Here is a 144,179-nt window from a genome sequence, read left to right as displayed (position 1 = left end):
TTGAATTAGATCCTTGGAAAATTTTAAAATGCAGCGAAAATTGCTTTAAATGATTAAAATTTGAGCAAAAAACCCGCGCGGCCGTTGGCGCGACTGTTTCTAAAACAGTCGCGCCAATGGGCGCGTGCCTTTTGGGAAAGTTGCCCCATTGGCGCGGGTCCGTGCTCGGAACCCGCGCCAATGGGCGCAACCCTCATTTTTTAAAGTCCTCTCATAAAGAATGAAAAAGCAATTTAAAACAAATTTGAAACAGACAAAAATGGAGCAAAGGGAGAGACCTCTTACCTGACACTGGCGGCGCTCCGAATGGTCAACTGGATCTGTCGAAATCAACGCTTGAAGATCGCACACCAAAAGCCCTAATGTCGCTCTCCAAAGGTAAAAGTGAAAAGTAATTTTTTGTTTTACCATTTTCACCCATTTTATAACTTTTTGACCCTCAAATAGGTTTTAAAAGTCATTTTACGAATATTTTAATATATATTTGTGTGGAAAATGGATTTTACACTGGGTTTTTGTGCAGCGACAGGTGTTTGTGCGGCTTAGGCGACGAAACGAGTTGTATTTTATACTTTTTCGGACTCGGTAAATACACGAAAAAGTCACCCTGGAGTCACCTTTCTGCTCTTTTCTGACTCGCTAAACGTGAAAAGAACGCCGAGTTATTCCTCTCGACTCGTTAAATGTAAATGAGAGGCGGTCGTCTTTAAACTCTTTTCCGACCGTGTAAAAACGAAAAGATCATCGGACCCTTGTCGTTTCAGGTTCGTTAACGGTCACGAAGCGACGTGGTTTCGATCGCTTTTTTACTTTTTCAGGTCGAAATCACTACTCATGAAAAGTACTCCTCGACCGTAATGATCGGGCGGTTCTTTCGAGCATTGTTTTATACTTTTTCGGGCTCGAGAGACACAACTTTATGAAAAAGGACCCCCCCGGAGTTTCCTTTTCCGCTGTCTTTTCAAACTCTCTAAACATGAAAAGACGCCGAGTTCTTCCTTTGTCAGACTCGTTAAAACTTAATGACATCGGATTCCGTCGAAATGACGCCTTTCAAGCATATGCTATCCCCGTCAAGCTTGTCATCAAAAAATAACCGGGGTACTCGCCAGCAATGGTGGGGAAAATGGAACCACAATCATTGTTGTGTCGGCAGTATGTCGCTCTTGAACATGGCACTTGTCTGCATTCGTGTCTGGGTGGGGACATCTCATCTTGTTTTTACACTTGCCTCCATGGGTTTGGGTTATTATGTTTGACCTCTCATCTGCTCATTGCCCTGTCACCATGACCCCTGATCATTTGATGTCAAATACTACCAAGTCCACTGTCGTGCCGCCAATATGTTCAAGAGGAGTTGACCTCTTCAGAATACTCAAACTCCCTCTGATACCTCACACAAAACATCTTATCCTTCTCTGTCTCGTGTCGATGATGTGGGAAACATTATGGCCCACCTTCGATCAAGGTCACTTCCTGTCGACTTCAGCTCATTATCCAGGAAATTGACCTAGAGACTCCCTTCAGGTGCCTTGGAGCCTGCATGCCTCAATGGTAGGTTCTTCATGTTCGACGCGAGGTTTTCATCATTGGCCTCCGATCGAATGATTCTACGGGCATTCGACGCCAGCTCACTGATTCGCACGCCGTAGATTGTACCTATAGTTTGAGGACCATTGTCATTATTGGTGGTACCTCTCGGGTCTGTTAACAATTTTCATCATTGACTGGTAATCAGACGATGTTCTTGCATGCTCGACTTCGACTCCTATATTCACATGCTTGAACTTGTACTTTGTTCGGGTCGAGATGGAGTGTAAGACCCTGGATTTTGCCTGTTGAGATCCAGGTTGCAATTTTGTGGATTATTATGATCATTACATGACTCATTCACTGGATGGCTGCGACCATGCCTAAGTCTACTTATCGATCCTTATTGGATGGCTGCGCCCATACCTTGGATCTGGATTTTTATGTACTCTACTATGGATGGTTGTGCCCATACCACATACATCATGTATTTGAGATATCAGTAGTACTTCTCCATGCAGGTTCTCCGGCAGCAGTGTTTTCAATTGGCCATGTTCTTGTAAAGCATTTCACCCCTCTCTCTCTCTCGGTCCTCATGCTTTAGGGGGCATCTGTTACACAATAATTTGTCACCATCCCTGTTACCCCTTCTCCCGCACATTGGAGGACTTATTCCGGGACCTGTGAGAAGTGACATAACCTGAAAACACTTGCGTTGTATCCCCTTGAGTATGTACTTCATATGCCCTGAAGACACCTTCTGCAAAATACCCATAAAAATAGCCCTTTTTCCATTGGCGCGGTTCCACTGTGTATCACTCGCACTAATGGGGGAGATCCTCCAAAGAGGGCGCGCCAGCTGGCGCTCTGTCTCAGAGTCGCACTCGCGCCAGCCAAGTTGGGTAAAGTTTTTAACAAACCAACTTACGAAGGTTCTTCCTAACCCACTCATGAACTGAATCTATATTGAGTCGAGTCTGTTTGGCTTCGAATCTCCATAGAAGGGAAGTAGTTCTCCATCTCTCATGGAAGCTTCTTAGTGATAAAGCCAATCCCATGAATCTTGTGGATGACCCTAGCTCCTTCCCCTCTATGTATAAAAGCTTGTCCTTTTGCCTTTGACAAGTTAGAGTCTCCAAGTTCCAAATTCTAAATCTCAAAGTCTGAGAATTTCTAAGCTCATGTTACAAGAAGCCTTCTTCATTCCCATGAGGCTAAATCTTAAGTGAGTAGATTCTTATCCAAGTGACCAAGGAGAGAGAGGCTTGTTCCCCATTCCCAACAAGCTTTGCAAGGCATGTGTTGCTGATCACCCAACCAAAGGAGGATTTGACGTCAGAACTATGGTTGTATTCTTCTTTGTTTATCAATAATAGACGACTATCATTATGGTTCCACTCTTATTGTCTTTGTGATGATGATTGAGTTATATCCTTTCTGACTGATATATAGTTGCATCTATTGGATTTTATGCTTGTATTTGTGTCATTATTTGCATGTGCAGGTGTCTGTTCACGAGGATCGTGGGGATTGTGACCAGCCGGAGCAGAGTAACGGGAGTGACGACTCTTCTACAAGTATTAGCGTTGGAATCCAGGTAGGCCCTCATCATCGGTCTTTGATTTGCAATTAGGACCCTGCGTGTTAGCGTTGTTTGATTGTTGTTAGACCCCATTTGGGCTAGTAGGGATCACCTCTGTCCGCAGAGGGGATTTACCTCCACAACCGATACAACCACACATAAAATCCTACTTGTTGGCTACTATTGGCCAACCTTATTCAAGGATGCACATAGTTATGTAAGAAAATGTAAATTTTGTCAAACAACTGCTGGCAGACAGAGGAAACCTGCATTACCATTGCAACCAGTCAATATTGAAAAACCATTTGAAGAATGGGGTCTGGACATAATAGGTGAGATCGTTCATCACTCCTCTAAGCAACATAGATACATTCTTACAACAACTACTTATTTCACGAAATGGGTGGAAGCAATTCTGCTTAAGGTAGCCAATTCTGAAAACATTATTGAATTCATCAATCAGTTTATTATTACCAGATTTGGTCTGCCACCTGTCCTTATGTTTTATAATGCATCTTGTTTTTCAAGCAATGCTATGACAGAATTTGCTCTTAAAAGAGGTTTTAAGCTTAAATACTCTGCTAACTATTATCCACAAAGAAATGGTTTAACCAAATCTACAAAAAAATCTCATATTAATTATTAAATGAACTGTTGATCAAAGTCAGAAAAATTAGCATAAGTCTTTAATATTTTCTCTATGGGCAGATTGAATAACACAGAAGGCCTCCATAGGGACTTCTCCTTTTAATTTGGTCTATGAGAAAGAAGTTGTCCTCCCAACAAATGTAGCTATTCCCTCGCTCGCCCTAGTTCAACTTATTGAAGAAACTCCTTCCTCTTCTATGCAAGTGAGACAATTACAAATCCCTAAGCTCAAAGAAGAAAGTGAAAAGGCCAAAATTACACACGCACATCATCCATTGTTAGTAAAAGCTTCCTTTGATGCAAATTCTGTAAGTACAAAATCCTTTCAGCTCGGAGACCTGGTATTGAAATGGGATAAATCTCACGAGGAAAAAGGTAAGCATACCAAGTTCCAACAAATGTGGCTTGGCCCATTTCAGATTGTGGAACAAATAGGCCTATCAACCTTTCTATTACAAGATTTATCAGGCAAGAGAGAATCTCTACCTGTTAACGGGCAGATCCTTAAGAAATATTTTTCATAGAAGATCACTTCTTCTATTCCTTGTATATTATTGCCTTTACTTTTTAGAAAAAATAAAAGTTGAGTAGCATTTACTTTTGGCAGCACAAATAATAGTCTCTTTTATATTTTGACTTTTCGCTTGTATAAGTAAGGGTGGCTAAGAAAATGACTTCTACATAAATTTGATTGCTCTGAAATTGCTTATTCTCCACCGAAATTATTTGTCTTTTTCTAAACCTCGACTTTATAAAGAAACCTTTTCTCTATCATGAGTCAAGAAAAGTATCTTTAACAAAGCAAAGTCTCTCTATAGAAAAGCATCTTCAACTCTACATTGTCATCCAAAAACTCTTAAGAAGTCAATGATTCTCCCCATCTAGTAATATTTCATCCTCAGAGTGTAATTCTAAAATATACTTAAACTTAAAGGATAAGAGGTCTCATCAAGAGTCGGCTTACCATGATCATAGCAAAGTAACAAGCTAACATTACTAATACTGCATATCAAAACATGGTAATGGCTTGAGATTCCATCAATCAAAATACAAGGGCTCTCATCAAGAGCCAACTTGTTCAGCTAAGTTACAACCAGTGAATGGCATTGTCAATTTTGGTCACCAAACCAAGACAATGGCCTTTGAGGAGTAAAATGAAAACTTTAAAGAAAATAAAATTGTTTGGAAAGACAAGTATATATATTTGAACTTATCTTTAAGGATTTAATTCTTATCTAGATGGGATACTGAATCATTGCTGGCTAAAAGGTAACCCTGTCGAGGCTATGGACGCCTGTTGACAACAGAGGCTCTACCTATGACAACTAAGTATACCAAAAGCTGATGTATGAGAGTCCCCCTATTTTATCTTTAAAACCAAGTAATGACTGATGAAGACAAAGCAACTTTCATATTAAAAGAGACGATCAAAGAGATGATAGTTAGGTAAATGTTGTTTTAATATTCAGAGCAATGTTTCTTATCTTATATTTCATGTAATTTTTATTTTCTAAATTACCTTTATTTTGGAAGTTTTTAGAAATTTCAAAAAACTATGAGAGATAACTGGTTCTTCCAAGTGAATCGCCAATTGTTGTGCTATTCAACAACCCCCCATTTGTTAAAAGTGATAGTCAATATTACTTTAATAAATGGGGACCCTTTAAAAAAATCATTCCAAAAATAGGTTTAAGTTTAGCATTTAGGCATTTTTCTTGTTAATTTTTGGAATAAATCAAGATACCAAGATTAAACCTTTTGAAAAAAACTAGCAAATGTTCGCCTTTTCGCATATCGCACGATCAAGCGTGTCAAAAGCCTTGCTATCCATCAAAACTAGCGAAAAGCAATCAAAAGAGAATACCATGCTAAACCTCGAAACTATTGGGTTTCCCATGTAAACTAAGTTCTAAGGCATTTCATATTAAGATAAGGCCCGCATCGCAAATCACCACTTACAAGGGGGCGCGCCTTAACAAAGTATCTTAAAACATGTGATATGCGAGATTGCGATGACATAATCCCCCTTATCGCATCGCATTAAGAACACTTAAAAGAAGCCCAAAACCTTATCATCATGCGAGATTGTGAAATGCTATTGAGACCCGAACTCGACTCCAAAATACGCTATAAACAAGCACTCAAGTCCATATCTTAAGAAAAGGGGATTTACATTGAAAAACCTAACCAATAAGTTGTGCTTTGAAAACGATAATAAGAGGCCTGCATTTTGCATCCCCCAGAAATTAAAGAAACGTTAAAGAAAGCGCATAACTACAATGCGATAACGCGATTTGTGATATTGCATCGCAATCACAAAATCGACATTTTCGCAGTTCAAAGGCTCGCCACCCTAGAAAGTTTCTTCCCTGACTTACGATGCAGAGCATTAATGAGAAATAAATTTAGGGATAAGGAACCATTAGTGGGCATTTAGTAAGGGTTAATAACATTTACATTTGAAAAGCAGTTCAATGGGATACGATATCTTCTCACCTACGTTCAAATAAAAAATCCTTTCTTGTCACCTTTTCAAAGTTACCTGCATCATTTGTTCTTTTGTTCATTCTTATCTCTGTATATCCAATAACTTTTGTTTTTCTCCATTTTCAGGAAAAATCCACAGAAAGAGTCGTTGGGAGCAATGGCAAAGAAGGTCGAGGTAGTTACGTCTAAGAAATCATAAATGACTCCTTTATTCTCTGATACTACATGCAACAGAGACGGAGGAACCTCTACGTGGTAAACCATGTATGATTTATTAGAAGAAGAGCAACCAAGACCTCTAGAAATAAAGGCCACAACCGTTGGTCATGCTTCCTCAGACGCCTCCATCTTTGAGATGACGTGCTCATTTCGGCACCACATAGCTGCAAGACCAAAGATAATTCCATATACAGATATGGTCAAGTGGATAATTGACCAGGTGGATGTCTCAGACAGAGAATTTAAAAATATCAGGTAGGATGTTATGGGATCTTTTTCACCACACAACCTGCAGCTTATGTACAATCTGGTAGAGCCACAAATGTTCTACAATAAACAATTCATTGAGAAATTTTCTAAGGAGAATGAAGACCCAACAGACGTCACGTGAACCTGGACGCAAAATGAAGGCACGATCAAAAAGGACAAAACAGGTATGTATTCTACAATATCTATAGCTCCCCCTCATAGTTTTGCAGCAACCATGTTATGTAGAATGTTCGGCAAGCCCGATAGTACCAAATTTTCCCCAGAATGGTTGCCATTAATAGATGCAGCCATAAACACAACAATAATGAATTAGGCCCAAATTTTGTCAGATAATTTGGCAAAGGCTATAATGGAGTATAGGAGAAAGAGGAGTATCTCTTCAAGGGTTTACCTTCCATTTTTCATGAGTGCCTATGTGTTGGCTTTGTGGGCCCTGACCCAGGTTCAACGTTAGTCAGCCAAACAAATCCCTACACTACTGGCACTTTCGGCATCAGCCCGCGAAGTGCGGACCGAAGTCTCACCTGAAGCAGTATGGGGGGATGATGGAACCAAGTTTCAGCACCCTGAGATGGTTGTGATGTCGGTTTATACCCCCTGCTCTTGCCTTCACGCAGGTCTCTAAGCCTTAGGGCTTATCGATCTACCCTCTATCCTGCCCTTCAGTACCTTCGTGAAGGTGTACGATTTACCTTCACGCAACCCTAACCAGTGGTTCAGGTACTTTCACGCTTCTATTATGATGTATTTTATAGGTTCCCAAGTTATCTCAACTGTTTTACTTATTCTATCAATCAATTACAGTTATCATCGCCTAAGCTGATATTCTTACTTGCGTTCAATTAACAAATATAATCACATACATTCGTGCATAAAATAAACATTGTAATATAAACCCAGATCGTAACGCAATATAATCAGATGCATTAACAGAGACTAAATACACATTAATTATAGAATACTTCTCTTTATTGATATCTCCAGTTTAATACAAACTCTATCCACCCTGCGCACACAGCTGCAAGGGTCCATGCACTTAGCTGCAGACTTCTACCTTAGGCCTCTGTGCACTCAGATGCAGAGCTTCTACCTACACTAAGACCCAAGAACACTCAGAACTCCGTCACTCTACTTTGCTACTTACTCCTAACTACTTAGAGCTTACTTGCTTAGCTCCTTTTTATACAATCCCATGGTCTGCGGACCATGGGTAGATCTTTACAGCTGACTTGACACTTTACAAAATAAGGGCAGACAACCCTTTATGACTCTTGACACCTTCGCACTCTGTGACCACAAAATGTGGAGACTTTACAACTTTATTACAAAATTGTCCCAAAACATGGGCTTTTAGCCCCAAAACTGCTCTTGAGGGAACCCATTCCCAAAGGCCCCCAACACAAACATGGTGACTCACCCTCGAGTCACTCTGTGGGTGCGGAGATCTTGGTGCGAAGACCTCCCAACTCGACCCGTATGACTGCCACCTTGGTGGTGCACTGCGCGGCCACCTGCTTCACTTCTTCGACCAATTGCTTTGTCGCTGGTCCTGAACTGTCAGCCTGAAGCTTCTGCTGAGTCGCCTGCAGACTAGCAAGCTTGCCTTCAATGGAGGCCATGATCAAATAGGCCTCGTCCAACCAAGGCTTCAAATGTGCCTTCAGCACTGCCTCTTTGTGCTGAGCTGCATCTACCTATTCCTTCAGTGTTTTGGCCTCCTGCAGCTTCACAAGTCTCTGTGTGAGGGCGAAAGTGTGCGCTGTTCCTTTCACCTCATCATAGCGCTACTGCATTTCTCACGCATCTGTCTCCAACCTCTGTACATTAGGATCTTCTTGCAGACTGGTCAGTGCCTCGAACGACTGTTCAAACAGCCTTGTGCAGTCTTCTACTGCACTGTCTACTACTGCTATTACCTCTGTGACAGTGGTTGCGCGCTGCTCCTTTACTTCCGACGGAGTTGAAGGCTAGGCCTTCAACTACAACTCTAAAATATGGAGCTTCAGCTCCAGCTAAACCTTGGCCAACTCTGTGCTAGCATCGCGCACCCTCGTAGCAAGTTTGCGAATGCGTACCTCTACCGGTTCTTCATCAGGAATGGCCAACTCCGGGACCATTCGGCATGCTTCCTCTATGACTTGAACTATGCACTTGTTTCGGTTTGTTACATCTTTCACAATAGCGATGGTAGAGTCTCGCTGTAGGGCCATCTGCACATTATTGATCTTCTTCTCACTGATCACCTGCAAAGCGCGTTGTTCGCAGGCCCTCAGCTCCGTGATCACCCCATCCTACAGTAGGTGGAGCGCCTCGCCAGGAAGCACTACCAAGTTCAGCCCTACTCCCTTGAGGGCGCTGACAGCGGGCTTGTCAGCTTCGATCTCTGTGGTCAGTGCTCCCTCCGGCAACACTATCACTCGAGATTCCTTCACGTGTAGCATCCCGACGACTTCTGAAGTATCGATGGCGAGGCTGGTGGACGCCACACTGGTCTGTGATGCATGGATCTAGAGCTCATGTAGACCCGTTTGGATGGCCCCCAATACTTGCCACTGCTGCTGCTCGAACTACTGTAGTACCTCCGCGGTGACATCCCACACTGTATCTCCAATGTCGTTCAAATCTCCCTCTGTTAGGGTGATTGGGTCCAACGATGTCTTATTGGCCTTGGATTTCTTCCACAGCCCAACTTTTTCCTATCCTCTTGGACGCTTGATACAGAATGATGTCGTCTGCGGGTCCGCTCCGTGCTGCTCTATCTGCTCGTCTATTTCTTCCTTTGTTTCAGGCGAGGGCGACCTCAAACCTTTTTCAGAGTCTCGCTCTACTCTGTCTGTCTGCTCTTTTGCCTGCTGTGCGGCATCGTGCTCTGCTTGGGCCTTGACATTGGCCTCCTTCCTCCTCTTCTCAGCCGGTTGCGCCATATTGAGCTTGGCCTCCTCCTTTTTGCGCTGTGCCTGCAGACTTGCTCAATCCCACCACCGAGTTTGAGGCAGTGCGCCACTCTACCAGTTAGTGATCAAGAACTGCATCGATCACATCATCAGTTGCCAAGTAAGGCAAGTCATGCCACTTCTTCTCAGGGTCCTTCCATGCCCTGATAGATACACATTGAAAGTCTTCCTTGAACTCCACGTACTCCTACAATTTGGAAAAAACAGTAGGCGATAATCGCGGCTTGCGGTTGATAGCCATGTGTATGTTCATTTCCATCAAGATCCAAAAGATCTTACTATCCTTGATGCACCACACATCCTTGGTCACCCACAGTGAAGCCTACTTCCTCACTTCTTGCAGGTCTGGTGAGACCGAGGGGAATTGACTGTCTTCAGGCAGCGCCTAGGCTACCAACACAATGGACAGCAAGAGCTACGCATCGTGGAAGGTATTTCTGAGCTCCTGTGCCTCACAGTAATTCGCGAGGAACTCACTGCAGAGATAGTGCGCCCAATTAAACTGAACTCCTTCTGCACATTGGGCTGCTAGAGCGATGATGGGTGCCGACACTTCATCTGCATGACACTTCATCTGCGCAACACTTCATCTGCATGGCTACCTTGACCGCAGGATCACAGATACTTGAGATGGCATATCGTCGTAGCTTCTTCACGAGCTTGAATTTATCCTTCATGGCCTCCGTGAGGGTATTCTCACCACCTTTTCCACCAAACATCATGGCCAGATTTTCCCCTGTATATGGTAGCCGTGTGATCCAATGGATCAACCTGTTGTGAAGGGTATCAGCTCCTCCAGCCATAGACACCCATCGTGCACCAAGAATAGCAACTACTTGATTACCAATAATGTAATGGGTGTGCGATTGTAGTGCGACACCCATAGCAGGTTGAGCAGACCTGCCTTGTCTACACCCTTGAGCCACTTCCGCGGTTCCAACGCAGTCATCCTGGTGGTTGTATGAACAACGCGATGCATTAGCTGTTCTATCGCCAAGTGAGGGAACTTATCAGTGTCATCTAAGTCCCAGTCTTCCAATTTCAGTAGTGGAACCCACCCCAAGCACGGTCCTTCAAAGACAATCTCGTCTAGTAGCAGAGGTATGTGCAAGGCGACCTTGCTTTCATCAATGTCCTTCAACACCTTGGTCTTGCCCTTGCGCGGAGGGACGTATTCGGGCAACTTAGTAATAGGGTCAGAACCCTCAACTTCAACGTCCTCCACTTCCACCCCCATATCCTCATCATCCATTGGGATGTCCTCAATCTCTTCCTCCTCCGGTTCCAAATTAATAGTTTTTCCCTTTTCATGTGCAGTGGTCTTGTCCTTCTGTGGGTTTCTTCTAGGCGACGTGCGCACCAGTGTCGTAGCCTGCTTGCCTTTCTTATCCTTCGCACTCTCCTTGGTCGGGGTAGGCTTTGGCCTAGGCATCTGTGGTGACTTGGGGACTTCAGCTAGGACTTCTGCAACCTCCGGAGCAACTCCCTCTGCCTCCATAACAACTTCTGGCACAACCCCCTCGACTGTCACTGCTTCGGCGTCCATAGCTTCTGATCTTGGGATAATGTCACAAATTATGTTGTGATCGGACTCTGGAAATCGATCAAACACTGGCGAGTCAAGCAATTCTTCGAAGAATGAGCGGTTCTTGCACGTCTGAGATCTCACCAACTCAATGCTCAAAATTCCAAGTGTTTTTCGTCGGGTAGCCACATGTAATTTATAGGCCATTTTGAATTCAAATATGACCGTTCCCCCCAAAATCGGTTCATTAATGCCAGATTGGCGATAAATTTTCAAGGATCTTACCCATAAATTTCGTCTTAAATGTTGCCCCCCCACTCCATTTGGTCGTGTTCTCATCGTCAAATCATGAACAATGACTTTAACGGTCACTTTCCGGCTGACCTGCGTGGTTTTTCCCTGGGTAGCGCAACTCTCTCTGCGCTGTTGCAAACCCTGTGACATCTCCTCGTTCTGCGTAATCCCCCGATCGCGTAGTTTCCCAACCTGGGCAGTGTAGTTTATAGTCCCGCGCCTCCTTTCAGCTACCTGGAGTGCTAAGACTATGCTACCTTCATATAGTCACCTGGCCTGGTCACTAGTGTATGGCTTCAATCGGCTGCCATTCACCTTTCATGGGAAGGGATCTCCATTCAATTTAACCAACTAAACTACTCCACCGTCGGTAATCTCCTTAATGACATAGGGCCCTAACCAGTGCATCCTGAATTTCCCTGGAAATTTATCAAACTTACCGTCATATAACAAAACCAAATCATTTACCTTAAAGGTGTGCAGTTTAATGTGCCGATCATGCCATGCTTTTTCGAGCTACTTTTGGACCTGTTGGTGAAATCCAGCCAGAAACCTTTCTTCCTCAATCTCGGCAAGCTGCGCAAGCCTCTCTTCCAGGGCTCTGCTATCTGTCATACACGTGACTGCTGCTATGCGCAGACCAGGAACAATGTATTCCATTGGCATCACTACTTCAACACCATATACAGGCCTAAAGGGTGTTTGTCTAGTCAACTTTTTGCACGTCGTTCGATAAGCCCATAGTACTGTGGGTATGCGCAGGTCCCAATCATTTCGCTGAGCGATGCAAACCTTGGTCAGCGCATTCCCTAGTACCTTATTGAATGCTTCCATCGTCCCATTAGCCTGTGGGTGTTAAGGCGTGCTTTTTTAGTGATATACCTAAAATTCCTCCGTCAGTGCGCTGATCGTTTTGTTCAGAAAGTGCGTACCGTGATCACTCATCAAAATCTTTGGACACCCAAATCGTGTTAGTACATACTCAAAGAGAAACTTCGCAGCGGTCGTGCCTGTGCAGCTCTTCACAGGTTGTGCCTCCGCCCATCAAGTAAATTACTCAGTCGCGGTGATAATGTACTGTGCACCGTCTTCTTTCCTTGAGGCTGAATGGGTCCCACAAAATCTATTGCCCATTTCTCGAAAGGTTGTAACATCATCTGTGGGTTCAGAGGCAACTCATCTCTTTGCGATGGCCTGCCAGTCCTTTGACACACGTCGCATGCCCTGCAGTAGGTTTTTGAATCCTTATGGAGGGTTGGCCACCATAACCCTGCGCGTAGAATCTTCTGTGTGGTCGCCCTTCCTGCGTAATGCCCTCCCATGGCACCCCCATGAGCGTCCGCGAGGATACTACTTCTTTCAAACTCCAGTACATATTGTCTCAATACTTCATCAGACCCCATTTTGTACAGATGTTTGGTAATGACAGAAAATTTTGCCGAGCGCACCACTAACTCCTTTTTCTGCTGGGTGGTGTAGCCTTCCGGGGCAGTTCCTGTCGTTAGGAAGTGTATGATGTCTTCAAAGTGACCATCTGCGATGCACACTACAAAGAACTATGCGTCAGGCAATCCTTCCTCCAAATTAGTGGGCTCTTCTCCTGTTTCGATGCGCGACAGATGGTCTGGTCCCGCGTTTAGTCATCGAGGCTTCATAATAACTTCAAAATCATACTCCTGGAGCAATAACAACCACTAGCAGGTTCTCCCCCCCAACATAGGCTTATTGACCAGGTGTTTCAACACATAATGATCCGTATACATCTTAAAATGTCCACCCAGCAAATAGTGTCTAAACTTCTGGAGCACGTATACCATGGCTAGTCCTTCACGCTCGGTGGTGGAATAGTTCTTCTCAGCCTTGGATAACCTCCTACTTGCAAATGCTATAGGATGGTCCAATTCTCCTTCGCCAGCTTGTGTCAGTACTGCTCCCAATGCTATACATGACGCGTCTACATGTACATGAAACTCCTTCTTCCAATCCGGGAAGACTAAAATCGACGCGGTGACCATTTTTCCTTTCATCACATCTAAGCTTTTCTGACAGTCCTCGTTCTAATATAACGTGCCATCCTTTTTCAACAACTTCTCCATAGGCGCGGTGATCTGGGCATAGCCCTTGATAAACTTCCTATAGTACCTAGTATGTCCCAAGGTTGTGTGCAGCTATTTCACACTCCTTGGCGCCTCCAGGTTAATTATCATTGCGATCTTCGCCGGGTCTACCATCAATCCCTGTCTGCATACCACATGACCCCGCAAATTCCCAAAAGGGACACAAAACAAATATTTCTTCATATTGAGCGCAATCTAGTACGTTTGACAAGTGTCTAGCATTAAGTGCAAACTTGCCACATGGCGTTTTACTAACCCGAACACAGTCCAGTCATCAAAGTACACCTCTAGAAACTTATGGATGAAGTCTTTGAATGCAACAATGACTACGCGCGAAAAAATCACAGGCGCATTCTTTAATCCGAAAGGCATTACAGTGTACTGGAAACATCCCCATTCAGTCGCGAAGGTCGTCTTGCTTCTATCTTCAGGAGCGATTTTGATCTGATGGTACCCAGATAACCCATCAGTGAAGGAGTTCCTGGCCACCTATATTATCCAATACCTCATCAGTGAACGGAGTCGGGAAAGGATCATGCACGCAAGTGTCATTCAATTTCCTGAGATCTACGCATATCCTTATTTCATCCTTCTGCTTCTTTTCTTGTACCACTATTGGGCTCACCCAATCAGATTCTTCTACGGGCTCAATGATGCCTGGTGCGAGCATCTTATGTAACTCTAAGCGGACCTTCTCCTTATACTTTGGATTTATACGGTAAGGTCTTTGCTTAACTGGCTACGCGTCAGGTTTTAACGTGATCTTCATAACCCCGAGGTCTCCTATTATCCCCTTTAACTCCATAAACTTGGCAGGCTACAAATCCTGGTATTTGCGGAGCAATTCGATAACCTTATCTACCATCGCGTCATCCTAGTAATATCCAATCTTCGCAAATTTGGGCTCCGCCTTTGTGCCAATATTTATCTGCTTAGTTTTCAGTAGGGCGATTATATCAGGGTTCTCGATTGGCGGTCCCTCGACCTCGCGGTGACCCTCGGTTTCAGGGATATTAATCTTTCGGGGTCCTTGTCTTCTTCTTCAACAATCACGTTATAGCATTCCAGTGCGTGGCTCAGCTGAGTAGTCCAATTGGGTTGAATCAGATCCAAAGGATCCTGTGGTATCCTAAAGATCGTTGCTTTAACTTCTTGTAGCACTTTGTCAATACAGTCAAAACCGTCTTCGAAGCTGAACGTCATTATGAACCCTTCGCGCAAAATATCCCATTCTCCTATGCCATTGCGGAGCTTTGTCTACAAGTACTAGTTCATTGGGATGACATCCAGGGTGTGACAGAACAAGTGCACCCATTTAGGTTGGGGCTTCGCTCCATAGGCCTTAGCCCACTTGGACAAGTGTGCGCACGGATCATCCTTCCTGTCATACTTGTCTGTCACTCATACCTTCGGCTTTCCAAAGCGTGTTCTCATCATTCTCCTATACTCGCACCAATAATGAAAACTACCCTTGTGCGTACCCCACCATCTCGCGGGCGTAGCGCGCAGTGCCCAGTCCAAAGCCTAGAAGTGATGCTTCTCTGGTACTTCCCTCTCAAATGCATCCAAAAACACATCCATGTCATTCAAGCCATTATAAGTGGGTAGATTTCTTACCTCTGACGACACACAACGCAGCGACCGGGTCATCATGTTACAACTTAGCATAGTTACTTCATGTAGCCGATTTTGCCAACGCTCTAATTGTTCGTCCGAGTCTGAGGTGCAGGAACTCTTGTGATCCCATGTAATTTTTCCATCCACTATTGGATTCACCCAATCTTGGTCTTGCGTTGTTATCTTATATATGTAGTCTAAATCATCATCGCTTTCATAATCGCGGACTGGTTCAGTATAGCGCGATCCTTTTGCAGGATCTAGGGGTACTATTACGCGAAGGGATTTCTTTTCAAATATCATCTTTCGCTTCTTTAGGTTGATTACCCCATTCATATCAATATCCCAATCAATGCCAAGGAGCACAGGGTATGGGTTGCTGTCATCCACAATTTCTATTACTTCAAAATTAGCCAATGCACTCGCGCCTTCAATATCTATAGTTACTCCCTGCAACCGTCCCATGGGAATGATCTTCTCCTGATTTGCCATCCTTAGCTGAATCAGAGACCATTGTAGCACGGGTCTCCCCATCCGCTCCCAAGCCTGCTATGGAAAAACGTTGGCGTCTGACCCCAGATCCAGAATAACTTGATCCATTTCATATGCTTACCAATCTTCCGTACCACAGGCGGTTCACCTGGAGTGTTTCCGACACATCTATTTATAAGTTCCTATAACCCCTTCACAGCCTTGCTATCGCGCAACAGCTTCATGCAGGTCTCTAGAAAGGTCGTAAGCATAGAAGGGTCCATTTCCTGAACATGTTTATCTTGGATCCCTGAGGTAGAGGCCTCAGAAAAGCTCTCCTTTGCTTCCATGAACGTTTCGCGTGCGCGCTCCAAATCAAATTCAACCTCCTTCTCTGTAGCTTTGTGAAACCACGCGCTGTCTTCAGGTTGTTTCCCCTTATTATCGCCCATTGCAGTTCCACTTCGGAGCACTATATTCACATTTGGATCTTCTTTGCGAGGCTCAACCCTCATCATCTGCAGGTTCTGAGTCGACTGTGGAGGTAGCACCTCTTTGTTGCGTATCCTTGCTATCAATGTAGGATAGTCCTCAGTCTCATGATCAAACTGAGTATAATATTTGCACGTCGGATGCGTTGGGTTAGTGCATTCGTGGGCATAGTGTCCCGGTCCTCCACAATTGTAATAGATCAGCTGTCCTCGACCTCTGCCAGGTCCTCCTCCACCTCGGCCTCGTCTGCGCCCCTGAAAGCTTGTTCGTGCCATCCCAATGCCCTGGTCAGGAGGCCGAATTTTTGCCTGAACTCTATAGGTGGGTGTTCTATCCATCATCAATTCATAACTTCGACAATTACGGTCATCATGCCGTACCGACCTACAGAAGTTACAAAACAGTTGTTGCGGTGTTTGTACAAACTTCTGCAGCAAATGACAATTATCAGTCGTATGTTTCCCTGCTACCTGACATATAACACACCACAACGCAGGCCCCGCGCTCGACCCTGCTTGGGCTTCTGGCCTCAAAGACATCGGTCCTCCTCCTGCAATATAGTTCGCAAAGATTGGGTAGTGGTCTTTGTCATGCCCCTGACCTTTACATTTCAGGCACCATATCTCTTCGCACGCCTTTGGCCGAACTGTTCTGTCTTGCTTCAGACTTTGCATTTCGAGGCAAAGGTTTTGCAACTGCGCATGGATTTGCTGAACCCCCAAATTCGGATCTTGCATCGGTGTTTCATGCAGTCTTATTGCAATCTCCAAGGCCTTTGCCTGAGTCGTAATCTTCTGTTGTGACAGCGCAACCCTTAGGTGAGGCAGGAGCGAAGCCACGAACCATTCGCAGTGATGGCCATATGTTAAATTCATATTAGCTTCATGGATTTTACACTTCAATCTCTAATCCAACTCCCAAGGGGTCTCACCTGGTTTCATTGTGATTTCCTTGAATCCCACAATCGACTGTGCCTCGGATTTAGGCCTACTGAACTCTTTATTCAGCACGGTCTGGATCTCTGCCAACGCAGCGTTTGGGTTATCATTAGAGTACTTGATGTACCAAGTTAGCGTGCGATCCTGCAAAGCACTAACCAATGTTGCATTCTTCATGTGATCTTCTGTGACGCCCTGAGCTTCCCATACAACTTTTACGACGAACCAGAACTGGTCCGGATCCTCATTTCCCAAGCCCTTAAACAATGGTGGCTTCACTAAATTCACCATGTTGAACTGTGGTGGAGGTGGCGGTGGTGTGGGCGAAGTCGTAGGTGATGGTGGTGAAGGTGGAGGTGGTGTAGATGGAGGTGGTAGTCGTAGGAACCCTTGTTTTATCAACTGAACTACAATTCACGGAGAAGCCTACGCTACTCCCTCTTCGTCACTCAAAGGAGGTGAAATCAGTGGGCTATATTCAAGACCCTTTCTTCCTTCGTTCCTGTAAGTATTTCCACTTCGTGTAGCTCCAAACATCAAGGTAGCTGCATAACCCACTTTTCGCACAATAACATCTTAATCCAAGTATTTAAAGATTTCAAGTACTTACCTCACGGACCTTTGAAAAAGTGCCGCTCCGCCTCGTTGTAACTAACTGAGGTATCAACTGTGAATTCAGTCACAAACCCTGCTATGATACGATCGAGCCAATTATCGATAGTGCAGGTGATCTTATCCTCAGAGGCTTCCTGTCTTTGTACTAACTCCGGGGTCCAAACAATAGGACCGTCAAGCCTCCACCTTCCTTGGCTATCTGCTAGCTTCATGATCCACTCGTATAACTCAACTGGAAAGGAACAGAAAAATATCTCATGGATTTCTGTATACAGGTACTTGTCTAGCCACTGTCACTTCGTCAACTGCGGATTTCCATTCTCCTGTGCCGTGAATTCGTGGATCTTCCTATCCAACCATCCTTCGATCTCTTTCTTAGTTGGATTCCAGTGATACGACATCACACATCTCTCATGCAGATTCCCGGTCCCGACAACGGAACCATTTGTTGGCTTTGTGGGCCCTGACCCAGGTTTAACATTAGTCAGCCAAACAAATCCCTACACTATTGGCCCTTTCGGCATCAGCTAGCGGAGCGTGGACCGAAGTCTCACCCGAAGTAGTATGGGGGGATGCTGGAACCAAGTTTCCACACCCTGAGATGGTCGTGATGTCAGTTTATACCCCCTGCTCCTACCTTCGCGCAAGTCACTAAGCCTTAGGGCTTATCGATCTACCCTGTATCCCGCCCTTTAGTACCTTCGTGGAGGTGTACGATTGACCTTCGCACAGACCTAACTAGTGGTTTAGGTACTTTCGCGCTTCTATGGCGATGTATTGTATAGGTTCCCAAGTTATCTCAAGTGTTTTTCTTATTCTATCAATCAATTACAGTTATCATCGCGTAAACTCATATTCTTACTTGCGTTAAATTAACAGATATAATCACATACATTCGTGCATCAAATAAACATTGTAATATAAACCCATATCGTAATGAAAAATAATCAGATGCATTAACACAGACTAAATACACAGTAATTACAGAATACTTCTCTTTATTGATATCTCCAGTTTAATACAGACTCTATCCACCCTGTGCACACAGCTGCATGGGTCCGCGCACTCAGCTGCAGACTTCTACCCTAGGCCTCTACGCACTCAGCTGCAGAGCTTCTACCTACACTAAGACCCAAGAACACTTAGAACTCCTTTGCTCTACTTCGCTACTTACTCCTCACTACTTAGAGCTTACTTACTTAGCTCCTTTTTATACAATCCCATGGTCCGCGGACCATGGGTAGATCTTTACAGCCGACTTGACACTTTACAAAATAAGGGTGGACAACCCTTTATGAATCTTGACACCTTCGCGCTCTGTGACCATAAAATGCAGAGACTTTACAACGTTATTACAAAATTGTCCCAAAACATGGGCTTTTAGCCCCAAAACTGCTCTTGGGGGAACCCGTTCCCAACACTATGTAATGGATGCAATCTGTTTTGGCTCCAAATTTCCTATCATGGGATGGAAGTGGACTGTGAAAGACTCGCTTCCGATTCATATATATCATAAGAATATGTGGGAATCTCAGTTTCACCCCCATTTTTACAGAATTTGTCATGGAGTTATGTTGCCAATCCATAAACAAGTCTACAACAAAAATGCCCCTAAGTTTTCTAGAGAAGTTGAAGTAGATATCCTACCTGTGGCCAGATGGTTTGGGGAGGAGACATTTACATATATCAGAGTATTTGGGAGCATCAATCCACCGCATGTCCTCCCATACTATGTCCCCGATAAATTAATGGCCAGGGAGATAGCATACCAAACAACAGGGGAAGGTGGGCTGAGCAAGAGATTGAAGGAACAGAAAAAGGCCATTTGGCCTACATTTCCATTACAATGTGGTGCGTTTGCACTACACGATTTTGGACATGCATGCAAAGAAGCAGAGATTATGAAGTCTTTGAAGCTACCTACATTCTCGGGAAGACAGTATGACCCAAACGACACTGCCAAAGACTTCACTACCATGGTGAAAGTGAAAGCATTCACCCATGAGGAAGATGCATTCGATGACCTCTTCCTACAAAAACAAACTTTTTTTGAAGTAAAGCATATGGCATCATTACTTTTTGCCCCATATGACCTTAAGGCCTTCCATGAATATAGAGAGAGGAGATTATCATAGGTCCCATTGGACCTGCTACAGATAAAACCAATAAGAGAGCCAACTCCCAGTGTAAGCTTAGAGGAAATCTCCAAAGAAAATTCTAAAAATAATTCCGAAGCAAAGTCCCAGGAAAAATCTACCCATAAGTCAGAAAACTCAGAACAATAATCCCAGAAAGGGGGTAGTAAAAACAAAGAGTTTGAAAGGGACACAACCAAAACCACAGAGAAAGTAGCCGAGCAAATCTTAGCAAAGAGACAAGCTTAAATTCACTCTACCTCCACCCAGTCGGCAAAACCTCTAGTTATTGATTTAGAAAGAGAATGGGAGCATTTTAATAAAAAGCTCCACATAGAAGGACAAACATATGAGGTACATACTCCACAACACAGATCAAATCAAGAAGTTACAATGGAGAAAACTGTAAGCACTCAAGATGTAGAGCTCATTCCTGCCACCCCCACTTATGAAATTGTTTTGAGAATTGAGGAAATTCCTCCCTTAGATGTGTTTTATAGCCCTACCCACAAAGATGTCGTCAAAAGGTATATGATAAAAAGAAATTTGGATGCTGTGGCTATTACCACTCCCGACAATGAACCAATGGATATTGTCTGGAAAGATTCGCCCATGGACCCATCTGAGAACCTTACGAGACTGTTGCAATTTGCGGGAGCCTATGCTACAACAACTATTGATAAGGAAACAAAGGTCCAAATGCTGCTAAGAGAAAATGAACAGAGGATCCTGCTGTTAGAACAACAATTAGAGCAAGAAAAATCTAACCAACAGGCAGAGTTACAAATAGCTAAACTACAACTGGATTTTGAACAGATGCAAATACAACATCAGGCTAGCCTAGCAGAAAAATATGCACGGATACAAGACATAACAGATAAGTATAAGGACAGTCCACATATTGATCAGTTTATAATAGAAGCACTCAGCCTTAACTCCCAATTAATGCACCAAAAGAAACTTCTATGCCAGAAAATCTCGCAGTTAAGTACTTATTGTGAGAGCAGTGATAAGCTAACAAGCCAAGTCGTCGACATGAGGCTTGAGCATGATGAAATCTCAAAAAGGATTTCTGACTTTATCACCTGGCAGGAATCAGAAGATGGAAAGAAGGCCAACTTACCGAAATTAGAGGAATCACAATAAAGAAATTCTATTTGCAGACTGGGATTCTTTGCTCAAGCAAGTAGAAAGGGCAACAACAGTCGCAGCAGCAGCAACAAACAACGTCATTGAAACTATCAATGAAAATCTACATGGCACCAACCTGATAGCAGAATCCATACCAGGATTCCTTCCAAATGCCATACAACTAGAGCAGTAGTGGAGACAGGCGACAAAGGAAAGGGAGGAAGCAATTAGGAAAATGAGCAAGCTTAATTGGGAAGCATACTGGCAATACTTAGTCAAGCCATACAACCAGTGGATGACCCTGCGATGCCTAACCACTTCCACATAGAAAACGGTGCTAGCACTGACAGATGCCATATTTACTGGACAATTGAAATCTGTGATCGACCAATTGACACAACTCAAACCAATGATGGATATTTGCGATCTGAAGGATCAAATGCAAAGGAGTTAGTCACCTTGTTTTATTTCTATTTTAGTTTCATTTCGCATAATATGAGGAATTTCGTTTAACCTCCTGTTGATGCCTCGAAAATCGCTGCAACAACATTGGGGGATAACCACTCGGTTCGAAGCTTAAAGCAGCTCCTTTTCTGTTTGGAGTAGTGGCTCCGACTAGTTTAACTAGGTCCAGTTATCTTCTCTCATTCTTCGATGACTTAAAATATGATTCTCATTCATCAATGGAGAAGAGACATCAAATCAACCCTCTTGTTGATTAGGCAAGAAAGTGATCCTTAAGCTGATCCGGGGCTCAGCCAAGCCACGACTAAATTATGAATTACAATTAGCCTAACTTATTCTAACCTAACTGACTTTATAGTCTTAAGTTAATATTAATTGTTAATCCTAAATGACACTATGATAATGCTATACTATTGTTAAAGTCTTTATGTTAAGTATTAAAATACTCCTATTTATCTCATATGTCAAATCTAAACTAATATATCCTATGTTATTATGCTAATTAACTAACTATACTATGTAAATAACTATACCTTATACTATAATATATTCCTAAATATCACTAATATAGTTCTAATAATAATTCTAAATATTTAATCTAGTTTATTATGAGATTATAATATATCTATGATAAACTATAAAATGAATGTTAATAATGTTATTATTATTCTGAGAAAAACATTTATTAAGATCTAGTTAAATACATTACCATAATTATTCTAATTACATTAGGCTATTATTAAATATTAAACATCAATTAATAATTAGTATGCTAAAAGTTAACTCTAAGAAATCTATGGTAACCTATAAGATGAAAGTTTTAACTAAATAATATTATTATTATTCTAAGTAAACAATTAATAAAATCTTAGTTAACTTATACTATCATATTAAAGTTAAAACTATTCTAATTACCTTAAGTTATTATTATTTATTGAAAGTAAATGTTACAAATTAATGAGTAATTAGTATGTTAAGGCTAACTCTAAAAAGAAAAATGACTTCTAATGTTAATTGTTATTAATTAAAAATAAATAAATTAATATACAATATATTACATTAATCCTCATGATTGATTTCTTAACGTTTTGGATAAAGATTAAAATCAGTCAAGAAGTTTGATTGATATAAGGGCTCAATCATGCCACTAAGAATTAGGATATTTGCCTCTAAAGAAAGAGGACTTTATGTAGATTACATTTACAAATATAAAATTAATCCTAAAATGAAAATCCTATCTCGGACTAAGATGGGATAGCCCTCTCTTAATCCGAGAGCAAATGAAATAAAAATAGGGGGAAAGATTGGTTTATGATCGAATTCACCATGTGATTTCCATTAACCAAAAGAAATAGTTCATATTAATTAATGGAATAAAAAGCAAAATACATTTGCAATTAAATGATAAATAGTTATCATTTATCTCATATATACTTCAATGAATTCATTATAGATCCGATCTCGTTCTGCCTCTTGGAGATAGCTCCACAAAGCTTCAAATCATATCAAAATTGAACCAACAAAAATGTTAAGAATCAATAAGAAATATATTTTAGAATAGAAATCGAAATCAATTACAAAACTTGGACACAAATAAAAATTTGGCATTCAAGTAAAAGTACACATGAATGAAAATCCATAATAATGCCAAAGCTTTGCACCTATGATCTTACTGCATGCAATAGTGCTAAGCAATACTACAAAGGTAAAAAAAACTCTTTAAATCCTTACAATCACCTGTTCTACACAAAACAGGAATGCATATGTGCAGATTGAATGATAGCAAAGAATCCCCTATGCTGGATCGCGATCCTTCCTCCTTCTAACCTGTAGAGTCCCCTTCAAACCTGTTAAAAAAACTGATTTTAAGAAATTTCTCCTCCTCTCGTTCAATATTTGTGATGGCTTATATAAAGCCCCTTTGAATCTCTTGTTTGCCAAAAATGCATTTCGTTGAGCCAATTAGGGATAAATATCCCTAAATACTTGCGTGCATTTCATTTGTAAAACCCATAACAAGATTTAGGATAAAAATTCTGGCGGGCGCATTGCATAGATTATTGGTTAACGCGCGATGCAGCTTACAAACTCGCAGGCATTTCAAATATTTCTGATTTCTGATGATTTCACCACGAATGCCACCGGACCCTCGCCTGTCTCCTCGTGTTGTTGAATAATGCAAAAATAGAAGCAGTTGTGATAACAATCTCTGGAAATGCCGCTCTGTTTCTTGAATGCCTGGTTTTGTGCATAAAATTTGCCATTCGGAGCAAATGGAAACAGTGTTTTTGTGAATACATTCGCTTTTGACATTACCAATTCTGGTGCGTACGGAAAAGGCAAACCAAATTCCAAAATAACCATGTTTATCATGACTGTGTTGCGTATTGCCTCCTTTTGGTGAAAACAAAATGTATGAGAAGGTAATTTACATAAAGAAAATACGTTAAGTTAAAGTAGAAAAAGTATAAATAATTTAAAGGTGAATTTAATATGTGTTTGAATATGTATATATTTTAACAATAACTTTGTTAATTTCTTTTCATATTAAATTTGATTTATTATTACAATAAATTCAATTTAGGTTATTTACAGAAATTCTAATTTATTTTATATTTATTAGCTATATATATACAATTTGTGTTAAAATCTATTTAGAATATGGTTAAAGAAAAATAATTAATGATCCATCTTTTTATCGATGCACGTGTCAAATCAAGTATATAAGATAAACAACCCATGAGACTCAATATGAAATGCAAGGAAATGTGGCAACGGAAGGTACCACTTTGTCTTTCAATTGATCATTTATGAAAATATTTCCATGAATGCAAAAGGCAACAAGGAGGTGCAAAAAATATGATCAAAACCATGAGGCAAGTGATAAAGTTTCAAAAGTCAAGGATTTTTCCAAAATGCCAATAAAGAAGGGAGTTGGAAAATGAAGGGTCCCTGTGATAAATATTAAAAATAAAAAATCAAACAATTGAGGTAATAAAAGGCCTTCAAACAAGTGCATTTCACAATGGCTAATCCAAATGAGGTCGAAACAAATTAATACCGATAAATAAGAATAATACGAAATCATTTAGGGTTTTCCTCATTTTTAAATTTCTATAGTAGTACTATCAAGTTGATCGTTTAAAATGGTCCTCATTTTTCATTTAAAAGTGAAAAAATGGGGGGTTGTGTTTCACCTCAACACCTCCTCAACTATTTTTGTAATAATCTATTTTAAGAACTATAGTTTTAGTATTTAAATCCCTCTCATGCATTTAAAGAGGGGTCCAAAATTTTTATCAGAAATATTCTTCATAACATGCACTTTTGTACCTTTGAGGAGGTTCTGGTGGAATGAATGGAATATGATCTATTTTCTTTCTAATATCTATCATAGTCTACTGAAATTGTGCTTTTGCACTCTTAGATGGCATTGGATTGGTTGGAATTAGTTCAATATTGTTGAAACACATGAGCAGAACTTATTACAAATGGTACTTTTATCTTGTGATTTTGTTTTATTTGTGTATCAGGCAGTAACTTTTCTTCAATTTCTTTATGTATGAAAGTTTGAATTTCAGTTAGCATTATTGCACTTTTGTATGGTGTTGACTTTAATTTCCTGCTGAATATATGAACGATTTTATATGCGATATATCTCTCACAATCATTTTGGATAACTATTTATCCAAAACGATTATTGCTAAACGATTTCAATTCTTATTGCAGTTGAATTATCTTTATTACCAATTGCTATATGACATTATTGTAGATCACATAATTTACTTATATTCCTGGGTATAATTATAGTTAGATAGTGTTTAAAACTAGGATATATGCATGTGATCAATAGCTTAGATTAGATTACACTTAGCTTAAATCATTCTCTCGTTACATCATATATCACCCCATCAACACTACCAAAATATATTGTGGGAAACTGGTCCCATTATCCCCAGTCGGAGCCACTACACTAAACGAAAAAGGAGCTGCCAACCAAGGTCCGGACCGGGTGGTTTTCCCCCATGTTGTAGCAACAATTTTCGAGGCTTCAACACATTCCTACAACTAGATTCAATCTTTACATTTGGATGACAACACTTTTATTTCCGCAATAAGAAAAATTCCTTCATTCCTACAATAGAGTAGAACTCTCTTTTTTCCATGCAATTTCTTTCTTTAAGCTAGTGGAAGGAGTGGTCTTTGTATGCTTTGATATGATCCATTACTTGAAGGTGGCATGAGTAGAACTTAAACTATTATGAATATAGCACTGTCACCTCTAAGTTTGTATGAACATTGAATTTATAATTAAAGTTGGTAGCCTTGGGAGTCTCAACATTCTTGTTGAGATACTGAGGCTCATCAGGTGGATCAAGAGGGTTATTCAAATATTCGTCAACCATGACTAGGGTTTTATGAATTTTGGCTTAGCCAATATAGATCCCCTGCAAATATCTAAAATATACCCAAAAAAATTGGTTGTGGTACCAATATGATTTGTAAATTGTTATGGATATTCCACTGGATAATTCGTCACTACAAATCTGACAAAACTATAGTTTTAAAAACCTGAAATCTACATTATTAGGGTTTTATTTCTCTTTATATTTCTAAACTTGTAGATTACTATTAATTGTGTATGCATGGAAATCAAATTTATGCAAAATAAATAGAAAATAATGAGATAAAAACTCACAAACTACAATTTGACACAAGATATGACTTTGGAATCCATTTCGAGAGAAAATCGAGCTGGAAGGTGAGGTCGCTTTGCTCTCTTCAGCTACTTCAATGCACAAATCTTCTTTGTGTTCTCTATCTCCTATCCTTGTCGACTATTTTTTCTCATCTATGAAACAAATGCACTTGAAAAGAATGGAACCCCTTTTCCTCCTAGTGGCTCAATTATAACACAACCCAATAACCTACTAGTGGTTACATTTGACTACCTCAACTCTTAACCAAAGTTACAAGATGGACTCTTCTAGAGTATTATTCATCATAATCACGTGGCTAGCCCCTTTTCCATGAATAATAGGGTTTGATGTGGCATCCTATCGAATTATGGTGGTGAAAATAAGAAGGTCAACTTCTGAATGACAAAAATTTTGCACAAGGACTTCGATTGAGGCAATTCTTATGTTGTTGGAAATATCTGTGTGTAGAGTATGAAAATAAGACGTGTCACTAGAGCGACAAAGTTTTACCCCCAAAAAAATTTGTTTGATGCCTCAAAGTGCTCCTGAAAGGTTTCAAACCCTAATTTTCCAAACTGCGTCTCATCAATAAAAAGCATCCTATGAGCTAATTCTTACACTTTTCCACTCTAAAAGCATCTAAATTGATGAGAAATAATATATGATCTGATTTGGACCATTGACATGTACTTCCATGGTGATATGCATATGCTTGTGCATTATGATTCAATTTAAGTTTCATGATCTCCACTTGCAAGAGAGCCAATTTTTCATTTAGTTGTGCATAAGCTGCAGAAGATCTTCCTACCATAGCATGGACGAAGACTACAACCTTAATCCACTTACTTGATAAAACAAGACTAGAGAAAATAAACCCATTTCTCATATGAAACCAAGGAGTAGACAAAGAGATATTGTTCGTAGGACAGTCACCACCTATCGGTCCCTCTCAATTACGAGAACCACATTCAACAATTTGCTAAAGTAAAAAATTGCATACAGGCGATAGACCTTACTTTTTCTATGCAATGAACTCTGGATGTTTTAAATGCTCAAGGATAGGATCATTAACTCGATCCCCAACCCATAGGCACTCCAATTCACAAGGATGAATCAAAATAACTTCATTCACATGACAACAAAATTAGCCTAGATAGTGTGTTGAACATCCACCAATTACAAGACCTATCATTGATAAATAGTATGTGTCCGATTTCACTCCAGTCTTTTTTCCAACTTCACACTAGTGAACAAATATAGACATAATATATATAGTGTTAATCACAATGACAAAATAACCCATACTCACCTCTAAGGGACCAACCTAGTTCTCATTCTTAGATAGAGGATATGTAAAATTCACAAAGAATTTCATAATAACAATCAGAACAACATTAAGTTCTTAGATGCATTGTTAAGCTTGAATTTTTGTTAATTTCACATCCACTACTAGATGAAAATAAACACTACAACCACAAATTCCATACTAGATAAAGCTAGTTTGAATGACATTTAAAATTTTCATTTTTCTAAGGTATGAAGGTAGGTCTTAATTGACCATTAACCACCAATTCACCAAAATTTAGATTGCAACCCAGATTGGCGCATCCAATGGCTTCCTTGTTATCGTACCTTAATATGTGCTTAAAACTCATCCTAGAGATAACTTTAGATGTCTTTTTAAGCCTGCTTTAGAAGATTATCTGAAATTTGATCTCTTGGAGTTGTATCTTTCACCATATGTTGTATTATAATAAGGGAGGCCCCCAACACAACAAGAGAGGGAACTTGATTTCCGTTGGCTAGAAGGATGCCTTGCAACAAGCCATAGGCTTTTGCCTAATTGTTTGTCATCTTTCCGAAGCCCCATGAGAACTCTAAAACTTTAATTTCACCAAGGTTGTAACGAATAATGTGTTTTTTAAAAATGATATATTTTTATTATTTGTGGGGGAACTTTGTAGTTAGACATGTGCATGTGCAATTATGCAAGGTATATGAAATATTAGTACTTCAAATTGGATGTAAAGTATTGCACCACAAAAACCAAATTGTAATAACACTTCATCCAAAAAAAAAATGTCGATCTCAATCATACCAGAGTTATTGGTGCATAAACTTAGTTATGAAGCTTTGTGCACCCAAAATGTGATGTGTTATGGACCCTAGGCTTTATAGTAACATGTGACATTTTTATTTGGACAATGTGTTTGTATCAGTGGTTGTTTGGTGTGTGTTATATTCTTTCCACGACTAGCCTGAGATTTTTTATGCGGACCCAATAATAATTGGGTAGACTGGGGGGCAGACCCAAAGATGGTGGGCGACCTTCCCATGGTTTTGTGCATGAGTTTTGCACATGGTTTGGGCATGATGGTTTTCTACCCATGGTATTTTGTAGATCTGGTCAAGGGAACAATGGTTTTGTTCTAATCCAAGGTTAATGGATTGGGTTTTATGAATGCTTCAACATGTATATATGTATGTATTGTAAAATTGAAAGAAATATAATGAAAAATCAATCTAGTAGTCCTGGTTTTGGGATCCAAGGGAAAATAACTGTGTATATTAGTTTTCTGTTCTTGCCATTGTTTATTTTTTTGTTTGAAGAATTCGTTTGTAGGTAATTTCTGTATAGAGTTAAAACCTACAATTGATATCAGAGTTGCTTCGGTTTCAAGGGGACACCTTTCCTGCTGAGGGGTTTTTCTTGAGCCCATAGTAGACCCTGTTACAGTGGGAAATCTACGAGATCGATTCTTGTGGTGAAAGAAGATGACGAACAATGGAAAGATAAAGATCAATAAATTCGATGGACAAAGTTTTGAGTTGTGGAAGCTCAAGATGGATGATATGTTGTTGGATAAAGATCAATGGATCGCGGTATATTCAAGTACTAAACCAACGACAATGTCAGCAGAAGATTGGGTGAAGTTGGATTGGAAGGCAAAAAGCACAGTACGGTTGTGTATCCCAGATTCAGTATTGTTGAATGTATTAGGGGAAAAAAATGTAAACTTTGAAATGGGAACTGATACGATTGCCTGCTTTTTTGAGGTAGCAACAAAATCAATCGATTTTTAAAAGTGTTGATTCAGAATACATCTTTTTTTTGGAGCATATTTTTGACACTTTTTTTTTATGTATCAAATATGAACAATGGTTTTAAAATGTTGGTGATTTTCATGCTGATTTTGAAAAGTGTTGATGCAACATCAACCACCTCTTTTTTTATTTTTAACACTTTAAATTTTCTAATGTATTAATTGTAGATAATTTTTTTAAATGTTGGTGATTTTCATGCGGATTTTGAAAAACATCAACAATTTTTTTTAAGGCTTTAAATTTTCTTGTCTTAAGTATGCACAATTTTATTTTTAAATGTTGATTATTTAACCATTTTTTAAGTTGTCTTATTGCTCTTCTTGTTTTTCGTCCTAACATGTTTGTTTTTCAAGAGTTTTCTAAACATGTGATTTTTGTTTTTCTTTGCAATGTTTTTTTATAATAATTTATTTATTTATTTCTTATTGCAAACAAAAATAAAAAAAATAATAACATTAATATTTTGAGGTTTAGAATTTTCATATATTTATATATCGTTAATTAATACTTCAATACACATAAAATAGTTGTGACTAAAAAATAATAATTTTAAACACTTGACAAAAAATATACATTTTGCATATCTTTTTGCTAAAAATGAAAATCACTTCCTATTAGAGTGCCCTGCGTACAACCACATTAGATCTCAGTTTCAAAATCTCTGTTGCAACACTGACCTTCCTAGCCTTTTACGATGTCAAAATAATAGTGAGCTCGAAAGGCTTCTCTCCAAGCTTTTTGAGCATAGGAATGAAATCTTAAATCAAACTAAATAATTCGTTACTTTAGGTCCAATAGACCAAAGTTTGGTCTTAGTGGATGTTAACCACCATCATCATCATCATATATATATATATATATATATATAATGGAAAAAATTTGGTTTTTTTTTGGAAAAATAGGAAAATTTATGATATTTTTATGAATTATATATAAAAAAGTAATAAAATTTGAAGTTTTTTTTCCAAAAAAAATGTTTCAAATATTTTTTTTTACGTAAAAATAACAAAAAAAAATTTAGTACATACAATTAAAAAAGAAAAACTCTTAAAAACAAAATATAGAAACATAAAAAAATAAAAATAAAAATGCCATTAAATCTATAAAAAAACACGTTAAAAATTAAAAATAATAAAAGCATAAAAAAACATTATAACTATTAAAAAAAACAATAAAGAAAATTAAATGAAAATGAAAATGGCCATCGGGGGTGGGCGGGGTTGCATATGCCCCTCTGCCCACCCTGATGACTAAATAGGCGTAGGGCAGGGGGAGGCTCGATTATGAGAATCAGGTCTCTCCCCACCCTGAGCTTGTCTTGTTGCCAGGGTGGGCGGCGTTGCGTGTACCTCCCTCGTCCCTGGGCGTGTCTGGATGTCGGGGTGGATGGGTAGCAGGGGGTTGCGTGTGCCTCCCATCTCCTTGGGCTCATTTGGATGTAGGGGTGAGTGTGGGGTGGGGGGTTGCGTGTGGCTCCCCTCTCCTTGGGTTCGTTTGGCCATTTGGGTGGGTGGGGGAGCGAGGCTGTGTTGTAACGCAACCTCACACCCCCTGCTGACCCCGACGGTCAGACAGGCCCAGGGTGGGGGGAGGCCCAATCCCCCACCCACCCTGGTGGTCAGACGGTCCCAGGGCGGGGGAGCCCGATTCTCAGAATCAGGCTTGCCAAGGATAATTTTAGGGGCGAATGTTCGCCCTTTGGCGAAATTAAGGGGTTTTAAATTTTTAGTGGGCGAATATTTTGTATCATAGTACATTTTTACAAATCACCTCAAATAGCCCACCTTATTTTAAGGGAGAGGGTAAAAAAGGTAAATTTAGCCCTTGAAATTAGGACTTACAACCTTCCATTCGCCCATTTTCAAGAATAGGTTTTATTTAAGTGAATCCATTCGCCCATTTTCAAGAATAGGTTTTATTTAAGTGAATCCTATGGGCCAAATACCATATTTATAAAAGAGGTATGTTAAATTAATAAAAATATAAATAAATGAGAGGTATGGTAAATAAATAAAACATTTTTTATATTTACTCCATAAGTCACCTTATATACATGTAAGGGTGTAAACAAATAAAAATATAAGTAAAGTGGAGGTATGGTAAATAAATAAAACGTCTTTTTATACTTACTCAAAAGGTATGGTAAATAAATAAAAATATAAATAAACTAGACGTATCGTAAATAAATAAAACCTCTTTTTATATTTAGTCCTTGTTCTATTTATGAAGGCTCAAGAAAGAGGTTTTATTTAAGTGAATCCTATGGGCCAAATACCATATTTGTAAAAGAGGTATGGTAAATTAATAAAAATATAAATAAACGAGAGGTATGGTAAACAAATAATTTTTTTTTTAATATTTACTCCATAAGTCACCTTATATTTACGAACACTAAAAAAATGGGTTATATTTAGGTGAAACCTATCGCCAAAATACTATGGGACAAATACCATGGACTAGATTGTTATTAATACCATGCAAAAAACCATTATTAACCCTAATATTAGAATTAATAAAAATAAAAATGGCACATGGTATTGACCCATGGTATTCACCAAAATGGCACATGGTATTGACCCATGGTATTCACCTGGAATGTAGCCTATTTAAATGGGGGAATTAAACTAGCATGTAGCCTATGCTAAGATTCACTAGGACTTTACAAAGTTTTATTATTTAGTGAAAGACTCGCCAAGATCTTACAAGATTTTATAATTGAGTAAAATATTCGCCATGCCTGGTGAGAGATTCGCCAAAAAATTATATATACATATTATATTATTGATGAAATCGCCTTTCATTTTTCCTATATACCATGGAGATTCGCCCATTTATTATATTTATAAATTTAGGGGGGTTCTTAAAATTTTCCCGAGGCTTGCCCCTGCCTTGGGACCGTTTGCCATCGGGGTGGGCGGGGAGCGGATCAAGCTTTCCTCGCCCTGGCCCTGTTTGATCGTCGAGGTGGGCGGGGCTGCGACCACGTAGCTCGATCCCCCGCCCACCCCAACGGCCAAACGGGCCCAGGGCCTCCACTGCCCTGACCCTAATTTTAATTTATTGTTTTTAAAATTTATATTTTTTATAATTATTTCTTTTAAATTGTTTTTTTTTTTTAATTTTAATGTATATTATTATTATTATTTTTATTCGTAATGTTTTTTTATTGATTATTTTTTAAAAACAAGTCATTTTTTAATGTTTTTTTGTTAAGTTTTTTTAATTTCTTCTTAAATTTTAAAGTTTTTTATTTTTGTGTTTTATAATTTGTTTTATTTTTTGGGTAGGTTTTTATTGTTTTTAATATTATTGTATATATATTTTAATGAAATTTTTTATTTTGATTGTTTATATATATATATATATATATATATATATATATATTATCAAGTTAATTTAATATATATATATTTATATATATTTTTATATATTTTAATTTGTTTTTTATTATTCTTTTTAATTTTTTTTTTTTTTTAATTTTTTTATGCTTTAATATTTTTTTAATTGTGTTTTTTATTTTTTATTTTTTTTTAGGTTTTAATATATATTTTTATTTACATGTTATTATTATTTTTAACTTTTTTTTTGTTTGTTTGTATTTTTTTTTTCAATATTAAAATATTTGTTTTTATTTTTTATTTTTCATTTTTTTTTTACATAATTGGATGCTGTATTATATTTCAAAAAAAAAGTAAGGAGGCTGAACTCCTGTGGTACAAAATGTTATGCCAGGAAAAGGAAAGAGAGGAAGTGTTACAAGATGAACAAAATTCCTTTTTGTTCTTGCTTTTTGGGCTTTTGAAAAAAACTAGACAAATGTAGATCCTAATAAACTGGAACAACAGAAAGCAACATTTACAAAGCATGTTTAGTCTATGTTGATGTGGCTGATTTGTCGAGCTGTAGATTCTTCAGGCTTGTTTTCAACGTCGGCTTGCTTGATGCTTGACAAGCTTGTGTGAACTGCATTTCTATTTTCCATCATATATTTCAGAATTTCAATGGATTCCTCTGCGTGACTACACCTGTTGGAGAGCTGATTGAACTGCTCTTGTAGCGAAGAAATTTTGTGGAGGAACAAGTTAAGGTCAGCTTCATATTTTTCATTGATGAGATGGTTGTGATTGTCTATCTTGGCATCCAGGATCTTCTGGTGGGCACGAATTTTCTCCAGCTCGGCCTGAAGGTCAGCGTAGTGGAGACAATCCTCACTCCTTGCCATTGCTTCAGATGGTAGATGTAGCTTGGAATGCTGAATATACTAGGGAGCAGACAAAGGACGCTTCACTTGGAAGCGCGCTGTGGGAACAAGAAAAAACACGAAGCAAGGAAGAGAAGCCAAAAATTCGGGGGGCAGCTCAGAGACTTTAGTGCATGATAGAAGAGAGGGAAAATGCTAGGAGGAAAACTCAGAACGAGGACGCAGGGCAATAGGAAGAGAAGATATTATGATGCGAGAGTGGATGGGAGAAGGGGGGTATAAGAAGAGGAAAGAGCGTAGAGGGCCCGTCAAGGGAATGGTGGGAGGAGCAGAGGAGAAGTGAGGGAGATCACGAGTGAGGGAAGGTCGAGGCAAGAAGGGATGGGCAAAAGGAAATAAGACAACTGATCGAATGATTGCAAGTGGATTTATGTGATATTCTAAGTGCTGCCGGATCTCAAGGCAGATTTTGGAAGATAAGTGGATCTGATGAATCTTTGAGCAATCACAGATGTCAGAATTCTCAGAATTACTGCAAGTCTGATTGAAATAACAATAATTTTTTGTCATCGGGATCTCTAGCGCGCGCGCTCCCTGCTGCCGCCGCCTGCAACTGATTGATGCACGTGAGCCCCCCTGCTCTCCCTTTGGATCGTTTCGCAGCTGCTCAGATGGCCCCTCCGGAGGCTCCACCGGAGGAGGCAGCTCAACAACAAGCTTTTTCTGCATTAATAAACTCCTTACCACCCCAACGAGCTCGCCCTGCGACTTCCAAGTTCGTTAAAAAAATTGATGAGTTACAGGAAGTTTCTCTTCCCCCTACTTTGCCCAGAATGGCAGCTCTTGCTCTGGCGGAAAAGGGACTGATAGGGCAATTTACAGGTCTTTGGCCCTCACCAAAAACTGTTCAGAGGTGGGTGGAAAGGAACTGGACAGATAAAATTCAAGGGAAAATTTCCATTAGATTCTGCGGGAAGGGATGCTTCACTTTTCACTTTGAGACAAAGGAAGACAAGGATTTGATATTTCGCAATGGCCCTTACTTCATGGATTCCAGAGGTCTGTACTTAGACAAGTGGATGCTGGACTTCGACCCGAGCTAGATATCCCTAATGCAGTTCCTGTTTGGGTTCGTCTCCCTCATCTCCCATTACATTGCTGGGGAGATGAATCAGTGCACGCCATTGGAAATGCGGTCGGAAAATACATTGACAGGAGCGAGCCAAGAGATAACATGCAGGCATGTGCCCGTATTTGTGTCGAGGTCGATCTGGGTAAAGGTCTTCCAGAAGCCATCAAGCTCAAAGTTGACGACTGGTCGCACATTCAGCAACTCAACTATGAGCAGATCCCCTTCAAATGTAAGGTATGTCACGAGTACGGTCATTTTGCTAACCGCTGCACTAAGCTTTCTAATGTTGATAATAATACGCAAGAAGAGCAATGGGAAGTGGTCAAAAAGAAAAAATCAGTCCTTGGCCCCAAACTGCCTAATGAAGCTGGACCCTCCACTCGTCCCCCTCCCTCCTCTCATAACCCTTCCCCCCCGCCCTCGTCCCCTCTTCCTTCCTCTCCTCATCTGCCCCAATCCTCTGACATGATGAAACCTCTTCCATCCTCTCCCTCCTCCAACCCCTTCCACGTCCTCTCCCTCCCCGAAGATGATCCTACCCCATTGATTCATTCTGAACCCCCCTCTTCCCCACATTCTATGACCATTCCCTCCCACCTATTATCAGATCCCCTCCCTCCTAGAATTACTCGTAGCAACTCCAAGGATCAGGGATCCTCTCTAGATGGTCAAAAGAAGCCGGGAAGAAAGACTTCCAAACAGCACAGGGATGAGAACGCACAAAAAGATATAGCTCTAGGACTCCAGAACCCTATAGAATCTTACATTCAGGGCACAAAAGATCAGGGAACAACAAGAAAATACAAGGGAGGTAGAGCACCTCCTCGAATCACAGTTTGGAAATGATTAAAATCCTTTCATGGAACAGCAGGGGACTTGGGCACCCTTCCAAAACCAACGCCCTAAAAGATCTTATAACTCAGGAGAAACCATCCATTATCTTATTAGAGGAAACAAAACAAAGAGAGTCAGAAATCAACAAGATTATTGATCGCCATAAGTGTTATAAAGGAAGTACTTGTGAAGCCAGAGGGGCCTCTGGCGGAATTACTACCATCTGGAGTCAAGAAGAGTGGACTAGTGAAGATGAACTAACAGAACAACATTGGATAAAGACAGTGCTGAGGAACAACATGAGCAAACATCAGATTGTCATATTTAATGTTTACGCCCCTAACCACTACAGGGACAAAGAAGTTTGTTGGGATTCTCTCAGCAAAAACATAATGGAAGAAGACAGCAACAACATCATCTTAGGAGGCGATTTCAACTTAATTCTACATGCCAATGAAAAGCGTGGGGGAAGCTTTATGCCAGATCCATTCAGAAATCAGCTGGAAGACATAATGCAAAACGGTGACCTGATAGATATCATTCCAAAAAACCGAAAATATACATGGAGTAACCGCAGATTGGGCAGCAGCAATATAATGGAGAGACTGGATCGTTTCCTGGTTAATATCTCCTTTCTCTCATCCTTTTCAGTTGTCAACTCTTCCATTTTTCCCTTTGCAGTTTCAGATCACTACCCAATTACGTTAGCCATGGATATGCACTGCCCCCTCGGGCCTCTTCCATTCAAATATAATCACATATGGAGCGATTACCAAGCAGCTAGAAATATCATCCAACAAACCTGGGGTCAACATATTGAAGGATCCCCAGGCTTTATATGGGAGAACAAGTTAAGGAATGTGCAAAAAGCGCTCAAAAATTGGGCCAAAACGCAATACAATGAACCTGAAGAAAAAAACGTGAGCTGAAATCTAAAATTGAAGACCTCCAATGCGTAATAGAACAACAGGAGTACTATCATAATGCAAACGTTCAAGAAGAAAATTTTTACAATCAATCGTGCAGGCTCAAAAGAGAGGAGGAGGAAAAATGGCGCATAAAGTCTAGGCAAATCTGGTTGAAAAGCGGAGATAAGAATACCTCCTTTTTTCACAAACAAGCCACTGCACGGCAAATCAAAAATAACATAACAGTCATTGTAGACAGTGCAGGGACTCAACATAATGAACAAATAGATATCAAAAGGGCTGCCTCAGACCATTTCAAGGAGCTCTTAACTGAAACAGGGGAGGAAGAACTATATGATGACCTCCTGCAACACCTGCCAACCAAGGTCACAACAGATATAAACAAAAATTTGATAGAAGAGATAAAAGAGAAAGAAATACTAGAAGCAATTTGGAGCCTTCAGCCTCACAAGGCACCTGGACCAGATGGATTCCCAATATGCTTTTATAGAGAATATTGGAATTTGATAAAAAAGGATCTCATCAAATAATTCAAGTGGATTCAACGAAAAGGCAAAATAGGAGGTTATACAAACTCTACTCATTTGGCCCTCATTCCAAAGGAGAATTGCCCTTCCAATTTCTCCCGCTTCAGGCCAATATCATTATGCAACACTTCCTACAAAATCTTCACTAAAATCTTGGCCTCACGCCTCAAACCCCTCTTACCGATGCTAATTTCTGAAAATCAAGGAGGCTTTATGGCTAATAGACAAATCTCGGACTCTATTCTCTTGGTCCAGGAAGCCATACACTCAAGCCATTCAAGGAATGAAAAAGGCTTTATTTTGAAATTAGACTTGGCCAATGCCTTTGACAGGGTAAGGCATTCTTTCCTCTTTGCGGTTCTCCAGAAAATGGGCTTCTCTCCCTTCTTTCTTAACATCATAAGAGCTTGTATCTCTGGCCCATGGATTGCTCCCCTTATCAACGGTAGACCTGGACCCTCCTTCCAATCCTCAAGAGGATTAAGACAAGGCTGCCCCTTATCTCCATACCTTTTTATATTAATGGCAGAATCATTCAGCTGTGTGCTTGATCATAAGAGGCAGGCAGGCCTCATCACTGGCATTAAATTTGAAGATGGCACAAAAAATATCAACCATTCTCAATTTGCTGACGATACTCTATTGCTAGGCGGGGCGACCACCATTATAGCTCGAAGATTTAAATCCTTGCTAGATAAATTCATGAGATACTCAGGGGGTCAGATTAACCATCTCAAAAGTTGCATTTACGGATGGAATGCTTCAGTTCAAATGATCCACAGTATTGCTAACATTTTTGGTGTCCCTTGTAAGTTAAACTGGGACTATTTCAGTTACTTGGGTATGCCGATGAGTATAGGGAATGCAAAGGCAGATGTCTGGGATCTAACCTTAGACAAAATGAAAAGAAAAGTTCAGAAATGGGGAACTTCATGGCTCAATCCAGCTGGGCGACTGGTGCTTCTTAAATCGGGTCTCTCCTCTCTTCCCCTCTATCAATTTTCCCTGGCTCAAGCTCCAACATCCTTCCTTCGCAAAATGGACAGTGTTCTCAGATTCTTTCTCTGGCAGGGAGGGAAGAACGAGAAGAAAAATTTCAACCTAGTGGGGTGGAAACAAGTCATCCAAAATCAAGAGAAAGGAGGCCTTGGCATTAAATCTCCAACACTCATGAATTTAGCCTTTGGTGGAAAAATGATATGGAGACTTATGGAAAATCAAACAGCCTGGTGGAAAAATGTCTTGGAGGCAAAATACCTCAATCAGCCAAGGTTGCATCTGCTTATGACTGAGATCCCCAACAGAAATTGTACAAAGATCTGGAAGCTTTGTAAAAAAGTCATTGCATTCATGGCGCAAAATGTTTCCAAAGTGCCAAAAGGAGGTATGAATGTCAACATCGGCTTTGATAAAATCACGGGAAACCCACCCATCAACAGCCTCCCAGGTATGGATTCCATAATTCTCTATTTCCAAAGTAAAGGTATATGTAACTTAGGTCAAATCTCTCAATGGGATGCAATAAACCATGTTTGGATGCGTTGGAAATTTCCTCCCATTCCTCATCATCTCAAACGCAGCTTTGACATTTTTTGCAATCATCTGCATAGTATTGCGCCCACCTTCAAAAACGACAAGGATGATTTTAGATGGGACCCTACAGGAACCAGTTATTCAATCAAAGCAGGCTATGACTACTTAAGCAGCAAGGAACACCCAGCGCCAGCATGGACACACTGGAAGATTTTAAAGAAAGCAGAAGCAATTCCAAAGATTAAATTCTTCATGTGGACTCTCTTGAAAGGAAAAATTCTCACTACAGAGAATCTCAAAAAAAGAGGCATTGCTGGACCCTCTAGATGCCCTAACTGCAAAGAAGCAGAGGAGTCCATACAACATCTTTTCATCTCTTGTCCCTTTGCAGTTTCATGCTGGATTAGCATCAACCCTTCCATGCCTTCCATTTGGAACTCTCAACACTCCATCTACAAAGCTCTAAATAACTGGAAAAGGAACTACCCTTGGCAATCCATGAAGCATAACCCAGCTAAAAGAGTGTGGGACGCCCTCCCATTTGCTCTTTTATGGAGGATTTGGATTGCTTGGAACAACATGATTTTTAGAGACAAAGAGACCTCGATCAGGCACCTTTCCATCAAAGCAAAAAGTCTGGCGACCGAAACTATAGCTTCCAAGATCTCCAAAAAAATTGATACCACTAGTCTCTGGACTGAGGAAAGAGATTTCATAAGAAATCTACTTGACAAGATCAGTATCCCTTCAACAGTGAAAATCTGCAGTAATCTGGGCAAAGCAAACAGTTTTAGTTGGAAAATTCGTTTAAAGCAGGACGAATTCACCAACTGGCTCCACTCAAGCAACTCTCATTCCTTATTTTTCGACGGAGGTTCTAAATCAAACCCAGGCGCTGCGGGAGCAGGGGGCATCATCTATAACCCCTCAGGTGAACCCTTAACCTCCTATGAATGGGGATTGGGAATCCTCTCTAACAACAGAGCCGAAGCTCTGGGGCTCTACCAAGGAATAATTCAATTACAGGCCCAGGGGATTAAAAAAGCCTTCATCTTTGGCGACTCCGCCATCATAATCAGCTTAATGAACAACAGACGGCAAGCATCCAACATCTTTTTGCAACAAACCATCAGTCGATGTAAAAGCCTGATATCTCATGACCAGGAGTACCACTTCTACCACGTCCTCCGCTCCAATAATCAAGAAGCCGACAAAAGGGCCAGTCAAGCTTGCTCACGGCCTAAAGGAAGCATCCTATGCAACAATGAGGTCCTACATCAATTCATCCCATGATATCTATGATTGTTTCTAGCTGTTTTTTCCCATCGAATCGCGCTTCTGTAAAAGAGTACCCTGATCAAATCCGCATCAAATCTAATGTATACTGTCGAAAATCACTGACAATCCATTCGTATCTCACCGCAGGATATGCTGCTCCTCTGATCCTAAACTTTGTCTGCAACATCTGTGAACGCCCATGCCTCTACCATGTGATCGGTACTCCCCTAGACTCTGCCCGCCTATTATTTATCTCAGGAAGCCTCCCCTTCATTTGCAAGCTCCAATCTCCATGTTCGTTGCTTTCTTCGCCTCCTCTGCAGTGGCTATCAGTTGGCTATTGATCTCTATTATTGGTCTCGCCTCCTTCTTCAGGCTCCCTAATGCCCGACCCCTCCTAATCGCTTTATTAAGATCTGTCTCTTTGCCTCTCTGCTCCCCTGTTCTGGTCATTAGCGCTTCCGATTGCCCGGTCTCTGCTTCTGAATCCAAGTCTGATATCTTCCTCAGACCCGTTCCCAATTTTGCCGCAACAGCTGGTGAGAGTCCTCTTCCAGCGCCGCTCCAGGCCAGCTTTGAAGCTTTTTTGATGGACAGAAGTGAGGATTGCCTGCACTGTCGTGATCTTCAAGCTGAACTTGAACAAGTTAGAACGCATCAGCGCCTTCTGGACCAAAAAATGGATGCTGCTACTAAGATTCTCATAGCCAAATATGAGGCCGATCTCAACCTCTTCCTTCACCGCATCTCTTCTCTGCAGGAGCAATTCAGCGCTCTTTCAAATACCTGTGCGCACATTCAGGAGTCTGTTGAGATTCTCAAGTTTATGATGGACAAGCTCAACGCCCCAAGCACCAGTTCCTCCAGTGCAAAAATCGCAGAAGCTGACAGCCACCCGGAGGACTCCACTGCTCGGCAGATCAGTGACATAAGTATAGACTAGATGTACTGTAAAATCAACTTGCTTTTGTCCCAATTTATCAGAATTTACACTTGTGCTAGAATTTTTCAATCGGTTTATAAAAGCATTCCAGTGATATGTCACAATGTAATTCAGCTGCAAGCTCTTACTGTGAGCTCTTCCAATGTAATTTCGGAGCTTAGTCTCCCCCTCCTTTTTTGAATACATCTAGCAACCGAATTTGTGAAAAAAAAAAAAACAATAATTTTTTGTCATGGTAAATAGTGCTGGGCTTCCACTGCGTTGCAAAAAATACTACCCAACGGTCTGGTACAAGCTCTGTTGGCATGGAAGTTGGCTTCCTTGTTGAGGGTGCAGAGGACATGGAGGAAACACAATTCTGTCATTGATTGGCCCATAATTGACATCGGCTAATGGTTTGTTGGAGAAGAACATTGGGAGATTTTCTGTTATGAGCCATTAGGTTGATGACTACAACCGAATCACTGAATATCAAAGCTGTACCTATGCCAATTTTATTGAGCTGGACAAGTCCCTGATATAGAGCCAAAGCTTCGGCCCTATTATTGGAGATGGGCCCAAGTCCTCATTCATAAGTGACTATGCGTTCCCCATTGGCGTTGAATATGACTCCTCCTGCTCCTGCAATTCCGAGATTTGATTTTGAAGCACCATCAAAAAAGAGATAATAGCTGTTGCAATTTTTGAGCCATGTTGAAAACTCTTCTTCCTTTAATCTTATTTTCCAATTATGGCTTGCATTGTTGTGCCTGTTTCTGGTGATGTTGCCATTCTGGTTACTGTTGTTTTTATCCAGTAGGTAACCAATGAAGTTCCGCTCTTCAACACTAAGATCAGTGATATCAATATTTCTTTGATTTTTGGCAGAGATGGCTTCTAGAGCGAGGCTCCTTGCCTTGTTGCAGAGTTTTCTTGTGGTCGATTCCTTGTCTTTGAATACTTTGCGATTTCTAGCCAGCCAATGTTCCACAACATAGTATAAGGAAGGGTGTCCCAGACCCTTTTTACTATGTTATTCTTCTTATGCTGCCATGGATAATTCTTTTTCCATTGATGCAAAACTTCTCCTATGGAATTTTGAGTATTCCAAGGAATATGGTCGGTGTAGGATAAATTTCTCCAGCAGGTGGTAGCAAAGGGACAGGCAATGAAGAGATGCTGAATGGATTCTTCAGCAGCTTGACAATTAGGGCAGCGGGAAGGGCCACTAATGCCTCGCTTTTGCAAATTTTCTACAGTAAGGATTTTCCCCTTAAGAAGAGTCCAAAGGAAGAATTTAATTTTAGGAAGGGCCTCAAATTTCCAGACAGTTTTCCAGTGAGTCCAGATGGGCGTGGGATGATTACTGTTGTAGATGTGTTGATGGGCGGCTTGGATAGTATAATTAGATCCAGATGGATCCCAGTGAAAGCCATCTAATTCATTCTTTTTTATAGGAGCTATGCTATGAAGATGAGTTTGGAGAACAGAGAAGCTTGCCTTGAGATCATTGGGGATGGCTGGAAAGGACCACCCTAACCATAATTGGGATTGGGGATCCCACTGGGAAATCTGATCCAAGTGTTGGATGCCTATGTTGTCAAAAAAGGAGAGAATTGGATTGACTCCATCATGACTATTTATAGGATGCTGGCCCATAATTTTATCAGATCCAATTTTAATATTAGCACCTCCCTTGGGGACTTTAGAAGTGTTATGAGCCATGAAGGGAATTGCTTTTTTGCACAGTCTCCAAATTTTGGAGCAGTCTTTGTTAGGAATGTCATGGTCGAGAAGATGCTGCCTTGGGAAGTTTAAATATTTAACTTCCAACACCCTTTTCCACCAGGCAGAAAGGCGGGTGATAAATCTCCAAGCAATCTTGCCTCTGAATGCTAGATTGAGGAATTTGGGAGATTTGATTCCAAGACCTCCTCGGTCTTGGGACTGAATGACCTGCTTCCAATTAACCAGATTGAACTTCTTTTTGTCATTTTTCCCTCCTTGCCAAAGGAATTGGCAGAGGATGACTTCCATTTTATGATGAAAAGAGGTCAGAGCTTGAAGGAGAGTGAATTGGTATAAGGGCAGAGAGGAAATACCTGATTTTAAAAGGATGAGGTGACCTGCTGAATTGAGCCAAATGGAACCCCATTGCTGCACTTTTATTTTCATCTTGTCAATTACGGTATCCCAAACTTCTGCTTTTAATGGACCTGCACTCACTGACATGCCCAAATAAGTAAAATGTGTCCAATCATAATTGCAATAAACTCCAAAGGTATTGGCAATATTGTGAAGGACTTGAGCTGTAGTATTCCATCCATAAATGCAACTTTTCAGTTGATTGACCATTCCTCCAGAGTATCGCATATATTTATCTAAAAGAACTTTGAAGCGTGGGGCTATTATGGTGGAAGCTCCTCCAATTAGCAAAGTGTCATCAGCAAATTGTGAGTGATTTATATTCTTAACCCCATTCCCAAATTTAATGCCTGTGATGAGGCCAACCCTCCGATTGAAATCCAAAGCTTTGCTAAAGGATTCAGCCATCAAAATAAAAAGATAAGGTGAGAGAGGGCACCCTTGTCTTAGACCTCAAGTTGATTGGAAATAATTTCCAGGTCTGCCATTGACAAGAGGGGAGATCCAGGGCCCAGAAATGCAAGCTTTGATGAGGTTTAAAAAGACTGCATCGAACCCCATCTTCTTTAGAACAGCTAGGAGGAAAGAGTGCCTTACTCTATCAAATGCATTAGCCAAATCAAGTTTAAGAATAAACCCTTTCTCATTTCTAGATTGACTCGAATGAATAGCTTCTTGGACAAGGAGGATAGAATCAAAGATTTATCTATTGGCCAAGAACCCCCCTTGGTTTTCAGAAATGAGGGAAGGGAGAAGGGATTTAAGGCGGGAAGCAAGGATTTTGGTCAGGATTTTGTAAGAGGAGTTGCAAAGGGAGATGGGCCGAAATCGAGCAAAGGATGAGGGTCGATTTTCTTTGGGAATGAGAGCAAGGTGAGTGGCATTGGTAAAGCCTCCAATTTTACCCTTGCGTTGGACCCATTTGAGCATTTTGGTTAAAATCTTTTAATAATTCCCCAATAAGCTCGATAGAAGCAGATGGGGAAGCCATCTGGGCCTGGAGCTTTGTCAGGATGGAGGGTCCAAATCGTTCTTCTTATTTCTTCCTCATCGATCTCCTTGTTCAAACTGTCATTCATTTCCTTGCTGATCCCGCTGGGAAGATATTGTAGCAGATCTGAATAGTCCTCTTCTTCTTTTGTTTCGGTTAGGAGAGCTCTGTAGTGATCTGTGGCTACCTTTCAAATGGCATCTTGTGTGCTCTGTCGATTTCCCTCAGCATCCAAAATAGAGTTTACATTATTCCTTATTTTTCGAGCGGTGGTTTGCTTATGAAAGAAGGTTGAATTCTTATCTCCCCCTTGCAGCCAAAGCTGCCTCGACTTTATCCTCCATTTAAGTTCCTCTTCTTTATTTGCACGACACAGCTATAAATAAAGATCGCTTTCTTGTTCTTTTCTCTCTTGGGAGAGGCCGTGCTCTTCTATTATTCTATGAATGCAATCTAGTTTGCTCTTGATCTCCTTTTTGATCTTCTTAAGTTCCTTATAGCAAATTTTTTCCCGTTCCTTTAAAGCTTGCTTGGTTTTTCGTAGCTTGGTTTCCCAAATGAAACCAGGGGACCCTTCAACATGCTGGCACCAAGTGTTTTGAATGATCTCTTTGACTGTTGGAATGCAGTTCCACAGGGAACTATACTTAAAAGGAATGGGTCCAAGAGAATAGTGGGTTTCCAGAGTAAGAGTTATAGGATAATGGTCAGAGGCTGAGAAAGGAAGGATGGTGGCATACCCCACAGAGAAGGAGGAGAGAAACGTAACATTGATTAAGATTCTGTCAAGCCTTTCCATAATGTTGCCTTTGCCCAACCTACGATTGCTCCAAGTATACCTTCGATTTTTTGGAGCTACATCGATGAGATCATGATCTTGCATAATGTTTTCTAAGTGAGTTCTGTAGGGATCAGGGGAGAAACTACCTCCTCATTTCTCATTGGAATGGAGAATAAGGTTGAAGTCTCCCCCAAAAATGATATTATAACTTTCTTCTGCATCTATGCTGGCTTTGAGATCATCCCAACAACGCTCCTTGTCTTTGTAGTGATTAGGAGCATAGATATTATAGATGACTATAATTTGTTTATCTGCTTTGTTTTCTAATACAATTTTTATCCAATGCTGATTAACAGTTTCCGATATGTAATTCCATGTGCTGTGGTTCCAGAGAGTTGCGATTCCTCCGGAGGCTCCTCTTGATTCACTAATGCTGCCATTGTATTGCCTCTGCTGTTCAATAATTCCAATCATTTCCTACTGACCCTGTTTTGTTTCCTGTAACAAAAAAATTTCTGGTTTCTCGCAATGAATAAGATCTCTTAGGGCTGCAACTTTGGAAGGGTGCCCTAGTCCCCTACTATTCCAAGACAAAAACTTCATCATTGAGTATGTGGGGTACGGGGAGGTGCTCGCCCCCCTTGGTCCTTGTGGATTGTTTCTTTATCATATTGCCCTAGAATATAAGATTCTATAGGGTTCTGGATGCCCATTGCTATATCTTTCTGAGCATTCTCATCTCTATGTTGCTTAGCAGATTTCCTACCTGGCCCAGGTTTTTTATAAGAATCACTGGCAGCTCCATGTTCTTTGGAGGAACTCCTGGTTAGCCTAATAGGAGAAGGATCAAGGGAAGTCTGAGAGGAGATAACTAGAGAGTGGATTTAGTGACATCTATTTGGATCAAAGGAGGGGGGAGGTATCCAGGGGAGGGATTTCGGGTGGGGATAAGACAGAGAAAGGATGGATGAAGATGGGGGTGGGAGATGAGAGGGGGGGGGGAGGGCAGATAAGGATGGGGAGGAAGAGGAGGGGCGAGCTGCATTGGAGGCTGGAGGGCCTACTTCAGAGGGTGCTTTGGCCATGGGGGCCGACTTCTTTTTCTTAACTATTTCCCATTGTTCATCTTGTGAGCCATTCTCAACATCAACAAGTTTAGTACAATGATTGGAAAAATGGCCATATTCATGACATACCTTACATTTGAATGGGATCTGCTCGTAATCCAGCTGCTAAATATGGCTCTAGTCGTCCACTTTGAGTTTGATGGCTTCGGGAAGGCCTTTGCCTAGGTCCACTTCAACATAGATACGCACACAGGCTTGCATATTATCTTTTGGCTCACTGCGATCAATGAATCTGCCAACTGCATTCCCTATTGCTCAAACCGATTCGTCTCCCCAGCAATGAAGAGGGAGGTGAGGGAGCCGGACCTAAATCGGAACAACACTGGGGACGTCCAGTTCTGGGTCAAAATCTGGGGTCCATTTATTGAGATACAGGCCTCTGGAATCCATGAAATAGGGCCCATTCCTGAAGATTAAGTCCTTGTCTTCTTTGGATTCAAAATGGAAGGTAAAGTACCCCTTCCCACAAAATCTAATGGATATTTTGCCTTGAATTTTATCAGACCAGTTTCTTTCGACCCATATTTGCACAGTCTTTAGGGATGGCCAGAGGCCCGTGAATTGACCAATGAGTCCTTTTTCTGCTAGAGAAAGGGCAGCCATGTGGGAAAGGGCTGGAGGTAGATTAACTTCTTGTAACACATCCAGCTTTTTGACGAACATGGAAACAGCTGGACGAGTGCACTACGGAGGCAAAGATTTAACCAGGTTTGAGAAAGCTTGTTGAGCATCAGCCACCTCTGGTGAAGCGTCTGGAGGGGCCATGGCAGAGAGACGAAGGCCAAGGAAAACACGCGTCTGGATAACCTAGCGGAGGCAGAGCAGGGTGCGCGCAGCAGCGATTCAATTCCAGGCGATTAGACTGATCACTCTTACAAGGTTTTATCGATGCAAGTGCTCCCTTAAATGGTGAGTCCTAGTAATCCTTTTTTTATTTTTCATTTTTATTTATTTATTATTTTGTTTTATTATATTTTTTCTGCATGGTCCGAGTCGATCCTAAAAAAAGGTGTTTTTCGAACATTAACACTTTTTGTTTTCAAGGTATTTTTTGCACAATTTTTTTTGTTTTTATTAGCTTTTACTGCCATTTTTAAAAAATGTTGAAAAATTACCCTGAAATGAAAAAAATAAAATAAAATAAATAAATAAATCTAAGTCTCTGGTGAACAAACTGTTCGTGCAGAAAAAACTGTATAACATGAGGATGAATGATGGAGACTAAGTGACAGAGCATTTGAACACCTTTAATACTGTGGTAAGCCAATTGTTATATATTGATATAAAAAATTTAGATGAAGATAAGCTCATCAGTTTGCTATATTCTCTACCAGATTCGTGGGATTTCCTAGTTGTTGCAATAGGTAGAAATATGAAGTTGGATGAAATAGTCTCATCCTTGATGTCAGAGGAGATGAGATGGAAAAATATGGAGAGCTAGAATGGAGATGCCTTGTCTTTATGAGGACGGTCCTAGCACAGAAACAAAGATAGTCCTTGAACAGGAGATCTAAATCTAGAGCAAGATCTAAATCTCTAGGAAAACTTGTAAAGGTGTGCTGGAAATGCAGAAATGAAGGGAACTACAAAAGGACTATAGATCTGAAGCTCCCGATAAAGGAAAGGGATCTGATGATGCTTCATCTGCAGAGGTGAAAGCCACCTTAAATGAAGGTGGGGATGTGTACTTGGCTTCTTCTTCAAGTACACATGTAGATCATAAGGGATGGTTGATTGGCTCAAGTGCATCCTTTCACTTCACTCCCCATAGAGAGTGGTTATGTGAGTACAAGAAATATGATGGCGATGATGTCTTCTTAGGGGATGATATGAAGGTTAGAATCATCAGACGCAAAAAAGTCAAGCTAAATTTGCAAGGTGGAAGGATTAGAACACTTCCCGGTGTTCTGGATATTCTTGCATTGGCCAAGAATTTGATTTCTGTAAGCAAGATAAATGATGCAGGTGTAAAAATTGTGCTAAAGAAAGATACCTGCAAGATGGTTAAGGGAGTACTTGTATTGATGCGGGGAGCTCAAATTGGCACTTTGTACAAGCTTCTGAGTATCACTATTATTGATGGGTGCAACAATTCTATGGTTCCTGAAAGTGGAGCAGAAAATCTAGTGCTCTATGGAGAAAAGACCATGCTATGGCATCAAAGGCTTGGGCATATTGGAGAGAAAGGCCTTCGAATACAACATGGTAATGGTATGATAGAGGTATGTCTAATTTCTCTTTGGATTTCAATTTCTATGAACATTATGTATATGAGAAGCAGAATCAGGTGAGTTTTCCCTCGGGTGCAAAGAGGGCGAAAATGATATTGGAGCTTGTGCACAATGATGTGTTTTGACCTGTGTTGGTTCCATCACTGGGTAAGTCTGTGTACTATGTCTCATTTATAGATGACCTTTTGAGGAATACATGCATATATTTCCTCCGGAAGAAATTTGGAGTCTTTGACAAGTTTAAAGAATTTAAGGCTCTTGTGGAAAATCAGATAGAGAAGAAGATTAAGGTGTTGAGGACAGATAATGGTGGAGAGTTTTGCAAGAAGGAATTTGAAGAGTTCTATAAGAAGTGTGGTATAGCACAACAAAAGACTACTCCATACACTCCTCAACAAAATGGTGTTGCAGAAAGAATGAATAGGACGTTGATGACAAAAGCAAGAAGCATGCTCAGTGGCGCTAGATTAGGGTAGGAATCCTGGGTAGAGGAAGTTGATACTGCATGTTACCTATTCAATAAATGACCTTCATCAACATTGGAGGATAAGACTCCACATGAGGTATGGATTGGTAAGAAACCCTCTCTTTCACATTTGAAGGTAGTTGGATGTGATGCATATGTACATGTTCCAAAAGAGAAAATAACCATGTTGGATAGTAAATCTGAAAGGTGCATCTTTATTGGGTATAAGGATGGTTTAAAGGCTATAAGCTTTGAAACCCAGAAACAATGAAGGTTATGTACAATCGAGATGTGGTGTTTAGAGAGGTGAAAGATGTTATTAAACATGAAGTCCTACAAAAGGAACCTGAGAAGATAAAGTTTAAACTAAAGGAGGAAGAATCAGACTCTACAAAAAAACAAGAATCATAAGAGGAAGAGCCATAGACTCTAGTTTTGAGAAGATCAGTTCGAGAGAGAAGACAACCAAAAATGTATAGTCCGTCTGCTTTCTGTTCAAATTTTTCTTTATCTATTATTGATGATGATCCCATAATTATAAGGGAGGATTTGATTCAGAGGATGGAAAACTCTGGAATGAGGCCATGGTTGATGAAATGGAATCTTTTGACAAAAATGAGGCTTGGGATGTAGTGGAGGTGTTGGCTGGAAGGAAACCCATTAGAAGAAAACGGGTGTTTAAGAAGAAGATGAATGCATAAGTCAATGTGGAGAAATACAAAGCTTGGTTGGTAGAAAAAGGTTATTATCAGGTGATGTGAATTGATTTTGGTGATATTTTTTCCCCTGTTGGCAAGTTAGCTTCTATTAGATTACTTTTATTTGTTAGTGCTGCTTTTGATTTTGAGGTAGAATAGATGGATGTGAAGACAAAATTTCTTCACGGGGATCTGGAAGAAGAGATCTACATGAAGCAACCTGAAGGCTTTGCGGTGAAGGGTAAGAAAGAACTAGTATGCAGGTTAAAAAAAGTCTTTGTATCAGTTAAAACAGTCACCAAGGATGTGGTATTAGAATTTTGGTACACATATACAGGGACTTGGCTTCACCAGAAGTAAAGTGGATCACTGTGTGTATTTTAAATTAATTGGTGACCGTCTTATTTATTTGGTCTTGTATGTGGATGATATGTTGTTGAATGGAAATGACAAAGAAATTATCCAGGATTTGAAGACCCAATTGTCCTCCAAATTTGACATGAATGATATTAGTACTGCAAAATATATTTTGGGCATGGAAGTTAAACGAGATCGGGAAAATAGGAAGCTCTGGTTAAACCAGAGGAATTTTTTCAAGATAATATTGTAGAGGTTTAATATGCAGGATAATAAACAGATGAAGGTTCCTATTCTTGTAGGTGTAAAATTATCTGTTGAATAGTGTCCTAAGACATAAGAAGAGGAAGAGGACATGTCCAGTTTTACATATGCGATTTTAGTTGGTAGCCCGATGTATGCAATGGTTTGCACCAGACTAGACATTGCACATGCAGTGGGAGTATTGAGCAGGTTTATGTCGAAACTAGGGAAGGAGCATTAGACAACAGTGAAGCAGATTTTCAGGTATTTGCATGGCACTAGTGATTATGGTTTGTGTTACCAAGGAATACTAGGATTGGATAAGTTTTGGACATTCATGGCTTTGTTGATACAGATTGGGCTAGAGATCTGGATCAAAGAAGACCTACAAGTGGGTATGTGTTTAACCTATTTGGAGGAGAAGTCAGTTGGATGAGCAAGAGATAGTCTGTAGTGACACTTTCAACTACATAGGCATAATACATGGCAACCACTTATGCATGTAAGGAAGAAGTTTGGTTGCAAAGATTGTGTTCAAGTATGGGGTTGGTACAACAAGCTATAAGGATAGACTGTGACAACCAAAGTGCAATTTTCTTGGCAAAGAACCCTGCTTAACATTCAAAGACAAAGAACAATGATGTTCAGTATCACTTTGTGAGGGATATGGTTGAGGACAAAAAGGTGTTTCCAGTAAAGGTGGACAGTTTGAAGAATGTTGTAGATGCATTGACGAAGTCTGTGAGCACTGAGAAGTTTTCTTGGTGTAGATAAATAATGGGCATTGCAGGGCTAGATCAATAACTGATCTCTCCTGTGACCCTTAGTGTGGAAAGAAAACAACAAGTGGGAGAATGCTGGGTGTGTGTTAGATTCTTTCTGTTATGAAACCAGCTCAAGAAAAGATAGAAAATATAGATCAATGCCTTAGAATTCAGCCTCTTTGAGGGGGCAACCTCCTTTACATTACATAAATGAACAATTCTTTGATGATACAAATGAAAAGACCTCCTTTCTATATATAGGAGTCTAAGGGGTCATAACATAACCAGAGCCGACATAACAATAATAATGTAAGGGCACAATAATAACAATAGTGGGCTTCTATGGGGCACATTAGTAACAATATGGGCACTACATGGGTACATCAATATAATAAGTGGGTTGTACTAATAACAATAAGGGGTTACACTAGCAGTATAGGGGCCTAACATGCCCCTCTCCTTTAAAAAAGCGTTGTCCTCAACGCTTGAGTAGTTCTTGATGCTTCTGTATAAAATTCTTGTCCTCCCATGTGGAATCTTCAGCGGGTAAGTTCTTCCACTTGATGAGATACTCTGAATTGATCGATTTCGTAGCTGTCGGGTTCTTGTTTCTGTGACTGCTCCAGGTTCCAATATGATTTTTCCTTCCTTTTCAATATCTGGCAATATTGTTTGAATTGGGATCTTTTGAAACTTTTGAATAAGTGGCCTACTTCTTTGTCCTTCTTCCATTCATCCCTTGCTTCGTTTATCCAATCTGGTTGGATAATAGAAATAGCACAAAACAATGCTTCCACATCCTCATCCTTGAAGAGTCTTCCCATTCGGTAAGGTCACCATTTTTTAAGTGCATGTAGTATTGCCAAAGTTTCCTTCTCATAAATAGCTTGCTTTAGATGTAGCAGTAAAAATACCCAATCGCCTACATCAAAACATTTTTCACTATGATGTTGATCTACCTGTTGTTTCATTTGATTTTGCACCGAAGTGGCGCTATCCTTTAAAAGTTGGAGAACTTGTTGTTGATGCTTGATGTGATCTTTCACTGCTTGAACCTTTTTCTTCTTGATATGTCCTTCTATCTTTAGATTTTGAGGAGTGGTAATTTCTTCCAATCCTTTACAAGATATGGTCGGATTCATTTCTTGACGCTCGATGTGATCTTTCACTTCTTGAACATTTTTCTTCTTGATATGTCCTTCTGTCTCGCTAGTTTGAGGAGTGGTAATTCCGACCAGTGAATTACAAGATATGGTTGGATTCATTTCTTCTTTCTTGATGTGATCTTTCACTTCTTGCACCTTTTTCTTCTTGATATTTCCTTCTATCTTGAGAGTTTGAGGAGTGGTCATTCTTGCCAATAGTTTACAAGATATGTTCTGATTCATTTCTTCTTTCTCTGGGGTCGGGTCCTGGCATATATCCTCTTCTTTTGATGTTTCTTGATCCATTTCTTCCTCCTCTTCATACTCTATGTAAAATAATTTATTCTCAGCACACTTATGACCTTTAGTGCATTTGCTATCACAATTGTAACAAAGCCCTTTTTCTCTTTTTTCTTCCAATTGTTGTGGTGTAACCCTTGTAGGTTGTGGAAGGCTAGGAGGAACAACACGTCCATCTTTATAGTTGTGAAGGGTAGAATTCCTTGTTGCCGTAATTTTACTTTCAAACATGTCACAAAGCCCTTTTACTCTTTCCAATTGTTGTGGTGTTGCTCTAAAGAAGGTGTTGCTCTTTGTATCCTCATAATGTGCTATCATTTCCTCCGTGAGAATTGACCACGTAACAAGTTTTTTACGAGAACAAAGCCCTTTATACCATAAAAATTGATCTGGTTCTAAATATGAAGATGCAATACATACCTTTTGTAACAGTGGTACACCATGTAGATCAAAATATTGCTCCATCTGAAGTATCCAATTTACCGGATCCTTGCCATCAAACTTCCTCATCTTGCTTTTTCTTGATTTTAGGACCTCGAACTTGAAACGACTGTAACTCTGTACTTGCGATATTTAAGTTCTGAAATTGCTACCTGTAGTAGCCCTCTGTGTCCTCTTTCCAATGCCACCAGTCTGATCCAAATTGGATTCCCCAAAAAAGAGTTATGCACAATCTCCCAAGATGACCTGATTATAGACCTTTCCAGAAGAGTGAACTTGTATGAAGTTCCACGTGTCAATTTTTCGACGTATGGATCTGAAAAATGCATATACGAAACTACAGTCCGTCCTATTTCTGTACCTTCTTACGAAATTTCAATCCAATGCTCAGAGAGAAAGTTATGACTATTTTCCCCAGGTCACCTGTTTTGAATGTAATTCAGGAGTCTGCAAAAAGACCAACTTCCTCAGATCATATCTCCGTAAATATCGCACAAAAAGCTCTGAAATTCGGATCCAAGGTTCATAGCGATTTCTTCTCAAATGGGTTTTTTTTGTGACTTCTGAAACATCACAGAAAAAATTTATAGCGAAAATGCCACGATGAGCTGTTTGGAGCAGCGAAACCCTAGAATCCAAAGCTCCGATACCAAATGTTATGAAACCAGCTCAAGAAAAGATAGAAAAGATAGATCAATGCCTTAGAATTCAGCCTCTTCGAAGGGGAAACCTCCTTTACATTACATAAATGAACAATTCTTTGATGATACAAATGAAAAGACCTCCTTTCTATATATAGGAGTCTAAGGGGTCATAACATAACCAGAGCCGACATAACAATAATAATGTAAGGGCACAATAATAACAATAGTAGGCTTCTATGGGGCACATTAGTAACAATATGGGCACTACATGGGTACATCAATATAATAAGTGGGTTGTACTAATAACAATAAGGGGTTACACTAGCAGTATAGGGGCCTAACACTTTCCATGACTAGCCTGCACAAGGTCAGGGGCAACACCCTGGGAATAATTTTATTGTGCGGACCCAATAATAGATGGGCGGACCCAAGGATGGGGGGCATACCCAAAGATGGTGGGCAGGTTACCCATGGTTTTGTGCATGAGTTTTGCACATTGTTTGTGGCATGGTGGTTTTCTGCCCATGGTATTTTGTAGATCTAGTCACAAGAACTATGCTTATGTTCTAATTCGGGGATAATGGATTTGAGTTTATGAATGATTCAACATGTATATATATGTACTACAACATTAAAAGGAATATAATGAAAAATCAATTTGGTAGTCTCGATTTTGGGATACAGGGGAAATATTTGTGTATATTTGTTTTATGTTCTCCCCATTGTTTATTTTTATGTTTGAATAATTTGTTTGCGGGTAATTTCTGTACAGGGTTAAAACCACAATGGTGTACCTTAAGTGTTAACATTTAGGGTTACTTTAAAAGTATTTGCGCCATACTTAGAGTGCTTCATAAGATTTCGAGTACACATTGCCTGTTGAACCCCTAATCCAAGATGGATTAGCATATGGGAGATAATCCTTGATGGATTTACATAGTTAAGATGGCTTGTTCAATGGATACTTGACCTCAATTGGTTAATGGCTTGGTATTCTTCCTTGAGTGTTAGAGTTCTCTTGACATATCCCACTTAACTGGATGTCTTTGTCTTTCGAGGTCGTCCACATAAGCTTGTCATTGTTCTTGTAACTGTCAGAGTTGAATCACTTTAAATGAGGTCAAGTCATTCATGTTGAACTCACAAGCAAAGAATTTTCCCACTATGGTGAAGACCTCTCTCTTCATTTTAGGAAGTAGGTAATTGATTAGTTTGAAGCAGTTTGACGGATTGATAAGAAAGCGATTGATATTATGCCAAGTCCAATTACTGATGAATTGCAATTTCTCCTTTGTATCCCTTCTCTGTTGTTGTATATCAACAATATAGGAATAATTGAGCATTGTTTGGCCTAGAAATTATACATTTGGCATATCAAAGTTTATAATTACATCCATTGCACTATCCCATACATTAGAAAAAATATTTATGGACTCTGAATTAATTCTTTGTCAAATTCTAGCTTTCAATCCAAATCATCTAGTAATATTTGTATTTTACATTAGTTACCCTACAAAATCGTAGATAATGTAGTTAGGGCTAATGGATATTATTCTTCTAAACTCTTTAGTCTCTCGAAAGAATCTTGTCATTCCTTCATCTCAATGAATTTAAAGTCAACATTCTTTGGAAACTAAGAGAGGATTTTATGAAATTATTAAACATGGCATAGTAATTGATAAAATTATTCTCAAGTTTTCCCCAACATTCGATGAAGTTTCATTGCCTATTTCAAGATAATATCTGAATTAGATTGCTTTTCCTATAGATGTTTCATTTTATTAGACATTTGTTTGATAATATTTTCATTTTCTTCGATTACAATCTTGGTGAGTTCTTGCAATTGAGGATGTTCTGCCTTAAACTTCTCATGGAGAGTCTACAATTGTTCCTGATGTTGACATTATAAAAGGTCTACACGTGAATGATATTATTTCTCATTTTGAATTTATTGTGTTGAAGAGAGGCCTCAAGAGCAACCATTTTTTGCTTTTGTTATTTGATGGCCTCTCTTGGATTTTGAATTGACCATCTGTTTTTGCATGTGCATATGCTTCGATGGAGTTTGCAACCTCATATGCAAAATCTTCATGATTGAGCTTAGAGACATCACATATAATTTTTTGTTTAAAAAGGGACCCTTTAGGTTGACCTACTTTTCTCTTCTTTGACCTTCCTTTGAAAATAACCTATTTGTTGTTTCTAAATAAATACTTACCTAAGGGAACTTCTTTATATACAATAGGTTCAATGTCATCCACATGGCTAATTGTGGATGAAGTTATACCCGGTAGACTAATAATGGAATTTTACTGATTGCCACTTGTGTCAGTGGCCCTGCAATTTCTCTTTGTTCATCCTTTTGAAGTTCCTTGGAGATAGGACTAACGGATTCTAATTGCACCTTTATAGGTGGTTGAAACTGAATTTTTGGTAGTGTATGAGGCTCAAGTTGAGGATAAGGCCATATAACTTCCAATTGGGCCTCTATAGGTGGTTGAAACTGAATATTTTGGTAGTGTCCGAGGCTCAAGTTGAGGCTAAGTTTGTATAACATGTGTTTCTAAGGCTAGGGAATATTTTCAATCACTTGTATTTACAAGTTCTGTACTTACTCCTCCATTGTGGAAAGCTCCTCATATTGTATTTATTCTCCTTGCACTAGCTCTAACTGCATCGATGAGAGTGATTGGTTGGGGACATTTGGAATTTCTTGATGATTAGGTTGATTCCGTTCTTTTGGTACAACTTCCACATGAACTGAAGTTTCACCTATTTTTCAAGTGACTAGAGCAGAATCTATCTTCATAGTTATTGGTTTAGGTTGACGTGTTAATATTTATGGCATAAACTCTTTACTTAAAATTAACACTCTTTTTCTCTAGAAAGAAAAAAACTATGTTTTGATTGGTTTTGTATTTCCTAATTTTTCCTCTCAAGGTTGACGTGTTAATATTTATGGCATAAACTCTTTACTTAAAATTAACACTCTTTTTCTCTAGAAAGAAAAAAACTATGTTCTGATTGGTTTTGTATTTCCTAATTTTTCCTCTCAACTTCCTCATATGATCTGGCTCTTTAGAAAATTTGGTGAAATTCTAACTCTTCATTTGCATAAGTTTTAAACCTTTGAAGGTTACAATGTTCTAAAACAATTTAAAGGGGATCATGACTTTTGAAAGCTATACAAGACAATTTAAGCACCTCTAATGATGTTGCCTCTTGTGTGGCATACTTGGAGTTTTCCAAATCATAAATCCCCAATTTAATAAGAAAGGATAGAAAATATTTCTTATTACTAGTACAATTCTTGTAGAAACAATTTGGTAGGCAATTTCCCTTAAAGCTAATAGGTATAGGACATACTTAGTTAAGGCATGTGGAGGGCCTTCTCAACCATATATCCTAATGTAGGAAAATGTCTCATCTATGTACTAGTCTCCAATAGGTTGAATGCACTACATAGCTTCATCAATGAACCTTGGGGATGAAAAAACAAACAACAACTAGTGTAATGGAATCATAAAATTAGTTTAAATTTCATGGAAGCAATTTAAAACTATTGAAGAATGTAATATGGAAACTAATTAATTTAGTTCCTCCTTAACCTTAACAATTTATTGTGAAATTTATTTATCTTATTATGTTTTTTTATTATATCTTCCTTCATCAAACAATTATCAAGAGAAAAACAGTAAAGACAATGGACACAAAAATTAGGCTCCAAGCTAGGGAAAAACCCCTCCAAGGGGAAAACCTAGAAAAAACTATTCTCTTCTCATAGAATATACTTCAAATGAGAAAAATAAGATCCAAACCTCAAGACCAAAGCCTCCTCCTGCACCAAGTTAGGTCTTCAAGAAGAGCTTCTAATTAGGTCAAAACCAAACCAAGTCAACAAGAGAAAAATCCTTCCAAAATTGCACCAAACTTAGAATTTCAGAACCCCAGCTTCAGAATTTCAGACCTGCAACTTTGACCTCTATAGAAGCACAACTACTTTGCATGTGTGAGAGAATACTAGGTCAAAACTTTGATTTTCCTTCATTTAAACTTCCACTTCCTCCTTCCTTGCCTTTCTTGAACTTATTCTTGATTTTATCACTTCATATTGAGTTCCTTGATTGTAGATCGAATTAGTTAATAAATGAGATCAAACATATTCTATTTATACTCTTTTCAGTGGGTCGAATACCCCTCTTTGGGCCAACTTGTCTCTGCTTGGCTTGACTAGTGCTAGGAGGCTCATTTTGACTTCTTTGACTCAAAATAAATTCTTTTACAAGGTACATCTTGCCCAGATGGGTCTTATAGTCATGATGTTGACTCTCTTGACTCATGACAATAAATGATATGACCTAAAAAACCCTAGAAGCATGAAGGGCATGCTTTTACCTAGAAGACCATTAACAAGAAGCATGGAAACCATGCTCTAAAATAACAATTCTTTCTTCTTTTGTTTGTTACATAAAATATACGTATTGACATGAGTACAATAACAATTATGAAGACCAAAACTTGTTACATTTTCTAACGCTCCTTCTTAACTACGGAGGTATTAATAATTGTACAACCAATACAACATCATTCTCAAACTGAAGAGTTCTCATAAGAAGAGTCAGATTGACAAGCCATCTTTAAACATCAAGATTATGACGAACATTGTCAACATAGCAAGGCTTTAACTTGACAAGCTCTTTCTCATACAAGAGAATCATGCCGGGGGTTTTACGTGAGATACCACACTACCTCTACAAGGCACATACCCCATCTAGATGTTCACTAGGTATGTCCTTTTAGGACTATTCTTATCTTGGATTCCCAATCCCCAAAGAATATTGGTTCTCTTTGATGAATCTTGTCTTGTATACTTGTCCAATCCTAAAAGAGTGTCAGTCCATTTCATATCTTAGATTTTCTATCCTCAAGGAAATCACAAATTCTTATTCAATCCTCCATCCACCATTCTCCCTCCAAGGCCTTCACTTAGACTTACAACTATTTGTCTTGGTGAAGTGCATGACACATGAAGAAGAGAATACAAATGTGATGTCCATCATCACTCCCTCTCAACCAGAGTGTAGATCCCCATTCCCTTTTGATACTTGCTCCTATTTAAGGTGACTCCTTTACTCCCTCTCAAATATAGAGGATATTCCTAACTTCTTTTTCAATTTGAGAAGTCATAACCAAAAGCTTTATAGCTTGTCTTGATCAATGTGTTAGATACTAATTATTCATGGACATAGCTACATGGCTCCATCTTTCCTTCACATATCATTATATCGAGTTATCTTCCTTTCAGAGTATCAAGGAGCCATATTTTTCCTTTAATCGCATGACAAGGTTCATGCCATCAATCTTGTATATCACTTTCTTCTAGTCATCATCAATTAAGGCATTATGTTTAGCCTTATCAAACTTCAAGCTAGTCATTACTCCCTAATGAAAGTGATATTTGTTGATGTCAGAACATGAACATCAGGTTATCTTCTTACATTGCTACCTTCCAATCTCAAGGTGATGATGTGAACACCTTGATTATATAATTTCAAAAACCATATAATCAACTCATATGTTTGTTGAATTGAGTTCAACACCCACAATTGAACTTTCCTCAACTATCATCATGCATTCTTATAATATCCTCCCAATTAGCAAAGCAATATGTTAACTAGATAACTAAGATCAAATATTAAATATTAGACTTACCTTGTCTTAATGGCCCTTCTCGTCAAAGCATCAACTTGCTTGAGTTATTCGAGATCAACAACCTTTCATATGATTCATCTCCACTTTATATTTGAATAATTCTATTCATTACCAAACTACAATTCTTCCTTGGAGTTGTCATTGTTCACTCCCTATATTTTCTTTCCAAGACTATACTTGATGTTGATCAACATTGCCATACAATTTTGAGAGAATCTTGATCCCCATTTAGTCTAAAGTATGTCAAGTTTCTTCTTTCGAGCATCATGCTTCAATATGGAAGAATTATATTCATATCTAATTCTTCCTTCAATATTTTTGTAGATGTGAATCATGCTCTAGGGAAGAATAACTTCAAATATGCATACCTTTGCTTTCATATAACCATCTAGCCATATTCTGATCGAGCTTTCTCATTATACCTGTCAAAGATAGGTTTCCTTTTCCAAGAAGACAGAGACTTTCATTATGCCTTTCATACTACAGCTTGACCATTAACATTCCTTTATCATTTAGAAATATTGTTTCCCCACTGTATGAAATATATACCGATCATAATGCTGCTACAAAGAATCTTCAATAATGATGATTCATATAAGATCTTGATGATCTTCCTTTGCAGAATGAATACCTCTAACATAATGTTAGAAAATGTTCAGATGAGAAATACTATGCAACACGGTCCCAAACTTCTCATTTTCTTTAAACTAGATGATATTTCCCAAATCAAATTTAACAAGTAGTTTCTAATATTTCTAATATTGCGTGATTCTATCTATGATTCCATGCTTTTTACAAAATCAAGACTCTTCTAGAGTGATAATACAAAAATTCATAAAGAACCTGACATAGATGAAACTTTCTACCATAATAGAGATCCTTGGGATCTTCTCCTTTCAACTTCTTCTCAGGTTCTCCCCTTTTCCTCAGTTATATGGCCTTCACTTCTTTCCTTCCTCTTGTTTCTCACTTTAATGTTTGGAAAATCCCTTTTATAGTGCTCATATTCATTGCATCCAAAGCATTGAATTTTGGACATGTCTGTCTTCTTCTTGGACTTTCCAAAATTTCCTTTCCTCAACTTCTTTGTTCTTGCAATAAAGGCTTGAGATCTTTCATTTGATTCAATATCATCCTTTTCCTTGATCCTATAATCTTCCAAGATACATTGAGCCCACGATTCATCAAAAGGCATAGTATCTTTCTTTGAGTAGATGCTTGCTGCAAAGATACTCCAATTAGGTGGCAAAGCATTTAGGACACATATAGTCATCTAAGAATCAATAACAGTCTCTCCAAGCCCTTGTAATTGGTCTCTTATTTGTGAGATATTCATGATATAGGTGGCCATGCCTTCATCCTTTGATTGCCTTATTCTATATATTTTATTCCTCAAGGAAATATTTTGTCCTTGTGTACTTATGGAGTACAACTTTACCAACTTGTCATACATAGCCTTTGATGTCTTCAAATTAGTAACAAAGGGAACAAGGTGATATTTAATGGATTCAACAATAATCCTTTGTTCCATTACTTCTCCCTTCTTGTACTTTTCCAACACGAGTCTTTTCTTTGCTTGGATCAACTACTTCTCCAAGGAGATACTCCATGAATTCATTTTCTACGAGTGCCAAATCAATTCCCTTTTCTTCCACGTTATTAAATTTGTTAATCCAACAAGCTTGTTGCTTTCCTTACAAGAGGTAGCCATATGATCTATATATATAGACATAGAATGATCTTTAGATTGAGACATAGAATGATCTGTAGATTGAGACATAGAAAGAAATCTAACACTTTCTAGTTAACGAAGAGTCCTCCTTCTTGATGGCATCTCCAACTATCTTGATACTTTCAAGACCTTCAAAGAGGCTTCAATGATGCCCTAGAAATATATCTTCTAGGATGCCTTCAATAATAGTGTCTTCAAACAACTTCAAATAGTGAATGATGATATCAATATTCCTTGATGCTTCCTCTTCTTTAAGATGACGCACTAAAGAACCTTCAACAAAATACTGGTCCTTTTAATGAGACCTTGATGATGAGGTCTTCTTCAAGGAAGGCTTGATGTAGTAACCCTCCTTCTAGATCAATAGGTCTTCTTCTTATTTCCTTGTGTCCTTCTGCAAATGATTCCCCTTGACAAGAAAACCCTTCTTTGCGTCCTTCCAATTGCCTTCTCTTGTTCACCTTAGCTTTGATACCATGTTGAAGAATGCAATATAGCAACTTATTAATTTAGTTCCTCCTTAACCTTAACAATTTCTTGTGAACTTTATTTATCTTCTTATGTTTCTTTATTAGATCGTATTTCATCAAATAATTATCAAGAGAAAAAACGTAAAGACAATGGACATAGAAATTAGGTTCCAAGCGAAAAACCCCTCCAAGGGGAAAACCTAGAAAAAAATATTCTCTTCTTATAAAATCTACTTCAAATGAAAAAATCAAGACCCAAACCTCAAAGAAAAAGCATCCTCCTACACCAAGTCAACTCTTCAAGAAGACCTTACAATTAGGTCAAATTCAAACAAAGTCAACAAGAGACAAATCCTTCCAGAACTGCACTAAACTTAGAATTTCGCCCCCCAGCTTCAAAATTTCAATCTTGCTGTAGTTATGCAACTTCAACCCCTACAACAACACAACTACTTCACACATGTGAGAGAAGACTAGGTAAACACTTCGATTTTACTTCCTTCCAACTTCTGCTTCCTCCTTCCTTACATTTTTTGACCTTCTTCTTGTTTTTTCACACTTTAGATTGACTTCCTTTATTTTAGATCAAATTGGTAAGAAAATGAGGTTGAACATATTCTATTTATACTCTTTTGAGTGGGTCAAATATCCCTCTCTAGGCTGACTTGTCTCTACCTAGGTTGACTTGTGCTAGGAGTCTCATTTTGACTTCTTTAACTCAAAATAAATTCTTTTACAAGGTACATCTTGCTCAGATGGGTCTTATAATCATGATGTTGACTCTCTTGACTCATGAAACTAAATCCTATGAGCTAACAAACCCTAGAAGCATGAAGAACATGCTTTTACCTAAAAGACCATCAACAAGAAGCATGAAATCCAACTATAAAATAATAAATTTTCTTTCTTCTTTTGTTTGTTACATAAGATATACATATTGACACGAACACAGTAAAAAAGGCCAAAACTAGTTACAATTTCCAACAATGACTTGTGTGTCCCATAATTTAGAACAATAGGTGTGAATAGGACCAAAATTAGGCTCTTACTGCCATTTTGTAAGGGGAAAGGTTTTTTTTCCTAAATAACATCAAGAAAACAGGATAATACAGATAGTTGAGGAACAAAACTTGGAGGAGCACTCAAGAATGTCTCAACTAACTTATTCAAGTGATTAGACAAAATGATAGCCTAATAAAAAATATTTTCCTTCTCTAATATTAGGTGAAGGAGAGGTACCCATTCTACTTTGAAGAGAAGATATTTTTGTTCTCCATGTAGCCTACATAGCATGATTACAATAGACATAAGGGATTCTCTCATTCATTCAATATGACATGTAGTTTTCCCTCTCATTTCTAATGCATCCTCATCAACATACTAGTCTTTAATTAGGGCACAATTTTTAGATATTCTCTTGGGCTGTGAAAGCTTTAACGAAGTTTTTTTAATCAAAATTCAATTATGGTTTGGGCAAACTATACATATTTTCTAGGTCCTTTGGCATGAAAGAGCATATCATTTGCATCTGTTAGGTCCCTATAATACTAGTGATTCCCCCATTACTATTGTCATTGTAGCCATTATTGTTATTGTTGTGCCCCTATTGTCCCCATATTATTATTATTGTGCCCCATAGAAGCCCACTATTGTTATTGTTGTGCCCTTATAATATTATTGTTATGTCGACTTTGATTATATTGTGACCCCTTAGACCCCTATATATAGAAAGGAGGTTTTTTCATTTGTATCATCCAATAATTGTTCATTTGTGTAATGTAAATGAGGTTTCCCCCTTGAAGAGACTGATTTTGAAGTCTTTGATCCATATTTTCTTCTATTTTGTGAGCTGGTTGCATAACAATTGGTATTAGAGCTTTGGATTCTAGGGTTTCACTGCTTCAAACAGGTCATCATGGAATTTTCACTATAACTTTTTTATACAATGTTTCAGGAGCTAAAATTAAAACCCATTTGAGACGAAATCTTGATGAACCTCAAGTACTAATTTCAGATCTTGTCTTGCTATATTTTCGGAGATATGATCCAAGGAAGTTAGGGTATTTGCAGGCTCTCGAATTATATCTCAAACATGTGACCTGGAGAAAATTGTCATAACTTTCTCTCTGAGCATCAGATTGAAATTTCGTAACATGTTACAGAAAGAGGACGGTCTGTAGTTTTTTGTATATTGGTTTTAGGACTTCAGGTCAAAACAATGACACGTGGCACTCTGTACAAGTTCACTCTACTAAACTAGTCTATAATCAGGTCATCGTGGGAGATTGGCATATCTCTTGGAGAATCCAATCTTGATAAGACTTACAGGGTTGGAAAGAGGAATAAGACTTTGGAGATCTGCAATTACAAGGATTCAACAGATTTAATATCGAGATCCTACAAAGTAAAAAAATGTGTGTAGTTTTTTTGTTTGTTTGTTTGTTTGTTTTTTTTTTTTATTTTTTATTTTTATAATTTTGCATAAGTTTGGTTTGAAAAATTAGTTTGAAGGAATTCAAAGGGTATAGTGAAGCATAATTATCATTCATTGATGCCCCTAAAAAAGAAAATGGAAACACCTAGTAAGAAACCTGAAAGCTCTATCATGAATCATGAAGAAGAGGAAGAAATGCAACATGATACATCAAAATTACGAGAGCAAGTGCAACACAATTCACTCTCACAAAAAGTAACAGAAGCTAAGATGGATGGTTTAAAGAAGGGAGTGGAAGCTAAGATGGATGGTTTAAAGAAAGGCATGGAAGCTAAGATGGATGGTTTAGAAGTAAGCATTGAAGATTTGAAGAAATACATGGAAGGTTTGAAAGGAGGTTTGGCAAAGTTGCTACAAGAAATGCTTCCTAATCGCAAAAAGGTAGTAGAAGAAACTCATAACGAGAACAAAAGAAATGTTAATCATGATTTCATAGACTTTAAATTTGGATTGAAGACCCATCATGTTCCAAAGATCGATATGAGGAAGTTTGATGGCAAGGATCACGTAACATGGATACTACAGATGGAGCAATAATTCGATCTCTATAATGTGCAAAACACAAAAAAGGTACGCATTGAAACTTTATATTTGGAACCAAATTAGTTTGTATGGTATCTTTGCTCTCGTAAACAAATTGTCACTTGGGCAATTTTTACGGAAGAAATGATAGCACATTATGAGGATGCAAAAAGCAACACTTTTTTTTAGCCAATTGATAAATCTCAAACAAAAGTGTTCAATGATAGAGCACATTGCGGAATTACGAAAATTGAATATAAGGGTAAAAGATATTCGAGAGTAGCATAGGATTGATGTGTTCATAGGGATTTTAAAGGATAACATCCAACATGAGGTTCGCCTTTGGGAACCTGATTCATTGGAGAAGGCATTCAGGTTGGCAAGAAAAATGGAAAGCAAAATTATGGCAACAAGGAAGCCTATCACTCACAGCGATAAAGATGGAAGTGTTTTTGGCCCTAGCCTTCCACAACCTACAAGGTTGACACCACAAGAATTGGAAGAAAAAAGGGCATAAGGGCTTTGTTACAGTTGTGATAGCAAATACACTAAAGGTCATAAGTGTGCTGAGAAGAAATTATTTTACATAGATTGTGAAGAGGAGGAAGAAAAGGAACAAGAAATGTCAAAAGAAGAGGATATACACCAGGAACAAACCCTAGAGAAAGAAGAAATGAATCTGATGATATCTTGTAGTGCATTGGCCAGAATTACCACTCCTCAAACTATCAAGATAGAAGGACATATCAAGAAGAAAAAGGTAATAGTGTTGATTTATTTAGGCAGTACCCATAATTTTATTCATTGTAAGATAGCCAAGGAATTGAATTGCTTCCTATATCTAGCACGAGAGTGTCAAGTGATGGTTGCAAGTGGAGGAACCATAAATTGCTCTGGAAAGTGCCATAATATCAAGATATCCATGGGAGAATATGTATTGAATAGCCCAATGCTTTCCATTCCAATGGGTGGTGTTGATGTTGTACTAGGCTTCCAATGGCTACAATCTTTGGGTACGATAGCTTTTAATTTTCAACAACTTTTCATGAATTTTTTTTGGAAGGAAAGGAAATTGAATTAAGGGGTATCACAGGGAAACCATGAAAGATAATTAGCTCTAATAGAATGGAAAAGCTTCTAAAGAAAGAACAACAAGGTGTAATTGAACAATTTTGTTCGCTAGAGGTTCCCACATTGAAATCATCTATTTCTCTAGATCTCCAAAAAGTCTTGGACAATCATTCCAAGGTATTTGAGACTCCAAAAGGCCTCCCACCTATTTGTGATCATGATCATGCTATTCATTTGGTTCCAGGAAGTGTTCCTCCAAACATCAAGCCTTATAGATATCCCTATGCCCAAAAGAGTGAAATTGAACGTATGGTTGCAGAAATGCTAGAGGCTGGTATAATTCAACCCAGTCAAAGTTCTTTCTCTACTATAGTAGTATTGGTGCACAATAAGGATGGATCATGGCACATGTGCCTGGATTATAAGGACTACAACAAGCTCACTATTAAAGATAAATTTTCCATTCCTATCATTGATGAATTATTGGATGAATTGCATGGATCAATTTAGTTCACCAAGTTGGATCTTCGTTCAGGGTATCATCAAATCAGAATAGACTAAAGACATTCTGAAAACAACATTTAGAACTCATGAGGGTCATTATGAATTTTTGGTCATGCCTTTTGGCCTTACCAATGCATCTTCTACATTTCAAGGTTTGATGAATTCCATTTCAAACCCTTCCTTAGAAAATTTGTGTTAGTATTTTTTGGTGATATACTAATCTACATCAAGTCTTGGAAGGATCACGTTCAACATGTTGACAAGGTGCTCAAACTATTGGAGGAGAAACAATTATATGAAAAAATCTCCAAATGTTTCTTTGGAGTACAAGAGGTGGAATATCTGGGTCATATTTTATCTCATGAAGGTGTTAATGTAGACCCTAGCAAAATTAAAGCAATTAAGGAATGGAAAATCCCCACATCCATAAAGCATCTGTGAGGATTTCTTGGGTTGACAGGGTATTATCACAAGTTTGTTAAGAATAATGGGAGAATAACAACACCTCTAACAACATTATTGAAGAAAGATGCATTTTCATGGACCCCAAAAGCAATGAAGGCCTTTGAACATCTTAAAGAGGCAATGTGCCAAGCACCGGTCTTAGCTACGTCGGACTTCACAAAAACCTTTATTGTGGAATGTGATGCCTCAGGAAATGGAATTGGTGCTGTTTTAATGCAAGAAGAAAGACCTATTGCTTTTGAAAGTCATCCAATCAAAGGACAATATTTAGAGAAAGTTATTTATGAGAAGGAAATGTTGGCAATACTACATGCACTTAAGAAATGACGATCCTACCTAATGGGAAGACACTTCAAGGTAAAAACGGATCATGATAGTCTTAAATACTTTTTAGAACAAAGATTATCTTCATAAGAGCAACAAAAATGGGTCACAAAGATGTTGGATTATGACTTTGAAATCATCTACAAAAAAAGGGAAGCAAAATATTGTGGCAGATGCACTCTCAAGAAAGGATGAGGATGTGGAAGCATTGCTTTGCACCATTTCTATTATCCAAGCAGATTGGATAAACGAAGCAAGGGATGAATGGAAGAATGACAGAGAAGCGTGGGCACTCATTCAAAATTTACAACAAGATCCAAGTAAATTTGATACATTTAGCTGGAAAATTGACACGTTATGGTACAAAGTTCGCTTATACCTATGTAAGAATTCCCAACTCAAACAAAAGATTCTTATGGAATTGTACACCTCTCCCTTAGGAGTGAACTTAGGAATTTTAAAAAATTAACACAAGGTTGAGAAGGATTTTTTTTTGGGATGGCCTTAAATCTGATATTCAAAAGTTTGTGGCGGAATGTTTGGTTTGCCAACAAAATAAAGTTGAAACAATTAAGACCCCAGGTTTATTACAACCTTTATCCATTCAAAGCCAACATTGGGAGGAGGTTTCAATGGATTTTATCAGAGGTTCACCCAAGTCTGAAGGAAAGAGTGTCATCATGGTGGTAGTTGATAGACTTACCAAGCATGCACACTTTTGTGCATTATCTCATCCATTTAAAGCCAGTACAATTTCTACTACATTTATGGAAACAATTCAAAATCTACATGGAAACCCAAAGATTATTGTAAGCGACAAAGATCCCATTTTCACTGGAAATTTTTAGACATAATTATTTTCTTGTCTTGGTACTCAGTTAGCTCATAGTTCATCTTATCATCTTCAATCTGATGGGAAAACTGAGATAGTAAACACATGTTTGGAAGGATATCTTCGTTGCTTTGTATACGATAAATAGACACAATGGGTCAAATGGTTGCCTCTAGCTGAATGGTGATATAACACTGCTTTCCATACTACAACAAAAATGACCCCCTTTATGGCACTTTATGAATATCATCCACCATCCATCACATCATATTTAAGAGAAAATTCTAAGGTTCAAGCAGTGGAAGATCACATATAGCATCAACAACAAGTTCTCCAACTCTTAAAGGATAACGTCACTTTGGCGCATAATAGAATGAAAAACAGGCAAATCAACATCATAGTGAAAGAAGTTTTGATGTAGGTGACTGAGTATTTCTATGGCTATAACCATATAAGCAAATGTCCCTCAAGAAAGCTAACAAGGATAATAAATTACCACCAAATTTTTATGGTCCATACAAGGTGTTGCAAAATATTGGTACTATGGCATAGAAATTGGAGCTTCCTGCAACTTCCCAAGTGAACCCAGTTTTCCATGTTTCATGCTTAAAGAAGGTTATAGGTGACAAGCTCCCAGTTCAAACAATATTGCCAGAACTTGACGAGGAAGGAAAAATAATATTGGAACCCGAAGCAGTCACAAAAACAAGAACTCAACAGCTACGAAATCGATCAATTTCAGAGTATCTCATCAAGTGGAAGAACTTACTCGCTGAAGGTTCCACATGGGAGGATGAGAATTTTATACAGAAGCATCCAAAACTACTCAAGCGTTGAGGACAACACTTTTTTGAAGGAGAGGGGCATGTTAGGTACCTTTAATACTAGTGTTTCCCCTATTACTATTGTCATTGTAGCCCTTATTATTATTGTTGTGCCCCTATTGTCCCCATATTGTTATTATTGTGCCCCATAAAAGCCCACTATTATTATTGTTGTGCCCTTATATTATTATTGTTATATCGGCTTTGATTATATTGTGACCCCTTAGACTCCTATATATAGAAAGGAGGTTTTGTCATTTGTATCATCCAAGAATTGTTCATTTGTGTAATGTAAAGGAGGTTGCCCCCTCGAAGAGGCTGATTTTGAAGTCGTTGATCTATCTTTTCTTCTATTTTGTGAGCTGGTTGCATAAAAACCTATTTTCATTGACGATGGTATGATTATTTATATCTACATGGGATAGAGACCAACATACCATATTAGGATATTGGATGCGTGTTGGCCTTACAATGAATTTGTGGACAACAAATCCTTTGGTATTAATGAACTCATATGAATCTGAGTCCTTAACAGTTCATATGAGAAGTGTCCTTACTCAATATAATCGAACATCTCAACCCAACTTCTCCATTTGCATCTAGTTTTGTATCAGTTTTTTTAGATGAGAGTTGAATTTGGATTATCATTTTCATCATTAGGATTAATGAACACATTGAGAGGTTTCTTTTCCACTTTCTTAGGATACATTTTGATACCCGCCACAAGAGTTTATCATTAGATATAAATTTAAAAGTTGCCATACATGATTGCAATAAATAATTGTTGTAATGTCGCAACTTACTTGTATGAGTAGCAAATGAATGAGAATTGAGTGGAGTAGGCTAAGTTTAAGCATTTAAGGGATTGAAAACAAAGGTTTGATAACAAAGGATAGTGGGAGACTAGTTTAAAATTCAAACAATCATTGGAGGAATGGAAGTCAAGGAGAAAATTTAAGTGCCATAAATGGAACTTAAGCTTTTATCAACATTAATGTGAGAAACATTCAACTTTCTTGTTTTAAATCCAATAGACTTGAAAAACACTCTATGTATTTAAACACTCAATATAGTTAACCACTCATTACCAACTATGCTTGATATTTGAAATGTGCAAAGATTAGCCTAAATATGTTCTTAATCCTTATTATTCACATTTTAACATGGGTTTAACATTTGATTAATTATGATTAGTTTGAGCTTAGTGATATCAAATATCAAACTCTTAGGCGATGCATTAGTGTTTTGCTATAGGATAACCTAATAAGTTGATGCTTGAGTTGTCAATACCCAAGTTACCTCTACATGAAATCACCTGTGGTGATGTGGTAATGACACGTATTCAACATGTGCCAAGTGGAAAGTGAACATTTCACCTCTTGACATGTGTAAAAATAAGTGACATATGTTTGAGGCCACTCCATCAAAGCAACACGTGGAAATGTTTGGTTGGTTGTAGGATGTTGACACGACAATATGATCGAGGGGGTGATGTGGCATGTCAAATCAATGAACCATTAAATTAAGACTTTAGCGTGTCAAGAAATTACCTTGTACCTGATAATATTCAAAAGAATCTAAAGATATCAAGATATTGGGCTCTCGACACATTGGGAGCATTGAACAATAGATTACAATCACCTTCCTAGTAACTGATGATGGGAAAAACTATGTTAATTTTCGTTTAGGAAGCCATCAACCAACAAATATGGATCTCGAGTGATTGGGTCGAAAACAATCATTTAATGAACATCCAAGGGGTCGATATTCTCATAAGGAGTTCACTTTCCGTTTGAGCTAGGAGGGAAGCACGAGAGTTAAATGAAATATGAGAATGGATGTGAGGAAGTGAAGTGGAGACTATGGATATCAGGATTAAAGATAAAACAAGCCTTTTGAGGAGGGCTCGATATGGTACTAGAAAATGTAGGAATTTACAAGGTAAGTTCCTCAGATAGAACACCAAAAGACACCGCTCACAAACAGATCACAGATCAATACACCAGTATTCTTGACGTGTTTAAAACCCTCAAAGAGGGAAACAGTCCACGGCCTGAGCCAACACAACCACTTTAGGAAATTTATTAATAAAAGAAAGAAAATTTACATATGCTTATCTCATGAACAATCACCCTACAAATGATCCTCCATGCTCTTTAAATAGAGATCATGGACCAATCAGGTGTTAAGCCATGTATCAAGTGTTGGTAATACTGAGGAGAGAATGAACCGTCAGATCACTTCATGTCTAGAACATATCGTGACCGTCAAATTGTATGTTACAAAAGTACATGGTAAAGAAACACACTTTACCTATTTCTACACTAGACCAAGTTATACTTAACTATTTCCTATGTGTCGGAATATCCTAACATCCCCCCTTAAGAACAACTTGGGATAGGATTGAAGGATGTACAACTATGATACAATATGAGAAGGAAGGAGGCATTAGAGCCTATCCCCCCTTAGTGACAACTTCATGAACTACAACCATAAATCGAAGTTTAGTAAACTTTGCCTCTGTGAGAGCCTTTGTAAATATGTCTGAAACTTGATCATTGGTTGAACAATATTGCACTTCAAGAACATGGTCATGAATGAGCTTTCTGATGAAGTGCATGTGTAGTTCAATGTGTTTTCTATGTTGATGTTGGACTAGATCTTTGCATAGTTGAATGACACTTTGATTATCACACCAAAGTGTAGTCAGATGCTGCTGTTGAAAGCCAAACTCTGACAGGATCTGACGAAGCCACAGGGCTTCCTTACTAGCTTCTACAACACCATGATACTCTGCTTCTACTGAAGAAAGAGAAATGACACTTTGTTTCTTGCAAGCCCATGTAATAGGTCTAGAACCAAGAGTGAAGACATAACTTGCAGTAGACTTCTGATCTTCAGGGTCACCAGCCCAATCGGAATCAGTGAAACCAACCAATAGAGGAGATGCTTCTGCACTATAATGAATCCCAAACTGAAATGTAACTCGAACATAATGAAGTATTATTTTAGCTGATTTCCAATGACTTTCATGTGGGTTTTTCATAAACCGAGTAATAAGGACAACATCAAAGGAAAGGTCAGGACGAGTATGGGTTAGATACAAAAGTTTTCCTACCAACTGACGGTATAAGGTAGCATCAACTTCAGGGGAAGTACAAGTGACTCAAAGTTTGGCTCCAAACTAAAAGGGAGAAGGGGCTGGCTTACAATCTTCCATGTGAAAGTGGCGTAGAAGATCACAGGCATACTTGGATTGGGAAAGGGAAATACCTTCCTTGGATTGTAAAACTTGAAGACCAAGAAAATAATGCAAGTGTCCTAAGTCTGTCATTTCAAACTGCTTTTTAAGGCTAGACTTCACATGGTTTATAAGGTTGGGATCACTACCAGTAAGGATAAGATCATCAACATAAAGAACAAGAATGATAAGAGACTTACCCACTTTCTTGGTGTAGATATTATTGTCAGAATGACACCTAGAAAAGCCAATATCTAAAAGAAAGCTATCCATTTTGGCATACCAAGCTTGAGGGGCTTGCTTGAGACCATAAAGGGATTTCTTAAGCTAACATACAAGGTTGGAGTCTATTTGTATAAATCTAGGGGGTTGTTCCATATATATTTCTTCATGCAAGTCCCCATGAAAGAAGGAAAATTTAACATCCATCTGATGGACTTCCCATTTGAAAGAGGCAGCAAGGGAAAGAACAAGGTGGATAGAGTTCATTTTGGAAATAGGGGAGAAGGTTTCAGTATAGTCAATGCCTTAAACTTGTGAAAATCCATTAGCAACAAGACGAGCTTTATGTTTATGAACTTTTCCATCTGGTCCAAACTTGGTTCTGTAAACCCATTTACATCTAACAAGTTTTCTTCCCTTTGGAAGAGGAACAAGATCCCATGTATCATTTGCCAATAATGAAAGATATTCTTCATTCATAGATGTGTCTCAATATGGATGGCCTGAAGCTTATGCAAAGGTGTCAGGATCATAATTCGCTGAAGCTTGAGCCAATAAAGAAGAGGCTCTATCGAACTGAGAATGTGTACGTCGCTGATTTGTAGGATCACCTACAAGAGAACCTGCTGCATCCAGAGTAGTACAGACCCATTTTAGAAGTTGAGGAGGATCATGAGAAGGTGGGGGAGGATTTTCATCCTCACTATCATCATCTGAAGAAGAAATATTTTCAGCAGTAGAAGGGATAGAGAGAGGTGGCACATCCGCCGAACTAGGCACATAGGCCAATATATTTTCAGCAAACTTTACATCTCTTCCAATGATAATTTTTTTTGGATTTAGGTGAAAGAAGTCTATATCCTTTGAAAAAAAAAAAAAAAAAAAAAAAAAAAAAAAAAACATTTTTCACTCTTAGGTTCTAAGGCTTTATGTTTCTCATTGGGAATATGGGCCCATGCTTCACTTCCAAAAACACAAAAGCGACTTACATATGGTTTAATTGAGCTTCATGCTTCTTCTGGAGTGATATTCTTTAAAACCTTAGTAGGAGTGCAATTTACTATGTAATTTGCACAGTTAATTGCTAGGACTAAGTCCTTTAGGTTCAGGCATACAATTAGCCATTTCCTTTAAGGTGTGATTCTTCCTTTCAGCTACACCATTTTGTTGTGGAGTATATGGAACACTATGTTGCATTTGAATTCCATGCTCAGTGCAAAAGTTGATGAATTTGTTGTTAACATATTCTCTGCCATTATCAGATCTTAGCTTAAGAATTTGATGTCCAGATTGTTTCTCAACAAAGGCCTTAAAGGCCAAGAACATGTTAAATACTTCACTTTTGAGTTTTAAGAAGTATACCCAAGTGCGTCTGGAGAAATCATCGATGAAAGTTAAGAAATACTTGTAGCTTGAGAATGAAACAATTGGAAGTGGACCACATAAATCACTATGCACAAGCTGTAAAGGGGCTGAGGCATGTCAAGAAGCACATTTTTCAAAACTATCATGATGATGTTTTTCGAGTACACATCCAGAACAAACACCATCTCTGCAAGATACCAAAGGAAGACCTGTCACCATATTTTCTTTACATAGATTTTGAAGGGAGTGATAGTTTAAGTGACCAAAGAACAAAAAATATCGAGGGAAGAGTTGATGACCCAAAGTTGTTAAACTTATATAGACTTGTAGAATCATCAACAATTCCAGTAGCTAAAATCTCTCTAGGATCTCTGAGGTCCTTAATTACAACATCATGAGGTGAAAATTCAATGGTTTTACCTTCACCTAAATGAGTTATCTGATATACAGATAGAAGGTTGCAAGATAAGGTAGGAACACATAATACATCATTAAATTGATGTTGGCTTATTGGGGTCTGACCCAAGTTCAGAGTTAAGTTAGCCAAACAAATCCTAGTACTACTGGCCCTTTCGGCAACAGTCCTCGGAGCGCGAACTGAGGTCTCACCCGAAGTAGTATGAGAGGGTGATAGAACCAGGTTTCTGCACCCTGGAGATGTCTGAGGAGTTCAATTGGTTTGCGGTTTGACTTTGCGTGCAGGTTTCTTTGCGCACTTTCCCGTACTTCGCAGTCTGATATGCGGCCTTCGCGTAACCCTACCCAGGGGTTGAACGTCACTCTCTATGTTATTACCCAAGACCTCACTGGTATTCCAACGTTAGTTAATTAGCTTTTCCTACTTGAGTGCTTTAAGTTATTCTTACCAATATGAACGATTCATATAGGTGCGCCTAGTAAATAAACAATATATTTGTAAATTATATCAATCATTCATTAACCCAAGAACAGATACACAAAATTATAAAAAAACTTCTATTTATTAATTCCTTCCTCGGTTACAGACTCGACTTTGCCTTGCGCACTCAACTGCAAGGGTCCGTGCACTCAGCTACGGACTACTAGGCCTCTACGCACTCAGCTGCAGAGCCTTATCCTACTCTATGACCCAAAGACACACTTCAACTTTTGACTTAATCACTTAGACTTTTTCCTACTTATTTCTTCTCCTTCTTTTACACTTAGAGCCTCACTCTATTTATACAATCCCATGGTCCACGGACCATGGGTAGGTCTATCCAGCTGACATTACATTACAAAACTAGGGTGGACAACCCTGTGACTCTATCATACTTTCGTGCCTTGTGCCCACAATTCGCGGAGCTTTACATCAAGATTCGGTCAAAACTTGGGCTTTGAGCCCCAAAACATGCCTTGGGGGGATTCCATGCCCAACAATTAACCATTGTCTAGATGAATAGTTCCAGTCCCTACAAAACTAAGGGATCTATCATCACCAACATATATATTTTTGGTGTTACAATCATTTAAAGAAGAAAACATGACTTTGTTTTTGGCCATGTGATAAGAAGCTCCAGAATCAATGAGCCACTCATGAGAATGAGAAGAAGAAGATACATTTAGTGCATAACCAGACTGAGATACTTGACAGCCACATGCAGAAAGTGCGATTCCTGAATATGAAGTTGAAGTTCAAGAGTGCTCCAAATGGATGTTATGCTTCTTGATTGCTGCTTCCAAGTCATCCATCTTCTCAAAGCATTTGGATTCTAAGTGGCCATCTCGATTACAAAGTTGTAGTGTCTATCAGTCTTCTTCCCTTTGTTTTTGTTTGCCTTATCATTTTGTTGAATTGATTTTTCATTTTGAAACTGAAAGTGCTTAGGACCCTTGGTTGGTTTAGGACCATTCTTTTCAGGATGCTGCTTCTCAGGATTGAACTTGGTTGCTGTTGGGTAGCTAAGGCTTTCTTTCTTATAAGAGGTTCCAAGATTAAGAAGTCCAAGATGTAAGAGTTTTTCTTGTTATCTTATTAAAGAATAACAAAAGGCATAAAAAGAGGGGGACTTGTAGGCTTGTCCTTGAGAAATAAAGGCTTCTCTAGTAGAATGGAAGGTGGAAACAAACACAGAGTAGACTGGTCCTAACTTTGTAAGAATGGAATAGATAAGGATACCATATTCTTTCTTAACCTTAACACCTTCCAAGAGAAGTCTAAGGGTCTTGAACTTGGACAAAAAATCTTCAATGGAAGAAAAATTATTGGGGTCCAACGTAAGCAACTCATTTTCGAGTTGATGGACTCTAATTTCATTTTTAATTCCAAAAACTTTATTGAGTTGTTTCATTGCTTCATTTAGGGGTATCAAGTTCCACGATATGGAATCTAAGGTATGGAGAAATAGACATCCCTATTAACCCACATGCTTGATCTTGCCTATTTTCCCATTTGGCTGCCTTATCTTCATCTTTAAGTTTATATTCTTGGCATGAGGTTATTCTATAAAGACCTTTACTTCTAAGTAAATCCACAATGTAGGATAACCATGCCATTGGAAGTAGTTGGTGCTGTCAAGATTTACTTTGCATAGAATTCCATTTTAATAGAAAATGAAGCTATAGATTCTGAAACTAAGTTTTCCAATGGAAATATCTCGAAAAATTAGGTCGGTTAAAAAAAACGGCTCTGAAAACGGCTTCTAGATGAAGAAGTTATGGTTTTTTTGAAGAAAAGTTGTTGAAGATGCCGGCGAAGTACGTGAATGTGCGGAAGTGAATGATAATGTTATATTTAAAAAAAAATTCCCCACCTCACCCCCCCCCCCCTTTCCAGGCTTAATCTAATTAGCTCATTTAAAAAAAATATGTGACCCACTTTTATAAATAAGTGAAAGTCACTTTTACAATGGTACTTTATGAGCTACCACTAAATTGTAACTTAAATGAAAGGTAAATAGAGTTTAGAATTATAAGTGACTCACTTTTTATAATGGGTGAGAACACTTTTACATAAAGTAACTTTAAAACATAAGTTACATTTGCTTTTTGAAAAAGTAACTCAACAAAAAGAAAGACTTGAACCCAAGACCTCTATTCTCATAAAGTAACTTTGGACCAAGTGAGCTAGTTTAAAAGGTTAGTAATTTTGAAAAAGAAGGTTTTTTTTTTAGTTATTGAAGCTTTCGAGTGCGTTCTTACTTGAAAAAAACCCTTTTTTCCTACAAAACAAAAAACCACACAACCCAACACAGACATGCAAGAAAAACCAAATCTTATGGCTTGAAGTTAGATTTCTCCAGAAACTAAATATTTTCCACAATGTTCTGGATTTTTCGAGATCACACTAAGGTGGGGTGGAAAAGACCATACACATGAGAAAAATCCTTCCCTTTTGTTTCTGATTTGCCCAGATTGCACAAATTCACGGGGCAAAGAGCATACACAGAAATGAAAGATATAGATATGGTAATGAAAAACAGAGAACTAAATACACTGAAATAAACAGAGAGATGAATAACTATAATTGCAAATAAAGACTGTATACCTCCAGATCTTAAAAATAACGTAGCTAGGGCTACCAGAAACCTTTTCGCGTGAAACGAAAGGGGTTCCTCACTAGAACAGATGCTCCTAACGCAATAGAGTAGTCCTCTCGACCCAAAAGCAGTTAGAAACAATAGATCTAGGAAACGCCAGTCGGATGTAGTTGTACCGACTTAAGATTTGGGTCACCAACAAATGCGACCTTCAAATAGCTCCAATACCATGTAGGAATTTACAAGGTAAGTTCCTCAAATATAACACCAAAGGACATCGCTCACAAACAGATCACAAATCAATACACCAATATTGTTGACGTGGTTAAAACTCTCAAAGAGGGAAACAGTCCACGGCCTGGGCCAACGTGACCACTTCAGGAAATTTATTAATAAAAGAAATAAAATTTACATAAGCTCCTCTCATGAACGGTCACCCTACAAATGACCCTCCATGCTCTTTAAATAGAGATCACGAACCAATCAGGTGTTAAGCCACAGATCAAGTGTCAGTAATACCGAGGAGAGAATGAACCATCGAATCACTTCATGTCTAGAACATATCGTGACCATCGAATTGCAAGTTACAAAAATACATAGTATAGAAACACACTTTACCTAACTCTACACTAAACCAAGTTATACTTAACTATTTCCTATGTGTCGGAATATCCTAACAGAAAATGAAAGTAGTTTTAGAAAGTTTTTATCAATTTTTTTGAGGTTTTATTTATATCTAATTTGCTAATATTTATGTTGGGCACAGGATCCCCCAAGGGAAGTTTTGGGGCTTAGAGCCCAAATTTTGGTCAAAAGTTGTAACCCCAATGTAAAGACTCCACATTTTGTGGGCGAGGAGTGCGTAGTTTGTAAAAGAGTCATAGGGTTGTCTGCCCTCAATTTTGTAATGTAATGTCGGCTATAGAGATCTACCCATGGTCCGCAGACCATGGGATTGTATAAATAGAGTGAGGCTCTAAGGAGTTAAAAGAAGTCAAGATCATGGAATAATAAGGATGAAGAGTTGAGTCGTAGTTAAAGTGTAAAGTCTAGAGTTGGGTCGTAGAGTAGGAGAAGGCTCTGCAGTTGAGTGCGCAAAGGCCTAGTAGTCTGCAACTGAGTGCGCGGACCCCTGCAGCTGAGTGCGTAGGGCGAGTCGAGTTTGTAACAGTTGGAAGTATTAATAAAGAGAAGTTTCATATCCATTATGCGTATTTATTTCCTGTTTTATGCATCTGTTACATTGAATATACATTGCACTTTTAATTCTTATATGATGCGCAAATATGTAAGAATGTGTCGAATAAGTGAATACAAGATAGAATATCTGTTTATGCGAAGTTAACTAAGAACTTTAAGAAGATAAGTAAGATACACAGTGTAAGTTGGGGAAATAACATAGGATGCTGCAATAGCAGCGTGAAATCATCTCAGCCCCTGGTTAGGGCTGCATGAAAGGCGATTATAACAGGTCGCAAAGGTATTAAAGGTTAGGATAGTGTGTGAAGTGACCTGCACAAAGGTAGGCACAGTTGGACTAAATCGACACCTCAGACATCTCAAGGGTGTGGAAACTTGGTTCCAGCATCCCCCCATACTGCTTCACGTGAGACTTCAGTCCGCGCTCCGTGGGCTGATGCTAAAAGGGCCAATAGTGTAGGGATTTGTTTGGCTAATTAACTCTGAACTTGGGTCAGGCCCCCCTCAAGCCAAAAAATGTTTAATTGTCGGGACTGGAATCTGCATAGAGATGTCTGATGTCGTATCATTGGAATCCAACTAAGAAGGAAATTAAAGGCTAGTTGGATAGAAGAATTCACGAGTTCACGGCGCAGGAGAACAGGAATCTGCGACTGACAAAATAAAAGTGGTTAGACTGCTACTTGTACACAGAGATCCATGAAATCTTCTTCGCGTCTTTTCCCCACTAAGCTATATAAGTGGATCGCAAAGCTAGTAGATAGCCAAGGAAGGTGGAAACTTGACAAGCCTATTGTGTGGACCCTAGAGTTAGTGAGAAGATTGGAAGCATTGGAGGATAAGATCGTGTGCGTCGTTTATCATTGAATCAATCGTATTATAGGGGGATTCATTACTGAGTTCGTGGTTGACACCTCAGTTAGCTACAGTGAGGCGGAGCGATGCTTTCTCAAGGGACCACAAGGTAAGTACATAAAGTCTTTGAATACTTGGATTAAAATTCTATTGTGTGAAAAGAGGGTTATGCAGTCACCTTGATGTTTGGGGCTACGCGTAGTGGAAAAGCTTACAGGAACGAAGGAAGTAAGGGACCTAAAACTAGCCCCTTGATTTCACCTCCACGAGGGGATGAGGAAGAGCTCGTGAAGGTCTCACCACGAAGTGTGATCCATTTGATAAGGCAAAGAATTCCGAGAATACCACCTCCACCCACACCGCCACCAGCTTCACCACCATCACCTCCATCTTCACTCGTACCACCTCCACCACCACTGTGATTCTATATGGCAAGCACAGTGAAGTTTCTTGTGTTCAAGGGTTTGGGAAATGAGGATCCAAACCAATTCTAGTTCTTGGTAAGGGCTGTATGGGAAGCGCAAGGAGTTATAGATGACAATATAAAGAAAGCGACACTAGTTAGTGCCCTGCATGACCGCTCGTTGACCTAGTATATTAAGCACTCCAATGATAATCCAAATGCGAGAATTGCGGATATCCAAGTAGCACTAAACAAAGAATTTAGTAGGCCGAAGTCTAAAGCACAGTCAATCATTGGATTCAAAGATATCACAATGCTACCAGGCGAGACTCCTTGGGAGCCGGAACAGAGGCTGAAATGTACGATTCACAAAGCTAATATGAATTTGACGAATGGACAACATTGCGAATGGTTTGTAGCGTCGCTAACACCACATCTGAGGAGTGCGCTATCGCAGTAGAAATTAATGACTCAGGTAGAGGCCTTAGAGATCGTGATGAGGCTACATGAGACCCTGATGCAGGATCCTAACTTGGGAGTTCAATAGATCCACGCACAACTGAAGAATTTATGCCTTGAGATGCAGAGTTTGAAATAGGACAAGACAGCTCGACGAGAAGTGTGTGAAGAGGTGTGGTGCATAAAATGCAAGGGTCAGGGTCATGATAAGAACCACTGCCCAGTTTTCACAAATTAGCTCGCAGGAGGAGGACCAATGTTGTTAAGGCCAGAAGCACAAGCAGGACCTATCGCAACACCTTCTTTGTGGTGTGCAATTTTTCAAATCGCTGGAAAACATGTCACAAAAAACTGCCATTTGTTATAGAAGTATATGAAAAATTCACAACAGTTGTTCTGCAACTTTTGTAGGCCAGTGGGACACGATGAGCGTACTTGTAGAAGCTATGAGTTAATGATGGATAGAACTCCCACCTACAGAGTTCAGGCTGAAACGCGACCCCTTGACCAAAATGTAGGAATGGCGTGAACAGGATTTCAGGGGCATAGACAAGGTTGAGGCGGAGGAGGACCTGGAAGAAGTCGCGGACAGTTGATAAGCTACAATTACAGAGGGCCAGGACATTATGCCCACGATTGTATGAATCCAACGCGCCTGTCGTGTTTGTATTGCAACTTGTTTGATCATGAGACAAAAGATTGTCCTACATTGATAGCTAGGATACGCGACAAAGGAGCGCTACCACCTCCCCCGACTCAGAACCTGCAGATGATGAGGTCTGAGCCGTGCGAGGAAGATCTAAATGTCAACATTGTGCTCCGAAGTGGAATCATGAAGGGAGATGAAAAAGGAAAACAACCAGAAGATAGTACTTGGGTTCACAAAGCTCTAACGAAAGAAGCAGAGTTTGATTTGGAGTGCACTCGGGAAACCTTCATGGAAGCTAAGAAGAGCTTCGCTGATGCCTCCACTTTAGGAAACAAAGATAAACCGGAGCTGGAGATGGACCTGTCTATGCTCACATTGTTCCTGGAAGAATGTATGAAGCTATTACGTGATAGTAAGGCAGTGAAAGGGTTACAGGAACTCATTAACAAATGTGCTCGGACTGCGCCAGGAGAACCGCGCGTAGGCAGGAAGATCAGAAAACACAAGATAAGAACGGGAAGAGAAATGAGACTAACCGCGCAGATCAGAGAATATGAGTTGGATCAAGTTATCTTGGATTTAGGATTGGATGTGAATGTTTTGTCGAAGCAGACATGGGAGTGAATGGGGAGACCAACGCTATAGTGATCTCCTATTCAGCTGCGAATGGTAAACCAACAAAAAATAATACCCATGGGGTGATTTCAGGGAATAACCATGAATATTGAGGGAGCGAGCACACTAGCAGACTTTGAAGTGATAGAGATTGTTGATGACAACAATCCCTATCCCACACTCTTGGGAATTGATTGGGCCACTGACATGAACGGGGTGATTAATCTAAAAAAATGAAAAATTATTTTTGAAAAGAAGTCACTACGCATAATTATACCCTTGGACCCTGCTGAAGGATCGCGCTATACAGAACCGGTGCGCAGCTATGAAAGTGATGATGATTTGGATTACATCTATTAAGATAACAACACAAAACTAGGACTGGGTGAATCCCACTGCAGATGGGTGGATTTCTTGGGAGTGCGAAAGCTCCTGTACTTCTGATTCGGATGAGGAAACAGAGTGATGGCATAATCGATTACATGAGGTAACTACACTGAATTGCAATATGATGACAAGGTCGCTGCGCTGCATATCGACAAATGTAAGAGACCTGCCTACTTATGATGGTCTAAGTGAGGTAGACACTTTCTTGAATAAATTTGAAAGGGAGGTGCCAGGAAAGCAACGCTTCTAGGCCTTGGACTGGGTACTGCACTCTATGCCCCCAAGGTGGTGGATACGCACAAAGGGAGCTTTGACGATTGGCTCGAGTGTAGGGGAATGATGCACTTACGATTTGGGAAGCCTAGTGTGCGACTGACAGATAAGTACCATGGGCAAGATGATTCACGCACACATCTGGCCAAATGGACGTAGGCCTATGGGGAAAAGCCACAACCTGAGTGGGTACACCTGTTCTGTCATACCTTGGATGTTATAACAATGAACTAGTATATAGAAACAGAGCTCCACCATGGGACAGGTGAATGGGATGTTTTGCGCGAAGGGTTCATGATGACCTTCAGTTTTGAGGATGAGTGGGATAGTATTGATGAAGCGCTACAGGAGGTAAAAGTAGCCATCTTTAGGATACCATAGGAGCCGGTAGAATCGATTCAGCCTGAATGGGCTACTCAGCTGAGTTGCGTGCTAGAATTTTATAATGCAGCTACTGAAGAAGAAGATGAAGATCCATGGAAAGTTAACATTCCAGAGACGGAAGCCACGGCGAGGTTCAGGGACCACAGATTGAGAACCCTGACATAACTGCACTGGTGAAGACTAAGTAGGTGAATATTGGTATATAGGTGGAACCTAAAATTGTGAAGATTGGAGACTATTGGGATGACCCGACGGTGGATAAGGTCGTTGAATTACTCTGTGAATATCAGGACTTATTCCCGACCAAGTTTACGAATTTGAAGGGAATAATCAGAGATTTAGGGGTAATGAAGATCACGTTAAAACCCAACGCGAAGCCAGTTAAGTAGAGGCCGTATCGCTTATATCCAAAATACAAGGAGAAGGTCCATGTAGAGCTAGACAAGATTCTTGTGGCAGAGATCATTGAGCCTGTGGAGGAATCTGATTGGGTAAGCTAGATTGTGGTACAAGAGAAGAAGTAGTTCGAAGAAATAAGAATCTACGTGGATCTCAGAAAATTGAATGACGTGTGTGTACATGATCCATTCCCAACTCCATTCGTAAATGAGGTGTTGGAAAATGTAGGCGGTCAGGAAGCATATTCTTTCACTGATGGGTTCTCAGGGTACCACCAAATCAAAATTGTGTTGGAGGATAGGAGCAAGACCACCTTCACGACTGAGTGGGGTTGCTTTCAATATACTGTCATGCCATTTGGATTGAAGAATTCCCCTACTATCTTTTCGCGCGTAGTTTTTTCAACATTAAGGGAATATATTCATAAGTTCTTGGAGGTCTATTTTGACGACTAGACTATATTTGGGCTAGTTAGGTGCCATGTAGCGAACCTGCGCTTGATGCTGGATACATGCCGAAGATACCAAATTGCGCTCAACCTCAAGAAGTGTATGTTTCTCGTTCCTTTTGGGAACATGTTGGGGCATGTGGTTTGTAGACAAGGGCTGATGGTAGACCTCGCAAAAATCACGGTGATTTTGAATTTGGAAGCACCGCGGAGTGCGAAACAGCTGCGCGCTACTCTAGGGCATACGAGGTACTACAGGAAGTTCATCAAAAGCTATGCCTAGATCATCACGCCGATGGAAAAGCTATTGAAAAAGGATGTCACGTTCTGTTGGAATGATGATTGTAAGAAAAACCTGGATGTATTGAAAGAAAAGATGGTTACTGTGCCGATTCTGGTCTTCCCGAACTGGAAGAAAGAATTTCATGTCCATGTTGATGCGTCGAGTATAGCATTGGGGGAAGTACTAACATAGGAGGGTGGAGAAGGCTTGGATCACCCTATTGCGTTCGCAAGTCATAGATTATCTAAAGCAAAAAAGAACTATTCCACCACTGAACGCGATGGATTGGCTATTGTATATGCACTCTAGAAGTATTGACACTACTTGATAGGAGGTCACTTTAAGATGTATACAGATCATTCTGTGCTGAAGTACTTGGTCAATAAGCATGTGTTGGGGGGGCGCATATGCAGATGGCTTTTATTATTCAAAGAATATGATTTTGAAGTTGTTATGAAGCCTGAACGATTAAACGCGGGACCAGATCACCTGTTGCGCATTGAGACAGGAGATGAACCTACTAGTCTGGAGGAAGGATTACCCGATGCACAGCTCTTTGCTTTGTGTGTAGCGGATGGACATTTTGAAGATATAACATTTTGCTTTGTCTCCAGTAGAAGAAGGAAGTAGTGGTGCGCGCGACAGATTTCTCTGTCATTGTGGGGCACCTATATAAGATGGGGAATGATGAGATATTGCGGAGGTATGTACCTGGGTTTGAACGAATCAATATCCTCGCGGATGCTCATGGGGGCATTGTGGGAGGTCATTATGCAGGGAGAGAAACCCGTGCATAAGATTCTTTGCACAGGGTTGTGGTGGCCGACCCTTCATCAGGATTCAAAAGCACATTGCAAGGCCTGTGATGTATGTCAAAGAATAGGTAAACCATCGCGGAGGGACGAGATGCCTTTGAATCTGAAAATGACATTGCAACCCTTTGAAAAATGGGCAGTCGACATTGTTGGACCTATCAAACCTCAAGGAAATACAGGCGCGAGATATATTATCATTGCGATAGAGTACCTAACTCGTTGTTTAGAAGCGCAGCCGGTAAAGGATTGCAGGGCCGCGACAGCCGTGAAGTTTCTATTTGAACACATATTGAGGTGATTCAGATGTCTAAAGATCTTGATGAGCGATCGCGGTACACATTTCCTGAACGAGACGATCAGCGCGCTGACAGAAGAATTTCAGGGTAATCTCAGAAAAGCACACTGTATCACCCATAGGCTAATGGGACAATAGAAGCATTCAATAAAGTACTAGAGACCGCACTAACCAAAGTATGTAATGCGCAGCGAAGTGATTGGGACCTACGCGTACCCGCAGTATTATGGGCTTATAGGACAACATGTAAGAAACTGATAGGACATACACCTTTTAAGCTTGTTTATGGAGTGGAAGCTGTAATGCCTATGGAATACATCGTGCCTAGTCTACGCATAGCAACGATTACAGGTATGGTGGGTCACGAAGCCCTGGAAGAAAGGCTTGCACACTTGGAGGAGCTCGAAGAAGAATGATTTTTGGCTGGATTTCACCTGCAGGTCCAAAAGCAGCGCGAAAAGGCTTGGCACGATCGACATATTAAGTTGCGCACCTTTAAGGTGAATGATTTGGTGTTGTTATATGATAGTAAGTTTGATAAATTCCCAGGGAAGCTCAGAATGCATTGGTTGGGACCATATGTTATTAGGGAGATCACATATGGTGGTGCGGTGCAGTTGGTAAAGTTAAATGGAGAAGTCTTCCCAGGAAAAGTCAATGGCAGTCATTTGAAGGCATACACAGGTGGTCCGACCATTTGACTAGCTAATAGAAGCATAGTCTTAGTGCTCTAGTCAGCTGAAAGGAGGCCCGAGACTATAAACTACTCTGCCCAGGAGCTGCGTGATATTAGGTTTGCGCGTAGTAGCGAAGTGTCACAGGGTCCGCGACAATGCGAGGGTAGCTGCGTTGCCGCACGGGTCAGCTTGAAAGTGACTGTTACAGTCACTATTCATGATGTAATGCTTGGTTTGAGACCAAATGGAGCGTGCGACAGGCATTTAAGGTGAACTTTATGGGCCTGATTCTTGAAAATCTGCCACTAAGTGAGCATTAATGGATCGAATGTGGGGGGAACGGTCAAACTCAAATTCAAAAGGCGCTATAAATTACAAAGGGGTGTCCAGAAAACAACACTTGGTAATTTGAGAATTGAGCTATTGCGTGCCCAGACACTCATGAACCCAGACTTGTTTGATATTTTGAAGGCGAAGTCATTGTTTGAGAACTTACCTGAGCGGTTGAGAGAATTGTGGAATTGCACTATGGCAGCGCTTGAGGAAGCCATGGATACTAGAGCAATGACCGCTGAGAAGGTGCCAAGATAGTCACAAGCATCCCTAAATCTCTGCACATGTCGAGACCCAAGAAAGACAAGCAACCTATGGTACCGGTGCGCGTGTCCCCTAGGAATCTGTCAAGGACTAGGCTTACCATGGAAGAAAAGGGGAAGGCGATCAATTTGGAAGCTGATGAGGAGGAAGACTTTGAAGAAATCTTGGTAGACAAGGAGGAGGATGTAGAGATGGAGGTAGAAACCCAGGGTGCAGACCCTCTCACCAGGCTGCCCGCATATGTTCCTCCGCGGAAGGGAAAAGTAAGGGTGACCAAAGACATAGATGAGAACAAAAGATCTTTGTAGACTCCATTGCTCCCTGATGAGAGCATTTTTGAAGGAGCGTACTTGGGGCGAGTGCCTGTACTAAAATTTGGAGACTGGGATCTTGCGAACCACAAGAAGTTCCCTCATTTGGCAACTACACAGCTCATGCCCCAGAAGAAAGACGCGTTGACGGGAGTTATAGAGTTGGAGTCAGTAAGTGGCTGAGAGGTGTAGAAAGGGAAGGACTGTTAAACTTGATCTGGGTGCCGCATTACCATCACGCCCCAATGGCTATTTTCGTCATTAGGCAGCTACTCTGCCTGGTGCATGATGGGTGCTTGTGGTTGGAGGAGCCCATCCCCATCACGAACCACTTAATTCACAGAATTACCTGGCTCCCTTGCAAAGGGGAGGCCCAACAAACATCTCGGAGGGTAAAAGTGATGATTTGGCCATCGCGGAGGCCATGAAGAAGAAGTTCAAGCTAGAGAAGAAGAAGAGAGGATATGTGATTTCCACCATAAAAAACATTGCCGTCAAAGTCGTGATGCAGATATTAGCCGAAAAGGTTATGCGGAAGTGCCGCACGGATGAGGTGCCCACGCCGATGGTTGCACTTGTTAGCAATGCGCAGAAGGGGTCCAATTTAACTGGGTGGACTACCTGTACAGAGAGTTCCTTGAGAACTACTATGAGGCATAGGAGCAGGGGAAGAATTTTCATTATGCATGGTTGCTGTTGTCCATCGTGATGGTGGCATGGGAATTGCCCAAGCACAGCCAGTTCCCGACGTTTGCACAGGACCTTTCGGAGGCAGTGAAGTATGCTTCGGTGTGGGCAACTAGAGATGCGCAGAGAATTAGGGATAATAAGATATTCTGGGTGTTCATGGAGATGAACATCAGAATGTGGATTAATCGCAAGCTGCAGTTATCGCCCACAGTCTATAACAGTTTGTAGAGCTTCGTGGAGTTAAAGGCAGATTTCCACCATGTGTATGTCAGGGCGAGGAAGGACCCTGTGAAGACTTGGCACGAAGCTCCCTTATCTGGCAATGGACGATGTCATATTTTTCGTCCTTAAGTCATGGCCGTTGGAGTGGCACGCTCCAGCCAGCTCCGCGGTGGAAGCAGAGAAGTCCTTCATGCAGAGGAAAAAGCATGGGGCAAAACTGTGCATGGCGCAGTTGGAAGAGAAGCGAAGGAACGAAGCAGCAACAACCAAGGCCCAGGAGGCGTGTGACACTATGAAGGTGGCGGAAGAGCAGCAGAAGGTAGTAGAGGAGGAGCACGAAGGCCAGAAGTCGCCTTCACCCGAACAAGAAACAAATATAGAGGAAGGTGGCACGGACCTGCAAACATCGTCCACGCAGCTGAAACGACAGTGCCCAAGAGAGCAGGTAGGGCCATGGAAGAAGTCGAAGGCTTTGAAAACTTCTTTTGACCCGATCACCCTCACTGAGGGGGATCTACATGACATTGGGGAGATGGTGAGGGATGTCACTGCAGAGGCCCTTCAGCAGTTTGCGGAGGGGAACTAGATGGTGTTGGGGGCCCTCCGGGCACAGACACAGGAGTTTCAGGTGCGCACTCCACAGGTTGGCACTTTGTCAACCAGCCTCGCAGTAGGCACGCCTGCGGTTAAGGAAATGTTGCGTGCCAGAATGACCAACACTATAGTGCTACTAGAGGGAGAACTCGTTACAGAAAATGAGGCCGACATGCCTATTGTCAGTGGGTTGAAGGGGATCGAGATAAATATGGTTGCGCTCCCTCGGGAGATGCTCTACATTTTTCAGGATGGAGTTACTACAAAACTGCGAGCCACGGAGGGTTGCGTGCTCTAGGTCATGAGAGAGCAGTGCATCAACATTGAACAGTTGAGCCTACAGCACGATGAGGTAGTGGAAAAGAACTGACAACTAGTGCAGGTGGTTGAGGAAGCCTGCCAGATGGTCCCGGAGTTGGCCATCCAAGTAGAGGAACCAATGGAGGTGCGCATCCAGAAACTAGCAGCAGGGGTGCGCGAGGCAAAGCAAGAGATGGCTAAGGTTCAGCTGGAGTTGAACCTTCAGATATCAAAACTACAATTGAAGGCACAACCTTCAACTCTGCCAGAGGTCAAAGAATAGTGCACCAGCGCAATTACAACAACAATAGCGGAGGTCAACAATGCAGTGAAAGATTGCACAAAGCTGTTCGAGGAGTCATTCGAGGTTCAAAGTTGTAAATTCTAGTGTTGGGTCGTAGAGTAGGAGAAGGCTCTGCAGCTGAGTGCACAGAGGCCTAGTAGTTTGCAACTGAGTGCGCAAACCCTTGCAGCTAAGTGTGCAGGGCGAGTCGAGTCTGTAACAATTGGAAGTATTAATAAAGAGAAGTTTCATATCCATTCTGCGTATTTATTTCCTGTTTTATGCATCTGTTACATTGAATATACATTGCACTTTTAATGCTTATATGATGCGTGAATATGTATGAATGTGTTGAATAAGTGAATACAAGATATAATATCTATTTACGTGAAGTTAGCTAAGACCTTTAAGAAGATAAGTAAGATACGTGGTGTAAGTTGGGGAAATAGCGTAGGACACTACAATAATAGCATGAAATCATCTCAGCCCCTAGTTAGGGCTACGCAAAAGACGATTATAATAGATCGCGAAGGTATTGAAGGTTAGGGCAGTGCACAAAGTGACCTGTGCGAAGGTAGGCACAATTGGAATAAATCGACACCTCCGAGATCTCAAGGGTGTAGAAACTTGGTTCCAACATCCCCCCATACTGCTTCGGGTGAGACTTCAGTCTGTGCTCCATGGGCTGATGCCGAAAGGGCCAGTAGTATAGGGATTTGTTTGGCTAATTAACTCCGAACCTAGGTCAGGCCCCCCTCAAGCCAACAATTTATAATTCAAGGATCTTCGAAATTATCTAGAAAAACCATGACTTCGTGGAAGGGAACAAATGAAAATGGGTGAAATTAATACTTGGTTATTAAGAATTGAAATTTTAGAAAAAAAGATGGGGGAGGACCTTAAAAAATAAAAGAAAAAACAATTTAAAAGGTAGTTGTTTCTATGTTGACACCTACATAGAATGCGAAGAATTTTGAAACTTAAAGGAGAACATCACGCCCTAGTTGAAATGTCATAGCTTAGATTCTCATTCGTAGGATTGGAGATGGCTCAAGAACATGTGGGTCTTTGATGTTGCTATTGTAAGAATAGTTGACCTAATGGAGCACATTGATTATTAAGATTAATGGAGTTTGTCGAGGCCTATGAGGGAGGGATGTGGACTTGCCTTGCATTAATATATCCTATTTGAGCCATTTTGTGCACAACATTACCTTTGAGCATGACACATGTACTATATAGTTCATTGTCTTACTTGCATTGACCTAGAAGTTCTCATTATAGGTTTATAGAGCTAAATTCTAAGGATGCAGATTCGAAGGAGATTAAGAACGTTGCAACAATGTTTGAGGTTAAGATCCACCCTTTGTTAGATGAATTCAAAGGCTTAGGTTATTACTTAAAGCCTCGTGGATATAAGAATTCTGATTGGGATTGGCTTGTTCTTAAATTTGAGAAAAAATTATTTCACTGGGACCATAGGTGGCTAACTTTAGGAGTCAAAGTCATAATGATTAGAGCGGTCCTTCAGGGTATCCTAGTATACTAGATGCATCTCTTCCACGTTCCCCAAGTTGTTATAAAGAAAATTGAATCCATTATGAAAAAATTCATATAGTCTGGGTCGGGATCCAAAATGAGGATTCCTCTCGCTGGCTTGCACCTAATTTCTCGATCAGTGAAAAAAGGTGGTTGGGGCATCTTGAATATAATAAGCTTCAATATTGCTCTTCTAGTTACGAGCCTATGACATATATTTGGAGAACAGGGACTTTGGCAGAGTATTATGATGGACGAATATATCCACCATAAAGGTTTGGAGGAGTGGATCAGTGAGGGAGCCATTTCAAAATCCAGCAAGTCACCTAAGTGGAGAAGCCTCAAGATCGTTACTTGTTGGCTTGACAGTTACCTTTGTTGGGTTATTGGAGATGGTTAGAAGGTTCTGGTGGGATTGGATGTTATTAAAGGCATGCCTGGTTGCCATTTTCTTTGAGCCCCAATCATATATGCTCTAAACCAGAGGGGTTTTTCCAACTTGGAAAGCTTTGGGAGAGGCCCCCAAGCACTATTGACAAATACGTATTGGCCACATGCATGGAAAATTGGGATCCCAAAATATTTGGAGGCACAATGGGAATCATATCTAGCTAATATTTGTTAGGCTGGCATAACCCTGTCTCATGGTTAGGACATATTGGTTTGGGTGGGTCATATTATTGAAGGCAAGATTACAGCTACAGAAGTGTATGAACACACCACTTCATATGTGCAGTCTTTACCCCATGCTTTTCTATCTACACATTTGTGGACTTAGGATTGTCCCCTCAAACTTATATGTTTCTCTTGGTTGGTACTCTAAAATTGAATAGTAACATGGGACACCCTCATGAAGAAAGGCATGGTGGGGCCTAGTTGTTGTGCCCTATGCAAATTAGATTTGGAGGATCGTCCACACTTATTTATTCACTACCCCTTCGCAATGGATATTATGAAAGAGGTTTTTTCTCTATTGGGGATTTAGGTTGGTGGAGACAGTTCTTCAATTGCTGCTAGGATTTTCTCTTGGGAGCACCATTCCGAGGCTTAAAAAACTCTCCCTCTATTTATATTTTGGGACGTTTGGTGCTCTAGGAATGAGTACATTTTTGAAGGTATTACTCCTAACGTCAAGTTATCATCTCTTTTCATTGTTTCCCATTTTCAGGAAATTGGCCCTTGGAGTCCTAATGAATCCTCTAGGTCAATTAGGTTGGTTGACCTGTCAAACTCTTTTCTGGCCTATTTTTCGATGGGGCATCTGATGCAGGATGCTATGGTTGTGGTGTCTCTCTCCACATCAATCATGGGATGTCCTACTATGTCATATGGTTTGGCAGCTTCGAGGATAATTGTAGGGTAGAAATGCTTGCATTATGGGGGGCATTATAAGTAGCACAATGGCTCAGCATTTACAACCTCTTGGTATTTGGGGATTCTCTCTCAACGATATGTTGGATCTAAGATCAAAATTCATTATAGGTTCCAACACTTTTCAATTCGATGCAGAGGATCTGAGTATTAAAGGCCCTCTTCTCAGTGATTTCATTTCAGCATGTATTTAGAGAGCATAACCTTGAAGTTGACTCCTCTCCAAGCGTGCCCTGGAGCTTCTGTCAGTGCATATGCAATTTGAGTTCATTGTGGAGGGGGTTGTGCACAGTCAAGGAGTTTTTTTGTTTAGTTAGCTTTCTATTTTGTAAGGTTTTATGTTTATCATAGAGACACACCTTTTTTGTTATTTTTCATTTTATTCTCCCTATTCTTGAGAAAAGATGGTGATACATTGACTTAATCCTTTTGGAATCATCATGATCGCTTCCCTGCGCAACAACAAGGGGGTTAATTAGTTTAGTAATGGTGGATTTTGGATTCATTTTGAATTTTAGTTGAATACTAAGGACAAGAACTAATAACATGTAACCATTTTTCTCTAATGGAAAGTGTTCTGCTTTTTTCTCCTGGAAAAAAAGAAAAAAAAAGAAAAAGAAAAAGAAAAAAAAAGAAAAAAAAGAAAAAGAAAAAGAAAAAGAAAAAGAAAAAGAAAAAGAAAAAAAAAAAAAAGAAAAGAAAATGAAAAATAAAAATGTGCTTATTATAGGTTTACTGTTGGTGAGATATTGTTGCTCATTAGATTTAACAACAATAAAGGCTAATGAATCTCAAGTAATCACACTCAATTATCAATGAGGGGAGTCATAGGCTTGTGAAGCACTATGCAAAGTTTATGCAGTCAAAAAGCATAAAAATGAACTTCTAAATGAATTATGCATCATTTTATTTTTAGGGAGTGAAACTATATGATTAATATGTAACTACTTGCAACAAAGAATCACAATTATGTAGCTTGAGTCTTCTAGACATAAAATGTCTCATACCTTATTAGTTGATGTTACATAATTACTTATCTCCTTTATGATTATACATCATTGTTGAAAACAAGGTAGAATGTAAATGCTTAATGCTAAAGAAATGAAATGGAAAATAAATGGTAAATTCAAATGTTAGAAGATAAAACTATTCTATAGTATGTTACAAATAAATCCCTTTTCAACCATATGTTTATGGAATACTAGCAAAGGAATAAATCATATTAATAAAGAACATAAATGTTATAGCTACAGAAAGTAGATACATTCAAACCTAAACTAATATGTAATGCACCACAAATTTTAAGGTTCATTCACCAACAACCTCTCTAAGTAAGCCTCACTTAAAGTTGGTTGGTAAATCCCTTCTTTGCAACTTGAATTGGCTTAGGACAATGATAGTTTTTTTTTTTTTAGAATTGCAACCTCTAACATGAACCTCTTTCAACTGTAGTTACAAGTAAACCCACTCATATCATTATTTATCCCAATAGAGATACAAATGAGCATATTTATACTAAGAGAGCTTTGGATCCCTTCCAAGGGAATTTAGGCTATGAACTAATAATCTCACCTCCAAAATTGTTAATTCCTCTTTCATCAGTTAAGGCAGTTCATTGGAAAAAGGGATCCTTGGGTGCATGATTTGTTTTGGTTGTAGGAACAAATATTTTCTTAGAGGATGCATGACACCCTTATGTCTCTCAATCTGTTGCATGAAATGGTTATTATGGAGTGCATTATCATCTCTCTCGTTGAATTCAAGCAAGAGGCTTGGAAGAGAACTCATGGTGCCATTATGTTCATCAATTTGCTACTTTCAATGGGTTGCTGTAGACTACATAATGATTTTCCTTCTTCCTCAGACTATAACATTAGGGAGGATATCCTTGCCAAATCTATTGTTTCTTCCCTCAGGTTACTACGGGAAATTTATTGATGCCTTGATTCTTTTGAGCGAAGTGTTGCCTTCTCCATTGATGAACATGTATCAACTTGTATTTCTTCTTGTTTTAGCTCAAATTGATGTTATAAGCAAGATCAAAGGTGAATAACAAAGAAAATAATATTTCCATAACTATGTGTGTTAAAGCTATACATAGAGTCATTAACAAGCAGATCACAATCCCATGCTCATCAACAATAGGAAAACTTAAATATTCAGACATAAAAATCTCATGAAACATAACTCAAATATACTATTGCAAGAAATTAATTGATAACTACAAAAATAAGTGAACTTAATAGATATTCAACCAATGAATAAACAAATTACAAGGTCTTTGGGGTAATTGGTCATACAAATGAATATAATATACTAATTCAGAATGCCATCATAGCCCCCAACTTAGAGGGTTGCATAACGTGGTGCAATAAAAAAGGGGAAAACTTAGGGGTGTAAAACAAATTCTTATGTCTTCTCCTTTTGTTCTTGTTTTTCATGGTTCCACTGATTCTTTATCTTGTGTTGATGCTACTAATTTTACCCCTACTACTACTACTATTGATTTGGTTTTTGTTGTAACTATTGACTCTACTTTGATTTTTTGTTGTAGTTGTTGATTCCATTTCAATTTCTACTATAATGAATGATGTCATTTGAATTATGTTGTAGTTGACCATGCTTTAGTTCTATAGATATGGATGGTTCTTCTTTTTCTATTAGAGACTTTGTCCTTACCAAAAGGATTTGTTGTTGTTCTTGTTATTGGATACTCTATCCTTATTGGGGTTTTTGGACAACTACTTGTTCATGGTGAGTAAGTACCATCCATCCATGTAAAGTTAAGTTATCTTTGGTAGAATTTTATGTAACATGAAATATAGTCTTGAGATCATAAGCTATAGTGTAGGTATCTCTAATTGGTGTGCTATCTAGAAAACTTTGCAATCTCTTTCCATCTTGCCCTCTTGACATCAATATCTAGTTCACCTAATATCTTGAAATTAGGAATGAGGTGCAAAAAAAGGGGAAAGTTGCATTTTCATTTTATATGGTTGGAGGTGATCCTCTCGAGGCCTCAAATGTATAGGTTAGCCAATTGTCCCTATTCCTTACAATGATTTTTTTACACTTTTGTAATTCCTTTGTTTTTCTTACCACCTTGTCATTAGATACCTTAATACTTCATCCATGGAGTTGTTGATAAGTGTACTATATCCTATTGCATCGAATTGTCTCTTCTCTAACACTATGCAAGTGGATCTACTATCACTTGGACGTGGTTAGTCCAAACTTCACTAGGACTAGCCACTTCTCCTGTTAATGTAGTGTTACCTCTAATTATGGAGCTTCATAGCATTTTGCAGTTGTAAATCCAATGTTCACATTCTATAATTAAGACATGGAGGTTGTAAGAATTATGTTTGCAATGCAACTGTTTGAAAACACCTTATTCTTTACTTTAACATGTAGTTGTGCAAATAAATATGATTTATAATATTTCTCCTCTCTAGGGTAATGTCGAAGTATAGTTCACAAAATTACCAGGATTTTAGAAATGTATTTTGATATGTGAAGCACAACATTCAATTTGGAACTTGTGACAATGGTCCTTTAAATGCAATTCATAGACCTTTGTAGGTGTTGTACATGATAACATCTCATCAATAGGTTCAATGATTTCTTCACACATATATATCAACATGAGAATCTCCCCAACCTTCTCTATAGTGTCCAAGATTTGTTTTAACAAGTTTAATTTCGATTTTCTTGTTCCCATTGTTGATGATTTATAGGTTTTCACTAAATTCAATTGTATTAAATGCATATTTTCCCTCCAATTGAGCTATTATATGGTGATGTTAGATAACTAAAATAACCTCTTTAGTTCTTTCTTTAGCTTTGTACTTCCATTTGTAGAAAATTTACCAGAAAGAAAATAAATCCACCAAGAGAAAAATAAATTAAATAGAAACAATCATAAAACATAAACACAATGTTTACCCTAGGAAAACCCCAACTTCGGGAAAAACCCAACTAATGGTATTCCATTAGTCCCTTGGCCAAAACTAGGCTAAGTGAGCCTTTACCACTCACCTCCCTGGCCCATTATAATAGAGTTCCTCCCAACCTTTTAAAGGCTCCATCACATGAATTCCATGAACAAAAAACCATGGCCAACCAAAAAAATCATGGGCCCAAAACCAATACCATAGAATTGATCAACTTTGAATCTTTCCGCAAGTCAAGTTTACCCAACAATCCTCCTTTAAACCTTGAATTGGGGTTTCCTTAACCAAATCCTACGAAATTGTTGAAGTAAGTTAGCCCCGATTACTCTAGCCCTTACCCCCCTCAATATTCATACTCAGGGTATCTCTTAACCTGACATGCCCCCTATCACCTAGGTCTAACACTAGACTTTATCGAAAATTTCTCAGGGGTATACATGCCTTACTAAGTCTTATAGTAGTTTTCCCATTTACATGCAATAAAATATTTGAACTATGGTATAACATTTTTTGGTTGTTGTTGCTATGATGACCATTCCTCTAGCCTTGACACACTCTGAGCCTCATGGTCTCCTCTCCAAAGATGACTTATATGGATGTATCTCATTTAAACATTTAACATACTTACAAACACTAACCTCTAGAGACATGTCTCCAACTCACATAATTAGTTAATGTGTATAACCCATTCGTCTTGGTGTTGTCCTTGACCTATCAAAACCCTTAGTTGTAAATAATTCCAACCACAACTTCTATCATCACATTTTCCACGGTCATTTCTCTACATCCCACTTGAGTTTCTCTAAGATCCATCCTTATAGAGTTTGTTTTTACAAAGCACAGGTGCTACAACTAGTAGTAAATTTAAATGGTTATTCGATCCTAAATAAACTATCTGCATCGACCTCTACTTCTTCAATACCAGGGCTCACCATACACTGGTATTTCATTGAAATTTGGTTATTTTTTTACCATAGGGGAATGCTCATTGATGTATACTAGTGACAAATTTGGGCTAATCCTGAATACTCGCCTAAATTTCTTAACTTAACAGAGCCACCGATCATAATCATCCTTATCATCACTAAGATAGTAAGGTTTTTGTTAAGGCTCGACTATCCCAAGAAGCGCCTATCATCCACCGATGCAACAGACAACCTCGAGACCCTCAGTTCGATTCCCACACACCTCTTGGAAATTTTTTGTTGCTCTCATTATGATTTTTTCCATTATTTAGCATATTCCTGGAAAGACCACTTCTAATCCGCATGTCCTTGGTTGTTTTTTCATAATATCCAAACCAATCCACTTCCAATTCGTTTGCAAATGCACCACTTGAAATTTCAAGCCCCCTGCACCAATCTTTCATGTTATGTGACCCTATCCTCAATTTTCTTTGCTACAGTGCTATCAAATTACACACTACTGCTTCGATTCTTTTGGGCCGCATACAACCCCATTCACAGAACTGTCATGCTCTAAACCACTTATACACGACATTCAGTGTCATAAAGAACTCACAAAACACAAAAAACTTACCTATGATTCATTCTCATTTCCATCTCACCTCCCTGACCATTATAATAGAGTTTATACCAACCTTTTAAAGACTCCATCACATGAATTACACAGGCACAAAACCATAGGAAACCAAAAAACCATGGGCCCATGACCAATATTGTAGAACCCATTGACTCTTTCCCCAAGTCAAGTTTACCTAACACCATTTAGTTGCTTCACCTTGAGCTATATGTAGTTATGTCATAAAAGTTTCAACCAAGCTTGTGGCCATAACAAGTGTTGGATTTTTTTTTATCCATTACAACAATGAACCTTGTCTTCTTGGGTACTTTCTTGGTGGTGTATTTGTTGGTTCTTTCATGTATAGGTATATGCTATGTAAGGCGAATAATGAAATATTATTTTTCCTAAATGATAGGAACCTCATGTGGAGTAGAGGATTCCTCCTATTATGAACAACATTGGAAACAAATGCATGCAAATATAAGAAAATATATAAGCTATCTAATCTCCCATGGTAAAACCAAAAGTAGATAAAAAAAAGAGAGAGGAGACAAGATATTTATGTGGTAAAACCCAAGGGTGAGGAAAAACCAATAGAAGCAAGGTCCTTTTATTCTTTGGAACTTTCCAATTATAGTAGCTACATTCAATTATGGAGATAATATGGGAGTTATTTAAGCATGTTCTCACATGTATTCTACAACTTGGGAATTAGAGATTTATGGAGGTACACATCATAAGAAGTTGTTTAGATGGACATGGGTTTCTATAGTAGTAGGCCAAGGTTCTCATAGATAGTGAGCTAAGGAAATCTTAAGGTTTTGATAGGTGGAGGACATGATGCCAAAGATAGCAATGGAAGAGGATAGAATGAATTACCTAGCTAACCTATCACATGGGTAGCCAATTTAGACAAGTTTGTTCTTTGTACACATAGAAATAATATGCCTACAGGTAGGAGGTACCCTATGGGAAGTGGCTATTAGAGGAGGACATATTGATCATCATCAATGATTATCTAATATTTATTATAGGGTGGAATCTAAAGTGGAGGTGAAGGCAAGAGGATGTGCTATCATTTTCACTTGAGGGCATTGATGTAACCTCAATTGCACCAATTGTTGCACATGATAAGAAGGAAGTCACAAATCTTGCCTTCTCGATCTACTAGACTAAAGAGAATGGATCATTTTACTTGACTTAATGAAAGTATTGATACTAATGATATGACCTTGGCTTCCTACAAGGATGCTGATCATTCAATTTACAACCCCTTTGATTTGTCAGTAGCTAAAGAAAATTAAAGTTTTATCATAAATCCCTAGATTTTATCTTAATGAGTGGCTCCACCATAGTTGAAGTAGGGAGCCAAGGGTATCCTTCTTTTGAAGGAAATATGAGAACCAAGAAATTAAAATGTATCAAGAAATTGGAGGAGCTAGTAAGCTTGAACTTGGGGGCCAAAACCAGGCTAAATGATGTGAAGTAATTGGAGGAACAAGTGGTTGTCGATTGAATCCCAAGTAGGAAGATAATGAGGATTGTCTTAAGGAGTGGACCAAAGAAAACTTTGAACCTATGGTTGGATGAAATTTTCCCTTTATGACTTTAGTCAAAAGATGGTTGGTTTGGGTTTCAAACAATGGCTAAGGTAAATCAAGTCTTGCATAATAGATGCAAGTTGGTTGCCAAAATTATTTTGAAGAAATTGCATGTCAACTTCAATGTGAGAACTGCATGGGTTGATATACTTATATTACGAGTTCAAATTCTAAGTCTTCCTCTTGTTTTATGTTAAAATAAGGTATTTACAACAACATGGAGTGCTCTCAGCTTGTATGATGAAGTAGATTACACCTTTCATGAAATTGGGTACTATGGAATGAAAATAATGTTAGTGGGCTTAAAGAAAAATAAGTAATTGACAAGGAAATGTGGTGCAACTTGCAAGCTGAAAGGATTTTTTTTTTTAATTGACACATTGTTCTCAATTTATTTGGTCAATGTTTTCCTTGATGGGTTCTTCAATCCAACTATTTAGTTCACTACAAAATGGTTTGGTAGCATACTATTAAAGAATATATGTTGCGATTCTGGAGAAAAGGAATCGACTTCATTATTTCTAAAACCTGCCTTTCTCTTCTACATGTTATATGATTTCATTTGCCTTCATTGACCCGAATTTGCAACATTATTTCAAATACACTAATTTGATGAAAATAAACAAATTAAAAGGGTTTCGATTGTATTCTAAAACAAGATTCTATATCTCAATTTTAATAGCACTCAAATAGATGCAAAACCATACATTCAACTTCTCTAGAGTATAGTTACACATTCCTTCACAGGATTTAAAATTGATACAACAAGAATCAATAGGAAAATGAACTATTACCCAACGATTGAAACCTCAAAGGATTAATTCATTAGTGTAAATCAGTTGAACAATTATGTCAAGCCAGGAGGTAACTCCACTATGCAAATTATGATTTTGTATTAAGATTGCTCATGTGTAGAAATTTCCACTGTAGATCACTTGGTAATGCAATGTACTAAAGCAAAACACTTGATCTACTTCTACAACAATTGAGCGGAAGCTTAATCGAACATGAGAAACATCAAGCATGAACAGATATAACTGAGAATGAGAAGTAATCAACCATAACATAGAAGATATATCACTGGGGAAAGCACCAGCCTAAAACCCCAACTCTGTATTATCATACAAGTGGAAATATTGTTCAAGTTACAAAAAGAATTAGCTCTCAAGCTATCCTGATCTCTCTGCAATCAAACAATTCTGCTCACAAACTCAATAGACATAAAATATATCTTCCTCAAGCCCTCCAAGCCTCCTATTTCCTTGCACAGTTTTGATTGGGGTCCAATGATATCACATGTGTGAATTGGCCTCATCACACTCACTATAACCTCAGGTCCAACTGCGTAATCCTCAAGGAATAATATTTCTTCGGCATGCAAGGAATATTCACCAAGGAATATCCTAGAAACTGATAGTACATTGTCCCTCCATTTGATCTCAACTGGGTCTCTGACTGAATTGACATGCATGAGTTATCCATGAGTGAATACTGAATTATCTAAAATACAATAGTTACATGCATGCAAGCATTAACTAACTGAACTCTCATTAATTTAACAAACTATTAAATTAATCTAATCGGACTTGACTAAGTTAAACTAAGTCAACTGATTACAACTCAATATTACAACTCATCCTTATCTCTTTAACTGAAGGTTAAATTCCTCAATTAATGGAGAAACTGTTGCATGTCCTCACATAGACTTCAAGATTGAATTTCCTTAACTAATTAACTCAAGATGAATTAATTAATTAATTTTCAAATTGTTTTTGATATCAAATTCGAATTTTGCTTCCTATGTTTAGTTCAGGGACTGACTAAAATAAGAAGGGATCCCGAAATTCTATTTTTAGAAAATATATTTTTAGCACTTTCACTTTTCACCCATTGTAGCTGAGACCTCCAATGGCTGAACTGCTATTTATAGCCCGACTATTTATAGCAGTGCTATTTTTAGCAATTTCTATTTTTAGAATTTCTTGTTGCACCCTTTTCAACACTCCCTCTCAACAAGAAAGGGATTATCAGCAACCACAATCCTGTCTCTGTGGAACTCGAACTTGCATTTTGACAATGCCTTTGTCAAAATATTTACATCCTGCTCCTCAGTCGAAACATACTGCAACATCATGATCCTCTTGACCACACCGTCCTGTAGATGATGGTAACGGATATCTATATGCTTGAACCTGTCATGAAACACTGGATTCTCAGAGAGTTTTATGCAACTCTGATTATCACAATATATCACTTTAGAATCCATCATCTGACCAAACAATCCCACTAGAATCTTCCGCATCCAAATGACCTCACATGCTGCTTGACTCGCAGCCATGTATTCAGCCTCTGCTGAGCTAAGTGCAACTGATCTCTGTTTCCTGCTATACCAAGAAACTACAGCTGAACCAAGGTTGAAGATTCCTCCAGAAGTGCTCTTCCTGTCTGATGGACTACTTGCCCAATCCGCATCCGTGAAGCCTTGCAGCTTCACTCCCTCTGTCCATTTGTACCATAATCCGTACTGTGTCGTGCCTCTGAGATATCTTAGCACATGCTTCGCTGCCTTCCAAAACAGCTTGGTAGGCTAAACCATAGCTTGACTCAGTTGGTTCACCGCAAAGCATAAGTCGGGTTGTGTGTTCACCAGATACATAAGTGAACCCACCAGCTACCGATAAACAGTAGCAACTACTACCTCACCTGAAGTAGCATCCTCCTTCCTCCAGTTCCCAGCTAGAGGAGTCTGCATGGGCTTGCACTTCTCCATGTGAAAGCGCCCGAGTATCTCATTGGCATACTTGCCTTGAGACATAAATACTTCCCCATCTTTCTGCCACGCTTCCATGCCTAGAAAGTAGTGCATGAGGCCCATGTCCTTCATCTCGAACTCTCTTGCAAGGTCCTCCTTGCAAGACTGTATTAGTTGCTCATCACCTGTAAAAATCAAATCATCGACATAAAGTACAATAATCAAGGGCTTACCATCTACCATGATGTGGTATAGGTTCACATCTACTTCACTCTTGGTTAAGCCCAACTCGGTGAAATAGCTGTCGATCCTGGTATACCAAGCACGGGGTGCTTGCTTCATCCCATAAAGTGCTCACTTGTGTTGACAAGCATACGACTCGTGATCAAAGGTCTCAAATCCTTTGGGCTACTTAATGTATACCTCTTCCTCAACCTTCCCATTGAGGAATGTCGTCTTCACATCCATCTGATGGATCTTCCAACCCATTTGAGCTGATAGAGCTAGCATCGATCTGATAGATGAGTACCTTGCTATGGGAGCAAAGGTATCATCGTAGTCGATCCCCTCAACTTGTGAGAAACCTCGGGCAACAAACCCTGCCTTGTGTTTCTCAACACTGCCATTAGCTGCCTGCTTTACCTTGTAAAGCCATCGCGAACTAACCACTGATTTATCCACAGGTCTAGGGACAACATCCCACACACTATTCTGCATGATAGAATCATACTCTTCTACTATTGCATCAACCCAGACTGGTTGAAGCACTGCCTCCTGAAAGAAGAAGGTTTGGACGCTACACACTCCCCAACCATGGCCATGTAGCCAGTGTATCTCTTGGGAGATCTCCTCTGTCTGCGCTGAGAGGATGGCTGCCCCACATTCTCTCTTGCATCCTGCATCAATCTGTCAGCTTCCTACGAGCATTTCCGCCCGTCTTTGGAAGACTCTCCAGTAGTGGTGGTCTCCACTACTGGATCCTCTGCATGTGGCTGATCCACATCATCAAGAGGCTCCTCCTCCTTTGGAACTAAAAGTTCCTCATCGCCATGCAACTTGAGCTCTCTCTCAAGCGACACTCGCATGGCTATATGCTCGTCGAACTTCAGATCCCTGCGCACTACGGTCCTTTGAGTGGCAGGCAGAAATAAACGATAATTGTGGGGTGTATCTGTGTACCCCACAAGTATCCCTAACTTAGCTGTTGGGTCTATCTTCTTCTGAGCATATTTGGTCACATGACAGAAAACTGGTGATCCAAAAATGCGGAAGTGACTCACATCTGGTCGCTTCCTCGAAAAAGCCTCCATAGGTGTCTTCATCCCCAAAACATGATGAGGACTTCTGTTCTGAAGGTACACTACTGTATTGCATGCCTCAGCCCACAGATGAAGTGGTAGGCTTTGGTCATGCAACATCGCTCGAGCTGCTCCCACAATAGATTTGTTCTTCCTTTCGACCATCCCATTCTGTTGTGGGTTATGAGGTGCCATTAGTTCTCGTTTAATTCCTTCTGCAGCACAAAAGTCTTTAAACTGTTGGGAAACATACTCTCCACCATTGTCGCTACGCAAGGCTTTTACTTTCTTCCCATATTCTTTCTCTGCCGAGGCTTTAACTCATAAAACCTCAAGAAGGTTTGATCCTTCTTTTGCATAAAGTAGATCCAATATCTATGAGAAAAATCATCAATGAAAATAACATAGTACCTTTGTTTAGCGGTGGAGGATGTAGAGAATGGTCCACATACATCTGAGTGAACTCACTCCAGGATTGCTCTAGCTCTACTATCCCGATCCTGAAAGGAAGCTTTCGCATAGTTACCCAAGGTGCATCCTTTGCATATGTCTGTTTGCTCTAGTTTTCCCTTGGGTAAGCCAGTAGAAATTTGCTGCATGATCTTCAAGGCCCCGTGATGCAAGTGGCTCAGTCTTCTATGCCACAGCTCACCAATATCTTGGCTTTGCACCACCTCTGCTTTGGAACTTAGTGCAACATAGTCATCTACCTCCAGCTTGTAGAGATTCTTTACTTGAATCCCTATTCGCTTGGTTTGTCCAGTTCCGATATGCCTCAGGAACACTTTTCCTTTACTAAAGACTACATCATAGCCTTTATCTTCTAGCATAGCAACAGACACAAAATTCTTTTTCAAACCTGGTACATATTTAACATCAGATAGGGTGAGAGGAGCACCATGCTCCCTCTGAAACAAAACTGTACCTTCAGCTGAGACATAGTATTTTCCATCATCGCCCATCTCAATCCACATTTGGAGATCCTTGTCCTCCAATGTACTGAAAAGATTCTTGTCACCCGACATGTGGAAAGAAGCTCCACTGTCTAGGTACCAAACACATCCCACCATGGATGAAACCATGCATGTGATAAGTGAGAAATCTAGCTCAAATTGTGAAGCTAGTGCATCACCATCAGATCCCTTAGAGGAACCCTTCTTGGACTTCTTCAGTGGACAATGCATAGCATAATGGCCCACTTCATGACAGTGAAAGCATCACACCTTCACTTGTCAACCTTCTTCCCACCATGAGAAGATTTAGATTGGGACACCTTCCCTTTCCCTTTCTTAGCTTTACTCACTAAAGCTAGATTTTCTTCATCATCTTGTTTTGATGAAGATCCATCCTTGGTGCTCCGCCTTATTTCCTCCTGCATCAGATCTGACCAAAGTCGTTCCCAATTTGGCATTTTCTCTCTTCCATTAATCGAGTCCTGGTAGCTATGCCAGCTCTTTGGAAGACCGAGGAGTGCTAGACTCACATGTCGTCATCAACAGTCACGACCCCTACACTTGCAAGCTCATCCCTGCAGGTGGTGAGCTTGTTCAGGAACATAGAGATTATGTCGCCCTTTTCACACTTGATCTTTCGAAGTTTGTCTTTCAGCGCCAGCTTCCTCTGATTGCTGTTATTTTGATAAAGATATTTCAATGTTTTCCACATCGAAAACGGAGTCTCCTTCCCATGGAGGCTCGAGACAATGTGATCTCGAACTCCCTCCAGGAGGATTCTCCTTGCTCTAGCCACACACTTTTTCCATTTCGCCAGTTGAGAAGCATCAATCGGCTTTTGGACTTCTTGATCAATGAAGTCCTTGAGACCGTTATCTTCCAATATTGCCTCCATGTGATCCTTCTAGGATATATAATTCGAACTACCATCAAGGGCATATTCGAGTCTTAAACCACTGAACGTCATTGGTGAAATAGATGTGATAAGAACTCAATTCAATATTCAGAACCCAAACTTCATACTTCTCCTGATTGTATACTATTCTTCCTTGATCACCTTTGCTTTGATACCATGTAGAAATTCCCACTGTAGATCACCTGGTAATGCAATGTACTAAAGCAAAACACTTGATCTACTTCTACAACAATTGAGCGGAAGCTTAATCAAACATGAGCAACATCAAGCATGAACAGATATAACTGAGAATGAGAAGTAATCAACCATAACACAAAAGATATATCACTGGGGAAAGCACCAGCATAAAACTCCAACTTTGTATTATCATACAAGTGGAAATCTTGTTCAAGTTACAAAAAGAATTAGCACTCAAGCTATCCTGATCTCTCTGCAATCAAACAATTCTGCTCACAAACTCAATAGACATAGAATATATCTTCCTCAAGCCCTCCAAGCCTCATATTTCCTTGCAAAGTTTTGATTGGGGTCCAATGATATCACATGTGTGAATTGGCCTCATCACACTCACTGTAACCTCAGGTCCAACTGCGCAATCCTCAAGGAATAATATTCCTTCTGCATGCAAGGAATATTCACCAAGGAATATCCTAGAAACTGATAGTACACTGTCCCTCCATCTGATCTCAACTGGGCCTCTGACTGAATTGACATGCATGAGTTATCCATGAGTGAATACTCAGTTATCTGAAATACAGTAGTTACATGCATGCAAGCATTAACTAACTGAACTCTCATTAATTTAACAAATTGTTAAGTTAATCTAACTCGACTTGACTAAGTTAAACTAAGTCAACTAATTACAACTCAATATTACAACTCATCCTTATCTCTTTAACTAAAGGTTAAATATCTCATTTAATGGAGAAACTGTTGCATGTCCTCACATAGACTTCAAGATTGAATTTCCTTAACTAATTAACTCAATATGAATTAATTAATTAATTTTCAAACTACTGTTGATATCAAATTTGAATTTTACTTCCTATGTTTAGTCTAGGGACTTACTAAAATAAGAAAGGATCCCAAAATGCTATTTTTAGAAAAGATATTTTTAGCACTTTCACTTTTCACCCATTGTATCTAAGACCTCCAATGGCTGAATTGCTATTTATAGCCTGGCTATTTATAATAGTGCTATTTTTAGCAATTTCTATTTTTAGCATTTCTTGTTGCACCCTTTTCAACATCATGGATATATACATGGAGGGAGAGACTATTGGGCTTCACTTCTGTTGTGGCCAGCAACAACCCCCCTTTTTATTTAGTTTTAGTAATAAAGCTAAATAAAATGGGGACCCTTATAAAAAATAAAAACTAGCACTATATTTCCTTCTGAATAAAACATGCTATCATAAACTTAGGAAAACACCCGCTAAACCTAAAAAACTTAAGTTTTATGATAAGCTCCAAATAAAATCGTTCTCTTAACAATAAGACATTGCGTCACAAAGGATAATGGAGGACATCATATTAACAAGCTTTTGAAATTGCAAAAACGCGATGCGAGATCGCACGCCTTAAAGACTCATCGCACATCACGGATTTCATATGCCGCAAGTATCACCTAAGGTAAAATATCCCAATCTGGTGATATGCGATAAGGAATCTCGCAAATCGCATTTCGCAGATGCATAAGGTAATGAATGATTGTTGAAAAAATGGATTAGTGATATTGTGATCTGCGATATTGTGAAGAAAATCGCAAAATCACTTTATTGCAGATCTGCAGGGCTCATAGTTCAATAAAGTATTTCTCGTAATCTGATACCGAGTTATGGGCATTAATGTCAATTCAATGGTTAGTTGATGGTGATTTATGAGATAAGATTTAAATCTGATCGAAAGGTTATTTCACGTAAGGTGATATATTTGATATGATTTCGGCATTAAGAGCTTTCCCGTCACCTTATCTTTTACCATTAGTCTTTCCTTGCTTGTAAATTTGTAGAAGCGGCAAGCAGAGTAATATACGCAACAATGTGCAAAACATAATTGGAAAAAAGAGAAAAGCTCCGGTTGCTGAGGACAAAGAGATGACGCCATTATACATAGACACCACCTGTAACAAAGAAGCCGGCATAACTACTTGGGAAGGCATGTACTGTCTGCTCGAAGAAGAAAAGCCTAGAGTTATGGAGGTTAAAGCAACAACAGACTCACGCTGATCGTTTGAGGCATCAATCACTGAACTTGCATGTTCGTTCCTTCATCGAATAATGACAAGACCGAAGATTCTTCCATACACAGACATGGTCAAGTGGGTATTGGACAGTGCAGACATAACAGACAGACAATTCAAGACTCAAGACCAAGATTTCAATGGGTCATTCACTTCATAGGATTTAAGGCTTATGTATCATCTACCAGAACCGCAGACAACCTACAACAAGCAGTTCCTATAAAAGTTTGCCAAATAAAACAAAGATTTGGCAGAATGCAACAAGAACTGGTTGGTAAGGGAAGAACCACTGAAAAAAGGCAAAGCGCACTGACCAAGGCCCATCGAGACCACGCAGGAGGTGAAAATAGCACCTGGGAAGCTCGAATCAGGAAAAGGAAGTAGTTTCCGATGCGCGATTAGCGCTTAGCGTGCATGGCTAGGCAAAACCCCACAAGAAGGAAAGTCCCCGAGCGTTCGGTCGCATGTCAGCCAGAAAACCATGGTGAAAAGCACTAAAGGATAAAGGCGGGACCCACACTCCAAAACCAACGTTGTTTATTGGGTGCACCCTTGGGAGGTAAGTGGATTTAGATGAAACCTGGCGATTCCATTCAACGCCCGACGCGTGGCAGCGGAAGAAGTAGCTAAAGCGGCAAACAATGTCATTGACAACGTTAATGAAAACCTGCACGAAGTAAACCTCATTTCAGAGACCGCACCAAGATTTTTCCCAAAGGCACAACAACTGCAGACAAGCTGGAGACAAAAAGCTGAGGAAAGGGCAGAGTCCATCAAGAAGTTAACCAAGTTGAATTGAGAAACTTACTAGCAGTACTTGGTTAAACCACATAGTCAATGCATGACTCTCAAATGCCTGACGAACTCTGCCCAGAAGATAACTCCAACACTTGCCGATTCTGTTTTCGTAGGGCAATCGGAGGTCGGCCAACCAATGCTCCTCAAGCCGATACTGAATGCTTGCGACTGCAGAGAACAAATACATAGATAGTTAATTCCAGATTCAGTTTTAGTTTTAGTTTTGATTTATTTTTGCCTTAGATGAGGATGGTCATTTAAACCTTCTCCTATATTTTTGTAATAAACTATTTTTTAGTATTTAGGAACCCTCTCATGCATTTAGAGAAGGGTCCTAAAATTTGTCAAAAACATTTCCTCAGAACATGCACTTCTGCACCCTAAGAGGAGGTTTTGATGAATGAAAGGAACAAGATTTATTGATATCTGTGTTTAATATCTGCTACTGAAATGCACTTTTGTACTCTTAGTAGATGTTGAATTAGGAAGAGATAAATCTATATTACTGAAGCTCATGAGTAGAACTTGTTATCGATGGTACTTTTATCTCTTAATGATTTCTGCTTATGTGTCCAAGTAATATTTTATGCTCAGTTATTTATATATGAAAGCTTGAATGTTTGAGTTATTATTTGGCACTTTTGTATGGTAATGACTATTCTGTTTATGCTCAATATATGAATGACTTATTATGCGATATGATTTTCACAAGTGTTTCGGCTAACTTTTTATACGAAACAATTCATTTTTATCGAATTCTTTTCTTGTAGCGATTGAATGATCTTTATTACCAATTCCTGTTAGAAACTATTTTAGATCACATAAGTAAAAAGTTGAATCCCGGATTAATTTTAGACTTAAATATTTCTGTTCATTAGAATACAATTGCATATTTTAGATTGGACTTAGATTAAAAGCATTTTACTTAGAAATCATTAGAAAACAGAAATATCAATTCTTATCAACACACACAAATTGGGAAACTAGTCCCATTATCCTTAGTCGGACCCACCAACCCAAACGGAAAAGGAGCTGCTTTCAAGGTCCGGACTGGGTGGGTATCCCCCTTGTTGTAGACCTGATTTTCAGGGCTTCAACATATTTTGCGGTAGAAGGAGGGCCCCGAACTATGAATGGCTAGTAAATCCAAATCTAAATACCATTCTGAGAGTAAATCGCCCTCAACATCCCCCCCGACTTCTCCATCGCATTCCGAATCTTTAAATCCTAACCGAGAAGTTGAGAAAACAACAACCACTGCCACAAACACAAACATTTCAGAGAAATCTACTATTGAACCTCCTGAAGTTGAATTTTTGATTCATAAACTTCAAGGATTTTCCATATCACTGCAAAAGTCTGAAATATCTCAAGGTAGTGTGACTTCACAATACAATCCTTCTCATCCTTTAACCAGATTGTAGAGTGAAAAATTTTGTATCGAACCAACAGAATTACCTCTACCTAAAAGGAAAAGAGCAAGGAAGTCACCTCAAGGGTCTGGTAATGAGACTCTTTCATCATCAACATCCGTTCCAACTTCTCCATTGCAAAGTCAACCATCCACCCCTCCACATCAAATTGTTGTCCATCAAAGTACTGGAACTTTAACATCCTCATCTCTTCCACAAGAAACTTCGTCTATGCTTTCCTATGTTAGTAGTTCAACGATGGCCCAAAACCCATGGAATAATCTAGGGGCAGTCTCAATGCCTGCGCCCTTGAGTCAATTACTAGCCCATCCTGAAAATTGGCTGCCTAAGTTTAATCCTGAAGCAGGCATGCTAGTAGAAGAACACATAAACAACTTTATGTTATCGATAAATTTAAATGGTGTTACTAATGACAATGCTGTTGTCCGACTCTTTCCTTATACTTTACAGGGAGCAGCCGGATCCTGGTATTTTTCATTATCATCAGGATCCATCACTAGTTGGGACATTTTCCAAGAGCAATTCTTGACTAAGTTCGGCGATGATAGATCTACAACAACACTGATCAATGATCTATCGAATCTAAAGACTGAATCAAGAGAACCTATCAAAGATTTTAACTCGCGTTTCAACAAGATTTTGAATAAAATTTCGACTACTTCCAAGCCTAGCGAAGAAGTTCGAAGTGAATGGTACATATCTGCTTTACCATCAAACATAGCAATCTTCGTTGATAGGGCTGCCAAGACAACCTTGGCTGAAAACATGAAGGAAGCGATAGCGGTAGAAAAACATATCTTAGCTTTAGAAAAGGAAAACGCTATCGATGAAAGAAAATCTAAGAAGGTTACTTTTAGAGATGATCCTAAGAAAAAGCAATCAAAAGACCCATTTGATTTAGAAGGATTACAGAAATTCTTAAAAACCATGTTTAACAAAATGGTTGATATTAAGAAACAAGTAGCAAAGACTTCTTCAAAAAATCCCTACAAGCCTTATAGAAAAAATCCATTAACTGATTCAAAGCCTTCCAACGCTATAACAAATGCAGAATCAGAAGAAGAAGAAGAAGAAGTTATGAAGATGAAGTTGTAGAAGTACAGGGAATGTGGGACTTCATCCTTCTAGATGAAGAGGATCAAGAGGCATCACTAGTTAGTACTAGAAGTAGAAATGAACTTGATCCTCCACAACCTAGTCCTAAATAGAAGAGCGCAAGCTCAACATCTAAAGATAAAGTCGTAGGTAAGAAATCATCACCAAAAGCGACTCAAACAAGCCCAGTCCAATCCGATCCCTCAACTCCATCTAAAACACTGATTGTTTCTGATGAGATGGAGTATAATATCGTTGAAGATATGAAGAAGACTAGGTCTAACATTACTTTTCATGAATTGAGCAAATTGAAACATCAACAAAAGCTACGTTTGAAAGAGTTACATGCAATTCCCATTACACCTCTTCCTGCCGCTATGATCTTGCAAGATTCTCATGAAATGGGAAGACCTCCAAATAATATGGCAAATAAAGTTAATCCGAATGATATTGCTTTAATTGGAGGTAGGTCAAAATCCCATACTCCCCCATTCCTTCTTACTTATGAAAATTTCAATAAAAACTTGCATAATTGTTTGGTAGATTCAGGATATTCATTTAATATCTTACCTAAAACAATATGTGCAAAGTTAAATGTTCAACCTCAAAAATCTGTAGTACACATAGTTCAGCTAGATCAATCGCAGGTTGAAGTAATCGGTGAACTAAATCAAGTTACCATAAGGCTGTCTTCTACTCCAAAGGTATGTCAAGTTATTGATATTCTAGTTGCAGACATCTGTTATAGACAATTTTGTGCCTGGCAGCATCGGGCATGAATTGTCAATAATCCAAGGGATCCAAAGTCCCTAAACATGATGTTCCTACCCCTAGAGGAACAAGGTCAGCAAACCAACAGCTCTCAGATCAGTTCTCCACCTGAAAACACTCAAAAACAAGCAATCCTGAAATCAAAGCAGGTGCTCCACTAGGCTTCTGCGCTGAAACTCAACTCCTCCATGGTGTACCTGCGTTGCAAAGCAAGTGGAACAAAGGCCACCTGCGCTGAGCGAGATGGGACAAGTGGCACACTGAGTCATTGCTCTGGAATCTTCCAAAAATGACACTTGGATCAGGGATTTCGCCTTGTGATGAGTCAGAGGCTCTGTTTCTCCAAGTGGAAGCAAGGTTCTCCAAGTGGACTCAAGAACTGAAGATCAACTAAAGAGAGAGAGGACACAAGGCAGCTACACATCAGTTGCAAGCTGACTCATCCTTTCTCAATTCATCTATATATTGAGCTCTCTCCTATGAGCTCTGGAGGCTGGAATTTTGTGCAAAGTAGTGATATGCTGTTGGTTTCATTATAGAACTATTGGGTGATTGCTTGAAGGAGGTGAAGAGGAGAAATTCTTTCTGCTGGGAGGTGTTGCTGGATTGGGGCCTTCAGTGGTTGTAACTCTCTCAGAACTTTACTTCTTCATTAATAAAAGCTATTGAGGTTCTTCTATATGCACTTGTTTCAATAATGTATTGTGATAATTGTATATTTGATTTATGCTAATCCGTGAATCAGTTATGATTGCATGCTTCTTGTAGTTTCCTTCTTTGTTATTTTGCAGGATCTCACTGTAGCTGGGCCAGCAAAAGAGCAAAGAGCTAGGAGCAAGCAGCAAAGAGAAGAGTTTGGATTCGACATTAAGCGCAAGGCAATGGTTAGTGCATTTCCTCATTCTCTCTTGCTTTCGTAAAGAAGTAAATCTTCAGTAGTTTTCTTTACAGTTGTTGCTGAGGTACTATCACCCTTAGAGTGGGATAGGGTCATCCGAATCGGATAATTTTCCCTACAACAAACTGGCGACTCCACTGGGGATCGTATCTGTTTGATTGTTTGTAGTATTTTTCTATTCATTTCCTGAACAAAAGAGTACCAAATCGAAAAGCTTTTGACTATATCAAAAGCGAAGTAGAGGGCAACTACTCTAGCTCATTTTTGAGCATGTTCATGATTTGAAGAGCTGATATACAAGGATCCTTGTAAGCTCTTAGTGATAGCTTTTCATCCTCCTTGTCATCCCTTAGTGTGTGCTTGACTGATTGCTTCTGATTTGAGCAAAAACTGTGCATTTTTGAGAAAACTGTGACCCGGAAACTGAGAAAACGCAACTTTCGTTTTCCAAAGCAGGTAGTACACAGGCTACCTGCTTTGCAACGCAGGTCCCGAAGGGGCTACCTGCGCTGAGAGCCAGACTGGCTGTGTAGCACCTGCGTTGACCCAATTTTGCCTTGAGCAGTTGGGGTTTCCTCCCTTTTTCTTGCCTGTTTTCACTATAGTTTTTGCAGCAAGTTGTCTTTCTTGTACCTATTCTGAAACCAACCTTACTTGCCATCATTCCGCCTCTGTTATATAACGAAATTGTACTTTTTCTTTTGTATTTCTTACATCATTTGCAATTTCCCATAACGAAAGTGAACTAGTCTTGCTTTGGCCTCTTAGATCTGAACCTGTGTTAGGCATTTTGCTGGTCTAAAGAGTTAGCTTGTTTGTTGTCCATAGCTGATTAGTCTTTTTACTTTCGTCATTATGGTTTGATTTCATGTATTTCCAGTGATTAAACAAGTAAATCTTAAGGTGTCTTTTGATTTTGGACAAACTTGTTTGTTTTCACTTTAAATCGAAATCAAATTTATATAACAACTTTCTTTTTGTAATACATCAACATTAAGAAAGGGAAAAGAAAATACATGCATTGTGCATTTTGCATTTGAAAAAGTTTGCATGATGATTTAGGAGAAAGTGCATTAGTTTGTGATGTATGAACTGTGTGAAAAGATTTGCCTTTCTTCTCCCTCAGTAGTTAAGATTTTCATCAGTCAAAAAGATTTGAAAAAGCTTGCTTCTCATCTTAGGCTGCATTTAAGAATTTTTCATATACATCTCGTGGTGAACCTTGAAAGGAAAACTTTAAAAAGATCAACTTAAAATATACTGAATGAACCTAATAACGCATTGAAACATAACGCAAACACATAGAGGTCTAAGCTAGAGACGTGTTCCGGCGTCGTTAAACATAGTGACTGTCGATCTCTACGAAGGTGGGTGATTCCTCTTGAGAGTCGGTAGCACTAACACGGACTTGTGCTCCCACATACCGTCGCGTATATATTGGGAGACCCCTATAGGCATTTATCCTTTATCCTTAGGAAGCCGTGTCGGCCGCCCTATTGATCGCGATGCAGTGAACACAGCATTCACGAAGATCAACCACCCGTACCGTAAAACGTATTCTGTGGTTTCGCGAAAGGTTTGGCACACCCTCTGCCTAGATCTCTAGAGCAGTTTCTTTTGGCCCTTTTCAAACTCTATAACTGAAAAGGTCCAACCGAGCATTTGTCACTTCAGGCTCGTTAATACATCGAAGGAGACTAGAGTCATCTTTAGCTTTTTCTCGACTCTTAAAACATGAAAAATCAAAGTTATGTTTAAAAGCGTCTAATAAAATTCATTCAAATCGAAAACACAAATTTTCCCCTTTATATTTTAGTTGATCGAGTAATCCGCAATTGTGGAAGAAAGTCAATTGAATATCCGTCGTTCTCGGAGGCTTGCGAGTCAACCGTCTTTGTCTCCGGAATCGAAAACAGTCCGGACAAAGCGAGCTCGTCGAACCAGTTCAAAATCTCCTTTAAAAGTTAGAACAAGTGTTCCAACAACATCTGAGATTCTGGTTACTCCAAACATTTCCGGAAACCCTACCTCTATAGAAGAAGTTCAACCGCCGCAGAAGGACAGTAATACTGATCCTAGTCTGGGGGCAAATACTTGTATAATTGAACCGGTTCCATCGGTAACTGGTCCAGAGAGTTTTGTTCCTCAAACATCTGTCGTTGTCGATACAACCCCTTCTTCGGCACCAGAAATCTTTTACGGACCTGACGGTCTTCCTCTTCCACCTGGTCTGATTGCGATAGAGGAAATTATAGAGGAACCGCAAGTATCCACTCCGACTCATTTTGGAGTAGGGGTCACTCTATTTCCTGCTACAACAGAAGTTTGTCCATCACCAGTGGAAGTTCCTGTAGAATCACTAGGCAATCAATTGGATAGACTCAAAATGTCTGAACAACCGTCGACATCTAGGACTATGTCAAACGACACGGCGACGACAGAATTACCTGCTGCAAATCCAACAATGTTCGCCGGCATACCATCTGTCCCAACTAGCTCTCAATCGCTAGAAGGAGTCATCCAAGGGACTATCTCGACAGTATGGTCTTTTCCTGTTTGTTCCGGAGTAATTTCTGGTAAGTCTTATGGTGAGACTCGTCAAATTGACCCTTTTGGGAATCAATTTAGGCCATCCAGTCCTCCAGGACAATCAATTGCCTTGAGTTCTGGATTACCACCGTATGGGGGGCAGTATGCCCTTTCATTACCCCCTCCGAGAGGGTACCCATACGGGAGTTCTCAACCTTATTCAAGTTATGGTGGAATTGCAACGAGTAGTTGGGTACCTATGCTATCCCAGCCACCAAGAATTGTGTATTCTATGCAACAGTGTGTACCTGTGACGAACATCCCAACTACACCGGCTATCGTAACCGTGTCGCAAGTTCAAATTTCTCAGGTATGCCTGTTGTATGTCAACCTCAGATTTCTCAGGTTCTCATGCAACAGCCCCTTGACCCTGCGACCCAACCACAATCGCCTACTGGTGGGGCGACACAAGTACAATTGGGTACAATTACCCCACATCTTGGTCCAATGGTTAGTATAGCGCAACAACCCATGGTATCGCAACCGTGGATAGTGCAATACCAACAGCCACAATTCCAACAAGTGTACCAAGGTTCTGAACAACAAATCTTTGCGAATACTGGACAACCACATATCCAAAATGGCCAAAATCAACCACTTTATAGTGGTCAAGTCCATCAACCGTATCAATGATACCAACATCAACTCCATTATGCTGGTATGCAAAGACCAGCTGTTCAGGCAATTCCATCGTACCCTGGCTACGCTTCCCCTAACTTAAATCAACAGTTACCATTCGTGGCGACTTTAGAGTTGCCTGATTTACATCGGTTAACCAATGATCCAATTGCTTACACCCCATGGTGGCCAGTGATCCCGCACAAACTTCCATCTGACATTCCTAAATTCAATGGAAATCCAGGTGAATACCCGTCGAATCATGTGATGACATTTCATCTATGGTGTTCATCGAACACTTTAAATGATGATTCGATAAGGCTTCGCCTCTTTCAGAGGACATTGACAGGTCCAGCGGCGAGATGGTATATAGAATTGCCAAGAGCTTCGTTCGACAATTTTAGCTCCCTTGCCACGACATTCTTAACCCACTTTCAATTACCAATAAGGTATGAAACAGGAACAGATATATTGACCAACTTCAAGCAGACAACCACCACTCATATAACAGATCATATACATGAGTGGCGACGTCGACGAAGAATGGTTAAAACATACGTTCCTGATCAGCTTTTAGCTGAGTGGTTTATAAAGTCGTTACTTCCGGCCATAACGGAAGATGTGGCGAAGGGAGGAGTCGTAACAGAAGAGCAGGTTATTTCTCGTGTGCAATATTTGGACTTAGTATATACTCAGTTCGGCACGCTCTACGAAAAAATACCAGACGCCCCTAGACCAGAGTTTTCAATCCCTCCTCCTCCTAAATCAAATAGTGACTCTCATGCCGGCGATGGCATGATTGGCACGGCAAACACGAATCCGAAAAGGACCAATCAAAAGAAGGCCCGTAAGGATTCGAATCAAAATGTGCATGAAGAAGTTCTTGCTTCGGAAGTAAATGCCGTATCGACAGATAAGGGCAAAGAAACCAATCAACCAGGAAGCAAGAAGAAGCAAAACAAAGGGAAGAAGAATAAACAAGGTGGGTCATCCCCTAAGAAAAATTCTTCGAACCCTCCTGGGAATAGGAAACCGAATCCATGTCAAATATGCGATGACAAAGATCATAACACTAAGAATTGCCCATTCAAAGCTGAGCTAAAGAGGTTCTTTAAGAGTCCTCATACCTCAACTGTGTCAAGTGATCCATTTCCTAACCCAGGTCAAAATCTGGTTGTTAGCGGAAACGCTTCCCCATCTCAAGTGCTTATGTTCTCGGTTTCAAAACAGAAAAATGATGCTTTGATTTCGACAAGGAACAAAGATTACGGGAATCCACAAGTGTCGAACGATAAAGGTAAATATCAACCTAGCAGTTCGACAACAACTTCGGCAGAAGTTGTACCCCCCATCACGCATGAATTAACCATAAAACCGCCAAAGGGAGTAGTACACAAGTCGACATTTAATCCTCGTGCCAGAGCGGCACAGCATTATAACATAGTGGAAGATTTGGCGCAATCGCCATCTGCTATGTCGACTCTTGAGGTACTACAACATTGCCCATCCCAAAGGAAGGCATTGTTATCAGCAATTGGTGGAGTGGATCCTAAAGATTCCAATCTTGTATCCTTTCATCACAAAGGGTATGATCCTCAGTTACCAGCTCGACTAGCTTTCCTCGTCCAAGTGAAAGCCCTCAACAAAACAGTTCATAGAACGATTATTGATGAGGGGGCATCGACATGTATTATGTCGATGAGTTGCTGGAAAACTTTAGGATCTCCAACCTTGTCGCGATCATCGACAACATTAAAAGCATTCGACGGAAGGATATATACCCCTTACGGTATCCTTAGTAACTTGAAAGTTGAACTAGGGGGAAAAACAGTAGAAATAGATGTTGAAGTCATCAATGGCAATCTTGACTATAACATCCTACTGGGAAGACCTTGGATTTATGCCATGCAAGCTGTGGTGTCGACTTATTTTAGGAAGATCGCATTCCCCTTTGAAGGAGGGATTACGGTCGTCGACCAACAAAACTTCCTCCCTAGTGGTTCACAAGTTACAGGAAGCGTTCCCATGATCCATGGAAGCGACCGGTCGATTCAAGATATTGGAGTAGGTCTATTGAAAGATCCCACCATGATGGGGACTTTTGCGCTGCCACCTCCTATTGGCATAGGAAATGTACCATTTGTGGAAACATGCAATATGGTATCCACCTTGAAAGTCACAGAAGGCAGAGTCGCTATGGATCATTCGATGGTTTTGCCACCAAGCCCCATTGAAATATTGTAGCAATCAATGTTTCAGGCCTGGGAGGCGAACCCCAATCAGCGCTCATCGAGCGTTTGGGTAGATAGATCTAGAGAATATGGTACACCATTAGATCCTTGGTCAAAAGTACATGGGACTGACGAAGGAATCTTACAATCAATGATGATTGAGGGGGCACCATGGAATGACCACCACCATCGTTCCCTTCTTCCGGAATACGAAGAAGATACTCAAAAAGATCTTTACCACCCTTCAGTCTTTGAATTCCTAACAAATACTGTAAACACGGTGGATTCCGAGCGAAACTTATCCAATATTGAAGAGACTATATCCATAAATATCTCGACCAAAACAGGTGTTGTAGAGAATATTCATGTCGGCAAAGGTTGTTCCCCTTCAGAACTGGAAATATATAACGCTCTTTTTCGCGAATTTAGAGATGTCTTTGCTTGGTCATATGATGAAATGACAGGCATCGACTCGAGTATCGTTGAACATGAAATTAAAATGTATCCTGATGTCAAACCAGTAAGGCAACGGCTTCGACAGGTTCACCCTAAGAAAGCCGCTGCCATTAAGGCAGAAGTTGAGAAACTTCTCCATGCTGGATTCATCTACCCGGTTCCGCTAACTGATTGGGTATCGAATATTGTACCTGTTATGAAAAAACAAGGAACAATACGAGTGTGCGTCGATTATAGGGATGTAAATCAAGCTTGTCCAAAGGACAACTACCCTACGCCCTTCATCGACCAAATAATTGATGAATGCGTCGGATGTGAAATCTTTTCCTTTATGGATGGATTCTCCGGGTACAATCAAATTAATATCCGCCCACAAGACCAGTCAAAGACTGCTTTTATATGTCCGTGGGGCACATTTGCTTATCGAAAATTACCCTTTGGTTTAAAGAACGCAGGGGCGACATTTCAGAGGGCTATGAATTATGCCTTCCATGACATCAAGAGCATTGTTCAACCATATCTCGACGATCTTCCGGCTCATTCGCGAAAGCGGACTGATCATCCGCAGCATCTAAGAGCGATATTTCTACGTTGCCGACACTACAAGATAAGACTCAATCCACACAAATGTTTATTTTGCGTTGGTTCTGGTCGTTTACTTGGCTTTGTAGTCTCCAAAGATGGGATTCGTCTTGACCCCTGTAAGGTTCAGGCAATCATCAACTTGCCTCCACCTGCGAATTTGCTTCAGATTCAGAAACTCCAAGGGAAAGCAAACTTTCTGAGGAGGTTCATTCCTAATTACGCAGAACTTGCTAAAGGTTATACACGTCTTTTGAAAAAGGACGTACCCTTCGATTGGGACCAGGTTGCGCAAGCTTCCTTTGACGCTTTGAAAGAATCTCTAGTAAAAGCATCATTAATGTACGCCCCAGATTATCTTAGGGATTTTAACCTGTATCTAGCTGCAGCAGATACAACCATTGCGATGGTTTTAGTTCAAGAAGTCGATGGAGTTGAACATCCTGTATATTATTTAAGTAAAAACTTAAATGATACAGAAAGTAAATATTCTTACGTTGAAAAGCTAGCGCTTGCTGCTGTTCAAGCGGTACAGAGATTTCGACATTATATCCTCTTTAGGAAAACTACCATTCTGTCAGATTGCAACCCCATGACTTATATACTGTCGCGACAGTTGCTGGGGGGAAAGTATTCCAAATGGATAGCGATTCTTCAAGAGTTTGATCTGGAATTTGTGAAATCCAAGTCAAAGAAATCTCTGGTATTCGCAGAATTTTTATGCGACCTCCCTTCGTCGTCCAACGATGAAACCTCCAAGGAATCAATCGTGGATGAGAATTTGTTTCTGATATCTGCAAGCGATGAATGGTATGGAGATATAATTATCTATCTCCAAACCCAAAAGTTTCGGCCAGACACCTCACACTCCGAACAGAAACGTATACGATACCAAGCAAAAGACTACATGATCGTCGGTGATACTCTTTACCGTCGTGGTATCGATACTGTTCTGAGGAGGTGTCTCACCCATGAAGAAGCCGAAAAAGCCCTGAATGAGTGTCATTCAGGCGCGTGTGGGGGGCATCAATCAGGTTTCGCTACAGCCCAAAAGATATTAAGAGCAGGATATTTTTGGCCAACAATGTTCAAAGATTGCATAATCGCAGTCCGAAGTTGCCATTCCTGCCAAATCTTTGATAGCAAAACCAGAAGACCGCCCGCACCCCTGCAACCAATAGTTGCAGTTGGGCCTTTTGCCAAATGGGGCATCGATTTCATGCAATGTAACCCCACCTCGACCGGGGGGCATGGATATATTATAGTCGCAGTAGACTATTTTACCAAGTGGGCCGAGGCGATGCCTACATTGGACAATACTGGTGAAACAACTGCCCTATTCTTTTTCAATCATGTAGTCGCCAGGTTCGGCGTACCCCAGGCTATAGTTACAGATCATGGATCGCATTTCCGCAATCACATGATGGTCAAATTAGCTGCCAAACTAGGGCTATCTCACGACAGCTCTACTCCGTATTATCCACAAGCCAATGGACAAGTTGAAGCAATCAACAAGGTCCTGAAGCGTATGTTGCAGAGGATGATCAGAGTTCATAAAAGAAGATGGCACCTAATCCTGTATGCAGCCTTGTGGGCCTACCGAACCTCGGTAAGAAACGCAACCGGATTCACACCTTTCCAATTGGTGTACGGTCTAGAAGCAGTCTTACCGATCCAGTGTGAAATTTCGTCGCTTAAACTCGCAATTGATCTCCTCCCCGGAACTTCGGAAGAAGAGGCTCGTTTCTTGGAATTAATCCAATTGGATGAAACCCGTCGTGATGCCGCTTTGGCTAACGAAGCCCATAAGAAACGAGTCAAGGCTCAGTTCGACAAAAATGTCAAACCCCGTGTCTTCTCAGAAGGTGATTTGGTCTTGCTTTATGACCAAGAATCCGATAAATTAGGAGCAGGTAAATTCAATTCCTTATGGATGGGCCCCTATATTGTTAAAAGAGTGTTAGCAAAAGGAGCCTACGAGTTAATAGATTACGACGGAATTCCACTGGCGCAGCCCCGGAACGGGCTGTACCTCAAGCGTTACTATGCTTAAATAGTAACCTACATGCTTTTGTTACTATTTTGTTTTCACCAAAGTTCTTGTTCTGGTTGAATGATTCCCCTTTTTCATTCGTTGCAGATGTCAAACCTTATGGAGACATGTGTTGGATATGCAGACGGAGCGAGTCGTAGTTCGCGGAACCTATCCTCCGCAGCCTGGGCCATTTTTGATCCAAGCGGCGAGTTAGTAAGTTTCAGAGGTGTATGTATTGGGCAATCAACGAATAACATCGCTGAGTATAGCGCGTTGATAGAACTACTCTCTGATGCCATCACACGTGGCATATGCCGACTAATCGTCAGGCTAGACTCACAGCTCGTAATACGACAACTCAATGGTATATATTCTGTTCGCAATCCAGCTATTTATCGCATGTTCCTAAGAGTAAAAATCTTGGAAAGACGATTTGATTCAATTCAATATCAACATATTTCAAGAAATTTAAACACATTAACTGACTCATTAGCAAACTATGTGTTAGATAGACATTTGCAGCATTTATAAAAAGGACACATCATAAAAGAGTGTACATATGAATCATCCAAATCAACCATAATAAAACTTGAAAATCAAAATATATATATAAGCTGTTCATAAAGTTCATACATAATGTCCTGTAACCGAGACAAAAATTGGTCATGTGACCTAAAAACTCAAAAATGCTAGGGGGCACCCTAGCCTAGTGATGCTCCTGATAGTAAGCCACAGTCTGTGCTATCATGCGCAGAAGACGGGTCCATCGTCTAGGTACACCGATAGTATGCTGCTGCATCGGTAAAGGTAACTCGTCAATCTATACATCCGGAAGACCACGGGTAAGATTCTCGGGTATCGCTAAGATCACAGATAATAACTCTTCGAGCAGGTTCCCCTGCACAGCTTTAAGGGTCTCGGTATCGCTAAGATCACGGATAATAACTCTTCGAGCAGGTTCCTCTGCCGGAGCAGCAACAGGTGGTCTCAGACGAACTGCCGGATGAACAGGACCGACATCTGCAAGCACACATGAGTTCAATTAAAGTCTTGATAGAATAAAGCACAAGAACATTATAAATGAAAACAATGAACAGTAATATGGTTGAAGTTCTTACTAGTAGCATCCCACTGAGAACCGTCTGGCAGTACCTTATCCGGATCACCCCGGAAATCCATACCAACATATGGGTACTCGGAAAAATCCATCTCCTGGCAATCGAACCACCTGAAGAAAGCAGCATTGAAAGAAATCTGGGATTGACCTGCATGTCTGGACATGTGATCGACCCATCGCTGCATACGTGGCTCGGTAGGAGAAGGCACTCCGAGATCAATGTACTGAGGTTGCATCAGAGGGATCTTCTCCAAGGCGAAGGCAGTCAGAATCAAACCAAAACCAAAGTTCTTCAGCTTCCCGTCCTTCACCTTGTTCAGTTGACTTTTCATTTGAGTAAGCACTGCATCGCTCCAGTTGAAGATCTTCGGTTGGAGACACTCCAAGGCATGCTGCATATGAGACCTGTTGGCAACATGTAAAGATGCGCTGCTGGCCATCATACCAAGAGTATACAGAATAGACCTGAGAGGCCTGCGAGTAACATCACAGATGACTACCTTGCCGTCTCTGCTCGGCTGGGACCCCTCCCTGCAATACTGGCGGACATAGTCTCTCACGGAATCATTCCCCCGAACCGTACCTGATAAAGAAATGGGGGCACCCCGCCTTGACAAGCCAGTCAAGAAGTAAATGTCTATCACGGTCAATGGAATAGGTTTGTTCCTGATCTGGAATACTTGGTTAACAGGATCCCAAGCATCAAGCATATACTGCAGTAGTGAAATATGTGCTCTCATGCTTGAGATACGGAAAAACTTCAGCATACCACAGTCTCGTAGCGCGCCCACCGTAACAGGATCATGAAGGGCAAGCATATCTTCTTCTTCATGTTCTCGTTCTCGCCATGTGAGGGCCATCTTGATCAAGAATCCCTGCAAAACAAACAAGAGAACGAGTCAGCTCCTGAAATTGATGAAAAACTGCCGAAAATTTCATCAAAATATGTAAAAAAATTGTTGCTTTTATGTCCCAAAGCAGGTGCCCAGTGTACTACCTGCGTTGGGGGACAAGCTGCCTTCAAGCAACTTGGATCCCAACGCAGTTTTCGAATGGGGAACCTGCGTTGATCAGAGGGAGCCCTGACAAAACCCCAGAGGCTCAATAGAACAACAAAATAGGCATAAAATAGGAAAATGAAACCATGAAAATGAAGAGCTAAGGTTTAGCTCCTACCTGGTCCAAACGACGCCGAAAACCGTCCGCAGAATCTCCCGGAATCAGCTGATGAAAATCGAGGGGAAAGAGGCTCCTCCAAAGCTCCAACAAGCAAAATGCAAATGAAATGGTAAAATGAGAGGTAAAAACCCTTTTTATTTGCTTTCTTACGTAATTCGAGGTAAATATTAATGTGTTAATGTCATTTTCAAGTAAATATTACTCATTTCTAACTAGTTTGTTGCAGCAATTTGAAAATGCAGTGCTATCAGTGAAAAAGAGAAGCTAGTTATGGTAAAAAATCAAAAGTAAACCATATAATCGAGCAGTTTTAGCATAGTTCATGCTCGTTAAAAAATAAACATAAGTTGTGAGCAATCTTCCCCTAGAGTTCAAGCTCACCCAGAAAAAATGAACTGGTAAATAACCTTGGTAAACGTAACCTTTGACAGCCATATGAAAGCCCTTGGTCGTGTTCTTGCAGTCTCACCTCCATCCATTCATTTGGCCAATCGTTCATCTCCATATGTTTGTTTACCCATTTTGAGGAACAGCGGCGAAGAGTGATTTCACTTAGCCATCCTTGTGACACTGCCGTGATTGGAAAATTCCAACCTGTACCTGGAATCTGCTGCTATCCCTGTTTATCACTCGTTCCTCAAAAGATGAGTCTTCTTTGATCTCTTTTCTCTTGACTCGTAAAATATGAAAAGATTGCCGAGTTTTGGCCTTTCATCTCGTTAAACGACCGGAAGAGCTATCCCTCCTCTAGATTTTAATCATTTTGGACCTGAGGGATTATTGCACAAAAAGATCGAGCGCTTGTTTTGTTCGGCTCGTTAAAGCAATCGAAAATTCATCCCTTCTGTATTGTTTTATACTTTTTCAGACTTAAGGGATTAGATGACGAAAAAGGAATTCTGGAGTTGACTTTATGTACCTTTTAAGACTCTCTAAAAATGAAAAGGATCGATTTATCCTTGTCGTTAGACTCGTTAAATTCATTAAATAGCGACAAACTTGTCTTTAGGCGAGAACGAGTTTCCCTATCGCTAGGCTCGTTAAAACATAGCGATGGGCTTGCCCGAAGGGCAGGTTATAGAACAAGCATATGTTATCCTCCTCAAGCTTGATAAAAATAAAGAGGTATTGGTCAGCAATGACTGGGGAAAAATTGGGAGAACCTCACAGCTTTAATGGTAGCAAGTCGCTCTTGAACATGACACTTTGTCCTCCGTATCACATCGGGTTGGGTTGTTTCATTCACCGGTCTCATCACCATGGTCCTCGCCACACCATCCACATTTGGGGTAATGCTACCGATCCATCACATCAGTGTCGTTATATGTTCAAAAGATGTTGTTCTGCAAAGAGTCAACCGTGTCCCATCCACTGCCATACATTGTCCTTCATCCATTTCATGACCGCCACCCTGAATCATACATCATAGTTTGTTTTCACCTCATCACAATCACTAGCTCCGTTCCGTGTCACTGATGTGGGATTCATTAAGGCCCTCCTTTGACGGATCGCTCCTTGTCGACATCAGCTCATTATCCAAGGAGTTGATCTAGGAACACCCCCTTCAGTACTTTGAAGCTTGCATGCCTCAATGGAAAGTTTCTCACTTCCGGCGACAGGTATACATCAAAGACCTTCGACCAGAAGATTTTGCATGGTGGTCAACGCCAAGTCCTTTATTCCCACCATGTGAATTGTACTGCCGTACCTTGAGGGTCATCATCCTTATCGGTGATTCCTCTCGCGCTTGTTAACGGTTTACATCATTGACCGGTAATCAAGCGATGTCCTTCCATGTTCGACTTCAAGAAATTCTCACATGGATCGACTTGTACATCGAGTGAAGATCGGAAGAGATTGAAGACCCCGGATCTAGTTTCATCCATCCGGGCTGCGATATATATTCAGTATATAAAGACATTTGATATGTACATCATTGCAGCAGATGATCATCCTTCTCAAAGGATGATAATTTCAGCAGAGAATTATCAGTCTATCATCAGACGATCGTCTGTGCTATGTACCAAAATGAATTTATAAAGCTGAGCATGGGAATGCCCGCCTCAGCTAGATCATGAAAAAGAATGAAAAAGAATGTATTGTATTGTATCTTATTACAGGACACTTCTCAGCAGATTGAATGAACTTCGGATCCTCCTAATAAAGCATTTCACCCGATAAACGACCTCATACTTTAGGGGGCATCTGTTATAGACAATTTTGTGCCTGGCAGCATTAGGCATGAATTGTCAATAATCCAAGGGATCCAAAGTCCCTAAACATGATGTTCCTACCCCTAGAGGAACAAGGTCAGCAAACCAACAACTCTCAGATCAGTTCTCCACCTGAAAACACTCAAGAACAAGCAATCCTGAAATCAAAGCAGGTGCTCCACTAGGCTTCTGCGCTGAAACTCAACTCCTCCATGGTGTACCTGCGTTGCAAAGCAAGCGGAACAAAGGCCACCTGCGCTGAGCGAGATGGGACAAGTGGCACACTGATTCATTGCTCTGCAATCTTCCAAAAATGACACTTGGATTAGGGATTTCGCCTTGTGATGAGTCAGAGGCTCTGTTTCTCCAAGTGGAAGCAAGGTTCTCCAAGTGGACTCAAGAACTGAAGATCAACTGAAGAGAGAGAGGACACAAGGCAGCTACACATCAGTTGCAAGCTGACTCATCCTTTCTCAATTCATCTATATATTGAGCTCTCTCCTATGAGCTCTGGAGGCTGGAATTTTGTGCAAAGTAGTGATATGCTGTTGGTTTCATTATAGAACTATTGGGTGATTGCTTGAAGGAGGTGAAGAGGAGAAATTCTTTCTGCTGGGAGGTGTTGCTGGATTGGGGCCTTCAATGGTTGTAACTCTCTCAGAACTTTACTTCTTCATTAATAAAAGCTATTGAGGTTCTTCTATATGCACTTGTTTCAATAATGTATTGTGATAATTGTATATTTGATTTATGCTAATCCGTGAATCAGTTATGATTGCATGCTTCTTGTAGTTTCCTTCTTTGTTATTTTGCAGGATCTCACTGTAGCTGGGCCAACAAAAGAGCAAAGAGCTAGGAGCAAGCAGCAAAGAGAAGAGTTTGGATTCGACATTAAGCGCAAGGCAACGGTTAGTGCATTTCCTCATTCTCTCTTGCTTTCGTAAAGAAGTAAATCTTCAGTAGTTTTCTTTACAGTTGTTGCTGAGGTACTATCACCCTTAGAGTGGGATAGGGTCATCCGAATCGGATACTTTTCCCTACAACAACATCCCCGAATTTTATGGTTTAACTCTTAGTAGGGATTGGTCTGAAAAGCTTCATGGATACTTTGTGACCAACTAGTCACATATGTGGCTCCCTTACAATGGTAAACCGAATCAGATAAAGGTTGAGCGAGAAAGACACCAAAAATACATAGTGACGGAATTGGAAGGAGAAAATGAACCTGTAGCATACAACAACAATATAATTGGCAACTATTCTATTGACTCTTTCATAGGAAATTTTAATGCTCATACTCTGCCTTACCTAGAACATTCTGTTCTATCTCAAGTGGAAAATTTTTCTCAAACAGATAGTTCTAAATGTGTTAATTTTATAGATAGTCTTGTAAATAAATCTTTATTTTGGAAATTATTTTTTGATGGTTCTAAGTCTAATGATGGAGCAGGAGTAGGATGTGTATTAGTTAGTCCAGAGGGAAACAAAACTATGCTAACATGTAGACTCGAGTTTGATTGCATAAACAACACTGCAGAATATGAAGCTCTAGTCCAAGGACTGTACAAGACAATCAGATTAGATAGCAAGTATCTACAAGTCTTCGGAAACTCTGAGATTATTATTAAATAGGTACTAAATACTATACATTGTCTATTAGGTCATTTGAAGCATTATCAATCTTTAGTGCAGGATCTGACTGAACATTTTATAGCATTTAATATTTCACCTATTCCCAGACTCCAAAATGCTAGTGCTGACCTCCTAGCTAATGTAGCTTCCAAGCTCATTCCCTCAGAAGACTATAGCCCAGACATATTCTCAATCGAATTGATATTTAGGCCCTCCATCCCTGATAATGTTACAAACTGGAGAATTTTCAATGATGATTCTGATATTGTAAATTTCCTGACATTTGAAGGATCTTACACTAATCAGATAATTGATGAGGATCAACATGACAAGCAGGTACAACAAGAAAGCACTAATAATGCTATACCAAAATCTGTAGTCAAGTTGGAAGACCTATATGATTTGAAAGACTGTTTTAAAAGATATACCAATTCAAAACTTCAGAGTTCAACTCTAAACTATGAATTAGTAAATATAGGAACATATACCATGCCACATAACATCAACTTAGGTCTTGGCCTAGCCCTAGAAGAAAAATTAGCCTATGTTCGGCTCCTGAAACAATACAAAAATGTCTTTGCCTGGAACTACGATGACCTTAAGACTTACGACACTTCAATTATTCAACATACTATCTCGATGATAGCTGATGAAAAACCTATCCAGCAAACGCTGAGGAAGATTCATCCTAATCTGGAAAATCAGATTAAGTCTGAGTTTAATAAACTATTGAAAGCCAAAATTATTTTTCCCGTTCGACATTCTAGGTGGGTTTCCAATATGGTCCCAATTAGAAAGAAAAATGGAGATATTAGAATTTGTATTGACTTTCAAAATCTTAACAAAGCCTCCCAAAAGGATAATTTTTCCCTACCTCCTATGGAACAGATACTGCAAGCAGTTGCAGGATCAGAATTAATGTCCTTTTTAGATGGTTTCTCCGGCTACAACCAAGTTCTAGTCCATCCCGACGATCAGCTAGAAACCACATTCAGAACTAAATGGGGTACTTACGCATATCAAAAGATGCCATTTGGTTTGATTAATGTTGGCGCCACATTTCAAAGGGCCATGGATATCACATTTAAGGGATTAGTAAACAAATCAATGGTGATTTACTTGGATGACATAATAGTATACTATAAAAAATGCGGTAATCACCTTAGAGACTTAAAGCAAATATTCCAACGTTGCCAAAGGTATGGGATTTCACTTAACCCAAAAAGGTCCTTTTTTGCATTAAGTGAAGGAAGACTTCTTGGATTTATAGTGTCAAAATTTGGAATTCATATTGATCCCAATAGAATTAAGGAAATTTCCGAAATATTCTTGCCTCATAATAAGAAAGCCATGCAATCCTTCCTTGGCCAGATTAATTTTGTTAAAATATTTGTTCCCAACTTCTCAAGGATTGTGTCACCATTACAAGCAATGATAAAAAAGAATTCATTTTTCAAATGGGGCCAAGAGGAATATGAAGCGTTCAATCTGATTAAGCAAGCGATTATTAATGTCCCATCCTTAGCGACTCCAAATTTTTCCGATCCTTTTATTTTGTATACATTTGCCTCTGATAAGTCATATGCTACGATACTCACTCAGGCCAATCAAGACAAGGCGGAAGCTCCAATTGCCTTCTTTATTTCAAATCTGCAAGGGGCTGAATTAAATTATTCTAACATTGAGAAACAAGCTTATGCTGTTTTCAAAGCAATCAAATATTTTAGACCCTTTCTTCTTAAAACCCATACAAAGATCATAGTACCGTTTCGAGCAGTAAGAAATCTCTTATTACAAAAAGATGTGGGTGAAAAGAGAGCAAATTGGGTCACTTCCTTACAAGAATATGACGTTGAGATCAGGCCAACAAATATTGTAAAAGGTCAAGGCTTTTGCAAGATGTTGGCTAGAGCATCGCTTATTTATGAAATATCATCTCCAAATCAAGAGGTACAAATGTATAAGGTAAGCCTAAACAATATTGAATCGAGATATGCTGATATCATATTTTATCTAAAGAACGGATATGCTCCTTCAAATATGGATTATACAAAGAAAAGAGCCCTAATATTGAAGGCTAAGCAATATCGACTCATAAATGATGTACTTTTTAGGATGAATTATGATTCTGTTCTCCTTCGATGTCTTGAGAAATCTGAAGCTGAAAAGGTGTTGCAGGAACTCCACGATGGACCAGTAGGAGGACATTATGCGGGAGATGCTACAACACATAAAATTTTGTGCGTAGGATATTATTGGCCTACACTATTTAAAGATGCGCATAACTATATAAGGAAATGTCAAATTTTTCAAACTGCTGTGAGGAGACAAAAGAAACCATCATTGCCTTTGCAACTAGTCAATATCGATCAATCTTTTGATCAATGGGGATTGGATATAATAGGTGAGATCATTCCTCACCCTTCTAAACAACATAGGTATATCCTTACAACTACAAATTATTTTACTAAATGGGTAGAAGCAGTTCCGATCAAGACAACTAATGCTGAACACATCATTGATTTCATAGATCAGTTTATAATCACCGGGTTTGGTTTACCCTCTACTTTAATGTTTGATAATGCATCATATTTTTCTGGCAATGTTATGACTGAATTTGCACTTAAAAGAGGTTTTAAGCTTAAATATTCTGCCAATTATTACCCACAAGGGAATGGGTTGGCTGAATCAACAAACAAAAACTTAATCAGAATCATTAAGCGAACCATTGATCAGAATCATAAAAATTGGCATAAATCTTTGATGTATGCTCTATGGGCAGACCGAATAACCCAAAAGGTTTCCATTGGCACTTCTCCCTTTAATTTAGTTTATGGGAAAGAAGTAGTTCTCCCAACTCATATAGCAATTCCTTCTTTTGCCTTAGCTCAATTTATCGACGAAACACCAACTTCATCTTTACAACTAAGACAATTGTAGATCCTTAAGCTAGAAGAGCAACGAGAACAGGCTAAAATCACACACGCTCATCATCAAGCATTGGTAAAGGCTTCCTTCGATTCAAGCATGGTATCGAGGAAGGATTTTCAAATTGGAGATTTAGTTTTGAAATGGGATAAGGCTCATGAAGAAAAAGGAAAACATTCTGAATTCCAATGAAAGTGGATTGGCCCATTCCAAATTGTTGAAATCATAGGTCCATCCAGTTTCATGTTGCAAGATTTAGCAGGGAAAAAAGAATCTTTGCCTGTTAATGGGCAGATCCTTAAAAAATACTTTCCATAGAAGATGAACTCTTCTATTTTTTGTAAATTATTGTTTATAGCTTTATTTTGACAATAAAACAGGCTGTAAATGGTTAACTTTGGGAATTCACAAAAAAGATTAGTGTTTCTTTTAGATTTTGTTTTTTCGCTTGTATAAATAGAACTGATTTTATCAATCATTATTATTGAAAGATACAGTCGAATGCTACAAGCCTAAAAATGATACTAGTTTCAGCCTTACGAATTTTGATGAAAAGCAACCTTTAGTGAGAATTTGTTTTATATCAGTCAATGAAAAGCATCAATAACAAAACAAAGATTCTCTGAAGAAAAGTTGTTTCCAAAAACTCTATAATTGTCGTCCAGAGTTATTCTTAAGGAACCAATGACTTCCTCCCAACCTAGGGGATTACGAGTTTCAAAGAGTAATCCAATGATACACTAAAAGCTTAAAGAATAAGAGCTCTCATCATGAGCCGACTTATCATGATCATAGATATTATAACTTATTGACATTGTCAAAACTGCATACCAAAACAGGGCAATGACTCAAGATTGTTGCAATCAAAAGGCAAGGGGTCTCATCACGCGCCAGCTTGTTCAATAAAGTTATAAATCAAGTGAATGGCACTGTCATAATTTGGCTACCAAACCAAGACATTGTTCTAAAAGAATTAAAAGAAAACAAGAAACAACAAGTGTGGATATGGATTTATCTTTGAAAATTGTATATTTCTCCAAGTAGGATACAGGATCATTGCTAGGTAACAAGTAACCTTGTCGAGGCTATGAATGCCTACCGGCAGCAAAGGATCTACCTACGACAAATGAACATACTTAAAACTGATCTATAGAGAAGTCCTTGTTTTTATCTTTATAAACTAAGTAGTGACTAATGTAATTACAATGACTAGCTTTAGGAAGTAAATAATTAGAGTTAACACAGGAGAAACAAACTACCATTAATAGCTGAAAGCATGATGAACTTTATATTTCTATAATAAAGTTTGATTTTCCAGAAAAAATTTCTATTTTGGCAGTTTAGAAAATTCAAAAAAATAATTAGAGATAACTAGTTCTTCCTAGTGAATCGCCAATTGTTGTGACCAAAAACAACCCTCCTTTTTATTTAGTTTTAGTAATAAAGCTAAAAAAATGGGGACCCTTCTAAAAAATAAAAAATAGCACTATATTTCCCTTTGAATAAAACATGCTATCATAAACTTAGGAAAACACCCGCTAAACCTAAAAAACTTAAGTTTTATGATAAGCTCCGAATAAAATCGTTCTCTTAACAATAAGACATCGCATCGCAAAGGATAATGGAGGACATCATATTAACAAGCTTTTGAAATTGCAAAAACGTGATGCGAGATCGCACGCCTTAAAGACTCATCGCACATCGTGGATTTCATATGCCGCAAGTATCACCTAAGGTAAAATATCCCGATCTGGCGATATGTGATAAGGCATCTTGCAAATTGCATCTCACAGACGCATAAGGTAATGAATGATTGTTGACATAATGGATTAGCGATATTGCGCTCTACGATATTGCGATCTGCGATATTGTGAAGAAAATCACAAAATCGCTTTATCGCAGATCTGCAGGGCTCATAGTTCAATAAAGTATTTCTCGTAATCCGATACCGAGTTATGGGTATTAATGTCAATTTAATGGTTAGTTGATGGTCATTTATGAGATAAGATTTAAATCTGATCGAAAGGTTATTTCACGTGAGGTGATATATTTGATATGATTTTGGCATTAAGAGCTTTCCCGTCACCTTATCTTTTACCATTATTCTTTCCTTGCTTGTAAATTTGCAAGAGCGGCAAGTAGAGTAATATAAGCAACAATGTGCAGAACATAATGGGAAAAAAGGAAAAGCTCTGGTTGCTGAGGACAAAGAGATGACACCCTTATACATAGACACCACTTGTAACAAAGATGCTGGCATAACTACTTGGGAAGGCATGTACAGTCTGCTCAAAGAAGAAAATCCTAGAGTTATGGAGGTTAAAGCAACAACAGACTCATGCGGTTCATCCGAGCCATCAATCACTGAACTTGCATGTTCATTGCTTCATCTAATAGTGACAAGACCAAAGGTTCTTCCATACACAGACATGGTCAAGTGGGGCTTGGACAGTGCCGACATAATAGACAGACAATTCAAGACTCAAGACCAAGACCTCATTGGGTCATTCACTTCATAGGATTTAAGGCTTATGTATCATCTACCAGAACCGTAGGCAACCTACAACAAGCAGTTCGTAGAAAATTTTGCCAAAGAAAACGAAGATTTTGCAAAATGCACCAAGAATTGGTCGGTAAGGGAATAACCATTGAAAAAGGGCAAAGTGCACTGACCGAGGCCCATCGAGACCACACAGGAGGTGAAACTAGCACCTGGGAAGCTCGGATCAGGAAAAGGAAGTAGTTTCGGGCAAAACCCCTTAAGAAGGAAAGCCCCTGAGCGCTCGATTGGATGTAAGCCGGAAAACCATAGGGAAAAGCGCTAAAGGATAAAGGCGGGACCCACACTCCAAAACCAATGGTATTTATCGGGTGCATCCTTGGGTGGTAAGCGGATTTGGCTGAAACCTAGCGATTCCATTCAACGCCCGACGCGTGGCAGTGGAAGAAGCAGCTACAACGGCAAACAACGTCATTGACCGCGTCAATGAAAACCTGCACAGAGCAAAACTCATTTCAGAGACCGCACCAGGATTTATCCCAAAGGCACAACAACTACAGACAATTTGGAGACAGAAATCTGAGGAAAGGGTAGAGTCCATCAAGAAGTTAACCAAGTTGAATTGAGAAACTTACTGGCAGTACTTGGTTAAACTGCATAGCCAATGCATGACTCTCAAATGCCTTACGAACTCTGCTGAGAAGATAGTGCCAACACTTGCTGATTCTATTTTCACAGGGAAACTAAAAGCAGAGGTCGGCCAATCGACGCTCCTCAAGCCGATGTTGAATGCTTGCGACCACAGAGAACAAATACATAGATAGTTAATTTCATATTCAGTTTTAATTTTAGTTTTGATTTATTTTTGCCTTAGATGAGGACGGTCATTTAAACCTCCTCCTATATTTTTGTAATAAACTATTTTTAGTATTTAGGAAGTAGTATTTTAACCCCTCTCATGCATTTAGAGAAGAGTCTTGAAATTTGTCAAAAACATTTCCTCAGAACATGAACTTCTGCACCCTAAGAGGAGGTTTTGATGAATGAATGGAACAAGATTTATTGATATCTGTGTTTAATATCTGCTACTGAAATGCACTTTTGTACTCTTAGTAGATGTTGAATTAGGAAGAGATAAATCTATATTGCTGAAGCTCATGAGTAGAACTTGTTATCAATGGTACTTTTATCTCTTAATGATTTCTGCCTATGTGCCCAAGTAATTTTTTATGCTCAGTTATTTATATATGAAAGCTTGAATGTTTGAGTTATTATTTGGCACTTTTGTACAGTAATGACTATTCTGTTTATGCCCAATATATGAATGACGTATTATGCGATGTGCTTTTCACAATTGTTTCGGCTAACTTTTTATACTAAACAATTCATTTTTATCGAATTCTTTTCTTGTAGTGATTGGATGATATTTATTACCAATCCCTGTTAGAAATTATTTTAGATCGCATAAGTAAAAAGTTGAATCTTGGGTTAGTTTTAGACTTAAATATTTCTGTTCATTGGAATACAGTTGCATGTTTTAAAGTAGACTTATATTAAAAGAATTTTACTTATAAATCTTTAGAAAACAAAAATATCAATTCTTATCAACACACACAAATTGGGAAACTGGTCCCATTATCCCCAGTCGGAACCACCATCCCAAACGGAAAAGGAGCTGCTTTCAAGGTCCAGACTGGGTGGGTATCCCCCTTGTTGTAGACCCAATTTTTGAGGCTTCAACAACTTTACAGTGTCTCTTCATATTATTAATCTCATTATTTTCTATTTACATTATTTACATAAATTTCCTAATCTCAAAGATTAGGTGTCAACATTCCCCCCCCCTTAATCTGAAGGGATGTTGGTGAGTCCAAGAATCATTCTGAATCTTTCAAACTTTTCTCTTCCAAGAACTTTAGTGAAGATGTCTGCAATCTACTCATTTGCGGAACAATGGTGTAGATGGATTGTCTTGGCCTCAACATGATGCTGAATAAGATGGTATTTTTTATTGATGTGTTTTGTTCGATCATGGAACTTTGGGTTCTTGGCCAAATTTATTGAAGAAGTGTGGTCAATCATGAGTGGAGTTGAATGCACTTGTTTCACTTGCAAATCTTCCAGAATTTTCCCGAGCCACACAATTTACTTTGTTTCTTCAACTGCTACCACATATTCTGCCTCTGTTGTAGAATCTGCTGGAACTGATTGTTTGCATGACCTCCAAGAGATAACTCCTCATCCAAGACTCATAGCATAACCTGAAGTAGATACCCCAGTTTCTTTATCTCCATCAAAGTTTGAATCAGTGTATCCAATCAAGTTGAAGTCACCCACCTGTGTATACTTGAGTCCAAAGTTTTGAGTTCCCTTCAAGTAATTTAGAACTCTTTTTGTAGCAGATCAATGTTCCTCACAAGGCTTTTGCATAAACCTGGAGAGGATTCTAATAGTGAATCAAATATCTCGTCTAATAGTAGTTAGGTAGTTGAGACTTCCTACAAGCTGTCTATACTTTGTTGCATCCTCAAATTATTTTCCTTTAATGGACATTGTGAGTTCAATTTCTATTCAATTAGAGTAGTCAAAGGATTGCACTCAGCCATGCCAAACCTGTTCAACAGATCTCAAATGTACTTCTTCTGAGAGAGGAATATAAAATTCGGATGTTGAGTTACTTCAATACCAAGATAGTAGTGAACATATCCCAAGTTAGTCATTTCAAAACCTTTCCTTAATTCCTTCTTTATGGATGCAATGTAGACCTCATTGTTCCATGTCATCAAAAGATCATCTACATACACCACAAGATATACAATTGTTTGGCCAACTTTCTTGAAAAACAAGGTTGCATTATCAAGATCATAATGTTTGAAGTTGAGTTTCAGAAGATGCTCAGTTAACTTTTCATCCCAGGCTCATGGTGTTTGCTTGAGGCCATATAAGGATTTCACAAGCTTGCATACCTTGTGTTCTTGGCCCTTCACAACAAGTCCTTCTAGCTGGGACATAAAAACATTCTCTTTCAAATCTCCATTCAAGAAAGTAGTTTTTACATCAACTTGATGGACTTTCCAACCGTTCTAAGCTACCAAGGCAAAGAGTGTCTGGATGGTAGCCCATTTTGTTGTGGGGGAAAAAGTATCCTCATAGTTGACCCCTTCTTTCTATGAAAAACCCTTTGCCACAAGCATGGATTTATGCTTGTCAAGTGAGCCATCAAATTTATAATTTCTCTTGTAGACCCACTTGCAACCAATTGGTTTAGTTCCCAATGGAGGATCAACCAGCTTCCAAGTTCCATTCTTTATCAAGGCATCATACACTTTCTACATCACTTCTTTCCATTTATCATGAGAAGAGGCTTCTTTGAAGGAACTTGGTTCAAAATCTATAAACAAATTCAGTTCACAATTATAAGAAACATCCATATCAACAGGTGAATCAGAATCTTCTACATCACCTCCATTTTTCCTGGTTGAATTTCTTGTTCATGCCTTTGCAACCTCATTAGGATAAAAAATTTTAAGTGACTTTTTCAGCCATTTTGGAGGACTTTTATGAGATGGCCCAGGATGCTCAGTTGAATGAGTTGGGACAGAATCAATATTGAGTCTCCCAATTCTATCAATCACATCACTCAAATTGTCATAAGTGGCTGGAGATTCACGTGGGGGAAATAATTATTCAGAAGAAGATTCCACCTATTGATCAAGTATAGGAATCCCCCCTTCAATATGTGGAATTTGATTATCAAATTCTTGAAACGACTTTTCATTTCCAAATCTATAAAAGCAGTCAAGCAGCTTCTCAACAACATTATCTGCCTTGGAAGATTCAAGAAAGATCACATCTCTAGATACAACAAACTGCTTATTAAATTTTGCATAAAGACGATATTCTTTGGAGGTCTTTGAATACCCCAAGAAGATACACTTATGACTCCTTGCACCAAGTTTGTTTCTTTGTTCCTTTGGTATCAAGGCATAATAGGTGGAACCAAACACCCTGAGATGATTTACAAAAGGAATGTGACCATACCACATTTTATAAGGAGTCTTGTTTCTAATATCATTATATGGACACCTATTCTTTATATACAGAACACACAGAACTCCATCAGCCCAAAACATCAATTTTACATTCTTGAAAAACATCATGGAACATACCATATTTAAGATTGTCCTATTCATTCTTTCAACTAATCCATTATGTTGGGGATTATAAGGCACAATTTTTTGATGTTTGATCCCATGTTGGCGAAGATAGTTTTCAAATTCATTTGAAGTGTATTATTTTCCATTATCTGTGTGAATAAAGACAATATGAGATTGGGCATCATTTTCAATCCATGCATGAAATTTCTTGAATGTTTGAAAAGCATCAGATTTGTTCGTCAATAAATAAACCCAACACATTCTGGTGTAGTCATCAATAAATGTCATCATATGTTTATTTCCATTTGCCGAAGGAATAGGCATTGGGCCACATAAATTTGAATTGATAAGTTCAATTTTTTTATGTGCTCTGGAATGAGAATCATGAAAGGACGATTTGCTATGCTTTCCTAGAATACAAGCATCACATTGCTTAAGTTTCCTAGGAATTGTAGGCAAAACAGTGACACCACTTTTCTTCAACATACGAAGGTTGTCATAATTCAAATGTTGAAATAAAGCATGCCATAAAGACTTGATGGAAACGTACCTTTTGTATAATGATAACTGTATGAGAAGTTTTGTGCACGAGCAGAGGTACCTTGCAACTTCAGAAGTATTTCTTCCTCTATCCCCATCATGACAAGTGAGTGATCTAATGCTTTTCTGACCTCAACCTTGCCATCAAATATATGAATGGAGTGTCCTTGTTGGAATATGTGGACCAAGAACAACAAGTTACCTCTTGGCTTGACTTCATTCACTCCAGTTAGAAATTAATTCAAATAACCCCTGGTTCACATATAATATATTCGAGATCACATAGATTTGTGAAATGTTCAAAGGTATTTTCTCTACTTCTGGTTAACTTCAACCACACCAACTAGAAGGAAAAACAATGAGTTCCCGTCTCTCTAAGAAATATTTTATTCCCAAAACTAATTGTTACAAACAAAGGTTCATAAATATGAATTGATTTCTATTCTCCACAAAATAAGGGAAAAAACTATGTTTTTGGACTAACAAAAAGATAACTTTTCAATATTGAATCTAAATGAGATTCGTAACTTTTGTATTTTATTTCTAAAACCAAAACCCACTCCTAAATTAAATATTCAAAACTTCTTAACAAAAATGTTTAATTTTTCTCAGTTTAATGTGTGAACATCCCATCACATTGTTAAACTCTTGTCCAGACTCTTCATATTTCATGCTTTCCTAATGCACCTGCATTAGATTGCCTAGGAAAGAAAGATTTATGAGCTCTTTCTCATAAGGTATTCTATGTAATAGCCTACTTTTTGTAGAGCTACAACATTCAGCCAGTAGAATCCTCAATCGAACGATCTTTCTAGTTCACTAAGTACTCTAGATATTCCTTTCCTCTTGTTTATTTGTAACCATTGTGTCCAAAATCATTTTAGCTTCCAAATTCTTTGCCATAGGTATTTGCTTCATTCATTTATGCTGAGTGACTTCTCCACTATCCACATATGTTGTAGATGAATCTTTGTCAATAGCTTGATAAGGATACAAATCAACCACATTGAAACTATGTGAGATACCTATGCCTAAAGGTAACTCCAACTCATCAACATTTGTAGAAAACTTCATAAATATCTTGCAAGGACTTATTTTCTTCATCCTCTCTCAAAATATATACTTTCTTGGGTGAGCTAAGACCATGTCCCCCACCTCAAAGTTCACTACTCTTCTTTTAAAATTCGCTCTCTGCAAAGTCCTCTCCATTAATGCTTCATTGTTCAAGTTTACCCAAATCCCGCAGTTCACAAAATCCCCTAGGATGCATTCCATACAATATCTAGAATGGAATTTTTCCCGTGCTCCTATTTGGTGAATCATTGTATGCAAAATCAACTTGGTCTAATACATGGTCTCACTACTTGGGTCATTCACCCACCAAACCCCTCAATAGATTTCCTAAACTTCTATTCACAACTTTTGTCTCTCTATGAGACTGTGGATATTAGGTTGAGCTAAAATTTAACTTGGCTCCAAGCTTATCCCACAATGTTTTCCAAAAATGTTTTGTAAACCTTGTATCATTGTCAAAAATTATACTCTTTGGAAAACCGTGCAGCCTAACAATCTCAACGAACAATAAATTAGCTACATGTGTAGCACCCCTAGTTTTGTAACATAGGAAAAGTGAGCCATCTTCGTAAATTTGTCCACAACTACAAGTATAGAGTCATTACCTCTCTGGGCTTTTGGTAAACCCAAAATAAAATCCATAATCACTTAGCCCCATGGTCTGCTAGGAATGGGCAAGGTAATATATAGTCCAGAATTTTGACTTTTCACTTTTGCATGCTGACATACTTTACACTTTCTCACATATTTATGCACATCCACTTTCATATTTTTCCATAAATAAAAATGATTTAGCTTCCCAAGCATCTTATCAACTCCAAAATGCCCTACCAACCGTCGATTGTTCTTTTCCTATATCAAGTTCTCCCTCATAGAGAAATTGGGAATACATAGCTGGATTTTCTTTAACAATAGACCATCCTACAACATGAACTATTCCATGGGCTGCTATCTTTGTTTACAGGGTTCTTGCATGTTTCAAAATCTTTTTGAAAATCAACATCAACTTCATACAAATCCTTCAAATAGTCAAAGCCTAAGGATTGTACTTGACTGTCTTGCATAATCAAACTTCTCTTGCTTAAAGCATCAACTACCTTATTGGCCTGTCCATTGATGTGCTTCAGAACAAAGGTAAAACTTTGTAGGGACTCAATCCACTTGGAATGCTTATGATTCAACTTAGGGTGTTGCGTTATATACTATAATGCAGAAATGTTTGAGAACAATACAAACTCCTTAGGCATTAAATAATGCTTCCAATGCTTCAAATCTTGAACCACAACATAAAAGTCTTTGTCATAAGAAGAGTATTTCTGTTTTGAGTCAACTAGCTTCTCGCTGAAATATGCAACATGCTTGTATTCTTTACTCAGTACAACTCCAATGGCTATCCCACTAGCATCACACCTTACTTGGAAATGTTGATTAAAGTTGGGAAACTTCAACGCTGCCTTCACAATGATCCTTTTTCAATAGTTGAAAACTCTTATTTGCCATTGTTGTCCTATATAATGGTTTCCTATCTTTCTTGATGATATCTAGGATAGGTGCATAAATGCCACTGAAATTCCTGATAAATTTCTAGTAGAAGCTAGCTAAGCCATGGAAGCTCCTAACTTCGAAAATACTCTTGGGTGAAGGCCAATTTACAATTGCCTCTATTTTATCTAGATCCATTTGTAGGCTTTAACCCTGTACAAAAATTACCTACGAACAAATTATTAAAGCAGAAAAATAAACAATGGCGAGAATAGAAAAAAAATATACACATAGATTTTCCCCTGGATCCATAAATTGGGAAAACCATGTTGATTTTTCATTATATTCCTTTCAATGTTACAATACATATATATACATGTCGAAGCATTGATAAAACCCAATCCATTAACCCTGGGTTAGAACATAACCATAGTTTTCTTGACCAGATCTACAAAATACCATGGGCATAAATCCATCATGCCCAAAACCATGTGCAAAACCCATGCACAAAACTGTGGGTAGGTTCGCCCAACATCTTTGGGTCCCCATATTTTTTTTTTCCTGGGGTGGTGCCTTGGACTTGTGAAGGCTAGTCATGGAAAGAATATAACACACACCCAAAATTCTCCCACTTCTTGTTTTCTTTCCACACAAGGGGTCATAGGAGAGCTTAGTCATTGGTTCAAACCTGAAATGACCATTGTTTCTCTACATCAAGAAAACTTCTTAGTGCTCACAGACTTCATCAATGCATCTACAACATTCTTCAAAGTGTCCACCATTACCAACAAAACCTTTTTGTCCTCAACCATATCCCTCACAAAGTGACACTGAACATCAACATGCTTTGTATTTGTATGATAAGTAGGGTTATTTGCCAAGAAAATTGCACTTTGGACATCACAGTCTATCCTTATAGCTTATTGTACCAACCCCATACTTGAACACAATCTCTGCAACCAAAATTCTTCCTTACTTGCATGAGTGGTTGCCATGTATTTTGCCTTTGTAGTTGAAAGTGCCACTACAGGCTGTCTCTTTCTCATCCAACTAACTGCTCCTCCAAATAGGTTAAACACATACCCACTTGCAGATATTATTTGATCCAAATCTCTAGCCCAATCTGCATCAACAAAACCATGGATTTCTAAAATTCTATCCAACCCTCGTCTTCCTCGATCGCACAAACCATAATCACTAGTGCCATGCAAATACTTGAAAACCCACTTCATTGCTGTCCAATGCTCTTTCCCTGGTTTCAACATAAGCCTTCTCAATACACCCACTGCATGTGCAATGTCTAGTTTGGTGCAAACCGTTGCATACATTAGGCTACCAACTGCACTAGCATATGGAACATGAGACATGTCCTCTTCCTCTTCCTGTGTCTTAGGACACTGTTCAACAGATAACTTTACACTTACAGGAATAGGAAACTTCACCAGTTTACAATCCTGCATATTAAACCTCTGCAATATTGTCTTGACATACTTCCTTTTGTTTAACTAGAGCTTCCTCTTTCCCCGATCTCATTTAATTTCCATGCCCAAAATATATTTTGTAGCGCCAAGATCCTTCATGTCAAATTTGGAGGACAATTGGGTCTTCAAATCCTGGATAATTTCTTTGTCATTTCCAATCAGTAATATTTCATCCACATACAAGAAAAAATAAATAATACAGCCATCAATTAATTTAAAGTACCCACAATGATCTGCTTTGCTTCTAGTTAAGCCAAGTTCCCGTATATATGTATCGAATTTCTAATACCACATCCTTGGTGGCTGTTTTAACCCATACAAAGACTTTTTTAACCTGCATACCAGTTCATTCTTACCCTTCGTTGCAAAGACTTCAGGTTGCTTCATGTAGATCTCCTTCCAGATCCTCGTGAAGAAATGTTGTATTCACATCCTTCTATTCTACCTCAAAATAAAAAATAGAAACCATATATAGTGACTAATCTAATAGAAGCTAACTTGGTATTAGGAGAAAAAATATCACCAAAATCAATTCCCAACACCTAGGAATAACCTTTTTACTACTAACCGAGCTCTTTATTTATCCACATTTCCTTCTGGATTTATCTTCTTATTAAACACCCATTTGCTTCCAATGGGTTTCCTTCCAGCTTGTTGTAGCATCCATTGTCATTTAAATTTCGTTTTCAATTTTATCGCAAAATAAAAGTAAAAAAAATAAAAAATTATATTCTAACAGAATTTAAAGAGAATGTGGAAGTCCGAAAGAAGTGATTTGTTTTATATTATTTATGGCTTTCGAACGTGAGAAACCCAAGATAAGATCTGAGCCATCCGATTGGTAGGCAAAATATATAACGGTAATCACATGCTAATAAGCGCATAGGATAACTCCAAAATCAGATGAGAGAAATTATAAAACTGATTTAAAACCTCAGTTAATCGGGGCAGTCCGCTTGAAGGATTCAAATTTGATAGTAATCGCGTGGTTACCAAGGACGAGGTTTAATCCAGAAAAAGGACACGATGGTTTATGGAATGTGATTTAATTTGTTGAAGTCTGGATCGATCACAATCGGTCATCAAGAAGGGACGAGATCCGAAGGATATCACTTCAAAAAGTGCACGGGTTTTATTATAAATTTCAGACCCGAGAAGTTTATGAACTGTAGTTTTGTTTCCTTTCGGTTCTGTGGGGAAGGTAAAGGTTTGTGTAAAAGGTGGACACAATAAGATTATGTACTAGAGTCTTAATTTCTTTGGTTCCGGCCATAAACGTTTAAGGAAGGACCAACGATGATTGGTCAAGTTTTTTTGTGATTCCGCCAATTAGAATGCTTCCAATATATACGTGGGCCCATAACTGACAGGTCCACGCACAAAATTTTGAAAAGATGCAGCTTTGCTGCATTAAAGTAGTTTAGTTTTCATCAGACCACCTACTCAAGCCACATATTTGAACAACGAGTAACAATCACCAATCATATTCTAATTTTTTTTACTTCTTGTTATCTTGTTTTCCTGAGAAGAATGAGGTGTCTTTTACCCTCCAATGTAATATTCTATAAAGACTTTTACTTTAGAAAATTAGGAGATAGTTAAGCAGTTTGACAGTTTTGGTGGTTACCAACTGTCCCATGATGTATAAAAAGAGGCAAAATTATAGAAAAAGGTTCAAATTTTGAAGAACTTGGAGACTAGGCCACTGTATTCTTGATAAAACTGATGATTAATGAAAGAATCAAGAGTTTTCCACACATTGTTAGGTATGATTTGTAATTTCTTTGTTATGTGTCATCATGTATCTTCCTTTCTTTAAGTATGGTAATGAAGCTGCAGGTCTTTGTTTACTTATGTGAATGAAGTTAAAATTCCTTAAAAGAGTGCTTCTGTACTTAAAGTTCCTACTTCTACATTTCTTCTAAGTTACAGATAATAGTTTCTGTGAAAAACAACATATTGTATTTAACTTCTGAAAGCGTTATAGATAATAGTTTTTATAAAAAACGACATATTGTCTCTAGCTTCTCAAAGCATTCTTCACTCAACATTTATATTCAACAATCATATGGCATTCTGAGACTTTCGTATCACCTAAGTATTAAGGATTAAAAGTCAGGTCCTTCAGGCCCTTCACTTGAGGATACATCAAACAAATAAGTGACAAGAATAATAAACATTAATGTCTTAAGCATAATTTCTACACAGCCAAGAAATTGGTTTCTTAGGGACAACATTAAATGGCATCGCTGCCGAGGAACGAAATCAAGAACACTTTTCCCTGGGTTTTCAATATTTTCCTCTGGTTGTTCAGTGAGGAGGAAATATTTGGCTGTATTGAACAAAAAATAATAACTCCAGCTTCAAAGAGGCCTCATATGAGGTCAGATACCTCACAAAAAAAAGTTCAAGCACTTTCAGAACCTCAAAGACTAGTTTCCAAGAGGGTTGGAAGGCCAAAAACTCCATTTACACCAAGTCCTACACTGTCTGCACCTAGCAACAGTTCAACATATCTTTCATCCAAACATTCACCTTTTATTGAACAAGAGCTACCTTTTACATCCACTTCATTTCAAGAACCCAACTGTCAAGAATAGTATTTAGAGTCCGTTTCTTTTTCAGTATTCAAAGATATATATGCTATAGTTGTTCAATCTGAACCTATAACTACATTGCCACCTTTTCATACTCCATTTACTCGTCAGACAGGTTCTACATCTATTGTTACTCAAGGTTCAGTAAGTTCAGGAGGAAACATGGAAACACCTACATTCTTGTTGAATATGTATGTACCTATTCAGTTGCCACAACAATTGAATCAAATGCCTCAAGAATACTTAAAAATTCTTCCTCGTTTCTCAGGGGAGGATGAACAAACAACATAGAAGCATATAGCAGTGTTTTGTAATTTGCATAAAATCTCAATGTTGAACACCTGGATGTTGTTTTAAGACTTTTTGTGCAATCCTTGGATGGTGAAGCAAGAAAGTGGTTTAAAGGGCTTCCTAATAACTCTAGTTACTACATGGGAAGAGATGGAGTGCTTGTTCACTTAGAGATGGGGAGATAAACGAGACCATGGTTATTCACTCACAAAGTTTAATGCTATTAAGAAGAAATCTGATGAAAGTGTTGTTGAGTTCATCAGAAGGTTCAATAAACTTTACAACAGTCTTCCAGTGGAGATCAAGCCCCCTCCTGCTAGTGCAAAAATAACTTTTGCAGGGGCATTTGAATCAGATTTTGGGTTCACATTGAGGGAGAGAAGACCCACAACCATTGATCAGATCCAAACTGATGCCTTAGAAATAGAAGCAAATCTGGTGGCTGCAGGTAAATCACCAGAGACACAACCTACTCAAGATAAGGGAAAGGCTAAAGTGGAACCCTCTCAAAGTCAAACATTAGAGGATATGAATAATGTAATTAAAAATTTGTCTAATAAATTGATTAAATTGGAATTGGAGAGTAAGAATTCTCAGAGGCAAGCACAACATAATAGAAAATTTAGTCCTCAATATTTAAGACAACCTATGCAAATTTTGTAGAAGGAGAGAAAAGACCAAGGTCAGGTTCAAGCACCACTTTACGTAGAGGCAGATCTCGATGAAGTACTAGAGCATTCTAGGGACCATGATGATCATATTTCCACATTGTATGTAGTAGATGAAGATGAACTAGGTGTTGAGGGAGAAGAATATACTGAAACAGATGCCATTTATGATGACAATGAAATTGATGAATATTGGAAGCAGTTTACTAATTTTATGCAGGCAAAATTACATAAGAAATATGACTTGAGATCAAGGAAAATATCTAGAATTCAAAGAAAATGAAGGTGAGTCGCAAGTTCCAGCTCCCATACAAAATAAGAATCCAAAAGAACCACAACCTGCAAAATAATTAAATAAAGGAAAGAGACAATAGAATACAAATAGCAATACTCAAATACTTCAAGGTAAGTCTTCTCAAGATAAAAGTGACAAAATTCCTTTAGAAAGAATTGTTTCCATTCCACAAGAGATTTCAGTGATGAAGAAAAGTGAAGATAAAAATGAAAGGAATACTAAACAGGTTCATGTGTTTAGTCTTACTAAAGAGTTAGAAAAAATCAGAATTCAGGTGCCCCTCATAGAGTTGGTCAAAACACCAGTTTATCAAAGAGAGATTGCTGAGTTTATCAATCTATCTCAGAATGTGAATATAAATGACACTGTGAATCTGCAAGAAGATAAACTAGTAGTGGTTTTTGGTCCACATGTGGAGGAGGTAGATTCTTCAACACCTCCTTTATACATTTCTTTATTGATTCATGATTTCCTCTTGCATAATTGTATGTTTGATTCAGGAGCTTTACATAACCTTATTCCACTATCAGTGATGAAAAAACTAAACCTACAAGTTACTAAACCTTATAGAGACCTATATTATTTTGATTCAAATAAAGTCAAGTGTCTCGGGGTCATTAAAGATATGGTGGTATCACTAACCAAATCCCAGCTAGAATCTTGGTAATGGATGTAGTGGTAGCAGATATCCCTGCTAGGTTTGGAATGTTTCTATCTAGGTCATGGGGGGATAAATTGGGTGGTGTTTTGACTGGATTGTACTTATGCTATCATACAAATTTTTGGTGGAGAAGAAAGAAGACTGTACAGAGAAACGATATTTGTAAAAAAAATCACAAAGAATGGAGCAAGTAATTCACCTGTATATAGCCAAGAAAAAGATGACTTTTCTTGCTTCATGCTGCATGACAATACAGAATTGGCTGAAGATAACCAGAGATAGCTTACTTCAGCCAATGTAAATACAAAGCT

This window comes from Pinus tabuliformis, chromosome 3_2 (assembly GCF_031772625.1).
Source record: "Pinus tabuliformis cultivar Carrire ecotype Pingquan chromosome 3_2, CPIR1, whole genome shotgun sequence".
NCBI lineage: Eukaryota > Viridiplantae > Streptophyta > Pinopsida > Pinales > Pinaceae > Pinus > Pinus tabuliformis.
Note: the sequence above shows the minus strand (reverse complement) of the source record.